The sequence below is a fragment of the Coturnix japonica genome, chromosome 17 (genome assembly GCF_001577835.2).
Source record: "Coturnix japonica isolate 7356 chromosome 17, Coturnix japonica 2.1, whole genome shotgun sequence".
Taxonomy (NCBI): Eukaryota; Metazoa; Chordata; class Aves; order Galliformes; family Phasianidae; genus Coturnix; species Coturnix japonica.
The window spans coordinates 3,286,426-3,430,604 of NC_029532.1; the positions used below are offsets into that span (position 1 = coordinate 3,286,426).

The window sequence follows — 144,179 nt, forward strand, 5'->3', positions numbered from 1 at the left end:
TTGGCCTCTTTGTAGGACCATAGAGCAGCAGTGCTGGAGCCATTCCTAGGGCTGGCAGCACACCAGGCCGACAGCACATTTACTTATCAGCGTCCGAAATTCATGTGCAAAGTCCATTGAGGTGCCCAAGTTATTTTCTTAATGGATATTGCTCTGTGGATTGTGCAAGGCTGTTTATTTTCAGATGTGCCCATTGGTTCTGGGGAGGAGCAGAGGGATGCTGTGGATTTGTCCCCTCTAATCTCAGTTACCCATTGGCAGAGCTTCACCATAAATCCCCCCTGGATCTGTAGGAGGATCTGTAGGATGCACACTCAGCATCCGGCTGCATGTCACCCCCAATAAAAACCAACATTAAAACATCTCTGGGACCCTCCTGAGCGAGCTGTTGCCCCATGTCAGGAGCTCTCCCTGCCCTCCCACCTATGGGGAGTTCACGTTTCCCATTTCCAGATGAATCTCCCTCTCTGGAGTCTGACTCCAGCAAAGGAATGATTTGCACTTACAGCGCCGCTAATGAATTTCTGAAATAAGGAATTAATTACCGTCTGTCTAAATTAGAGTTGTCCCATCCTTTGAGATCCATCTTTTTGATTCTAATTAATTTCACCAAAAAAATTACTTCTAGAGTCTTCAGCGGAGATTCTAATTTATTTTCCTCTAATATTATTTCTCTGATAAGCAATTTAATTTTTAGATCGGAATCCTCCTAATCTCACATTTGTCACACAAACTCTCTCAGATACTGTTTGCAGCATCTGGGAGATGACAGACGATGCACAAATCCTTTCTTCTTTTCCCCTTTTGAACACCTGAATGTGCGTTCAAAGGAGATTAATTGAATCCCTTTGCCGCGCCGCGTTTAGGAAAGATCCTTCGTATTTTAGAACCAAAAACAAATATTAGTTATAAAGCTTCTCTAATTGTGCTGTTTCATGGAGAAAAATGCATGTCTAATTTGCTTCTTTTTTTTTTCCCCTTTAAGAAGAACATTTGCTTTATGGGTATTTGCTGGAGTCTGACAGTTACTTAACTGGCTGTTTTTATTAACTCATGTTCTCAGTATCGGGCGTGCTGGCAGCTGGGGAGAATTCAAATATCAATTTCACATTCTTATCTAAGCTGCCATCCCACAGGCTGCAATGAGCTGCACAGCAAACTAAGCTCTGACTCCTGACTTTGTCCTGTCTGAGTTCCAGACTTCAGAGCATTCTTTTTACCCATGATGGTGATAACTGCACTGGGTCTCCCAAGTGCTTCATCTCTGGGGTCTTCAATCCAAGCACAGAAGCCCACAAAGGGGCAAATCTTGGCCTGCTGGCTCATCTCTTCCTCTTCTTGGTGTCAGTCTTTGGTAAGGACAAGGGTGGGTGAGTTTGGAGGTGATGGTAGGGCAGCTGGTCCTGCAGGCTGGGTGTCCATCTTGGTTATCATCCAATATCCCGAGTTGGAAGAGACCCATTAGCACCTTCATCATGGGTACCATAGAATACCCCAAGTTGGAAGGGACACATGGTTATCACTGAGTCCAACTCCTGAGGTGTTTATAGGCATGCAGCCCTCTTATATTTTCCTGCCAAATATGAACGAAAGGTTTAAAAACACATTAGCAAGAGATGGATGTCAGTGGAGATCTCACAGTGCTTGCTAAGACTCTTGCAAAAGCAACTCTATGGAGCTCTGGAAGTCTTCCTGGTGACTCCATGAGATTTGGGCTTCCCATACACATCCCCTGTGGAGAAGACCCCTTCTCTGCAGCCCTTCCATGCCTCACCCTGTGGTACAGCACCTCAGTTTTCACAGCAATGTGTGCTGAAGAACACTGGTGCAATGATGCTGATGCAGTTACTTGACTGTGCACCTGCTTGCTGGGTAGGGAAGACCTTGTCCTGTAAAACCCAGCTTCCTATGTTGGTATGCAAGAGAGACAAGAAAGTCCTTCGTCATTTAGGACAATTTTACATCCTAGTTTGTTTGGGTTCTTCAGCTCCTTCTATTTGTATTTTGTAATTCCCACCTGTGTGTGTGGAATGGATCTTGGATTCTAAGAATCCCAGATGCTTAGCAGATGGTTAGCTCGAAAAAATAATCAAAGAGGCAGCAAAATTCTGTGTTCATGAGCTCCTATTTATTTCAATCTGGTGTTTTGCCTCACAACAAGACTAATAAGCAATTACTCTAGCATCTCAAATGCTTATGCAGTGTAAATGCATCTGTCAACCAGATTCAACATCATCAATAAAGCTGCCAAAGCTGTTCATAACTCAATGATATATGCTTTGAGCATCTTTTTTTTTTGAATATAATCTAAAGATTGCAGTCCTATGATTCCGATGTTATTTTGTGTGTGTTTAAAATACCTCCAGCTGAAAAGATCCCTGCCTTGTGTCACATAATCACCTCTGCTGTGTGGGCTGCTGCCAGCCGTGCCATTTGGCTTGTGTGCCCATCACACTTCTGGCTGTTCCCACAGGGCTCCCACTGGGGCTGCTGGAGATGCAAGCAGCTCTATGGGATTTGCAGTATTTCCTTCCTTCCTCCTGCAACCAGTCCCTATGTATACGTGCACGGGTCTTAATTGTTTTTTCTGAATTTCAATCCAATTTGACAGAAATGCCCCAAATATGATGATTTCATTATTACGCATGAACGAATTATAGTGTGTTGCTGCAAACTGGCACCCAGCCATAGCTTTGAAATTACTTAACAGGCAATGAGAATCCTCCCCCCCCCATGCTGCTGTCATACCTCCCTCTCTCCTTACTCCCCTTCCTTCACTTACTGTGTGCCTGAAAACTTTTTGTACCACTGTAAACTCACAGAATGGTTTCAGTTGGAAGGGATCATTAAACACCATTAGGTCCCACTCCCTGCAGTGCACAGGGACATACCCAGCTCCATCAGTGCTCAGAGCCCCAACAGCCTCACCTTGGATATCTGCAGGGATGGGGCACCACCTCTCAGGGCAACCTGTGCCACTGCTTCAAGTACCATTATATCCAGTCTTTTCCTTATATCTCAATAATGTCTGTAAATGCAGAGATCCATGCCTGAGCTGTAGGCAGAGCAGCCCCACAAGCTCAGCTGTTGGTTATATCCCAAACTGCCCACACAGGAATGGCCTTCATGGATGTCCCAGGTGTTAGAAACTCTTTGATCAGATGTAACAGATTCTTCCTCTGTGTTGGTGCTGCTGAGGTGAGACTTTCAACCTAAGATTGAGGAAAACACAGGGTATTTTCTGTCAAGTGTTGGTTGGTCTGGTTGTGGTGCTCACCTGTTGCTGGTCCAGTGTGGAGACTCAAAGACATGCCTGGAGTCCCAGCTTCAATACCAGCATCTTGGTTGTGCCCTGAGACCTGATGAATGCTGAGGATCCCATGCTAAAATGAGCCACCTGCCTGCTCACTCTTACTTGGTCACACATATCCAGGTGGGGTCTTGGCATCTGAAATGGATGCCAGAATCCCCTGCAGTGTAGTTGCCCCATCTCAGCTTTCTGGAGCTGCTGCTGCAGCGGCTCTGGATGGACCCTGCTCAGCTCTCCCCCTGAGGGACAGAACCCAGCTTTTTGTCACTGTGTGATGGGATTATGGTCATTTTCTTGTTTACCAGCTTTTCCTTCACTATCCCTGTGTGGCTGTTTGCTATCAGGGCACTCTCAGCCGCTTGCATTATCCCGAGTGCAGAGCACGTTCCCCAGCTTGAAGCAGAGCAGCTCATCAATCACAGCAAGCGATGCTCGCTGGGGTTTGGTTCCTTCTTATCTCTGCTACCAAATTCACACAGACCCACTTGGCCACGTGCTTCTGTTGCACTCAGGACTGACTGTTCCTCCCATCAGGATCACCTTGTGGGAGCTAAAATCCTCCGCTTGCTCTGCATGCTGGCTGTGCTTATTTACTCTGCCTCTGTTTTCTTGCTGCCTACCAGCGTGAGCCTCCTGTTTGTGTTGTGCCTTAATCCAGAGTTAATGGAATAGAGGTTTCTAAGAAAAGAGATCACAAGGTTTCCTTGTTATTGTTGTTAGAGGTATTTTTAAGGTTCTGTGTGAATAAGAACCCGAGTGTGGCAGTGCAGGAGGCGATGCACGGCTTCGTTTCTCTGCTCTCTCAACTGTGGGAGCTCCCAGAGGGGGGAAAAGAGCTGGTTAAAGCAGCATGTCATGAGCAGCCCAAGGCTTGGAAAAGGAATGGTTACAAATGGGCTATTTGGAAAAGCTCAGCTTGATTTTATTCCATTTCCGTGCATTTGTAGCTCAGAATATCATTAAGGTGCGGTTGTGATGGTATCTTCCCTTACCTGGCAAGCCCTGTCCCACTCAGCACTGTGTAATGGGGTCACCTGAGCCATCACCACTCAGGGAGATGCTGCCCTGGGTCTGGTGGGTTATGGATACTGCAAAAATCCCCCCAGCAGCAGCAGAGCCTGGGGGAAATGAGCTCAGAGACCTGGAGGGAGGGGAGCAGCTCGTGCTTACAGACTTGCTGTGGCTGCATGAAACTTTCATGATGTTTCTGAGTTTCCCCATGTAAAGGCTCGGTGTCAATTCTGTGCTGCCTGCAGAGGTCAGCAGGGCAGCTCGCTGCGTATCGATCTTTCTCTCTGCGTTATCATCGGGTGTAACTAAAAACAATCAAGGAGTGTGTGTGCACGCGAGCCTGCATTCAGGCAAATGCAAATCTCCTTCCTGTTCTGCAGGGTGAATTCCATCAAGTAAATTGGTTTTGGAGCGGAAACCAGCCCTGGTTTCTTTTTTTTTTCCCCAGTAGCAGAGGTAGAAATGTCAGGTTTCAGGACTGTGTACATCTCTGCCTCTGCAGCAACAGAAAATAATCGGGCTCCCATCAAAACGTGTCCCCTCTTATCTTGACAGCTGCTGACAGTGATGGATACCGACAGGTTTAGGAGATCAAACACAAGACAACCCGTACTGCATTTCAAACCACCCGAGGCTCTTAAGTGCCATCTGGAGGTCTCAGGAACATGAATGATGCTCTACAACACCTCTGTCCCCATCAACCCTCATTTAGAATCATAGAATCCCACATGTGCACTCGGTGTGTTTCTCTGTTAGGGATCTGGCTGTCTTGAGGGCAGGAGGACATGGGAAGGGCGATAGGATATGTGAGTTGAATATCGAGCTGTAAGAGGATGCCTTGTGTCAAATAGTACATTGGGAACATGATGTGGCTTCCACAGTGAGACTGGAGGGAAAACACAAGCAATTGGATTCAAGCGGTGCTCAGAGGATGCAGAGAACTCTCCTATTTGCAGTAAGGCTGGCTCACAGTGCAGTTATTTAAGTTATTTATGGGGCTGCTGGAGAATGCACAAGGTGCTCTGATGACTTGAGGTGAAGCAGACCTTGGCCCCCTGCTGTGAGGGGCTCCAAGCAGGGCAGTGAGGGGGTGTGTGTGGGGACATGAGCCCCACAGCTGTATTTTAAGTGGACTTTATAGTGAGGAACAAGTTTTCTTCTCCAAAAGAGTGGCAGCGTGTTGGTACACATGGGAGCGGTGGAGTCACCATCCCTAGAGCTGTTAGAGCTGTGCAGATGTGGTCCTTAAGGACGTGCTGCTCTGAGCTGGTTTACTCAGCACTATACAAACGTGCTTCTGCTGGTAGCTGCTCTTAGCAATCCCAACCAGAACAGCTTGAAAGAGCGGAGGATTTCTTTTCTCTACTCTTTCCTTTACGTAAATGGGATAGAGGGGCTGCTAATGTTCATTTTGCGTGCAGGCACGTGGCTCCGATCCTGTTTGAGAACGCACACAGTGCAGTGCAAAAATAAAGATTGCTGGGACATGCATTATGCATGAGATGCAATCCGCTTTAACAAATTACCCAAGTAGATTCCTCTGATGGGGTTAAGGGGAATGGGGGGGGATTGTAACAAGTTTCTTTCTAAAGAAAGGCAAACACGCAGCAAAATTAGGCAGCAGGGCTTTTCTCAAGAGGAATCGATTCAGAAAGCAAGCAGGGCTGGGTGCTGGGATTGGACAGGACAGAGCATCAGTGAGCACTTGCTTCTTCAGATCATTGTGCTCCATGGAGGGCACGTATTCAGACTCTTTCAGCCTGGCAGAGGGGAAGAAGGGGCATCCTTGTGTGTGAGGTTACCCACATGTTGCAGGGGGTACCTGTGTTAGTGACACACTTTATTACCCTGCTGCTAGGTAAGGCTTCGTGTTGGAGTCAGCAGCCTGCAAAGCCTCTTTGCTTTGAGTGTCAATGCCAAAAAGCACTGCAGCTATTTCTGGGTTTGGTGGTGGGTTTGGTTGTTTTCCCCCCCTTTCTTATTGCAGCTTCTGTAGGATTTGGAAGTGATGACAGGAGCTGCTTTGTCTCTTTCAGCATTGAGAATAAACCCAGAGCACGAGGAGTTGTGTGCACCTCACTCAGCTCTGCAGGGTGATGGCATTGAGCTGGGTGTGAGCTCTGCCCTGCTGTGAGTTGGACACAGCAATACCCACAGACCCCCCCCCTTACTGCCCTGAAATGCAGCGAGCAGCTTCGGTCTAAATTAAAATACCACTCTGCTTTACTGTGCTTTTTGTTTTTAAACGCTTGACTGCATTAGCATTGATTGATTTTTAATACAGCCAGCAAGCAGCCTGTGATTCGGGGGTATTGCTTCTGTTTGTTCTCTTTGGTGATTGTAATCACAGACACAACCCCTCCTTTGATCTTATAGAATAGTCTCGTTTTAAAGACCTGATGATCCACCAGTATCCTTCCCAATAGTGCCCCTGTCTGCCCATTGCCCTGCCTGGAGTTCAACCTGATGTGAGGAAAAGGGGCTGAGGAGAGCAGAGCTGTGAGTGGGCACAGCAGGGACCAGCAGAAATAAGTGGCAAATCATCTCAGGAAAAAGGAAACATTTAATGGTTATTTTTTAATCACAGATGGTGTAACTGGAGGAGGGGGGGAAGAAAAGCTGCAAGAAGACCAAGAGAGGGGTTGCACTAAATATAGACGTACAGCTGTTTCCTTCAGGTGTGATAACTCCAAAAGGTGATTAATTCTGAAAGTTGAAACGTATAGCAGGTCCTGATTACATCTGAGTGTCTATAATTTAGCTACTTAGTAAAATTAACTTGACGTTTTTAGTGAGCTGTGAGGACAATAATGTGTGAAGAGACTGAAGAGCAAGTTTGACTGCATGCCTCTTTCCTTACCTTCCCCCCGTTGCTTTTCAATTTGCAAAGTTAAAAATACACTTTTTTTTCCAGCTTTTTCCTGCATCTTTCCTCTAATCCAGACAAATGAATTTGCCTCCCCCTGCTGTCGGTTTCCAGTGGAAGCCTATGGGCGCCTGTTCTCCAGTGCACAGTGTGAATGACCCAGCAGAACCCTAACCCCATGCTAAGATAGTGCAGTCCTCATGCCAACCTCTGTGTGTGATAAAGGTAAGTTATCTCATACAGCATCGCTAACTTGAAAGGATTATTGTTCGACAGAGCCATTATGGCACCACGTTTCTGTAACCAACAAACACATTTAGTTATGGGTGTGTTGGGGTTAAACTGAATGATGTCCCAGCTCATACTGTGCACAGAGCCTGGGTGGGCACCTTGGACTGAGTGGCAGCAGGCAGGATGAAGGGAGCACAACCACATGAATTTGGTGCTGCCTGACCGGAATGTTGCTATTGTAACACTAAAGTTAATCCTTTAATATTAGTTTCTAAAAATTAGGGCATTTTTGAGACATCAACCCCCTGAACTTTGTTCAACAGGAGCTCAAAGTTCTGATGCTTCCAACAAAAAAAAAACACAAACGAGATTTGTGGTTATTAGAAAAATTTAATTAAATGATCAGATCTTAAGTAATATTTTCAGAGATAGCATCAATCTTCCTACCAGGGCAGTGAGGAAGCACAGAAGGAGGTGGCTTCCAGAACAACCTTCCAGCTGAGGTCTCAATGCTTTAAAACACTGGTTATTTGCATTACTGTAAAGCAAGGACAGCTGGCAGAACTGTTCTTCCTTAAGCTCTGTTCTATCATTTCAGAAGTGGGGAAAGGGGCTGGAAGATGGAGCTCTTGGTTCTCTCAGGACCTGTTTGACTACAACAACAAACAGCCGGACAACGTGAAATATAAAATCTCAAAGGAGCCAGCTTTAAAAAAAGGTGGGTTTTTTCAATAGCTTCAGTACCGTGATTTCATAATAAATATTAAAAACCAACATCTTTTACATTACAGAAAATGTTAAATAAGTTATTTACCAAAATAGGGTTGTTTTTTTTTTTGTTCCTTGCTCTTCCCAAAACAAGATTCCATTAAAAGAGGCTGAATGAACATTTTTTTACATCAATAAATAGTAAGGCATAAAGAAGCAACCATCAAGCAGAGGAATGGTCTGTTTTTATTATTAGTGGGCCTTTCTCCTTCAGAGCATCCTTTTCTTGCTGGTATAGGAAGCTGGTTTTTGATTGTCGGCTGCTGGGACCTGGTTAGAAAAGCACTAATTAATACAATTCTGTGGTGCTACACACATCCAGTCCCTATCCCTGAGCTCTCATCCCATAAAAGAATCTGCAAATGCTGTGTTCAGCTGATCCGCCTATTAAAGTGATGAGATTTCTGTGAGCAGAAAGACTTTATGTTCTCAATCTCTAACTCAGGTAGGACTGAGCCTGTGCAGGAGCTGCATAAGGAGGTGCTCAAAGCTGCTGTTGATGAGGATAATGGAGAAGAGATTCACAAAAAGAGAGGTAAAATTTAAGGGCGGGCTGGGAAACGTGCAGCCATTGAGAATGGTGTGAGGGGAAGGATGCGATTTAGGAGTCAAGAAATATATTACAGCCTTTTGGGAGTGGAGTCAGAGCCTTCTGGGAGAAATCAAATCTGAACAGTGGATACTTAAACGCTCAAAGTAATTTAATGCTCTGCATTAGCAAAGAGCTGTTTGCTAAAGCTTTACCTATCGGGTCTGTGTTTTAGAGAAACAGAAGCACCAGTTATTAACCCACACTCAGGCTTTAAATAAAGATGCCTTTCATGAACTTATTCAGTAGACAGCTTATTGGGCTGTGATCTGATGAAAATAAACCATCGGAGAAGAAAAAAAGACATATGAATATTAATCTGGGGAAAGTTATCAGAAAAGAGAGAGGGTTTGTAGCTGTCTGCATGGCCAGCCATAGAACTCTAATTTAAACATCAAATAGTGCGGAATATTTATCATAGTAAACTGCTGTCACCCAGACTTGATCTTAATGCTGTTCCAGTTGCAAACCCAAAATAAACTGGACTAATTCTGCAAGATGCTACTGACGTAGCAGTGCCTATTTCTGATATATCAAGGAACTAAGTGCGGTAGATACGTTACTTACTTCCAGGTTTCCTCTCGCCTTCTTCAGGACATCATGAGTTAAAACCACTGGAAACAAAGATGCAATGATTACACAACACTGTACTGTACTCAAAGTCTTAGAACTAAATATTACATAATGTACAAACTCCCATCTATGAGATGGGCAGCAGCCAGGCCAACATAAACAGCCCCACCACCACTTCAGCTTTCTTAGCAATATCCAATTGTTCCTCTGCCCAAAGCCCCGTTTGGGCTCAATCCAAGGCATGAAAGGAACACTTTCTGTTCATTTTAAGAGAGACGGTGCATGATCTAATGGAGGTTAGAGGGAGAAGAAAATGGTGCAGAGGAGAGGTTATGTGGGATGATGGGCTGGGAAGACAACAGATGGCAAAGAAGTCAGCCAGCTCCTCCTGCAGTTCAAGGACAAAGTAACCTATATATGCTTGGGGGAAATCATGTCAGTGGCTCGCTCTGAAGGGGCCCAAGCTTCCTTTGCTCATTCAGCTAGTTTGCTTCTGCAGGGAGAGAGCAAGACCCGTGAATGGAGGAGGGGATGCTTCTAAACAAAACTGATATTTAGAAATGTCAGGTTAAATATGTGATTCTCTAATCTGTGTCAGCCTCCATAACTGCTGAAAAATACCATTCACAAGTGCCAATTTAATATTCCAGTCTCAAAAATAAACAATTTAGCCATAATAAAGATTTTTCATTACAATAATAAGAACCCAACAACTCCAAGGGTATAGCTGTCACGAGATAATTATACCCTTGGCGGATTGCTGCAATTTGGCACTGCATTGTTACATGTTCAGAGGTTCAGATGAGGTTTCTAAGCATTACGTTCTCTTGCCCAGAGATAGCAGACAGAAGACTCTGAGCAATAAGAACGTTCCAGTCTCTGACTCTAATGTATTTAGGAATGTTAAACTAAATAAAAGGGGAATCTGAAAATCCTCAGTGGAGTGACCATCTAGCAGGGTGCTCAGAGAATGAAGCTGAGCAAGGTCACCTACTGGAATGCCTGTGGTTGCTTACTAGCAAAATGAAATTAAACAAGTATAAGCATCATCATAAACTCCAGCCCATGATTCACCAGTTTTGTTGTATGCTTGGTCAGGAATTTGTATACAGATGCAATTTAGAAACATTTCTGAAATCGCTCTTTGAGGCAAAGGTAACTTGACATCCATAATTCGCATAATCAATGAAACTTAAAGAATGTTGTATCTGGGTCTTTCTGTGCAGCACGGCGCTCCCTGCTCATAAAGAACTCAGCTTGTAAATTCACTTCACCCGGCAAACTAGATTTTTCTAAATCAAAAATATTATATTCAGTACATGAAGTGAATTTAGAGCATGTGACACTAATGGTGAAGCTGCTGGGAGGCAGGCAGGGCTGCACAGCTTCAGAAAACATAGGTTTCGTTTTATTAGGGCCTAATTCTGGGTGTGCTGAAAGGGCGTGAATGAAGTAAGAGGGAGGTGCTCTGTTTTCTTTCTGAAAGTGTGGATGGATAGAAAGGCTGAGTCCATAAGGTTAAATCCCTGCTGATTTAAACTCTCAGCCCTACTGAAATTACCCACTGTCTGACATGTTGCTGGAACTAAGAACTGACCAAATCAAATCAGTTAATCTGTCCTGAGGGATTTTAGTGGCACAGACATCATAATAGCTTTGATTTTTTTATATGAGAAATCCCAAACTGAGTTACTAAAAACCCTAAACAAAACCTGATTTAGAGTTTAAGTGACTTGTCTGTCATTTGATACAACACTTCTGGAAGGGATGATCAAAAAGCAGCTCATCAATGCTAAGATAGGAAAAACAACAATAAACTGAATGGAGGATAGATGGAATTCAGACATACAAATTATAGGTATGGAGCAAAATGAGTTAAATAAGGGCAAAATAAAAGCTTAACGAGTCTTCATTTTGTTGTTTCTCTAATTCAATGGAAGCCACGAGTTACAAAAAGAAAGAACCATAATAAGGCACATAATACACTTACACTGGTCAATGATGACTTTCTCCATGTTTTCTTTCAGCTGGTTTGTGGAGTGCAAACGTTTCACCGTGCTGTGTAACTTCTTTTCTTGCTCAGACAGTTTCTTCCGTAATCTAAGTATTTCTGCTTTCATTCCTTCATCCTGTATTCGCAGATGATGATAATATATTAAGGCAGTACAGAAATTATTTATACCCTGTTAACACTTAGATTCCTCTTTTTAAGGTTCAGTTTTTACCACCAATTCTAAGCAAGTCATGGTTGGTACCCCATAAAACAGGACTCCAAGGTAGCCTTGGTACAGTCTGCTAATAAAGCACTGATCTGGATTCCTCAGGCAAAGTTAAGCTTCTACATTTGTCTTGTTGTGCTGTGAGATAATAGTGCCTTCTGGAATTCTTCCCTAGCACTTTGCTCTTTAGAAGAGCTGATTACTCCTATGGGGCTAAACAGAAGGCAGTGAACGCTCAGTATCTTCTGGGAGGTATTCTTTCATATACTGCATTTAAGACATCAGAAGCACTCTGATGATCCTAAGATCTCAGTATGTTGGATAAGAAGGTGTAAAAAAGGATTCTAATAGACTCTAATTAAGAATTGGAGTAGAAACTCAGATCTCCTGCACACGAGGGTCAGATTTTCTGACTGACCCAGATCAAGGTTTAAATTGTACAGACAGGAAAAGCATTTGTCTGTGTGTATCTGTGACGTGCTCAGATCACACAAGCCAGGCCAACATAGAGCTGTCCCAACCCATTTTTATCCTCATGTGCACCAATGGAAGAGTTCCAATATCCCAAACACGGAACAGAAACATAAGAGATTTACACTGCTTTTCTGCTTTAACACATTTAACAGTGCTAGAAAACTACAACAAAAATGATATTAAAATGATATACCCAGTGTTAGCTTTCCTGAAGTTTTATTCTCATCAGCAATCTCCTGCTTCTTTTAAGAAACACATACAAAAAGCTCAGGGAAAAAATAAAAATTCAGATGGATTTTACAGCCGGAGTTTGATTGTTGAGCAGTGATATGATGACAGTAGAGAATTCATTCCTCATTCGGTTTACTTCCATTCATTTGCATAGTGCAATCCTTTTTAGTTAAAATGCTATAAAACTTGTCTCGGGGTTTTGTCACACTTTTAAGAAAGCATCCTATTTTACAGCTTAGGCATCAAAAACATAAAATGAAAATGTAGCTCAGATTACATCAAAGTTGCTGAAGTTTCTGTTGTTACTGGGATATATATAATCAAATTGGATTTAATTCTGTAACAGGGAGCCCAAATCTTTCCTCACTGAAAGGGAACGCTTGCAGTTTGCCTGGCTTTCCTGAGTATCACATGGGAAAGCTGCAGATTACAACCTTCACATAAGGCATGTGCTAAATAAACAGCTGAGATGTGCAGTGTGACGAGGACAGAAAGGCGGTACACACTCAGCCATGGCCTTCAGCGATGAGAGCTACTTCAAAACAGGGCTACCTACGGTCATGATTTACAAACAGTTTTGCCAACTGTTCTTCACTGGTGCGTCCTCCTTGACACGCTGCAACAGTTCAAGAAAGCAAAACACAAACAGAATGAAACAAGAGTTACCTGAGTGCCGTGAGCTGTACTGTGTTCTGCTTTCATTGGAAGGGAAACTCTCCAAAGAAGCTTCAATAAACGTGCGGCCTCTTCTAAAATCTGCTGCACCGTGTTAGTGCTTGCAGAAAAGCTTCGCAGTGATGCTTGGTCTGGTACCTGTATTGTAGGATTAGACAGGCTTTATAGTTTCTTAAAGGTAAGATATGAAAACGTAGTCTTAATTAGTGGCATAAATCCCGTTGATACGATTTCATGTTTAAGATGATGTGCACAGCTATTGTGTGCCCAAAAAGCTCATTTCTTCATTTAGGCAGGCTGTTGAATTGCACATTATCTCCGAATTTGAGGGAGGAAGGAGATATCTCTCCTCATCAATAACCATGATTAATAATAGATTACATTTACTGGATTTGCTGTGCCACATGGTAACAGTTGGCAACTCTTGCCTTTCTCTATTTGCATTTTGTGTCATGTTATTTGAAAGTCAAATGATTACAGACATCAATTTAAGCAATATAGATGTTTCTTCCTTAGCAGACCCTTTAAACTGTTCCATTTAATGCTAAAATAACTATCAGGACACACATAAAATGTTTTCCTCTGCTGACAGATGAGAAAACCAAATTGAAGAAATTGCACGAATGTGAAATAAAGGAGAGAAAGAATGCAAGGGGAGCAAATGGATTACCAAAGCAGCAGTGATACAGAATGGGGGAGGGCAGTGAAATAAAAGCATTTCTGGTTTGTGCCCCATCCAACACATCATCTGAATAGCGACTCAGAATTGCAATCCTCCTGTCATACAAAGCATCCCATTTGCTAAGTAGTCTGAAACTTCAGCGAAGTAAAGCCTGATAGGAAACTCGCTGCTTTTATCTTTGCACCAAGAGAAGTTAGAAACTTAGAGAGATTACTTCTTCAGTCATTATCAGCACCTTAACTAGGTCATCTGAAAACACACGGTACTTCAGAGACCCTTAAGTGTCATTCAGACATCTTTCTACTGTGAGTGTGCAGGTGATGCTACAAAAAGAATTTCAGAGTTGTTGCAGGCTGCATTCTCAACAGCTTTACTAATTATAACTCGGATATAGAAGTGTTCTTCGAAATATCTCTGCTAATAGTGATTCAGCAATGTCAATGAGCAGCCTCCACCAATACAGTCTCACTGCTTTTACCAACAGCATCTTGTTCGAACCTTCTGTTCCAAATCTTCCCTATTGCAGGTTAAGTTTCTCAGTTTGTTATTAACTGCCATGGACACATACATGCTGTTCTTTCCCTTTTGCTGAAACCTAGAGGTAGATTTGATTATCCCATCCATCCCATACTAAAGGGCTGTTAACTAAGAAAAAATCAGCATAAGCAAACACTTGCTCTCCTGATTCTAGAGGAAAACCATTAAATGTCTGATATTTTTTCTCCTTTGGTGTATTTTTCATTAGAAAGCAAACATTTTATTGTCTTAAAGAATTCTAATGCTTAAGACAACAGCACTGTGACTTGATATCTTTATGTCTGCAGAAAGAATGACAGACTGTGTCTAAGAAGTCAAGACTTTACCACTACTGAGATATTCAAGTTGCTGGCCAAGCTGCTGCTGTTACTGAAGTATTCACCTGCTACTAGAAAGTGGAAAAAGTCTATAAAAGCTTCCTCAATGTAAAACAACCCTCATTAGCATACATCAGTCATTGCTGTAATGCGATCACTTGGTGTTACTGGGGTTTGTACATTAAGTGGAGAATCCAGCCAGCTGTCTGTCGTCAGCTGTCTATTAAATTACTTCTAACTAACTCTCATTGCCTGGGCTTATCCCAATCCTCAATTACAACAAAATCTCCTTTATTATTTTTATCCTCAGGTTACTGATACATACCCCACAGCTTAAGCCCTATCTAAAGCATTTTACGGTTGAACTTGTTTTGTTGTTGTTTTTTAATAATTTTCAGTGTGATGACTACCAGTTTCCATGGTAAAGGCAAGCAGTTTCACCTCATTTCAAGTAAAGTGAGACAGCTTATTAAAGAAGCAGAATTAACTTATTTATCCATAGCCTCCTTAACCTGGAATCACAAATAGGAACCTGCATCTAGATGCAAATTCAACAGCCAAGGTTGAGGTATCCCAACAGAGTTATGAAGTTAACAGTGCCTGCTGCACCATTAACCTGGTTGTTTTTGTAATATATATATATATATATATAGCATCTGTAGGCAAAACCCAGCCCCTTCTACCAGCTTTCACTGCTTACCTTTATTCCTGGCTCCTGCAGCTTCGTACCAGTGACCTCTCTTAAAGTAACCTCCATTTCTCCCAAAACCTGTTGTCCTTCTGAGATCTGTTTCCGGAGAGCATTGTAATCCTCAATCAAACCAAGGACGTGGCGCCCATTTTTGTCTGCCCACATCCGATGCCCAGGAACGAGACGAGGGGTGCATGATGTACCAGAAGATGAGGTACTGCAGCAGTCTAAGTCATCTTTAGAGGCAGAGCGTGTACCTGGCACAGAAAGACAGTATGTATTTTTTTATCCTTACATGTAGAACTAATTGACATGAGACATCTTTCAAACGTGCACAGACAGGATACCTTTGGATGTACCTGTTTTTGCCAGCAAAACGCCACTTCCGTGCTTCTGCAGCTCACAAATGTTTCTGCTGGCAGCAGGGCATTTGCAAAGATCTTCTATACATCAAAAAGGAAGAAAGAAGAGCATATCAATAAGTTAAAATACATTAAAAAATCATCCTAGGTCAATTTCTGTTCCTCTTCTCTACTGATGCTACGCTTGGGCTCAAGAAATAGGGAAATACAGTGAGTTTTCTTGTTCTCAGGCCGAGCATCTTCCACCTTCACCCACACTCTCCTTTCTTAGTATCTGCCCAAAGTTGAAGATATCTCCCCAACTCAAGACACGGTCAGAAAATCTACAGTATAGCCTGATGAAGATATTTTAATCAACTCCACAAGGATGAGACTCTCAAAGCTATGCCATACATAAGGTCAGATCTCGTATACCTACACAAGCAGTGGGAAAGGAGAATTTATGCAAGGCAGAGCACTTCAGAAGCAAGAAAGAGCATTTCTTGTGCCTTGTTCATCCATGCTGGGGCCATAACCCAACCCTTCCCTGATTTGCTGTAACAGGTTCACTTAACAATGATCGAAATAAAGGTAAAATGTTTCTCAAGAGCATAAAGGGGAAAACTGATTTATACCAAGACCATTTAGTGAACTTATTGATCCTTTCTGAGTCCCACAGCAAATGTTATAGAAGTGTGCATTAAAATAAGAACCCTCCAGTAAGCAAAATTTCCTGCACTTCAACACAGCCATCCTTCCATCCCAGACATGTTCTGCAAATGCTTTTCTTGAATGAAAAAGAAGTGACGGTTGGAGCCTATAAGACAGCACAGTGTGCATTTCTTCACCCCATACACTAATAGCTCTTGCAGGAAAGGGATTTGAAAGGCAGGAAAGGGAGTTAGTGTTGAGTAAAGTTTCAAGAGCATCTTTAAAGAAACAAGGAACGGGTTCTACCGTATAACAAAAGCACTCGTGGCACAGTACCGTTCATTCCTGCATAATGCTGAGATTCTTGTTTGAAAAGATAATTGATATTCACAGCTGACACCGATCCCATTTCCTCCTTCTTTTCTTTTGAAAGCTGCTCCTCCAATTTTTCATGCAAAGTCTTGTTTGTCTCTATGCTTCTTTCAAGCTGTACACGCAAACTCTGTATTTCAGTCAGTAGTTCATGTAAGTCAACGGGATTATTCTGATCTTTTCGAAATTCTTCTGATGCATCACATCTGGGATCTGAAACGATTTGAAAGGAACACTTAACATCTCTCACTATTGAAATAATATTAGCCATTATCAGAATGCTGAACAAGTAAATTATAGCCGGTTTTATCCTCAATATTAAGAATTAACTACAAACGGCACTGAGATAATGGTTTGACAAAGCATGTCTTAATTGCTTTTACTCTCAAAAGATCTGAAGAGCTGAAAATTATTTTTTACTTTGGCCATAATAGCTAATAAGCCTCATACCAACAGCAAAAAATATAATAGGAGAATGAAGAAGATTTACAGAATTTGAAGTGCAATAAAGCACAGTCTGGGGGAAAAAGAAGTAATGGGAAATCTTGGAGTACGGAGGAGGGATAGAGGACAACTGGGAGTTTAATTTTACACACTGCAGAGAAAAAGGAAACGGTGATCACCTGGCAACCAGCAACAAATCTGAACCTGAAAAAAGCAAGGGCTGCATTCATCTTTCATAGAAGGGGGTCGGTACACAAAAATTCTGTGTGTTCTCTCATGCTGAAGTCAAACTGTTCCCCAGATAATGGAAAGGATTCAAGTGCGTGAGGTGGGTGCTGCTACTTTAATTACATTACCAGTTCTGCAAGGAAATTTACTTTTATCCCTGAGCCAACCCTGGCTTAAAGCCTTACACCAAGAGGGCTGTGCTGCAGTAAGGCATGAAATACAGGTAACAGCAGGGTATATTATGTAATGTAGGAAGAAGGGAAAAGCTGATTTTCACAAGGACTTCAAATGGGAAATTTGCTGGATCCTGTATGCTGTACTGACCAGCATTCCACTTCTTTACCTAACCATGCTACCTATATTCAGTGCCACATCTTCCTTAAAAGGTGGAATGCAACCTGGACATGCTGGGTCAGAGCATAAGCACACCTTGCAGTTATACTTCCCATGTAAAAAGCCGCATTTTATCATCATGTTGTTGCTCCTGCTTTTGCACAGCAAATCCAAGCAAAAACAAAGCAGTAGTGATCCAGACCTACAGTCTTTTGACAAGATCATATCCAGGAAGAGAAGGGTTGCAAGAGCCAAGGGTACAAAGTAACTGTGTTTATACCTGTCCTCTTCCTCCTTGCTTCCTCCAGCTTTTCATAAACTTTGATCTCCGTTCGGAGCGACTGCAGTAACTTCTCATTCTCAGAGAGTTGATGCTGCTTTACATTCATTTCCGTTTGCAACCTGTTAAGATCCAATAAATCATTAAGTTAATAGTTGAATTCTTATCCCTTATTTCAAAATCTAGAATCCAGTCTTCCTTCCTCAACAATTCCTCCGTTGCCCTTTGAATATATCTATGAACCTGATTAACGTTAATGGCTATGGCTAAACACATCCACATCACATTGACAATTTTTGTCTCTAAATGCATGTCTAAATGTGGACAGAATCAATACCTGTTTAATTCATTACGACTGCTGTAAATTTCACATGTCAGATATCTGGTTTCATCCTCCTTTTTGCCAATTTGTTTTTGCAACCTTTCATTTTCTTTCTTGATGCATTCATAATCCTCATGAAGATGTTCAATGATTGCATTCTTTTTAGAAAGAGATTCTCTTAGCTTTTCATTTTCCTTTTGTTTATCTGAAAGAAGAAACACAGGGTGTTTGCATTGCCTATAACACATTAAAAGCTATGCTTTCCAACAAAATCAGCTTTCTTAGAGACTGACAGAAAATAGCAGCTGCTCTCGTGAGTCTTAGGATTTCACTTTTTCAATTGTCAAATGATTTTTTGCTATATACGTTTCCTGTACAACACAACATTTAACCCCTGAGACCTGCAGGACTTTCCATAAGAGGGCTCAATAAAATCCTGAGTACAGCCTCTTTTGCCAGATGCCCCACCACGTCTTGGAACTGATCAGAAGGAAAGCATTCAAAAACCAGCAGCAGCAATTGCCCAAAGAAGGCACATTAACTTGGCTAAACCTCCCCCAAATAATTAGTACTTCTTGTTAGGAAGAAGAAAACTTAATAGGGTTGCTTCAGGGAGTTGCATCCATTCCATTTTGTCACACAAATCCCTTTGTCCTATCCTTCCCAGCCTTATCCATATGCCAACTTTATCACAGCTGTCCTCTCTTCCTTAGTACAATTCCCTGGGACAAAATGGAGCAAATGACTGCTGCAGCCAGAGAAGTCTACAGGGACACTACGTCACCCTAAGTGAAGAGGCAAGTTTGGCAAGGAAACACAAGGCAGAACCATTCCAACTCCCAACAGTTAGAAAATCATCCCTTCAGCTTCAAGTAGCCAGGCTGAAAGCACGTAGAAATAGTAACACCCACGTGCTGTTGACAACAAGCACCTTCAGCCTTCCAATATTAACGGGATAAGCTAAGATTGGACCCAAGATGAAAGCAAGCAAGATGTATTTAGGCAGCTTTCCTCCAGGAACAAAAGGAAAAGAAGCTCACAACTCTGGAGACATGGATATTATTTTAAAACTCGAGGGCAGCAATGTGTTATTCATCATGGCTCTTAATGTAAAAAAGAAACACTGGTATTATCAGATCACACTGTCAGATGAAGAAACAAACAAAAGCAGTAATATTTTAACAAACAGAAGGTTTTAAACACAATGATAAGCTGTAAGAGGCACCACAACAGAGGGCTTCAGAACACAGACATGGGGGAAGAAAAGGATTATGAAAATGGTAATAAAAGGCACAGAAGAAGGAGGGGAGAGGACATATAAAAAGAGTGGTATATAAAAAGAAGAATGGAAAAATGAAAGCACACATCAAATGGAAAATGCTACGAATAAAGAGAAAGGAGCATTTCTGCTCCACTTTTATCACTGTTAACCCCAGTGTGAGTGCTTATGGCTGAGCACGGCATTTCAGGTGTGGGAGGAACGGTGAAGGTAATTTAATGGACTGTAAATACTTCCTCGTTTTCCTGATTTGGAATGAGTTGCAGTCTACTTCTGTAATGCACAGTTTTACATTTTACCTCTGGATCCTTTTGCCAGCATCGCATTCAGAACTTGATTTTGCTTTCTCAGGAAATGTACTTCAGAAGTGAGAGAATTATGCTGCTCTGAGCCGTGGATAAAATTGTTTGCAGAACCTATAAATATGTACATAAAAAGATGATTTATGAGTCATCTTTAGGTCATTAAAGATTAAACTTTCCAGACAAGAACAATTTTTAAAATTGCAGAAAAACATGTTATGAAAGGTATTTATCCCCTCTGTGTTTTGAAGGTTATCCTTACAGACTGAAAGGCAGTTCAGGTTAATGCCAAGTAACCTAAAGCTCTGCATCACAAGAACCTCTCGTTGCTGGGCAGCCATTACCCAAATTGCAAAATTATCCCTGCTAATCTTCAACTATCAGCCAAAAAATTCACCAGGACAAAATGCAGCAGTATTTTGTGACACTGCTATTTTAAAACAATGCTAACTGTACCAAGCTTTACCTGTATTTCTCTATTGCTCTGTTTCATACAAACCACTGCAGAGGATGGCTAGCTTTTACAAATTAATTAACAATGGCTAATGAAGGAAGTAATGTGCCTGTTAATATATACAATGCCATGCCAGTCCAGAGTGTAAGGGTGAAGTCACCATCTTTGCCTCCAATTGCAAACTGAGAATCCATTTACAATGGCAGGGATGAAGACTCATAACTTTGTATTTCAGATATTTAACATTTATATAACTGAGCCTGTGTTGATCACATTGGGCTTCCATCAGTGGTCATGGGGAGGTACAGGAAAGCCCCAGAGAGGGACACATCCTCTGCACATCCCTCTGGGAAGGAAAAGCACCATCCTCCAAAGGGAGGAACTTCTTGCCAGTGCCTCCAAGAGAAGCTGTGTGTGACTGGATTTAATGTCTGACTGTTAGAAACTCAAGGTTGGTGAACCCTACTCTGAAGGTCTCACATGAACGTGTTAAATTGTGTATCCAAGTCAGATAAACTCCAGCTTAGGTAAACCTCACAACGTACTGCATTTACACTACTCATCCCTCACTGATGTGTACAGTACACCCTGAAAACTGCCATATGCCATTCTCAAGGCAGCTGCCTCGCAAACACAAGTCAAGTAACTGTTATTGCCCTTTATAACCTATTTGTAGTCAGTAAAACACTTCAAAACCCACTGGAATTAACATTACCATTAGTAGTATTTTTCAGTTGATTGGTTATCCCAGCATCTACAATGCTTTAGTGCTCAAGATAACTGCGTGAGAGTCAACTGTTTGGTTAATAGAGAAATAACCAGCTGGCAAAAAAATTAGTGGAACGTATGAGGAGGATGCCTTTCAGCTCTGGCAATTCAATTCAATTGGATGTGCTGCACTTCCTCTGAATAAACTCATTTTATTGTAATCCCAATTGAAGCTTTTACCAACTACCTAACTGGGACGTAGTGTGCCATGATATGCACCTCTTGTCGTTACTAAAAGACTCGCAGGCTCTAGAAGCTCAGCACTAATGGCATTTTACTATCTATATGTTAAAGAGTTGAGGTAGCTACGTGAACTCAAAAGGCTTTTTCCTTTCAGATTTTCACAAAGCAATTCAACTTCAAGTGGCAAAGCTTGATGGTCTCATCTTGATTCTAATTTAATTTATTGCCCATCACCCAGCTTTATCCTATTTGAAAAGTTATGCTATCACAATCCGACTGAAAAGCTTTAGAATATAACTATTAGTTATCTTACATAATAAGGGATAATGCAGAGCCAGTGGTAATAAGGCCACAATCCTGCAATTTGACCCACTACTGAGACTGCTACTTCTGTGCAGAGCCCTGCTGACATCAATTATGCTCTCCATAGATGCAAAGGTCCATCCAGTCAGAGTAGAGTGAAGCATCAGGGCCTGCAATTGGGATACACTTGAATTTTCATTATGTTATGTGCTGAGCACTATGTGCGAGCACTAAGAAAGAGTACCTTGAAGGTTTCAAAGAAGCACGAGCTGAAAGACAGGCACTACAGAAAATCACAGCAAAGAGGAAGGGAAGAAACACTCGTTCCCAATCAAAGCAAAACAAAGGCAAAACAAAGCTGGAGGCTGAGGACAGACACTAGTTGCTTATGGGTTAAAAAAATAAAACCCCCCTTTTAATGTTAACTGCTGTTATTAACATTTGAAACATAAGAAACTCAAAATTAAACCTTTGATTTTATTTTGATGCCTAACATTTGAAATGACTGAAGCAATTATTTCAGTTCTACTTGCACTGCAAATCTCAGCTCTGTAGTAATGATGTAGTCATTACCAGTGCCTTGTATCATTTATAGAATGGTGGAAGCCCAGAGGCACTCAAATACTTTGAAAATCAACTTATTAAAAAGAGTTGGCAAAAAAAAAAAAAAAGAAAGCAGGCAGGTGTGTGTGCATACCTGGATATAATATCTATCAAATAGACAAGAATTCTTATGTGTTGAATTTCTTTGAGCAAACAACTCCATATCAAACAAATTTAAGAGGCTCTCATCAGCAATTAAGTTGTGTTATAAGAAAACAGACTAAGGATGTTAAGTTAAAACTAAACTGTTTTGAACAATTACGACTCAAAGCTAAAAATCTCCTTCAGCTCCACTTGGGAGCTCCTTTTTACATTGAAAGTTAAAACATAAAAAAAACAAACCCACAAACAAAACCCAAATAAGTAGCAGCATTACTGGGAGAGGAGATATCTGATAACATGAAAGAGAGCTTCAGAACTGAGAGAATCAGGAGGAGCTGAAAGAACACAGGAACAAAAAGGAACAGCCGTAACACGCAGTTGTTTTTCCCTTTCTTTTAGATTTTCCTCCGTGCATTGCTAGATGCACTAAGGCAACAAGCAGACAGCCAGAAAGCATAAGACGGTTTATAAAGAAAATATACTTCCACTGCATTAATGGATGCCCTTGCCACAATCTTTATGAAGCTGTAACAGAGCTGGAAGTGTTTCAGTGTGGTTATTTCAAGAGAACGGTGTGCCTTTCCAGCGGTGTAAATACTTCATGTATGAAATGGATGCTTTTTTTATACACCATTCCTGCAGTGTAAATTATTCCTGAAAGCACACTGCCATTTGTAGGCAGCATCCATTTAAACAACAACAGAAACGGATCACGGGGATGATGTAAAACATAATGAATCTAATGTCAATACTAGCAAAACTGAGTTAAGAGGAAAGCACAGATGTATTCATTGCTTGCTTCCACTCTGAGTAACAGTGCATATTAATCAATTGTCCTATAGGGAAAAATGTGGAAAGGAGAACAAGGAAAAGCTGAATGTGGGAAGGCATGTCTGATGCTGTGTGCTCGAAACGAGCTAAGAAATAGCCCTTAGCAAGAGCCTGGCCACCATCTCATGAAAAGCTTTAAATGCACCACTGAGCTCAGCCTTTAGAGGTGTTGAACATGACCAAGAGAGAGCAGTGACTCTGAATCTGCATGCTTATTTTTAGCACTTTTCATCCACTGCTTTATATTAAGAGGAGTTTGGAAAACCCATTCTGTGTTGAAATTTCCATCGGTTTGACAGGTACTTCTCATTAGAAACTCACAATGTCATTTTGTGTAGAACACATTCATCACGCTAATCAATTCTAATGACAGGCTGAACAACAAGGCCTAGGCTCTGTGCTCTACTGCAGCTACTTGTCCTTTACATACATGAAACCTGGCTTCAGAGCAGAGCTGCACAGAAGGCATCTCCAGCAGTGCAGTTCATGGAGCACTGACCACCCCCCGAGCCAACAAGGAGGGGAGGTGTGAGAGCTAATTCCACAGCATTCCTCCTTTGTATCAATAGCAGCAATGTAATTTAGAGCAAATAGCCTCCTCTTTTCATAGTGGGCTTGGGCCCAGCTGAAATTATGTTGTTAAAATTGGCTTCCTCACCTGCAACTGCCCCTGGCTGGACATGGCAGAGAATTAAAAGGGTGACATCCTAACATCCAGGACCACTATAACAATAATGATGTCCTGAAGGTAAAAGAAAGCAGGCTGTTCGCTGATTACAGAACTAGAAGGTCATTCAATTTTCTGGGTGAAATTCAACCACAGTAACATCAAATGGCATAAAGCAACCTGGTAGCACTCCAGTCCTGTTCTCTTAGCAAAACGTGCAACTGTGGGCCTTGTGGTGTGCCTGTATCCCACAGAAGCTCTACATCCGTACTGCTTCAAGCAATGGAGTTAAGGCTAGGATTACGCATTTGCTCCCCCAGGCTTCAGGCAGACCAGGAGGTGGATTTAAGTTATAAGCAGATAAATTCTTACCTTGATCTAGCTCCTTGTCTGTTACTTGTCTCTCAAGCTGCTTCCTCAGTCTCTCGTTGTTTTTTATGGAGTATTCTAAACGTTGTCTCAGGATTCGAATTTCATTCAGGTACTCCATTAATAACTCTGCATAAACCAAGAGATCACCTCTTATTTAGAAGAAATTCTTCTTATTTGGACAAATTCTTTCTCAGAGTAAATGACAGCCACACATTCAGACTCAATGCACTAAGAGTACACATTCTTCCTTATAACAATAGGAAGCTTACCGGAGTAACTCAGATATAAATTTGACTTTGGCTCACACAATGCATACCTTAATAAATAAATCTGCTCTATCAAGTTGCATTACCGTACCTGTTCCTTCTTGCTTTGCCACCCTACAATTTTTCTTCTGCTGGCTGTAAGTTTCAGCTTTACCCAGGAACTTATCTGTTTTAGCTGTCACTATCTTATTTGCCAGTTTATCCATGTCATACGCTCCTGGTTTACTCTGCAATATTTTTCTCCTGAACAGTATGTGCTATCTCAGCTATTAAATTTTCATCGCTGCCTGTAACAAACTACTGCAAGCACCACTCGTGCTTAGTGAAACTACCCAGGTCAAACATGACACCACTTATTAATTATGCAGCACTTACAATTCTCAAGGAAACACAACACTGGCTTTTATAAAATTAGAAAAATCTTTCTTTTTCGGTGCAATAATCTCTTGACAATTGTCTATTTTCCCTCATAACTTGTCTATTTAAAGACCGTCTGGAGGACTGTAAAAGATGATAGTCTAAAACAACAAAGACCAAATATCGTAGTTAATTTTGTTTCAAACAGGAGGTAGTTCAAATCGTTGTCATCTTTGTATGCCTTATTACTGAAATTGCAATGATTATGCAAGATACTGCAAAGCCGAAGCAGACAAACATTCTTCATTATTTCTTAATTAGTTCCCTCGTGTCTTATTTATCGTATTTTCCCCAATATCTTCATGGGGAAAAAAATTACCTGGGGGAAATTGGCTTGGCAGAAGTGCCATTGTGGCATGCTGTCCTTCTCTTAGGTCATGCCTGTGCTCTGGTGATCCAAGAGATGACTTCTCCGACAAATCAAAGTCAGACAGGCTATGAAGAGCAGACGGTACAGGTGATTCATCCTTAAGCTCCGCATACATTGTGGCATTCTTCTCGTTTTCCCTTTTAAGACAGACAAGACGTTTTAAAATATAAGAATTATCCTATTATTTTGAGAGCAGGAAAAGACAGCATGGTGTCATGTTTACAGGACAAAGGTAAAGCAAGTGATTTTAGGTGACTAAATCTGACAAAGCACCGCGTTAGCTGCACATATCAAGACCAAAATCCAAACCTCACTGAAGTCAGCAGGAGCAACCAATGAATCTGAAGCCCAGTGTTCACACTGCAGCACTAGGTGGTCACCTTTATGACCTCAAACTGCCTTCAATAGGCAGCTGAGGACTTCTGTAGGATAAAAGAACCCCAGCCTAGCAGAAATCCAACATAAGCAGCCAACACCTTCTCTCTTCATTTTCACCCTTACACTGCTTTAGTCAGCAGAATGGTGTTTTGAGAATGAAGTTCAAAAGAACTGAACGCTGGTGCTCCTGAGCCAGCACCAAGATCACACAACCAGGAAAGCTACCCTTTCTAGCAGCTGCAATTAGGATAATACCTAAATATACAAGAGTTGAACTCTTACCTTTGAGCTAATTCATAAAGTACGGTAACTTCTGCACCTACTGACTCTCCTGCAAAGCAAAAGTATCTGATTAAAGAGAAAGACCGAGAATAATTTTTGCTTCCCCTCCATCTCAAGCTATTCAAACGCAGAATGGTAAATTAATGAGAAGTTAGAGAAGCCAGCAGATTCTGAACACGCTGTGCATTCGCTTCAAATACTGTGCATGAGAAAAACTATTTATATCACAGTAACAAAACTTTCTTTGGAGTTCAAATAATGACCAAGGAAGGACTGTGCAACATATGTGCCAGATTTTACAGTATTAGCATTTACATTAGCAGACAGAGATGAAATATCCTGCTACATGACAGAAGGATCAGGGGTACATGTCACTACTACTTCAATAAAAATTACACAAGGACCATTCCAGCTCACTTGGATGTTGGCCATCTGGAGCTGGGTTAACAAGCTGTCCTTAATAAAGGAGCACACACAGGGCTCTGCCTGCAGCACTCCCAGTGGCACAGTGTGTAAGCACACACAATTCAGTGCTAGAGACCTGGACTCAGATGCTAATTTGAATTAGGAAATAAGAATTGCGTTGTAACACCTTGGCTCAGCACAATGCAAAAAGTTCAGTGCAATTAAGCACAAGTGGCAGGTAAGAGTTGCACAGCTCAGACTTAAGGGGAATGAACTGAAGGTCAGGATGGAAATGCAGAGACAGACGGTTGTTTATGCATCTTCTTTACAGTCAGTTCTTAGTAAGCTGGATGTTCTTTATCACCCTACAAACATCATTTTATTTTACAGTGTGATTCAGTGCAATAGCATTGTGCTAGATACATTGAATTGTCTCAGTTGTCAGTGGCTTTTCAAAGTATATAGGATACCATCTGTTGCCTCAGTGGATTTTCTTGTTGTTTTTTTCTAAAGGCATTTAATGTTTATTCACTGCATACTCTTCCTATTTTTAATGCAAGGAAACTTTGTAGCCACCAAAATCACTGAAGACACTCAATCTTTTATTACACTGCTATGACACACTGCCCGTTAATACCTTCTTCTCATAGACAGCTCCCTTCTATGAGCCATCACAAACAGCAAAATGCTGCAACTATCTTTAAAGAAGGGCCGAATACATATCATTGCATGGCTGGGAGCTGAACGTTCCCAAACAAAGGGCTATTCCAGAAGCAATGTCAGGAAGATATTGGGGTCCAGGTCCCTTTTTTAAGGGCAATTCAATAGTTTGGCTGAAGATGTCCATTTTGCAGCTGACATCTGCAGAAGCCCTACCAGCTGCTTGGGTGAGAAGCAGCAATATTGGCCACAATAGGACTTAAATTAAGATTTTATTAAACTATAACAACTGGGTTTTGAGCAGTTTAAAGTACACTAAGAGAACTGCAAATGGAAGGTGCCAATACGGAGGGCAACTGCAAAGGTAAAACCCTGTCTTTTTAGATCTTCCAAGCCAGTCCATCACATCACACATTCAGAAGCAACCATGAGAAATTAAGGGATTCATTTCCACACACAAAAAACTATGAATTTTGAGAACACGAGCACACTTCAAACAACAGGCACAAAGCACTGCTACTTACCATACAGGAGTTTCCTTTCCAACTTCTCAAACAACAGCATACTTTGATTCAGCTGCTCACGGAAGCCTTCAGCAACATAATAATCTACATCGCTGGCTTGAAGCAGCTCCTCAAAAGCCTTAATCAGGCTCGTCAGATGCTGATGGTAAGTGACACAGCCACTGCGGATCTCTTTAATTTGGTGGCGTTGGAAGGAAAGCTCTCGAGCTTGTGAATGAACTAATGAATCATATCTGCGAAAACAAAATTATCTTTGAAAGTAATTTTCTGACCGTAAATAACATTTAAATATAGATAAAAAGTGAATTAAATTTATATTTCTAAGCTATAATTTTATGGGACTCGATTTCCTTTTAAAATGCTTTTACGGCCACAATGACAAACGCAATGTCTCTAAGTGCTGAGTTTTGTACCTATGGGCATAACTGGTGGTTATTGTCCTCTACTTAACTGCTTCCTTTGTAAGATGTGCAGAAACCACAATGAACTGGTTTGTGTAAAGGTGCCAAAAGAAATAAGACAGAATAGACTAAAAGAATGTTAAAGAATACACTTATTTTTTCCTATTATTATTATTTTTACTCAGTATGGAAACTTTCTATACCGGCCACCAGGAGCACATTTGACTTTCATCCAGTTTGATGAATTCTACACATCTTTGCATGCTTGCAAACAGCAAGGGGAGTGAATCTGAAAAAATGCAAGGAGTCAAAGAATAGAGGCCATAAACAAAATCTATGATTGTGTGGGCTGTTATGGCATTTTTATTGTCATTTGTATGGGGGGAGATAGATAATTCATTCTGGGGCCTGTCATTTGTGACTCGTGTAGTTGTTCTACACGGTGGCCATAAAACCCTCACAGAGATCCGTACCATCCCATTCCTTAATTCACAGTTACATCTCCCTTTGTAATATGAATGAGGTGTACTTTCAAGGTATGTAAATTTATACATACTATGTAGTAAGACTGTATTTTATGACAGTAATACTAGATGATATACAATTGCCCATGTTGCTGCTTGCTTGGTGTCTCCAAATATTTCTACTCAAGCATTCCAAAGAAAGCCAACAGGATGAACACCTTTCTTTGTAATACTTTCTGTTATTCTATCAGCCCTCAGGAAAATAATGACACTACAGTCAGGGGAAAAAAAGCTTTGGACTTATGAGTCCACATTTTACGCCTGTGATTTGTATATATGTTATCAGAGATGCCGCCCCCGGTCCTTCCATATGAAAAATAGGACTGATACTTTCCAACCTCCCATAAATGATTTTCTAGCTTACAAGTTTATGCCATAAAATTTCGTTCATTAATTTCAATAGATATATACTTCTACATCCTTCAAAGAAGGCAGTGCAGGCGCACAACTGCAAAATAAATCATAACTACACTCTCAAATTCTTATTTTACACATAAAGTGTGGTCACACAAACAGAAGGGCTTGCATAAACGTGTCAGTTTCCCAGGGAAATGTTTGTAGCTTGGTGGGACGTTCCATTTTCTTATACATGTCACCTGAGAAAAACAACCTCTGAGTGACATAAGATCATCCTGCCTCGTAGAGTAACCAAGGATATCTGACTTTGCTCAGGAGAAGATATTTCACTGCAGAGTTGTGGGACTGAGGTGTGGTAAAAGATCCATAGCATCACTACTGCGGACAGTATGAGATTTTCTGCACTGAGAAATATAGTATTCTGTACTTCAAGACATCTCTTAACTAAATGCTTTAGTTGTTTTACCATATGTTAGTAAAATTTATCATTTAGTGCAAGACAATTGTATGTGATGAAAATCTATCTCCACTTGCCTTCCTATACTATTTGGTAGTGCTGTTTAGAAGAAGGAACCTGAAGCAGTAAGAACTTTACTCACTTGGATGGTGATGTGTCTCTCAATTTGTTTTGAAGACAATACACTTCTTCAGGACGCATATCTGCAACCTGCTCTTTTTTGAGGTCTGTCTCATTAGCTGCAAGTATTTCCTTACAGTTTTGAGCTGGCCACAAGGTCTGTATTTTTGAAGACTGTGAATTCCTATTTTCTGTGCAAATCTCGTAGTCCATCATCAGCTGATGTAAACCAGAAAATGGTTTGATTTCTTGCACAGCCATATCTTGTACAAAACGTCCTTCCGCAGGCAAAGCTGCATCACTTAGAACTGCATTGGAAATACCACTCAATAAAAGCTGGTCAGAGGTCTGCAAATGAAATACGAACATTTTGTACTTTTCAAGTTCAGACTGCATTTTCTTAATTCTTTGTTTCAGTTCTTCTGTATCATCTACGACTTCACAGTCATCAAGTGCATCTGTGCTTGTTACACTCAATTTGAGAGAACGAAGACACTTGGAACCCGAATGTGCTGTGGCTGAGTCAATGTCCTCATGTTCCATTGAATAAAGCTCTTCATTTATTTCTTTTAATGAATGCTGGATATTCACATCGCTAATGTCATGATGATTTTCCATTTCTGAAAAACAGGAGGCTTGCATGTGAATATTAATATTTATTTATCTAACATTCTGTTCTTAACAGCACTAGAACGAATTCATTTACTTCTGTAATGACTGAATAAAAATGCAGAATAATTACGAACTGCACCACTCTTGTTTTGGCCCTTTCACCTCTTTCTGTGATTTGCCCATTAATTCAACTTGAACATCAAATCCTGCAAACTCCTTATCAGCCGTCAAATAACCGATATTCAAAATAAATCCCCTTTCTTTTCCCCAAAGATTGAAAATTACTTTTGCTATGTTCGCTTCTGAATCAGAGACACACTGATGAAGCCCAGTTCTTTCCAGCCAAAGGGATGATAACTTCAGACATAAGGCAATGAGGTTTAAAAGCTGACTGTGTGACCTTACACGTGTCTTCCTAAAACTTCTCATTATATATTCTTTTTCTTCTCACTTCAAAATCTATATGAAACCGACTGGAAAAGCTGGCGGAATTTTAAGAAGACTATCAACAAAATAGTAATATTTGTCTTTAATAACTTCTTTCTTAAAACATGTTCTAAACAAAATTCATTAAAGCGTTCACTGCTAAAGGTTTTACCAGCACTTATTTGGCATGCGCAGCACATCTCTTGGTTGACTTTGCCACTCTAAGTAATGAAATCAACGCAGACTCAGAGCAATAAAAGCCATATATATTGCTACATATGCTCTCTGTTAATAGTTCTGTGTGTGTTGAGGGCTGTAAGTATCAAAGAAAATGGTATTTTCTGGTTACCAATAAATTAAAGTCTCCTCTTCTATTAGTTCAGCAAAAGACCTTAGCTACTTAGAAACTCCCTTCTGGGAGTCATTCATTGATCTTGAGTGAGCCTGAAGAGTTTCAAATCCCCTTTCATTCCATACAGAATGAATGTGAATGCCCAAACTCTGACTCAGAGCAGCATGTTTGAGGGGATGGCTGTATGTGAAGTCTTGAGTCAAGCACAAGGACAAGATAATGAGAACAAAATAACCTAAAAACAGAGGGGATTAAAAAAGGAAGATAGATTACTGGAATATCAACGTATTTGAAATTAAGGGTGGATGATATTCTCTGCAGCACACAGATTGCTGAACATCATTTACATCATTCCAGAGGCAAAAAAATCACAGGACAGAAATGCTCCTCAGAAAGCATTCATGTATGAATTCAAGATCACACGGTGAATAAGAGATGTGACATTTAGTTCATAGGCTTCTCTTCCTCCTCTTCTACCTGAAAGGCACAATCCTTTGACTTTGTAGTTTATTTCTGCCAAAGGAGATGCAGAAAGGTTGTGGACTGAGGTACCAGATGAACTCACTCTGTAACCCTGATCTGGGGATTGTTTCTCATTAGAAGATGGGCTGTAGCTTTTAATGAAACACTGTCCATTAAGAACTAAGATACCTTACGTATGTATGGGTGCCCATTCACACAGAGAACGATTCTGCAGACTGATGGGCTTTGAGGACTCTTATGAATTATAATAATGATGTGATCACAATTGGCCATACCCTGTGTTTTGTGAACAACAGGTTAACTACATTATTCAAGCCCCCCCCCCCCAATAAATGACTGATACACAGTAATATGCCTATTTACATTTTCATTAAATAACTCCATTAGGTTTCAACCTAGTTGAATGCCTTCAAATAATTCAGATAAGCAAAATCGTATCATTCAACTGCTTCATTCCAATAGTTCTTAACTAGATGCAGAAGCATAAACATGTAAAAAGATATATATTTAATACAGAATAGTGTTCAGAAGCAAGGACATCAGCAGCAGATATCAGGGTTAGGCACACAATTCATTGTTTTTACTGACATCCAGTTCATAAATTCCCGTGACCCTTCTGAAAACATAACCCTTAAAAGACTAACTTGGATTGTTAAGAGAAATTCAACCATACCAGCAAAGTAAGCAAGATTTAGAACTCACAAATAATGACAAAGGAGACAGTTACCTGCAGCAAATTATAATATTGCAAAACTTAGCAGAAACTAGAGTGTCATTTTTTTCCCTTATCCCATATAAACGCTCTACCTTGACAGTTCTGCTGATTTCTGTACATCACGCATCCCTTCTTGCTCCCTGTACCACATTCGACATCCTGTGGTTCAACCTGGGCCCCACTGCTGTCTGCTTTGCTGAACGAGTCACCTGGAGAGCAGCAGAGTGGGGAACAGAAGGCAGTAAGTGAATGGGAAAAAAAAACCCACAGCCACAAATCTAAACCTGGTTATTTCACAGTTCAGAACTGGAAAATCACAAAATGAACAACTCCCAATACAAACATTATTGGTGGCATGCAACAGGTGTCACATTTTTTAAAGTACTGGATGGAACTACAAGAATAACTAATGAACAATGTCCAAAGCATCCTAACAGTGAATAAAGACAAAGATTTGCAAGTCCCATTTGTAATATAACTGCTAATCAATTTTTAGTGTATTTTCAAATGTTTCGTGTTAAACCCTGAGGAAAGGCTAAGGAGTTTGCTGCTCCTCTGCAACCTACCCTTGCATCCAGACTCAGAATTACTGTCTGTAGTACAACCATTATCCACTATAGGATAAAGAAATCAGAATGGAAAGGAAATCTCAGGACTGCAGTGTTCATTTCAGGACCAGCCCAAAAGCATTTTCCCTCTCAGAATTCTCCACAGAATTTGCACCTATCAAAATTAAATGCTACAGTCTTATCAACTTCGACATTAACAATTAAGTCGTGCCATATCTGTCCCATCCCACAATGTTATCCTTAACAACAAAGCCTCTGCATCTTCTGCTTTTCTCAGTGGTTCACTTGGAACTTGATTTAATCTTACATTTATACTTTCTCTGTCCCCCACCTGTCCTTTACATCTCTACCCATTTTCTATTCTTACTGCTAAATGCATTTTTCCTTTACCACTCCAAATCTTTATATAGTACCCATTGTTCTCTAGCTTACAAATTTGTCATACTTTGCTGATGCAGACACTTTGTCAACAAGTGAGTTTAAATTAACCCAGCCACGCTGGAAACTGACAAGGCTGACTTGACTGATCAGTGGAATATTGGAAAAACATATTTATGCAGCATAAACAAATGAAGTATTTTTATACTCTTCTGCCTTTGCTACAGTTTTCATTAGACTTGGAAGCCCATGCAGGAAATTTCTCATTGACCTGAACACTGACATATGAATGTGCACATGTGAGCACCGTGCAAAACTGTCATTAATTATGCACTTCATGCCATGCATGCAATGTACTTTCTATTCCATACAAAGCTGTTTTACATTATACAGCAAAAATTCAACGGAACGAAAACAAACAGTGATTCTCAAGACCTACATACCATATAACTCATCATTCAGTAAGATCTTAAGTTTAAGCAGCATTTGATGTGTGTAAAGTAACCTGTTTTCACTTTCTACAAGGAAAGGATCCAAGCAGCACTGCAATGCCTGCACTTTAAATGCAATTGCTTATTTACCTCTCACTAATGTGCTCTCCTGTTCAGGCTCCTCTTGCAGGTCTTCAGCTCCAGACTCGTGCAATAGCAACTCTCCATTTCCTTGTGGCTGAAGTTGCTTGGTTTGAATCTCACATGCCTTCAGACCTTTGTAAGGTGCTCCGGTGTGATGCCAGAGTTCTGAATCCAACCTGTGCACAGAGGAGCTCGCAGGCCAGTTTCCTACTGGTCTGGATGATCGTAGCAGAACAGGCAGCCGGGACTTCCTCAGCAGGTGAGCAGCATCAGTCTGAAAAAGGCATTGAATAAAATGGCAGCTTTCAGCTGGTAGGTAACAGTCAAGTAAAGGAAGTATAAACAAGTATTCCAGGGAAGAGAAAGCTTTTCCAGCAGTATCAGCTGTCACATGAAATTGTTTTGAAAATAAGACTGCAATACCCTCACGACACACAAAACAAATATTCAGTGAGAACAAAAAGGCCCTGAGCGAGTGCTGCCAATGCATCCGCAGCCACTCCATGAATGGCTTCCAGTCTATGAAGCAAGACAGCAAATTCACCACCACCTAAACAAAGGATTTTGGTCAGTAGGTCATTAACCTCGAATTTTTGTGTGCCCTAGGAATATAGTTTATTACTCAGACTCTCAAACTGACTTCTCTGACTGTTGCTACCCCACTTGTATCACATGTGACTGCCAAGTAAATGTCTCCCTCAAGTCCTTTTTATATATATTTTGGAGCTCCTATCTAGTTTTTCCTAAATTATTGAACCAGGTTTCCTTTTCTTCCTCCATCTCCTTCATCCCAGCCCTTTCTTACCTTTGAGCAAATGAAAAGAGCTTTGCATCAGCTGCAGTTCATCAACAGTTTCATCACCCACACGCTCTATGCATTGCTCCTGCAGGACTCCCATCACCTACTGCAACTGATATTCCATCACTGGTGCTCGGAGGAGAAACTCAGTTTCTCAGTGGAGATCACAGCATGTCAGCTGCTGACCTTGCAAAGACTCCACATAAAATAAATGCATCCTTGGTGAAGCCACAGAGCATAAGATAGCACTATCTCCAGAAGGATAAAAACATGCTACATGTTGATGGAAGTTATAGAGTTATGCGTGATAATAGTAATAAAAATCAATAATGGCAAGTTCAAACAGATTTAGTTTGTTTGGTTGTTTTCTTTTTTGCTGTTCATTTGCTAAACCAGCATCATCAGGCCCTGTAATTTCTTTTACCACCCAGTGTATTCTGAAATACCTCTCCACATTCATTTCTTAGCAATTATACAATTTAAAATAATAAAAAGCAAGTTCCATTTTCCTAATGACATCCTCAATTCATTTTGTACATACGTGAATACAAATATCATTTGGAAGCTGAAAAATAAAGCCTGTTGAGATGAACTTCTCTAGTTTTACTGAAATGCTCTTAACAGTGTCAAATTATTTCCACCTGTCTCAGGGCTGTTGTATATACTCACACACTGCACAGGTTAAGTTCAGTTCAGCAGGCTGTATGAAATAAAAGCCACTCAGAAACACCAATGTACCGGATTAGACCAAATAAGAACTTTAACTCGTATTGAGGTTGCAGCTCATCTGGCAAATGATGAATCAAAATGGTACATTAAAATTTAATGAAGACAAGAACTTGAAAGAAAGAGGTTTCAGTGATCAGAGCTGCAGAAAGAACTCTTGGCATTCCTCACGGAAGGCAGGTAGATCTCCATTCACCTCCAGTCCTTTGTTCCTGAGTGGTGACACCAGCAAACCAAAGACACCATGTGTGCTTTTTACAGTCATCACAAGCAGATCTGCATTAATAGGCCAGCTGGGATCTCCAAAGCCTTCCCCTACCATACACCTTAACTATTTGTTTCCAGCTGCACTCATCCCTTCAAATGTTCCTAAAACCAACTGCTCCATGTAGCCCCAAAAGAGACACACCAGTTCCTTTCTGCCTCCAAAGGATCTCGTCAGAGCAGCCAGGGCAGCCAGAAGATGGAGGCACAACATCTTCTCTACCCAACAGCTATAAGATTTACTGGTACCTAGTCCCAGTGAGGATTGAAATTCCATTATTTAATGTTCTAAGACACACTGAAGTGCATGATGAAAAGCTTCCAACATTAAGAACAATTATCTTACACGTATTTCGTGTACATCTCTTCTGCTAATTTTAAAAATTACACAAAAGCAAAATCTAATATTAGAAATGAAACGTACTTCTTTCTTCTCTACATCTATTCCCCAGGCACTAAAAAGAGAATCTTAAACAAACTTACTTCATTTGTTCTCCTCGAAAAAAAGCCTCTTTCATGCTGCTCGCTCTTCTTACACGCGTTTTCCTGCTGAAGTTCCCCTTCTGCATTTAATCTTGAATATTTTGTTCTTCCTTCCGAGGCTCCTTTATTGCTTTCAAATTTAAATCTCATGACATTACCCTCTAAAGTCATTGTTTGTGTAGCTGCATCTTTCAGTTCCGCTTTCAGCAACTCAATATCCTTATTAATCTGTGGCACCGCATCTGCATGAAGCTTCTCTTTCCCATCAAAAGTTGATTTTAATTCTGCTTGCTGCTTTAAGAATTTATTGGCCTGCTTGAAACGTTTGAGTTCAGCTCTTAGTTGAATAATCATCTGCCTAAGATCTTTTTCATTCTTCTCCTCTATGTCTTCACTTGAACACTCTTGCTCAGTTGTGTTCAGATGATCTAACAGTTCATTTACAGTTTTCATTTGTTCTTGTCTGCTATACTCAGGAAGGAGGAAAGGAAAGGCATGAATTTTGAGTTTTATTTAAGCAAACAGGAACACCTTCTAAGAAACACTTTTGCAGTGTCTTGACATACTCGAAATTCCCAGGGGACTCTATTTTACGCACTAATGAATTACTCACTAATGAACAGAGGTTTTGAAACATTTCCACAGCGTGAATTGTAACACAAATTATCTCATCAACACTTCCCTTCTATTCATGACCATACATGCTCTACCATCCCCATCCTCATCCATGAACTGTTAGTAAACCTCTAGTAACTAAATCAATTGTTTACATAGCAGCAATAGAAGAAACAGGGATGCATTTTCAGAAGAGTTTACTTTATGATTTAAATACTTGAAAAATAAACCTCCCACCGAGACACAGGAGGCTCTAAAGGTTGATTTTTTTTCTGAAATGGGTCTCTTTGTGTATTTCTAATGCAAAAGGAAGATGGAAATGGAGAAAGCAGCCAATAGCTTGCAGAAATAGCTTGCTACAGACCACCATACTGCCTCACAGACAGCCAGTGCCCATTGACAACAGTTCTGAAAACATTTTAAATGAAACTGAAGCCAAATAAGAGGCACTTAAGGCATAAGTAAATCTTCAAATCCTACAGACGATATCATGTGTGCAATAAAGAACAGTTTGTGCCACTAAACATATAAACTAGAATTTTAAACAACTGTATTTATATAGTTAGCATTTGAAGTGCTACAGACTAACTAGGCTCTTTATGTCTCTGTCTGGCATATAATGTCATTAGTGAGAATTAAGTTACCCAAAGTACAGGCTCATCACCAGCCAGTCTGGTCATTTATATCTGAATACAGAAAAAATTATACACTAGAGAGCTAAAGATGACTGTGTTGGAATCACTCATTAGCAGACTTTTAAGTAAGGTTAACAAATAAAACAATGTTATCTGTTCATCCTCTACAAGTAATAACCCCCTCATTTATCACTGACTGGTGCTTTGACAGCTAAGATCACTGGAGCTGTTGGAGAGTTTTGAACAGCAATGTAAAAACACAGAACTGTTTGAGTAAAGTCAGCTGCAGTGCATGCTGAACATAGAACAGGGTTTGACTTGTGTAACTCCACAGGATATTCTGCTACCAGCACTGCTGAGCTCTCAGTATATGGAAGGTCATTCCCATTACTCTCTGGAAAGCACAACACTGATGGGCAAGGGAAGAAAAAGTCATTCAATACTGTATATAGTCATAACAAGGTGGAAAGAACAAAGAAAGAAAAATGAGAGTGATCTCTAGCAAAGCTGTAATTGAGCTTTCAACCAGAAGATTAAGTGGTTTAAGCGTAAGATGGGAGGGAAAAAACCTAATGAGGGTGTGTGTTTTTCTATACAACTTGTTTGGTATTGTCCAGTTCTTAAAGAAATGAGCATTTCAGCTGGGAACTGATTGTACTGTAGTATAACACACACACACGCACACAGATAGAAACACAGTGGTCACGAAGGGTACCAGTAATGTCCAATCAAAATTAACTCTCTAGTCATTGTAACTCCATTTCCACTATCCATAATTTCTCACTCATATCCCTTCTATAGCAATATGGATTCACCCCCTTCAACACCCCACCATTTACTTCCCTGTGATTTCAGCTATTTTAATATCATTAAAAACAAAACAAAAATTAAAATAAAATAGAAAGCAGTTGCACATATCACCATCTGAGCCCTTTAGCACTTCTAGTCCCCACTCTGAAAACATTCCTCTCCACAGTAGAGCTCCATGTATCAATAACTTTGGGAAGGCTTTTTTTCCTCTTGTAATGGTTTTTTCATAAGGATTTCTACTGATACTATGTTTCCTAATTACTTAATTGCATGATAGACTAAAATGGCTCTGAAGGCGCCTTGCCAATCTCTCAGGTAAATTAGACAGTGCCATTATCTAAATTCACTTTAGCAAAATTACTTTATTCTCTTCTCAAATAGAAATACTGTCAAAAAAGGTGCATCTCTCTCATACTTACGTAGATTCAAGTATAGATGTTCTATTTTCTCTCAAAAGAAATGTGAGCAAGTTCATCTCTTCTGTTTCATGTTCACTCATCCCTATTCTGCCAAAGTGTTTGCCAGTTGTATCATGTTCAAACTGAAGCTTATTTGGATTCCTGTAACGTCTACCTTTGCAGAAACTCTCTGAATAGCCTGATGGAGTTATCTGTTAAAAAATTGCAAATATTTTCTTATTAGATAGGTATGCAATGTTCTATTAAATTAAGGGCTGTAATCTTTCTGTAATCGGGTTTTCTAATTCCTGATGCCCTTTATCTACATTAAGAAGCATCCACAGACATTTCACTGACCATTTATTAATTGAAAAACAAATGAACACCTATTTCACATGATTAATTCATACAGATCAGTTGTTTAGTAATAAGTAGACTTCCCTGATGGCATTTAGCTTTGAATAGGTGTGAAATTTCTGGAATGCTGCCTGCACATTACTGCTAATTTTTCAGATTTAGTTTTAGTTCTCCTTTGTATCATTTGACCTTACAGTACCAAGTTCTGTCCTGGGACCTCCCTACTCTCATAGCAAGGACAGGATCTAATTTAAACTATTTACAAACAGCCAACTTCTTGCAAGTTACACTGGAGACTTTGTTTCAATGTGGGTCCTCACCAGTAACTCAGTATTCCTTTAAGTCAAAGGGAGTCTATTGTATCAACTACATGAGTGTATGCACCTGAACCATTTCATGCAGTTTTATGGGTAGGCATCACCAGTTAGACACTAAAATGTTTAAGAGGCAGGAGAATCTTTACAATACAACGTTTACCTGTTTAACCATCTCAGAAGGACAATCCATGGATTCATGAAGGCATATCTAGAGAAATTACAAACAACAGAATGTCACTATTCTTCATCTCAACCCCTCAGTATGTGTCACTGAGTCATATTTTAGCGTGTCACCATTTTCAAACTACTAGAAACATTCAGCTAATTACACTTTATGATCTCCCAAGGTTCCTTTTAACTTTAATTAATTCAAGATACTGTGATTCTTTGGAATGACCAGAGGACAGCAGATTCCAGAAGCCTGTCTCAAGTACACAAACGTCTCTAGCAAGTTACCATGACATCAAGTATTCCAACCCAAAAGGACCTCAAATATTTTTCATCAATGATGGCAGCAGACAAACCTCACATAACTTGAACTACAGGGTTTTTAAGGAGAAACACAGTGCATCCAGTGCAGAGTCCTACCTGACTTTCCCTCTCATAAAACTGACTGTTCTGCATCTTGCTGTCATTGTCACCATCTTCAGTCTGCTTCACCCGCTCTTCTGTTATTTCAAGAAACTACACAAAGTATGGAATGATGTGAAAATGAGGCACAAAAAAATACTGTGATATGAAATATGCATAAATAAGTCAGTGACATGTCTTAAAAGAAAACAAAAAAAGCCTGTAATACAAAGTAACAAACACTGAATTAGATTTCTTCAACAAGATCAAAGAATATTAAGATAAAAACCAGGAATTATTCATATTACAGTGAAACCTTGCTTTATATGTTTCTTCATTTTTATTTAACCCTCTCCCCTCAGATATTACAATAACAAATGAACATCATTTAGCCTCTCCCAACAACAGACCCCTATCCTAAATCATGTTCTCACTGTGCCTATTTCATTTTCCCCACTGCCTGAATTCACTTCTACTTGCTGCACAATCAGGGCTTTCCTCCAGCACCCAAAAAGCAGACACTTCACAAAGAAAGCAGTATTTTGGCAGTATTATAGGAACACATTAGAACAGAGGTTCCCAAACTGGGGCAGACCTGAGCCAGAGAACAGCTCCACCCCTACCCAGCTAGGAAGGAAGAGCAGCAGAAGAGATGCACAGCACAGAGCCTCTGAATCACTGCAGACAGCACCCAAACAGCTCCATTTAAAGAACACCAAACTAGAATTGCAACCAGACTGGACATTTATATCATTTTGTTTATAGCAATTTTTTTCAATCCAATAGAAAAAAAGATGGTTATTTAAGATCTTTGCTGCTAGAACCTCATTAAAAATAAGGAACATGAGCGATGGTGAATACCAACGATGCTGTGCCTAGGATGTCTAAACCTCAGGCAGGATACAGCACTGGCACAGCAGATTCAGACTTGCATTTGATTCCATTTTTTACCCTTAAAGCACTATGCCAATAACACAGCACTGCTGTGTATAACAGCCACGTGGAGCTAAAGAAAAATTAAGACAAGAGGAAGCAGAATCCTGAGCACAGTCATAGAAAAAGCAGTAAATTGAGATTACAGGTACAGAGACTCAGATGACACATTGAAAGGAAAGAAACTGGAGCCTAGTGGTTGTGGATGTGATATTTATAGTTCTGATGGATACAGAGTGTGAAGCTGAAACTTGGGACATGAAAAGCAAAACCTGCTTCCCCAGTATCACACGCTGTAGTAAAGCCTTGGCTCTCAGCACGTCCATCCAACTGCAGACAAACAGGACTCTGCAGGGAGTGTTATTTTTGCTTCCTACGAACACTGGGAATTGAACCCACGTGTGGGTCTGTTGTCTTTATTTTTAATTGTGCACATAAATGTATATGGAAAATGAGAAAAGCTTTTTCTTAATCTTCCGATCTCTAGCAGTATAATCAGCTCTAATGGCTTTAAGTAACTGGATGGTGCAGTCTATTAATATATTTGCCTTTTACTATTAGAAATCTATATTCAAAATTAACTTCTGAGTCACGCTTCAATTATCTTGGTATTTTCACTTAAAACTTGGTTTTCCAGGACAACACAAAGTAAAGGCAATCTGAAAACCAGAGTAAGAGAAACAGAACTGCGATAGACAGCAAGAACATGCATTTTAAAAGATGGCTTTTCATTGCAATCATAGGAAATCAAGAAGTCCACTCATATTCGCTGTCATAAAACAATGCTAAATTCCAACCTGGGTAATTCTATGATTCTATGTAGAGTTTGAAGACCTTAATTTTAATACACAGATGTGTAGATTCAACTCATTAGCACATGTAACTTATCCACGTAATGCAACTATCTCTACAGACTCAATATTTTCTAGCATATGAGTTTCCCAGGCCAGTACTGGGTAATAAGTTGTGCTGCTCAGAACGGAACTCTTATGTCAGACCAACAGGTTACAGCACATCATAACAAGGAATCGCTGCAGTTTAAGCCTGGTCCTACATCTGAAATGCTGAAAGGAAACTTTCTGTGCTCCAAAGAGCATAATCTAATGTTCAACAAAATATTAGAAGCAAATAAGTGGCTTAAGGCCAGAAAGAAAAAAAAAAGCCTGCTAAAAATAAGCAGCCTGTTTAAAGTATTTCCCTGGGGACTGAAAACCTTGCGAATGTTTTTCCTAAATGAACCACTGATATGCTTGGTTTGTAAAGATCCCTGGAGCCCTGAAGGCTGAAATCACTGAGGCTGCTTCTCTCAGAGAAAGCAGATGTTCAGAGGACAGTATACAAACAACCTTTTTCTGTTCTCCTCACTCCCTTCCAAACACAAGGCCAAGAAATGGAGCAATGGGGGCTGCCAGGCCCATGGGAGATGCCCTGCAGAGACCCCAGGATGCACATTTATCTGATCTGTGCTCTGGCTTTCCAAAGGAAAAGAGAGATGGGTTCATTTTAAGAACCTGAGAAGGGTACATGCTTCTGTTCTTGTCCCAATTCCTCTTATAGCCCGTGTGTTAGCATCATCTCAGCACTACCTGCCAACAAATCCTAGCCCGGAATACACACAAGAAACAGAACGTGGTCTCTCTGACAACGGTTATTAATATGCAAAATACACTGTTGTCACAATCCCTAGCCTGGAAACCAGATAGCCCTTTCTTGCCAAGGCTGATGAAATAGTACCTGTTGAACTAAAAGCATTTAATCACAGCTCCTCTAACTTTTGAGCTCTACAGCACTGTCATCATACTGACACGCCATCAAATTTGACCAAATTTTATATTCCCATGTCTGCTAGAAGAATTCTGAGGCCTTCTATTTTACAGGCTTCACTCTTTGCCATTCAGCATCTAATTTCATGTGGCAAGCTCCTTAAGTAAGTAGCCTTGTATGTTCCACCCTTGCTGAGACAAATGCAAGATCACAATATCCTGTCATGATAACAACCCGGACTCCTTCGGTACAAGCCATGGCATCAGCGGGGGTGCAGCACCCTCTGCAGGATGGCACGGCAAATTACCAGGCAGACTCACTGGAACGTATTGCCCACAATCTTTTTCAGTGCAGAACCATTACTGAGGCTATCATGACAGGACAATGCTTTCTTTATAAAGCAACATTAACTCTTTCTTCCTCTTCTAAACGAGAAAAACAACAGATGGCAGACCCAATAAATGTTTTAATATACATGCTGTTTCTTTAAAATCTACTCAACACATCACTGAACACTTGCTGAATTGAGACTGTGAGATCTCGTGTTAACCTCTTAAATTTATTTCCAGCATTAATTTATTATAAGGAATTAACAATCTAAACTCCCCAGGTTCTATGGTCATTCTGCACTTACATTCTGCTTTAACTCTGAAAACCTACCTCACTCTGGTTTAATATCTTCCCTGCTTCCTTCCCTTGAGAATCTGTTGTGAAGAATCCAAGCTGTTTCGTCTTAAGCTCTTGATTAATTAACAGCAGGTCCTTAACCATCAAGAGAAGATCAGTAACCTAAACAACGAAAGGATGAATGCACAAAACTGGTAGCATCCCTGCTAGCATGCAAGCAAATTATGATATATAAATCAATCTCTATGTAAATCTTAACTGTAAAGTTGGAATGCCTGGGCTTCTGTAACTGCTCATAAGGCAATCTCCCTATGTAAGGAAAACGTGATAATGTATTTGTAAGTTGGTGTTCAAGAAATCTTAACTTGGAACACTCTAGTTTCTAGGCAGATTACTAAGATGGAGCACATCGGTGACACAGACTTGTGTAGTTCTATCAAGAAGGCAGCATTTGAAAAGGGTGAAATGTATTTATTAGAGCAATTAGTCTATTTGCGAAAAGCAGATCAGTATTCAGCCACAGAATTTATTTTTCAGGCAAGAAATGGTTTATCACCTTCTTTTGCTAATGCTGTTCCTGAATCTGCCAAAGGGAATATGTTCAGAGATAAAAGTAGTGTTCCTCAGAATGGGACTGATAGACAATCTGGGGCTTTTTTACTTACACCTGCTCAGTGTAAGGCATGCTTCTTTCCTTCCCATTACCCACCCCCACATTTTGAATGCTTGCCTAGAATTCAGCTGCCCATGAGAAATGGAAAACCTCACTTATGTTCAATCTCAAACAATTGCATTCAGCACAGTTCCTTATCATAAATTGGTGCGCAGCTCAGAGATCAACGCACAGGATGATGAGTTAGAACAGTTTTCTGAGCTCCAATACTAATCTATTGCTTGACAACTGTCTGCAAATTTAATTTCTTTGAATTTCAGTTCTACTTATGTAGAACGAAGATAATATTAACCTACCTCAGGGTTCCTTTTTATCATTCCATATTTGTCAAAAAAAATGGTAAAGCCTAGGATGGAGTGTGCTATACAGAATAAATTACAGGCACCACTACCATATTCATGATTAATAAAGGCAGGTGAGATGTGCATTGTAGGATACTTAATACAAAAACTTTTCTTTCCACTTGGCATACTTAATGATCACTAAAATAGGGCATTGAGTCTGAAACTTGAATCCAGCTGTCTGACTATTTGAGAAGCTTTGCAGCAGTCCACCTACCTCGCAGCTCACTCTGAAGCTCGTGTTGTGTAACAAGGAGAAACTGCTCATAAAAGGTGGATCACAAACCACATAGATAAGAACATCCTTTCAGAACTACCAAGTCACATCTAAATAAAATGCTTCTTCAGATGAGAGACGCACAAACTACAAATGAATCAGAATTAAGCCATTAAAAGCAGTAAATATTAAACCAGATCAATACCTTTTTCTTAAGTTCTTCAAGAGACAGATGGTCTATCTGCAGGTTTAAATTATCTTGCTCTCCTAAGCAAATACTCATATAAGATGTTTGATCTCCACAGAAAGATAGCGTTTCATCTGTCAAAATAACCAACAACGGGAATTATTTCAGAAACTCATTTGTTTGCAGGAAAAGAAAGCACAAAATGCAAAGAGAGGACTTTTCAAATAAGAGCCTACCAGGAAGTCTGGGGGAGGCCTGTTAAAATTGTTTCATTGCCCCCAAAATAATCTTTACATTCAACTGAATCAATTTTGTCCTTACGCTTCTTCATGCCTCTGACAACAAGACGTGCTGTATTTTCTCTGGCTATCAGCATGAGTTGTGGATGCAATTCCGCATTATAATCTGCATATTTAGCATTACGTTTAGAACCACTTTTTTAGGAAGGATAAGTAAGGCATGAGCAGTTATTCTAACTATATTTGTAAGAGTTTGAAGTCTTGAGGCAAAGAGCCAGCTTAGACAAGGTCACAGAACTCATTCTGCGTTGGGGCCAAAAGAATTGAAAATGAATGGAATTGAAAATACATTTCCTCTACAACTGCATGACTGGTTTTGTTATGTTTCAATAAACACCTGTTCATTTACAGCATAGATGACAATTAATTCTTTAATATTATCTCATTAGATAGCGAGAAAGTGTATCTAAATTATGACAAAGAGGAGACATCCAAATTCTATTCCCAAGTCTGACACTGATCCTATGCAAGCTGCAAGGACTCAATGATTCACAAATGGTCTTCTTCCCTAACAGTTCACCTCTTGTCACTTAGCAAACTGGGGAAGAGAATGATACCAAAGTGGAAACTCAAAGATGAAATGCTAAGTGAACAGGCTTTGCTGCTTTTTTAATGTATCTCCTAAGAACAAAACAAATCTATCTGCACATGCAGTGAACTTTAATGACATCCATCATTTTTTATATTTAAGCATATATGAAAACCATCATCACAGAAGTAAAAACAAACTATATTTAAAAGCTCTAACATTTCTGGATAAACTACAAAACAATAAAACTACTGCCTACTTTTTCCTTCTGTGGAAGTGCTTCTTGCCTTAGGAGGAGTCTACCAATTCCCTGAGACAGAAGCTGTTTATCAAAATATCATCCAATAATGAAGTTCCAGGGACAGAAAGTGATCCCATGGCCACAGATTTATTCAAAGCCAGGAATCTGATTTCTGCAGAAAACAGTAAATTCTATGAGTACAAAATTGTTGGCAGCTTGAAACGATCACTGCAGTAGAATTGCCATAGAATTACTAACATTTGCTGCGGGGAAAGAGAAGAGCTGTCCCTTTATACAACACCCTGATTGCTCAAAGATATTCTGTTACAAATCCCCTAAATAATTTTCAGTACAGAAGGCTGAAGCCTTTTTACACCTTTATCTAATTTCAAATGGATCCTCTCCATCACAGCAAACTGAGTATAATAAAAGCAGTTTTCTTTTGTGCAAGAAGACCAAGAAAAGGGACGGGCTGCACATGTATACAGACCTTGTCTGTGTTTAGCATTATTAATCTGATCTTCTAAGACCTTCTGTAGATTCCGAGTGGCTAGAATGTCATCTTCTAGTTGCTTCCGTAACACAAAGATCTTGTTTAGCTCTGTCTGCAAGCTATTTAAACTAAGGAAAAAAGGAGAAAGACGGAAATAAAACAAAAACCTTTAAGATTTTGATTCAAAGCCCTCAGATAGGCAAGACAGCATCTTTTACACACCCAGGCGTCCACAAGGACCCCATTTCACAGCAGCCAGCACTGGTATTTAATCTCACACCTACATCATTTTGATGCATAAGAGTTAACTAATCCCTATGCAGAAAGGAGGGATCCAACCTTTAAGTCCACATCTTCTTCTTGCTGTTTTGAACTGTTGCTACTTTGAAATCAGCTTAAACAGAACAGATACAGTGTATTGGGCAAACCTGAGAGTGTTTGTTTGTTTGTAGGAAAACCAAAACAACCAATTTCATTGTATCCCATTATATGGTGACCATGGAAACTCTGTTTCCCTGTAGTAAGACTGTACTACACAATCTAATGCTTCCCTAAGAAAGTAATCATAAAAAAGAAGTTGTGTTTCATTGAAAAATATAATGTGAATTCTTCCATCAGCCTACAAAAATCAGCCTTTCAAGTTTAAATCGTGGCAATTATCTCAACTGGGTATAAATTTCAAATCTTAAAAATGACAATTTGTCAATATGAATTAATTCCTTAAGCAGCTTTTTTTTCCCAGCGCAGTCACCGAAGTGCTTACTTTAGCATCAGTCACTGCCCCCTACTTCTCTCCATGTCAGCACATCCAGCTGTCCCTCGCTAGATCAACCCCATTACCCTTCAACAGCGCTGACAAGACAGCTACAATCAGTCTATAAAAGGACTTCAGTACACTAAAAACTGAATTGTAACAGCATGAAATAATTAACATTTAATAAAAAAATAAGGTGCTACCGGACTCATCGTATTATTTATTTTGACGTTAAATTCACTCCAAACCACAGTATTTTAAGATAAATTATGCTGGTGTAGAATTTCCAACCCGCAATATTGAAATGCCTAACAATCCAGGAATCTTTCAAAACAAAACTCAAATCTGCCTTACAGGAGGCTACACAGGAGCAAACAGAGCATCATACTTGCATGAGGATAACAGCATCTTGCAGAAACACATTAATTAAAAGGCAGCATATATGAAAAGACTCTCAGTCTGTCTTCTGACAAGTGTGCTGTTGTCAGTGTTTCTTGCACATGAACCCCCTCCTTTAACTAACACTCCCTGGCTCGGGAATATCTTTGAAGAGAAAGCTCTCTTAAATGCTCAGCAAAAATTAAGAAGAAAAGCAAACCAAGACATTACTAGAAGCTAAGTAAGCACATTCTCTCCTCCTCTTGAGCTAAAGGTTTTATCAGAATAAGCATCGATTCTCTGCTTGGAGAGACAAGGAATGTCATGGTACTGACATCAGGTATCTTATTTTGAAAAGTCCCCATTCAAGTTGCACAGTCAGCTACCATTATAATTTTCCCCCATCTGAAAGATATTCTAAGAAAATATAGCAGTAGATCTGTTTCTTTGTTGTTGCCATCGCTATGCAGTGTTGACACAATCACCTTATCCACAGACTGTGAGCACTTTGTGTGAAATACTGAACCAAATGTGCTTCTTACTTCATCTGGTGATTGCCACAAAAGCCATTGATCTTTTCCTGGAGATAAGAAATAATCTCCATAGTCTGCCTTCCATCACTATTTCTAATGAGAAAGATTCTATTCTCTAAAACAGCTTCTGAGTTGTGGCCAAGCATAGGATGGCATTACTATTAATGTGCCTAATTCAGATTCTAGATCTCATCTACTTTAGTGCTACTCACTTGCTGGTTTCCAAACTACAATTCCTATGCACTGACTGCAAAATGCAAACATATATTCCCAAAAAGTTGGCAGGTATGAGCCACTACGTTCAGGCAGGAAGAGCAAGAAACCATCTCCTAAACATCCCCAATACCTAATTAAGAGATTTGTAATTACAACAGCAAAAGTACATTTTAATAAAACAATATTTCTTTTACCCAAAGGCTAAGAATATTCCTTGTTTCATCATAACATCTCTTCCTCAACTGCCAAGCAATAGCAGAATACAAAGTAGGTTAGAGATTTCTGTGCTCTTTGATATTAAAAGGTTGAAAAGCACTACCTCCCGCCGTTTAGAATGCTTTTGAATGCTTGATGTTAAAAGAATGTTATGAAATTTTCACTTACTCTATTTTGTTTAAACATCTCCAAAACCTCACCTGCTTAATTCTCATCAAAATTTTCACTGTGCCACTTTTAAAGCAAGCATTATGTTATTATTATTTGAGAAGGAGTAGACTACGCTAAATCACCCAGCACAGCACAGTTGACTGTGATTTGATTTTTCCCCTATATTTCAACACAGGACAAGAATCTCCTCTGAAAACCTACCTGCTTTCTTTGTACTCAAATGGAAATCTAATCCAAAGAGAAATATTTTCAGAAATATCCAGGGCACTGAAACAACATTTCCTTCTTTACGAAAATATTTCCCTTTTAAGAAGACTACAACAGCAAGTTTATCTCCTGTTAACAATCAGCCTGTACAAAGTAGTGACTACCCAGATGAGCTGCACCTTTATTCACAACTTCTAACTTCCTTTGAGTTTAGATTGACCATCAAAACAGAAAAAGTACTTACCTGTCTGATTCCTTAAAGGTCTGCACCAGCGTCGAATAAATATTCTGTTCCTTTTTTAAAGCAAGGATCAGCTTTTCATATTCAGATTCTTTTTTATCCTAAATTAAACAAAGAACGGAGTTATCTTTGAATGCAATTTTAATGTCAGCATGTCTACAACTTTGTGCGGGCATGCAAAGAAGAAAAGGTGAAAAGAGCAACTCAGAAGTCACTGAACAGGACTGCCCCCCTCAGAAATGTAATATGAATCTGGAAACGATTTATGACACTTCAATCTGCTGTTATTATAGGGGGTGAATAGTGGTTTGCTATTTACCTATCATAAATGAGTTACATGTCTAAACAGCAGTTCAACCCAGTAACAACCCAGCAAGTTGTTGCCATAGGGAAGGGAAAGTCAAGTAGAAGTCTAAAGACCAAGCGCCCATTTTAAAACATTGTCCTAGCAGTCCTCTCCATTTTCTGGATTAAAATTGGCTTTCTATGGGGCTGAGTTTTGTGCAAATTCTGTTCCATTTCTGAATAGAAAAAGGTCTGAATTGAGCCAACAAATACAGCATGAACAGGCCAGCCACTTGCTTGTGGAGTCTGAACACTCAAGCTGGGTCACTTCAAGCTGCTTTCTTTACATGTACAAAGAAGATTGTTTGCCTGCAGCCTTGCTCACAGAAGGTATGTTATTACTAGAATAAATCCAGACTCCTGTGCTGCTTTCTCAGTAAGCATCCACTGTAAGTTCCGAAGACTTTTTTCAATCCAACAACCACTCAGCCACTTTTCCAGCAGGAAGCAAAAAAAAATGCAGCTATTTAAAGGAGTATTTGCTTGCACTTATTACATAAAAATACCTAAGATGTCAGGCTGCTCGGAAGAGAAAATAACTGGGATATCTAAAGGAAATGTAGATGTATTAATGTCAGGCACAGTATCTTCTGTCTCTGTTTGAGAAGAAAAGGCCACGTTGCTTCTCTTACTTTTCCTTCTGCCTGAAAATTGAAAGCACAAACAAAAAAAGTGCCACAGCCAGAGGGGAATGTGCATGGCTCCAGCATGACAAGATAACTCCAGAGGACAGGAATGAAAGGTAATTCTATTTTCTCCGCATTACAACCTCAAGACTGGAAACTAAACTCTCAAGAGATACTAAATCATTAGTGAACACATCATTAACAAGGAAGAAATCTACACCCAGGAGTTTCAAGCAGCTGTTATGACTTCAATTGCAGTTCCTAAGTCAGGAATTGCAACAAAAATTCAGCTACAGTAGAATCTCGTTAATTCACGCTAACGATGCAGAGGCTGTTAATTTGAAAAATTCATATTCTGCAAAGTAAACAGCACAAAAGCAAGGACAACTGTTGTTTACTTTTAATTATTTATGCTCGTACTCCACTGTGTGCTAGCAAACATGTTAAATAATATTTTGCAAATGTAATCAAGTTTTGATCAAATTATTTCCATTGAGTAATCTGCATAACAGATCTCACTGCTGAAAGAGCAGCTCGTGCCACTTAACCCTGCAGGCTCTTTGAAGAAGTGACCTTGTCTTTGTGTTCACCGCGCTCCACTAGCACCATCCCTAATGGTGCCCCAACACACGTTTCAAGGTTCTTGTGCTGTTTGCACTTTAAATGCTATTTTATAGGTAAACGGCAAAATATTGAGCTTAATGTCAAGCTTACTGTCAAGGTGAGCAGAGAAGCAGCACACAGCAATGACTTCTGCTGGCTGAGTGCTGAGAAACACAAAGGCAAATGGGCTGAGATGGGTGAGCCAGAGTCCATCAATAAAAAATGCCTCTTAAAAAGTGTCAATAAATCTCACAGCCTGAGTTAAGGACTCTTAGCAATGTGCAGGAATTCCAGCCTTATAAGAATAGGCATTAAGCATAAAGCACTCTGACTGCTATTCAGTTTGGAAAAGGGTTTGTCACTGATCAATGACACAAAAGGAACAGGAAGAGATAAGTCTTTTGACTTAATTTAGTTGGTTAACAGTCTGTTAAAAGTTCTTGTGAACCCTTCCATATGGCTGATACAAGCCTTGCAATTATTACTGTGAAAATACTACAGAACTGTCTCCTAATTAGAAGCTCTCCCTGAGTAATGTCACTCTGAAGAGTTTAGGACACGCAGATTAGATAGCGGCTGTTACCAATTGTTCATGGGCTGTGACTGCTGCATAGCAAAGCAGTGCTACACAGAACCTTGCCTCTTTTCTTACCCTGCTTTCCAAACTCCTGAGCTAATTCAGCCCCACATTTGCACCAAATCTGAGTAACCTCATGAAAACCTCCCAATGTTTTTTTTCTTTCCTCCATTACTGGAGACTGGGGCTGTTCCTTAACTCCAAATGTCACAGATTATAGGCAAATTATTACAAACTCTAAATTCAATTAGCTAGGTAAAGGTTAGCAAAATCATGAAGAAGCTTTCTTGATTATTCAGATTCTTCCATGAATAATAAGGATGAGAAGATACAGCACGAACATTTTTTTTTGGGTACATTATTACTGTCACTTCTAAATAAAGCGTAGGAGTGAATTATTCCAATCAACTCCCCAAAGGTACACAAAACATACGGCAGCTCTGTAACTTACACAGACCATAATGCTGTGGGAGTTAATGAAACATTAAACCTCTTGACACATGGTGTGAGGGAAAATGTGTTAGAAGAGATAGCTGCAAGACATCCAGGACCATATTGCAGTGGAAGATTTATATTCCCATGAAAGCAGGCAATCTAATACATTAAAGTCTATATTTAAATCTGAAACGCTATTGCTAAGCAGCAGCGGTGGAAAACATCACTTATTTTCATTAAAAGGTTTTTCCAATTGTAAGCCATGAAAGTAAAAGGTCTGTACCTCTGCAATAAGTAACCTACTGGCAACGTCACAGGAATATTTGGTGGCCTCATTGGGATCACTTCAAAACCTGTGAAGGTCAGAGGATGAATGACAGGGATGAGGCCACAACCTACAGCCCAGCACTGACCCAGCCAGTCAGCCATTAGCACCAGGATTTGATCATTTCTTATAACCTTACAGAGAACACGACGTATGGTCTACTGTAAATGAAACGATCACTAATAAGATCAAAGTCGTTACAGGCCAGTGAGTCATAGACCCAAAGATGGAAATTACTGTAGCTAAAGACTGCTGCTGACTTTTAGAAGATGTCATCTCAACCACAGAAAATGTCAAAAAGCTGATGGCTCTGAGGAACTCATGGCCCCTCCTGATGATGTATATGGCGAGACTACTGGACTATAAACAGATCTGCAAATATCACTTCATCGGGCTAATTCTGCTAAGATGAAACTGCTGCTAATATGGAAATGGTGCAGTTCACAGATCCCATCCACTCCCACCAGCAGGCTTTGTTTAGTGTAACAGTGAAAAGCATCACGGCTGCTGTGTGAACACAAAGATAGTGACAAAAATCAACTCAGCAACAACACTGCATTGGTTTCACCAGTTAAGATACAACCACAGAGCTGCACCATTTGTGGTTCTCAGGGCACCCAAAAACTGCAGCACTGGCTACATCAGTGACTTCATGCTTTGACTACAACTTCACCAACTGCAGGAAATCAGACATCACAACTGCACAAACTCTTCTTCAGTTCCCTGGCTGCACAGCATTAACTCCCCAAGTACTGCAGTAATTATAACTAAAGTCAAATAATGTGCTGATTGTACAGGAACTCAAAAGCACTGCATTGTTTGCAGAAACATCAGGTTTCAGCTGCTCTCATTCCCTACTCCACCCTCGAGCGGCACATAAGCTCCCCTTCTCAGGAACAGACTTTATGGAGAGATATCACACAAATCCAAGGATCCTTTTGGACACTCAGAGAAACCAATTTAGAATTAAAACTCACATCACTGTGGCTCCCTGTTGCTGCATGCAAGGCTATATGTGTAACACAACAGAACCCAGAAACATACATACAAGGATTGAGCAAGATCCACTGTTCTCAATGTTCCTGCTTTTCTCAGTATTGAAATGAACTGAAAAGGTCTAAAAATATGTTAGAAATGTATTAACCTAACAAATTGTCCAACAAAAAGCTTTGTAAGTAAAGGAGTATTGTTAGCGAGAGAGCAGCGTTAAGCACAAAATCATCTACAGTTTTCAACACTGTACGAGTCCATTGCACTTCTAAATTCCATGCTGTAAAAAATACTTAATTCCAAGACTTCATTGATACCAGAGTCAGCAGTTGCATGACTAACCTCATCAGCAGTGCTCTCGCACACTCCCTCCCTCCCTTGCTCTCTCTAGCCCATAACAGTGGCTCAAGAATCCAAACTTTAATTGGAAACTGTCATTTATCTTCCCTGGCCTGGCCAAGGCACCCAGCAGAGCTTTGGATGTTGGTTGCTTTAAAATTTATCATTACATTAAAATAAAGTAAAAAGGTATGATGAAAGAGAGAAAGTTCTGCATCTCTCAATTCCGTTTCTTCAACTTTAGAGATCAGTGAGGCCAGAAGAGCTCAGTTTCTGTTCTCTCTGGTGGGGAGGAACCCACTGTGCATTTGCTGAGAGTTGGTGCAGCACTGCAAAGTCATCAAAGAGTCTAAAGCAGCCAATGAGAGCAGAGCTCCAGATAATCTGTGTGCAAAAACTTATGATTAATATGCCAAAGGGGCTCTTAGAGGTGATATCTTACACAGAGGTTGAGCAGAGAGGACAAAGGGTTGTGATTACATATTGTTCACAATCACTAAGTGAACCAGCAATACAGAATAGGTTGTGATTAGCAGGTGGGTACTGGATCATTACCATGCATGGCTTCACTCGCCACTGTTCTCTTTCCTGGTTACACATCTGTATCTGAAGTGGGGTGTCCAGAAGAAATTTACTGTTGGATTTGTATTAATTCCATATGATTTTCCATGACTACAAGGTCCCTTCATTACAGAAAGTACATGCAAGCACTGCAGTTTGTTTTACAGAAGTAAAACTTCTACATAGATTTTCACAGACCTCATTTGCCCTGTACGTATATTCTTTCCTACTTTGTTATACTCTTTGTTGGTACCCTGACCAGCCATGATGCAGCTCATCATCTCTGTGCTTGCCAAATAACTCACATCTCAGACTGTGCTTGCACCTACCTTATTTAACAGTCTGGTCCCTAACATATTAAACATTCCATCACTAGTATATTCAGAACATGACAGTACACACAGTACCCATGCTTCCTTTGCTATTGGCTCTTTTCATTTTAAATATCCTCAAGAAAATGTCGTTAATGACCAATATATTGTTAAACAAATGAAATAGCTTTCTCCACCATAAGGAAGTACATCATAACTTCATGTCAAAGTATTTATCTGCAAATGATCACAGTTACATGAAACTCACCTCTAACTCTCTGACTATCCTGATGACTGACTGTTCAGACTGGGCAGCATATTTTTCCTTTACCAAGCCCTCATTTTTCAGCTCAAGTTCTTGATTGTCTCTTAGGAGGTTCTTGTACTTATTCAGCAGCTCTTGCAATTCTGCTTCCTTTTCTTTAATTGTTTCATCAGATTTCTAACAAAAGAAAACAATGATACGTTGTAGCAAAACTCATTCTGGTTTTTATGCTGTAAAACATACACTGAAACAAAACAGGAAATAACCGAGGATGATCCAGCACGTTCTTTATAAGTCTTACAAAAGAAAAGCTCAACACAGCAAAACAGAAATGAAAATAAGAAGAAACAAAAGCTTCAGCCAGCCATTCAATCCTTTAAATCCTAACAAAAGTTCAAAAAAAAGAAAAAATACTGATTAAATCTGAAAATTCAGCAGGATTTATGCATACAGTTTGGTGCAGAGCAACCTCAATTATGAGTTGTCACAGTGCTGGATGAGTGCTGTCAGTACTGCTCAGGATCATACCTATAAGAGCTCTGAGCAAGACTTGTTTAAACACCCAGGCAGCTACTAGCTCACATGCCTTGTTTGGACTTGGCTCTTCATCCACCCTCTCCTCCTCCCCCCCCACAAAAAAAAAGAGAGAGAAAATATTTCACTATCAATACCTATTCCTCACTTTCTACTTTCTCCAGCATCTGCACAGACTGTAAATCATTGACACTGCAGAGCTTTTAAGCATCTTATCACATTAGTAAAAATCCCACATATATATTAGAAAAGCTTTTTCCCCTCTCTGTCCAAGTGTTTAACATAACTCTAGTAAGAAATGTATTTAATGGCACAAATCCCCATAATTATATGTCCGTTCTGCAAATGCAGTATTACAAGAATTGAAGGATTATCATCAAAATCAACAGCAAATCCAAGTACAAATGGGACTTTGTAATCATTCCTCACACAAAATCAAACGATAACTTCACATTCTTCATTTTGACTCAGGTCTACCTACCTGGAGCAACAGATCCCTTTGACTGACGTTGTCTGTTAGTTGCTTGATAACCAGCTCTTGGCTCTGTAACTTCTGATTGCATTCGCTCAGAAGAATATTGTAATGATCTTCAACAGCTTTTTCCTTCTCAGCCATTTCACCGTGTAATTTCTCTACTTGATTTCTAAGATCCTACAAAAAAATGAAACTGAATATTTAGCAAATGACAAACCACATTAACAGCTTAACTTTCTATTGCTTTAGATCACACATATCACTGCGTGCTCTGGTGTATGCACTGAAGTCAATATCTTTCTCTTAATATCTATAAATATTGTCCAAGAAAACTTTTTAATAAGGTGCCAGCATGGCTTTCTAAAAATCCAGTCTGTTTTAATTTAAATGCTTTTCACACAATAAATGGACACCAAGGCTGTTAGGAGTATCACACACATACGCTGTCACAACACTCACTTCTGAAACTGCTTATTCTTTTGATAGAAATAGGGAAAAAAAGGTTATGGCTGATTCACTTTGTCATTTGCTCTTTTCCTTTCCCTGAGGCTCCAAGATGAGTTGTGCCATTTCCACATTATTTTTATGCTACTTAAACTTCTCCTCAGACAAAAAGAACGGGGTAACAGCGCCCACATCTTAAAATTAATGTGCTTTCCTTTTATTTCCAAAAAGGGCCCATTTGTGGAGTATCATAAGCCCTTTAAATAGTCTGCACATCTGGTAGTCACCTATAAACTTCACTTTTACCTCCACCGGGATTTAAAATTCAATAGTTTTCTTATCCCAGGTACAGGGAAATAGTATTAGTGACACTTTAATTGCATTCTCTTTACAAACTGCTTTATGTCCTTTTTTTAACTTAATTACCTCGCTTCACGCAGGTTCACATCAAATCTTTAGCATCACTTTGCCACTTCCCTGCTTTATGTCTGTTTTGTACATTAAATACGAATTGTCATTTGCAACTCGTTTTCGTTTACTTGCTTAATTTTAACTTCATTATCAGGAATCAGCTCAGACATTCCTAATAGCTCCCAAAAACCCTCTCATCAAATGTTGCTTTGTTTCAAAGAATGGGTAAACTTTTGCACTTGGTTCTGCAAACTAACAACGTTAATTTTTTCATCATCAAAATAACTACTTGTTTGCCTATGCAAAGCGAGATCTGCAGCATCAGTTCCAAACTGTGTAAATACGTATTGAATGAAATATGCTTCCATTCCATCTTTACTATCCATAAACCATAGCATAGAGTGGAAGCATTGTAAGGTCTGGCTACTGCAGAACCTTATGGCTTTCAGCTATGGAACTCTTCAAGTGGGTCACATCACCTACAACATTTGAACTGGAAGGGCTGACCGTAACATGATGACTTTCATGATGCATTGCAAAGTTGACTCCTTTTTATGTCACCTTGGAGCTACTATTATCAGAACACAGTAGGCAAATTTTAAAGGAACACTTGTGATTTGTCCTGGAACTTCAGGAAATTATTACTCTGTGGTTTCTCTTTATGAAGACCATAAATAGATTTAAGAGAAAATGCAGACATGTACAGATGGAAAATACACTGTTGGCAATAATAGTACTACACTTCCTATAACATAAGTCTCAGAGTTCTCAGTGTACAACACTTGTCAGGCACAGAAGTTACGTTTCTGCCTTTAAAGCAGCACATACACAATGGCCGGGTTCAGGGAAAGAGCTGGACAGGCAATACACATTATTACAGAAAATGGAAAGGCCTGTGAGAGTTTGTCTGCAGTATTTCTGCCTCCAATATTCCCTTAAATCCTTCTCCAAACAAGTTAAGGGTTGAGATTGAAAGTTATTTTCTTTGCATGAGATGGAATTCTGTTAACACACAAAACTATCCATCACTATAGCAGGTTGCTTGAACTCATTGACCACTCAAATTGTCTGGGAGAAAATATATTGGTTTCTATACATTGAGTTGCAAGGATAATTTAGTACCTATGTTCTCAGAGCATAAACTTTGCTATTCCTTCTACCAACCTTTTTCCCCAAGAGACTTTCCTATGATTAATGATAGTTGAACTAAGAAAAATGAATGCGAAACACAATAACATCAAAGACTGGTGCAGATGCCTCCCCCTCATCATATGGGAAGCAGACTGGTGGATAATTAAGTCATGAAGCTACAAAACCTCCCCCTCAGCCTAACTTACATGTAGGAAGACTCCATAATAAATTCTACCTAATAAGTTATGCACTTCCCAAACAAGTGAACAAATATGAGCAACTAGCAAGTATACTTTAACTGTCTATATATAGGCCTGGTGAGACAACAGTTAATGTGCTTGAATGATCTGAGGCTGGACAAATGCTTTGATCAAGAAAAACTAGATGTTATGTATCAAGATGGCGGACACAAGTAGAACATGATGATGTTTGTTCCTCATCAGTTGTATGGAAGAATAAAAGCCCAAAGTTTCTTGTTTCAAAGAACTAAAATGACACAGAACTCAACAGCAGCTTCTGGAAAGCTCTGAACCAAGAAAGTTTTTAAGGTGACTCAAGGAAAAGCTGAAGCTTCAAACCCACGGTGCCAGGGACAGTGGTCAACATGTGGTGCTTCAGAAGACTCATACTGTGGGCCATCCAATTTGGATGATCAGCTCACATCCCATTCAGCCAGGAGAAGAACCTCATCTAGAGGTTTGCTTCCCCCTCCTTCCTCCCTTCTTTTTTGTTTTAAACAGATATATTATGAAAAAAAAAAAAAAATTGCCATTATCCCAACTGTACCTGAAAAGTCACCAAAACCTTCCTTGTGTGGGAGGAAGACACAGGACAGCTTAGAATAAAACTAGCAAGAATGGTCCTAACAGAGTAGAAACACTGATAAATAGGTAACTCAGGGGCATAAACAGAATAGGATTTTTAGGGCTGTCTCGTAAGAGGTTTGCATCAGATCACTGAAGTGGTTTCCTATTTGTCAAACAGCGAAATATCACAGCATATTTTTCTACTCCCACATATCTACTACTTAATGGGCAACATTTCACAGGCAGTCTTGCTCCATCCAAATGTACTAGCAACTCTGAAATTGAAGCAGCTGTTCTGCAAGGAGCAGGAAATAGGTTAGGGATATAATTTTTATAAGACTGTTCATCTTATGACAGGAATGCTTTTCCCCAAGGAACCAGTCATTTACATGAAAAACTTGGACATAATGGAGTCAAATAGATTTCTCTAATACCAGTAACTTTGAATCCCCTGGCAAATCCCTACTCAGTCCTATTTTTTTGTGCCTTTCCCATACAGATTTATATTCTGGCTCTCCTTAAAGATGAAAAAAGATTCTGAATAGAGAAGACAGTTAAAGACAAAATACTTAAATCAATAAAATATGTTCTTTGTGGCTGTTTTACTGATGGGAGCTATCTGTTCTTTCTCCCCTTAACCTCAACACCCAGAAGAAATTTCAAAGCATAGCAAAGATAAAGACTGTGTGACAGGAGCCTAACCACAGCTGACAATCATCCAAAACTGTAAGTTAAATAAATACAGCAGGCTGGGGGGGGGGGAAAAGATCTCATTTCTCTGTAGGTAGAGGGATCCCTCTACTGGTTTTAAGTGATATTGCAAGGGCAGCAATTTCCACATCTACACACTGTATTTATTAAAGTCCTTATTCAATAATTAAGGCAAAATATAAACTGAAGAAGTACAAGCTCATTTGACCTTTTACGTTATGTAGAAAGAGGCTGATTTTCAAACTGAAAAGTACCAGCCTTTGAAACAGGGCAGGAATCCACCCATCATGCAGGTGCTGCCCTAAGGAAGGAGAAATCTGCATGGCAAGACAGATGAGAATTATTTAATGTCTGCACTCAGCAGAACGTGCATCCTTTTTTCAAAGGAAAAGGAAGCCCAGTCATTCACTTTGTTGCATGATCTGTGCACAATGGAAGAAGAGCTTGTCTAAACATCTCCACTAAGGTTTAAAGAAAGCCCTAAAGAGAATACAAAGTAAGGTTAAGGAACAGATGCATCTTTTATCTTCTATGTAGTAAGCTGTGGCTTGGGGATTTTACAAGCAAAAATTGCTATTAGTTACACAGCTTTTACAGTGACCAAGCTATGATAGCAAAAAGCAAGCTGAAGTTTCAGGTTGCTGAAGTTTCAGGTTGCAACAACTGACTTCTTACTCTTGCACCGCATCAGAACTTGTACATACTGCAATTTAAGACAACAGAGACACGTAACATGGTAAATACAGCAGAAATAGCACTTACGTTCTATGTCAAGCGTGTTCAGACTGCAATCAGAAAACTGAAGCAAACAGCTCCCATTTTCTGCTTAAAAGACTAACCATTTTGGCTACGACTTGATCAAGGCTAACAAAGTAAGATCCAAAAAATACTTGTCTGTGCAGTCTAAGTGCCAGAATTTGCCTTGGTCTTTTCAGCCACATTCTTCTGAACACAGAGCAAATATATTTGCCTTTCCAAAAAAGCATCAGTTAAAAGTTTAAATTTGTTAGAAAAGGACAAGTTAGTAACAGACAAACATAGCATTTCTAAACTTAATGAAGGAAAAAAAAATTATCTGATAATAACATTAATGGTTTTGTCACTTCTGCTCTTCTGCAGCTGTGCTTCATCCAGCTCCTTCTCCATTTTCTCTCTTTCTAAATTCAGATCACTTAGCTCTTGATCAGTCCTTTTAATCCTTCGTTGTAGTTTACGATTCTCAGCATCCTTTGTGAGGTTTTCTGAACGTAGCTCTGCTAAAAGGGTCTCTTTTTCCATCAGGAGAGCTTGATAATCCTCAGCACCCTGAAACATAAAGCAGCAATCAAAGCCTGTACAGGTACTTTGTGCAACCTGCAAGTTTTACTGCTGTTGTGTTGCTTTCCCCACGTGTGCTTTCTACCACTTTACAATTGAAGAAATGTAGAAATGAAGAAATACAAATATAAACAAGTCTCTCAGATTCTTTTTAACTTTTAACTCTGCTGATGTGGAAGGGTGAGTTGTTACTTCTATTGGAAGAACAACCAAAACATTCCGTTCAGAGAACTCAATATCATCTCAACTCCACATGTAATGGCACCTTTATCTTCAACTCACTGTGCTTCTACATATTTCTTACTTAGTTCTCAGTTGTTATAGAAGAAGAAAATGAACTAAGAAATCTGGTATTTTAAGATTCAGTCATTTAAACAATTATTTTGGTCAAAAATGTATTACATAAAATTAAACATTCAAAAAAGAAAACCACAACTCTTTGAACTACTTTCCAATCCTTTACTTCCAAACACATGAAGTAATATATGTTATGTGGAAACAGTGAAGGAAGGTGCAGGGAAAAGGAAAGCCACATTAACTGCTTGCTTACCTTGAATTTTTGGATGTGTGCTTGATGAGTCGCCTCTCTTGCCTTAGCCAACGAAGCACTGAGAGCTTCAACTTCAGAAGCAAGTTCTTCATTCTTTAAGTAAAGTAAAATGAATGCTACATAGAAAGTTATTTCCAAGGGATGGAGACTCAGTAATAGCTATCCCACCACCTCATTATCTATCCAGCCAACTACGCAAAACGAAGATTTTTAAGAACAAAAACATCAAATACATCATAATAAATCTCACATAAAGAAAGTCTTGCCTCACACCATACTCACTAGACTGCCTATCACTCAAGTTAAACACTTCCCTCTCTTCCATAAAATTCGAATTTTATCTGACATTGACCTACTATCTCACCTTCTTTTATGACAGCTCTACTTACTCAACAACAAAAAAAATACTTCTCATACCTTTTAAGTGGTGCTCAGAGCTGATAAACAGCAGTGTGTAAATGAAAACATTTTTCCTCTAAGTTCTTAAGGGAGAAAGCATCAGTTAAGTACCTTTTCCCTCCCCCCTCCAGCTGAAGGCCCAAAGCTCTAGATAACAAAGAGAACTGCTTACACGCATGACAGGAGCAATTTAGAATCTACTAGAAGCTTCCTATACAGTTACAGGCAGAGAAAACAATCTCCGACACACTCACATCATGCACACTCAGTGATGGCAAGATCATAGTCATCATACCTCTTTTTCCTTTGCTTTTAGTGCAACAGTTAACCCTTGAATGGTTTTATCCCTTTTCAAGCGATTCTTCTTTTCAACAGTAAGCTCATTTTCTCTCTCTTGCAACTCTTCTTCGAGAGACTAAATTAGATTATGTGCAAGTTGTATTAACTTCTTACTAAGAGTTACTGTAGCAGCAGATTAATAAGTAGAGTCTCTAAGTTCTTATAACTTATAATTCAAATTACTAATATTAAATACATCCCAAATGCAAGTCATCATCTTAAAGATAAGCCAGGAATAGAGTAAAAGAAACCTAATCATGTGCTGGCCACAAGTACCAGCCATAGAGCTTTAATATTTGATGAGAGTGCCTTTCAGCTTCACTGAAAACTGCTTCAAAAACAAGGAGATCCTTCCTGCCACCTAAAAGAATTAGCTAAAGGAGTTGCTTTACTACTTTTCTAGCCAATACTTCTCCATATTTACAGATGTATAACAGAAGATATCCCAAGACACGTTGTATGAAGCCACAAATACAGAAAGACAACTAGGACTTACCTGGATTTTTTTTTCAAAGGAATTTCTCTCATTTCTAAGCTCCATCTTAATAGCCTGTAAGAACAAAACATGTACGTTGATTCTAAACACAGAAGCAACACATTAAGCATTAAAACTCAATAAAATGAACTTCAAGACCACTCTATATGTGTCTCAGAACTGTACTACAGTCAATATTTAGGCAGGAATGCATAGTTGCTTCCTGGAAGTCTATAGATGTATCTGGGCATAGTATGAAAGAAAACAGTGTTCTTCAATGAGAGACAGGGCAATTCTGCTTTGTAAGCTAATAAAAGTGCACTTTTATGAGACTTAGCTATGTCAGCAGGATCCTTTTAATACAGGAGATTTAAATTAGCACTTTTCTTTGGGGAATATTGGTTTTTAAAGAATAATCCTATATAAAAATGGAGCTGTGCACCAAAAACATTCAGCTTTCTTTCTCTAGTACCATAACCCAAAAGGATGATACAGTCTGTCCACCTGCTTTGAAATGATTAAAGATGACTCTGCTTTCAGCTTGACACAAAATAATCTTGTGAATCTAGGGTAGTTTTTCCTGACACATTGATTTCATTGCAGTAAGACCCAGAAGAGAAGCTTTAATTCAGTTCAGCTGCAGAAGGGTCTCATCTATTCCTGACAGAAACAAAAAGGTGTTTCTGCACTGATTCTTATGAAGTCCCAAAACAAAAGGGATGAATCTTTCTCAAAAGCACAACAGCCTCCATAATTTCTTTTTCCTTTCAGTTTTGTTAGTGTGAATAACAAATGGAAAAAGCAAACAACCAAGAAAAGCAAGGTTTCAGACTTATTCCTGCCTTTAAGCTGTCAAGATATCTGTTTTCCTCTTAAAGAGACAACAGAAATAGAATGGCAACTCTTGGAACGTTTTGTAAGCTAACAGCAATGCTTTCACTTTATTTCATGAGAAATTTTTAACACTTACCTCCTTTAATAAAGCTTTTTCTCCAAATAAGAGTAGAGAAAACAAACTCCCAGGTCACATTCTTAACTTATAGTACTGTAAAAGTTCTGTCATCTATTGGTGAGGATCTAGAAACATTTAGCTTTTCTTTTAAATATATACTTGTGTAAAGCAATTACACGGTATCTGTGATAGAACAAGCTTATGCTCGTAGAGGGAAATGATCTCTCTTTGAAAGAATGATAAGCATGGCTGGTAACGATGAATACTGACTGCCAAAACACAGTGTAAACAATGAATGTTTAGAAGATGAAAAAGGGAGAAAGAAATAGCAGTGAAGAAGGATTTTTTATTATTAAGTCACCCACATGCTGCCATGCTTAAAACCCTGAGAATCTCAGACTACGTGAGATTTACTCTGTATAACAGTTACAACAGTTTCCTCACCTCTATCTCACTATCTTTTTCACGTCTCAAAGCAATGATAAGTTCTTCCATTTTTTCTGCTGCTAAGTTCCCATCACCAGGTCTGCTCCGAGAGTTTTCCTCTTCAAGATGTTGAATTACAGCTTCTTTACTTTTCAAAGACAGATTCAGTTGCTCTATAAGTCTAAAATGATAAGATTTTTCATATTAATCTTGCATGATCTACCAGCAGCCCCACAATTATTGCAGTAAATCTCACAGGCAGCTTTCCTAGCCAAAGGCTCCACACAATACCTGTAAAATCTGAGGGAGCCTTTCTTTCCACAACCTCCCCCAGAGAAGCTAGAAAAGCTGCCATCCACTTAAAGCAAACAACACGTTTGAGCTATCTGCAAAGCACTCATTTTTCCTCTTCCTATTTTAAACATAAATGCTTCAAGCTTCAACATCTTGTTTACATTATCCCATACACAAAAGCTTATCAATGCATTCCTCTTCCTAGCACACATAATTACATACAAATCACAAAGGGTCCCTCAAGTACCATCTACAAAGAGGTCTAAGAGACTAAAAGAGGGCAGGGAAGATAAAGGGAAAGGGAACAAGGTGGCCTAACAGCCAGGTTATATCCACTGCAGTATCACCTATCACGCAGTAAGAACAACTTCATCAAATTATGATACTCAGAGCAGCTAACTTCAGGATTCAGTCAGAAAAGGATACTCCAAAGTATTACAGATTATAACATTCTCCTCATTTCCACCTCAGGCTTACATACCAAAGCTTTACTAGGTTAACCAGACATGTATTTTATCCCAAATGTATTTAAAAACCAAATAAGATCAGTCTTCCAAGTATTGAGATCTGACTGCACGCATCTCCCTGCCGTAAGAACAGCTTGGGCACCTTTTCAACTACCTGCCAAACAAAGCAAAACCAATGCTTTGCAAAGCATAATCAAAGCCGTGAAGCTCAAACACATTTTTCTTTTCCCATTAGATTTACCAACCTCATCAGATACACCAAGACTGAAGAGCATGTAAACACTACGAAAGCAGTGAGTGAACACAGATATGAGTGAACCTGTTCAAGCAACAGCTCTAAAGCAGGAAGCAGAAGATAAGGCAGCAGAGTTACAAAGCTTTAAAGCAAGACATGTTCATGTCACGTGCACATAGATTCTTTTACACTTTCAGACATTTTTTAAAGATTTTGCTGTCATGCAACATGTAAACTGGTTGCTGCACTCATTTACAAGCTGATTGGAAATCTAGTAACACTCAATCATCTATCCCAGAGAAAGATCAAACCATTACATTCTATACCCATGCTGACTCTTCACACTTCAACAGTAAAAGGACTTCCATCTGGTTAGAAATATCACCAGCAAGTGTTCAGACCTGTCCTTCTCTGCTTCTGCAATCATATCCAGATCCTTTACAGGAGCATCTGTAAGTGAAGAAAGTTCCTGCTCTGCAGCAAGTCTCAATGCTTTTTCCTTCTCTGTCATTGCAATGGCTTTTTCCACCTCTTCTTGGGCAGCCTTAAGATTCTGTATTTAAAATAATTTAAAAAAGAAAGACCATTTTGATGTCTACAAGAACAAAATGCTCACAGAAGATTTCATGCACCGACTCTTTACCAAACACGCATTAATTATCTCAAGCACTTTGCAAACACTTCTTGAAAATACAGACATGAAAAGTTCAAGTGAATCAATTTCTGTGGTACATAAAGATGCGAAGTTCATTTCAAAGTAGCAAATCAAATTCCCTATCAAACAACAGAAATAGAAGCAGAAGTTCCCTGTGCTACGGCTTTAGATTTAGCGATGATAATTTGCTTTAAAGTAATTTGACTCTACCCCACTACCCTCCCACCATCATAAGAAACGGACAGAAAATAAAAAGATTAAAAGAGGTTTTATTCATAAAATCAGGGATAAAAATCAATATTCACAGCCTCGCTGTAGCTAACTGGAACTTCAAGACGATTGATTAAGCACCAATAAAGCATGAATCATGTTTGCCTTGAACAGCAACAGAAATAGAGGGAACACCCAGATGTTCCAGTCAACTTCTAGTGATCCAGCTCACTGGGCTGGGGAACAAAAAGCCACTAACAAAGCAAACAAAAACACACAAAAGCAATCTGTCATACACTACATAACATTTGTTTCAGATCCTCATTCCTCTGTGGTAAGCTTCCCTGCTGTGCTCACTGAGTTTTGCTTTCTATGATCTATCAGCCTCCCTGAAACTTAACAAGTAACTCTCCCTTCCAAAGAGGATCTCTTGGGGAATGGGGTGTGAAGAAAAAGCCCTTCTCTACTACAATTCACTGCTCCTCTCCCCTTCCCATCAGCACTCATCTTTCAGTCAAAAACTCCAGAGAGAACTCATACCCAGATCTGTGTAACTAAACAGCACTACATGAACAAATACTGCTCTGCAGTATTTACAACCACCAGCATAATACAATTCACGTCAGAGACCAACACTACCTTCAGGCTACAGGAAATACTGTAGCACTGTGAGATGATAATATCTGCTACTCTACATGTAAGATTTAAGAAACGTCAGTCTGATCAATTATTTTGTTTTACAATAAGTAATTTGGGATATTTTCTACCTCAGCGATAGCACAAGGAATGCCTTGAGAAACCCCAGTTCTGCTAAAGAAAAGGTCATGGTGAATCCCCATAGCTCACTTCTAAATCAGCCTGATAGAAAACAGCATTATAAGACTGTTACCAATATCTTCTATGACCAAATCATTCTTTTGAGACAGAAAAGCAAACACTGGAGCTTAAGCATGTCCTATTTATTTACTCACAAAAGAGCACCAGGTTTCTATTCTCTCAAAAGACACAGTTACATAATCCCTTACCTAAGCATATGCACTCAATGATGCAAAACCATTAAGAGTCTATTTATAGAACTTAAATATTTCCAGTGCAGGCCATTTAATATCTCATTTGTTCTTTACAAAGAAGAGGAGTCTCCTTTCTTCTGAGGAAATGCGTTATTCATACAGACAATTCTTTTCCTTGTGGTGCCTAAACACTACAAAATGAGAAAAACATGAAGCAATTCCCCTGTTAAGGTATCAGCAATGGCTCAAAAATAAATATGGGAATAATCTGTGCCAACCACATGACAGGAGCTCTTACAGAGTGGTTTCAGCTATTTGTGAAGCTGAGACCTTACCAGAACAAGTGCCCAAAATGCAGCCCCTCTTCCTCTAAACAGAGATTACAGCTCTGGAAACAAAGCTGCCTCACTGGAACTCCAGACTTAAATGTCTGTTCTGAACATACCCAAATAGCATCCAAAGGTAGGAATTTCCTGAAGAATTGCTATCCTCCCATTCAGTGCTTTAAGAGTAGCTAATGGTACTCTCCCTTTCACTGTTTGCTTTGGTTTTCCTCTCTTTTCTTCTCCTCCTAGATTTGCACCAGCTATTTCTCCATGAAATCTGAAGCAATTTTGAAAATACAGGCCCATCACAGCATCAAATCTCAGATAATAGTACAAAGTACAGATTTCTAACTACTCATTCCATTTTAGGCACTCACCTCCTCCAGAAGGTTTATTCTGCCAGTCAAGATTCCTTCCATTTCTTGTAACTTCTTTTGTGCCTCCTCTTTCACACGCTGTATTTCAGCATCACCACCCTGGGCCAGGCTTTCAACTGCCTTTCTGAAAGGCCATAATATATAATCAAAATCCCATTGCATACCAAAGTAGAAAACATTTTAGTGAAAGCAGCTGATAGATTACAGAGAAGTTTCTTCTACTTTATCTGTACCTGCTTGTCACTGTAAGATAAAATACAAACATCTACACAGCACGTAACTATTTTGGTGGTATAGTCTCTGCTTGATGTACAGCAATGAGAGCTGCACACAATCCTCGTCACAACAAATAAGCGTGCAATGAAAAATAGTTACTATTTCTTCCAAATATTTAAAGCTTCCAAGTATAGTATCAAGCCTTCAGTAGAGTCATATTACCTATAAGCAGCAGCACTGGAATAAACTGAAGATATGTAGCTCCTGAGACCTCTTCTAATCACATCTTTAGTAATTAGTAATCTCTTACCAGCTCCTTCTTCTCTTATACTTCCTCACTAAGCAAAGGATGACCACTTGTTTATGATTTCACTTTAAATTCCATGTCCTATTATGAACTCACACAAGGTTCCATTCAAAGCCCAGTGAAACCTTCTGACAGCTACAAATGAAAATTAATCTGGTCTGCAGGATCTACTTGGAACTCCCAACTATTGAACAAGGTAATTAGTAACAACTCAATGCCACATGAAGCCAACCACAGAAAAAATTCCATTGCAACTGAAGCCTGCAGAGCTGTCATTAGATGACACTGCCAGCTTGGATTCATTTTTAAACTGGAATCTAGGAGGAAATAACTGTACAGGGAATTATTATACAAGTTATGCTAAGGCTGGTAGGAATGCTAACCCATTCTCAACTAATTAGTCACATTTAAGTTACTCCGTGACAACACCCTTGTGTGTATAAGAACTAAAACATCAATCCAGCATCACAAGGGACAGTTTCTAGAAAATACATCACTAAAATGCTATTCTGTGTCTTTCATACTCTGGAAACATCAAGAAAAAAGCATGCAAACAGAAGCAAGACCTTGGAAGTCTTAAATAACACACAATTTCAGTATGCTGGTACTCACGAGGCCTTGATGAGCAGCTTCTCTCTCTCCTGCAGATCACGCTTCAGACTTTCTATCTCAACTTTCAGCTCAATGTTCTAGAACATAAGAATGGAAGCATTCGCAGAGAACTCAGATGTCACCACATGCATAAGTTAACATCACCATATAGATCAGTTTTGCTTGGAACAGCAAATAAAGTATTGCTGGTATAAGAACAGCACAGCAACTTCAGCTTATGAAAGCACATTTTAAAAGCATCAAGCATTTAGGACCGCTGTAATCAAGCAAGTCTATGCACATGTGTGTATCCTTAACTACAATGGGAAGGGAAGCAAATCAAGTTGGGAGTTACTACAGCTTGGAAGCTATAATTTCTAATGATTTTCTTTTTAAAATCTGTGTACCAATTATTGAGGCTTTAAATCATTTAAAAATGATTTTCTTACAGCCTGGGAAAACACATCATACAAGAACTGCTTGGCACACAAGTTAACAGATAATTTTCTATACATTGGTCATTACAAGACAGGCCAGAATAGGCGCAGAAGACCAGAATAGACCAATTAGCAATAGTCACAGTTGAAACCATGACCTAGCCAGGCAGCTGTGCACTTTACTACTGCGACAACCATCAAGAGAAACTGAAGTTTCCATTCTATTATAGATGAGCCTTAATGCCACTGCATTACCAAAATGAATGTCTTGTAGAATGTAGACAAAGTAAACGCTGTCCCATGGATGCATAGACTCAAACCCTTCTTCAAACTTAAACATGAAAACCAAACCACATTCTCTCTTCTACAAACTTAGGAACTAAACAAAACTAAATAAAACAAGAAGCTATACACAACCCAAATACAACTTCATCTACATGCTCCATAGGAAACAGCTCCACATAGACTGGAGAGTTTGCCACTTTGATTAGCAGGCTTTCACGGTGCTGGTGAAATACCATTAAAGAACTGCTAGGAAGGAAGCAGACTCCTCCAGTGTGCAGTCAGAGAGCAGAATAAGAGAGTCATACTGAGATTGCCAGCTGAGAAAGATTCAGAAGTAAAACAGGCAGCTTTCCCATTAAACAAACTCTTCAAAGATACATAATTCTCTTATGATATTCTAAGCACTTACAATTTTGTACATATCTTCAGTGGGACCATCAAACTTCTGCTGCATTTGCATTTCCAGGAAGTATATACGAAGCTTCAGGTTGAAGTTCTCCTTTTTCAGATCAGAGATTTGCTGTGAAAGAAAGAAAATGAGCCAACTACATTATGAGTTTCAAATCAAGGAAAACAAACAGCAAGACCCACATCCACTTGGTTTTGCTCTCTATGGTGAAAGACAATTACTGAGATAGAATCCAACCAACATGGTGAGACATGCATGTGTGTGCATACACATACACTTACTTTTAGCCCTCAAAACTCTGATACATTGGCACTGAAATCATGATTATAGAAGAGTACTGTTTAAGACACATAGTGTGCTGTTGCAGTGTTCTTTATAACACTCCTTTAAGTGCTAATATGTTGTCTGACTTCATATGAAGAGAAACCAAACGAATATGAGACAGGAGCACAACTCATGGGGGCAAAGCCTCGGGCACACAAGGCAGCAAAACCAAATCAACTACCAATAAAATCTTTATCCACTCCTATATATTTCATAGCACAATTCTTTGGGGAAAAAAATGGCTTGTTATACACGTCCTTCAGGACTTATGATTTTTGAACTAGTAGAAGCAGTAACATAGCGGATGGTTTCATTAAAAAGAGTCTCCCACTGAAATGTTTTAAGAGGCCAAGCATAAAACATTCATTCAAATAAGCCTCGTGACCCCTGTCAGATGCTCTCAGCAAAAGGAAATCTAATATGCTACAGAGCTCCTAATAAAACATTTATGTAGGCTTTTCCAGAACAGTATAGTACCACTTGTAAAAGTTATTACCAATGCAATTTTTATAATACTCAGCTTGTGTAAGCCTAGGAAGACACTTTTCTTTAACTCCTCTCACCACTTGCATTCACAATCTATTGCTCAGTGTAACAATCTCTGCCTAGCAAGGTGCCCCTTTATTATTCAGAAGCAAGCATCACCCAAGCAACCAGAAATCCAGAGCTCTGTAACAACTCTATGGCCCATCCACACATCCTGCAGAAGCTGTCTTCAGTGCAGCAGTGCACATAGTTAACTCCTTCCCTCCTTTCTGTATCCCTACACTGCCATCCCAATGACCACAAACAGTGGCAACATCAACTGCAGAAGTGGCGACTGCTTAAAGCATGACAGCTCCTGAGGATCAGGAGGCATCTGAGCAACTGGAAGGAGTATAAAGACTCAATCTAACAAAGACTGAAGTTGTAAGAGCTGAATTTCTGCTACACTTCATACTTTCAGTACAGATCTGAACTAAAAAGAAAAAACGATTTCAGATCTCAGCATTCCTTAACTCCATTCTCATGTATTTCTGTGGCAACAGAATTAAACCAAACAGCTTAAGCATCCTTTTTTCAGAAGGCAAGCAAACATACTACACCATCAGAAATGAAGAAGTGAAATCAGTGTTCCCTCTGACATTCAGTTCCCCAGTGCAAAGTGAATCTGAGCAGGCAACAATTAAAAGTTATAGCTTAATAAAAAGCAACCTGTAAAATACCACCAAGTTCACATTGCAAAGGAAATTTCATGGCAGTTCTTTTGCATTCCTTCTGCATTTACAGAACCACTGTTGATGCCTTTATACATTTCCATGTCCGTACTTAAGAATGAAAGAGGAGAAACAGCAAAGACGTCACAAAAACAGAGGGAAATGCAATATACTGCACGGAAAATTACACACCACAGATACCATGGTAGCAAATACCACTTCCCCAGCTCAGCTCAGCTCCTCTCCAAGTCTGCACAGAGCCACTTTTATGCAAAGCAGCATCTGTCAGCAGGGGCTGTGGTTTCACAGCACAGTTTTTGCCAGCAGAGGCCATTTTACAAGCCAGCACAATTCTGAATGGCTTTGGGAAGACAATAATAATGATAAATAAACAAAACCACACAGACAAGAACACAAAGAACCACATATATACAAAGTACCCTAGCTTGCTACCAATAACTGTACTCGTGAGCATCAAATAAATCATAACAAGGTCCTCAATTAATGAAGTCATTTTGTCCATGTAATCACATTTAAAGTCACTGGTGTTTTCCCCTTCTCCAGGACGCATCATAAACACCCCCAGGATTATCTACCTTTGTATGCTCCCCAACTCTTAACATACAGGGGACCTTTCCCACATAGGTCCACTCAGCATGCCCTTGAAAGGTTACCATATCCACCCTGGTCTCTCCAAACCACAAGGCAAGTTCTTCCACTCTTTCCTTCCAAGTCGTTTCCCACTCTTCCTTCATTTCCTTCTCACATCCTGAGCAAATAACATAGCCCAAAGCTCAATAAATGCACTTATGTGTACATACACACAACACACTCATCTCCAAGCAGGAGCTATCAGGAATTACATCTGCCTTCAACATGTTAACTCAGATTTGTTTTAAGGCAGGATAAGAGCAGGCTTATGATGTCAGTCCAAGCACATCTAACAGCTTCTGGATCGCTAAGTAAACAGTAAAAGGACAAAAAAGTGAATGCTTCCTTTCTCACATTTAGCCTTCCAGTTACCAGCAATCTCAAAAGCAGGAGCAGTAGAAAACCCAGTGTGCTTTATTACCCTTTATTAGATTCTTCTGCCATTACTTTAAGAGATTTCTGAGCTTTATGATGCTGTTAATAACAAAGACCTCCAAGAAATCCCACAGCTTAGCTTAACAGAAGGGGTTTGTACACGCCAGGAAGTCCCCTCCCCTTCCACACAAAGCCCAGACTGACATCTCTCATCTCTAATACACCTCAGCAATACAGACCTGTGGGCCAAAGGTAAAAAGCACAGCATAAATTCTTCTGCCTTCTCCAAGAGAATAGAACTCCTCCTTCACACATAACCAACAACAGATCTTTCCTTCTCCAACATTTTTCTCTGTGAAAATGGATGCTGCTGAGAGTACAGCATTTTGCAGAATATATATTCTAGAGTAGGGTCTTGTGCATGTCATAGTAAAAGACTTTAAGCATATACTAATGCCAAAGCAGAGCCCTTCTACCTCAGACAATATTCCAAAATAAACTGAAACGGAAACAGCAAGAAACACTAATTTACTAAGACTTTCCAAAACAAGCCAACAGTTCTAAACAAAGAGCACAACTTTCTCCTCAGAGGAAAATAAGAAAGTGTGAGAGAGTTCAGAAGAAAAGCTCATTTCAGACTTTGCAATGCTACTAAAGGTAACAGTGGCAGTAAGAAGCACACTAAACACCACCAACAACCACCGACACGTGACAGGTCCTGAAGATAGGAAGCCACAAGCTGTAAAGCAATCATAAGAACTTGAGCTAAGCAACATTAAAACCTCTACGGAAGTGTTGTCCTGCTATACCCAAACAGACATCACTCAGCAGCCATAAACAATTAGCTCATAATTTAAACAGTTTATTCAATGTAGTTGACACTTTAAAAGCATCTGATGATTTCCTCTGTATTCCAGTAAGCAGCAAAACCAGTTTTATCTACAGCACTGGCACATATTAGACCTTTTATAACAAAAGCTTGTATGTAAGCGCAAGAGATACCACACAGCAGTGAATTAAAACACAAAATCCTACACAGGTATAAATGAAGATGGGTTTGATGCTCCCTTGAAATACAAGGAATCGATGGCAGACTTGTGAACTACGCTCTGTTTCTGGTGATTACATCCACTTCTGAGCAGATGGTGCTAATTTCTGTTTCGCAACTTAAAAGCAACAGCTGGCTGGTCTGCCTTACAGCAATGCTTTGCCTTTGGTTTTAAAGGCAGAGAGATGGGGGTTGACAGCACAAATAGCTACAGATCACACCTCTGATATAAACAGAGAGCCCAATCCACTGCAGGCAGCATATCAGAATTACCTCAGACATAACACTGTCACTAAGTCTTAAATTAAAAGCCCACTTACGTTTTCATAGTCCTTCATGGTCCGAGCTCTGGTTGGTGAGACTGTGTCTTCTGCCACATCTGGTAATCCTGGACATTGAAGAGACAGAATGAGTTCAGGCAAAGGAATCCAAGATAGGTTTCACTCTGAAAACAGTGAGTTTTAGTATTGCCATCCAGCTACAGCCCAGATTTCATTCTGATCCCAATATCTGGCCCCATCACAACCTCTGCATTTTGAACTTTAAAGTCAAGAGACTTTACAAGACACTTCTAAACACAAGCCTTCAGAGCATCTGCAACAGACTCCAGTATCAGAATGAAGTCCTATTAGGAGCTGCAAATGACCAGCATTGGTATTCCTAAAGCACAACGCCTTCTGAACACATATGTATTTAAACTGCTTGCACATATGTTCTGCAACAACTGCATTTAACAGGGCTATATAACCCTTTCCTTTCAAAGCTCCCATGAGAGTAAACTTAATGAAAATAGCGAGATTGCATACAGCTCGTAGCACTTGAGTTATCCTAAGTACAAAGAGGCATCCATGGCCTTAGGCAAACACCCACGTGAATTCAAACACTTCATTAAAGTACTTTCAAAGTCATTGTGTAGCCACATAGATCAGCCTTTAAAGCATCCCAGGGAATACCAAACTGCTTTTAACTCTTGACATCCTAATTAACAATCACAAAACCGCATTCCTCGAGCCCGAGGCTGAGTACGGTCACATTATTTGGCAGCAGCATCACTGCTGGCTTTTGGAAGCAAGGAGGTCTGCAGCCTTTCAATACCTGAAGGGAACTTAAACCCAGGAGGGGAGTAAACTCTTCAAAAGGGCTGACAATAGCAGGACACGGGGAAATGGTTTTAAGTTAAAAGAGGGAAGATTTAGGTTGGATGTTAGGGGGAAGTTCTTCACTAGGAGAGTGGTTAGGCCCTGGAACAGGCTGCCCAGGGAGGTTGTGGATGCCCCAAACTTGGAGGTGTTCAAGGCCAGGTTGGACGGGGCCCTGGGCAACCTGATCTAGTAAAGGTGTATGTTTGGTGGCCCTGCCAGGCAGGGGGTTGGAACTACATGATCCTTGAGGTCCCTTCCAACCCGGGTCATTCTGTGAGGTCCTGGTAAGCCTGGCTCAGTTTGCATTATCTGCTGCTTCACGACGAATTGAGCCCGGTTACACTGCTGGAGACAGGCAGGAACAAAGGCAAATCAGAAACACATGCCTTACACTCGCAGAGCAGAACAAAGAACAGCCAGCTTGACAAGCAGTACTTCTCAATAGTACCTCTCAGCCATTTGATTTCCAAACAAGCGTTTTGTCAGCTAGCCCGAAGGATGCCGAACGTAACGACACCTCATCGTTTAGAAACATATATCTAATTAGAGAGTGAAGGTTCTCAGTGTGGAAGAGGATAAAGAGTGATGCGCTATAACCAGACATAAAGAGACTGGGGGACCCAGACACAGCCCCCACCCCATCGGGGCAGCAGAACCCGGTACCACCATCACCCCACGGTCCCACCTCACCTCTGCAGCCGGCCGGCTCAAGCTGCGGGCCCTCACGGGAGATGTCCGGCATCACGGAGACACTGCGAAGCAATAAGACACTGAGAAGCGGGGAGGCCTTACACCATAAGGGGGGGGCACCTCAATCCGGCCCGGTTACCTCAGCTCCTCGTCCCCCTGTTACTCCCCCACCTACCTGGCTTCGAAGCCCACAGGCAGCGTCATGTCTTCCCCTGGTAGAGAATCCATCCCGCTGCCGACACTCGGACCCAAAGACCAGACTCGGCTCCGGCTCCTTTGTGCGCAGCTTTGGCGGCTCTGCTGGAATTCAAACGGCCGCAACCGCTTCCGCCATCTTTGCGTCGACGGAGATGAAGCCGCTGAAGGTAGAAAGGAGGAAGGCAAAGGGAGGGCACGGTGGGAAAGAAAGGGGAGGCGCCATTTTTGTTGTGGGTACTGGCAGGAAGTGAGCGAGAGGGCGCCATGTTGGTTGAGGGCAGAGTGGGGTGGTGACTGCCAGCTGGATACAGGGGAGGAGAGCGGTGGGCGCCATCTTGAGTGAGGGAAGGAGGAGCGACGTATAGAGCCGCCATCTTTTTAGAACAGAAAGGCGGTAATACTGGGTTGTCATCTTTACTGAGGGCACAGATTTGGAATGAAATACTCGAGTTTTAGAACGAAGTTCCAGTCACCGGCAGACCGCAGCCACACAGAGGCTTGGTCTGCTTTGCACATCTACCTCAGCACTTAACACTGTGGTATTGATGTATATCCCTGTGATGTTCCAGACTTGAATCAGAACACTGGGATTTTCCCATTGGAAAGAGCTATATCTGCAGCTGCTGGCCCAGGGCAGTGAGGAAATCCAGACATTGAGAGCTTTACTCTTAGTCAGCTGTGCCTGATGCTTTACACTTGGGGGTCTGAGGGTCCTAAGATATACTCAGTCCCTTCAACTCCCCCACTGCCTTCTGGAGACATTTATTACCTGAAATGACCAGCTCCCCTTTTGCAGTGGCCTCACCTTCTGTCCTGCTGAAGCTCAGTGTGCAAAACCACATATGTGTCTTCCATATGGCACCAAGATCCCTTCATCCCGTCTGCAGTGTGCCTGCACATCCTTACAAAGCAGAAACGAGCATTCACTTCATAAAGTGAGTAAATACTTACTTAGGATACCAGTGTGGCGTTGGTTAAGGTTATAGTAGGATATTATATATTTCATGCGTGCTATTAAGTCACCATCCATCAGCCGCAAAGTGATGAGTCTGCAGAGTTCCAGCATATTCCTTCCTGGAAGGAAATTAGAAGTGCCTTCCTTGTCAACACTTCGTGAAATGATTCTCTGATGGACAACAGCATACAGACAGACAGAGATGTACACACATTCATACATAGATGTGATGGAAAACTCCTCTGGGTTACTACACTGCCCAAAGTTTGAATATCTGCAGCTTCAGGAGGCAAGGAAGGTAAATGTATTGTCTAAAAGCCATTAACAACAACTGATAATCTTCTTAGTGTTATTTAACCTTATCTTAATCTGGGGAGATTATGGAAAATCCTTATACCAGCAAGCCAAGCTGGAATGGTGTTCTACTTCAGAAGCCAGTCTGAGATTCTTACTGGTCCAGAAACAAAGTGCTAAAGGGAACTAAGAAATACATACTTAACAACAGTGCAATGGTATGATCCACAGGTTGCCCTAAGAATTGTGGATTACATCCCTGGGGGAATTCAAGACAAGGCTGGATGGGGCCCTGGGCAACCTGATCTGATCGGGGGCAACCAGTCCACAGCAGAAGGTTGGAGCTGGATGTTCTTTAAGGTCCCTTCCAACCTGAGCCATTTTATGATTCTGTGTTGACCACAAAGCCTGAGGGAGCAGGGTGTGCAGTGCAGAAGTATGGTGGTGGCACAAGGATGGATGTCACCACCAGCTGAACCTGGGTTGCTTGCTGCCCTCATGTCTTGGCACTGGGGACCTAGTTCAGCATTCAGTTTTGCTCACTCCTGAGCAAGATTCCTCCTCAGCTAAGTCACGCAGAATCAAACTGTTCTGCTAATGCACATCAGGTCTCAATATACTGCCTGGATTTTCACTAGTGTGGCCCTTGCTTTTATAGCTCTGGCTCTGTTAAGTATTTGAATGAATGTGTCATTCTTACATTTGCTTAATTGAAGCTGGCTCACCTCTCTTCAGGTTCTTTGCTTAATAGGAGTCAGAGTTAGACACAACATTTACCATGCAAAACTAGCATTTGTATTTACACCAAACAGATAACTCTGAAAAGTGAGAAAGTGCAAGTTTCTTATGAGTCCTTTTGCAGGCACGGCCAAAAACATGTCTAATACTACTGACAGCACAGATGTGGATTTCAGAGTGTCTGATAAACATAAATTATCTGCAGAAGACCCATCGTGGTCATGAAGAAGAAAAATACAAAATCCTCTTCTAATTTCTTTGCTTTGTGGGTTGCATTTTAAATGACTGCACAGATCTCTGACAAAATATGTCTGTGTGAATATCACATTAAATGATGGGGAAATAAGTGTTGGCTGTCCAGCTACCAAACACATGAATAAAAGCTGAAAGCTGGAATGGTTAATAAGCAGACACAACAGATCACAGGGCTCATTTTTAAGATGGATTATCTGACACAGTGTCAGCTGGACTAATGAATATCTGATGTTAAAAAACATTTTTAGGCCACAGTTCTCATCTCACATACAGCGGAATAGTGAAGGAATAATTCTCTTGGAACAAATGTCATTACTGGGATGAGATCAGATTCATTCCTCTAGGTTTCAAGCCAGCTCTGATTGCTATCTGTACAAAGGCTCCTGCTGAACTCAAATGAACAAAAAACAAATGCAACAATCCGAGTGGCATAGATACAAATTATATACATTTATTTTTATTCATTTTAAATAACATTCTTCTGTATAAATTCTGACATATATTCAAATCATACACTTTTTTTTTCCTTTTGTTTCTTCTAGAAATGCATTTGTCAGCATAGCATATAGCTTAGGAGACGCCTTATTTGGATGTGTAGTAAGACTGATGGGTTTCAGTTGGGAGCAAGTACAAGGCCCACATTTTTCTGATTTTAATCCATTCCTCTGACACACAAAGAGCAGAATCCTGTGGGAGCTCATTTCAAAACTTCACTTTAATGAGAAATGTATTTTTAGGATTCGATCTGACATCCATTATTTAAAGGAGACCGTGCAAACTTTCTGCCACATTTACATTGCATTTAACATTTAGGATAAGACGCTGTATAGCAGTGGTTAACTGGGCCAGGATACCTGAAGGATGCTGAATACATCCCCTCCTCTTTCAATAAAAGGCATCCAGTGTGCTAAGTTTGCTCAGCCTGCTCCAAGGGAATTATCATTCCAATGGATGACATCTCCTGACAGCTCCCCAGGGCTACTGCTCCATGCAGTTATTTCTAGCTACAGTGGTTCCTATGATTTAAGATCATCTACTCACATTAACCCAATCATACTTTTGCATGTCTGTTGCACTTTGCTTACCAAATGCTCTCCTAAGTTGTGAGCCAGCCAGGCTGCCCCATGCCTTTGACACATCATTGCTTTTTGCCCTTTATCTGTTCCATTATATCCTCTTGCCTTCAGTTACTTGTGGAACTGAACTCACCCCATCCAGATCAGCTGGTTCCACAGAGCCTCACAGCCCCAAGGATCATCTGCAGAGCTGGCTTCCCACCCTTACTCACCTCATCGTACCTTTTCTGTGTTATCCAGCTACCGTACCATCCTACCACTGCCTTTCCCCACAGTGGTCACACCACTGCAGCCAGACAGTTGTATACCCCATTAGAAATGAAAGCTCTGGGTATCTGTATTGCTACATCAGCCCTACAAGTCATATAGATGTCTTTGCCTTTTTCTTGATAGCCACTGAGTTGGACCCCAGTGCTGCCCCGTTAAGTCCATTTGGGCTAATCTACCCATACCCCAACACGGCAATTGCAAACCTCAGCATCTGGGAAGCTTCATGACAAGTTATAACATAGGGCAGGCTGGTGGTCCTGGTGGTCTTTAGTACCCTGGCACAGGTGTTATGGCTCTGCACTCCATCCAGGAGTGATACCAACCCAAGCTGACTGGAGATGTAACTTCACCTTCCACAGTGCCTGGGGGATGACTGCACAATTGATGGAGGCAGCAAGGAGAACTTAATCTCAGACCAAAGTCAAACATGAAGCTGTTCATTCTTTCTTTGTTGGGGTATCCCTTTATAAATATCATTCCTCCACACCAAGGTTCTGCCTGGCTGTTGAGTCAACTTGCAATCTCACAAGCACTGTCCCACTGCCACATCCTTTCTGTGCTTTCTTCTGCTGCCTAAACCTGAGCAGCCAGGCCCCCAACCCAGCCATTCTTCCCATCACAACTACAGGTACCATCTAGATCCCTTCGTCCAGATGTACAACCCCCACAGACCATGGCTGCATCACCCTCCCTTGCATAAGGTATCCTGACCTCCTCATCTTTTCAAACCCAGGGCTAAAACACAAAGCTCTTACAGTTCTGGAAGTCAGAAGCAGCCCAGACACAAACACCTCCCTTTGCAGCATATGGGATGGGAGGGCTCAGTACCTGAACTCCTGCTCCAGTTCACAGACCCGTTACTGTTTTTACAGCCAGAGAAACATTAAACCTTATCCCAGTTACAAGGTAGCCAACCGTGTTACCAGATCTGGGGAAGAGGTGTTTTGTGGCAAAGAGGATAACATCTACTAAATTGTTTTGGAAGCATTAAAGTGAACAACCCATCCTTCACTTTGCCTGCTAGCATCAGTCCCAGAAGCTAACAGTTCCTAAATCACCTCTCCCTGCCCTTCGAAGTGACCAAGTGCAAGAGTATTGCAAAATGAGCACTGGCAAATAATTACAACTTTTAGGAACTTCTCTATTTGTCACCATTCTGCTCTTTAAAAGCTGGAAGAGTAACTCAAGGATTAGCAATATCCAGATTTTCTCCACTGTTCCTCCTCCATTTGATAACTAAATGTGGCACTGCTCAAACTTCAGTCTGACTTATAGAACTACATGACCTCACTCAGGCCCATAGCAGGCAGCAGTAGTTTTTCCACGTTCCTCTATGCAATACCACATTCTCCTCTCACCATTTCTCACCATCCTCTTGGCTATTTTCCTTCTTTGCTGTGCCTCTCCTTTAAATCAAACAAGCTTTTGAGGCAGAAATGGCATCTTTGTGCTTGTGTTTAAAGCACCTATTCCCTAACCCCCACCCCCCCAAAAAGTCTCCAAAGATAAGAAAAGCCTCCATGCAGCACCAGAAAGCAAATAAATAACCACCACATTCTTCCTAGCATTTCTCACACTGAGAAATAGTCATTTTGCCCAGCTCTGAGGATGCATCAGCCAGCTCCTGCTGACCCTTAGCAGGTACTTCATTCCTCCTCAGCACCAATCACCTGCAGAGCTCCAACACGCACAGTGATGCAGCTTTGTTTTGGAGGTCGCCTGTGAGTTGGGTGTAATATTAGTGCATATTCAGCACAATGCTATTGATTTACATGGGGCTGGCCCAGCAGTACTAGCCACGTGGCACAACCTCCCCACACTGTGCTGCCCATTTGCTCTTCTCTCGGTGCCAACAGCCTGCCAGGCCCACTGAAAACTCAGAGGAACCTATAAAACCTAGTCCCCTCTTGTTGAATTTTAGACAGCTGATTCTCCACCACCACCTTGTGCTACATGAATTTCCTGAAAGCACCCACACTTTCAGCTTTTAAAGCCAGAAGTGCTGATCGCTTTCTATGAGCTGAAAGCCATTTCCACCCAAATCCAGGCAATTTTTGCCTCCATCCTTCAAGGGAAGCCAGCAGGCTGTACCCAGCCATAGCCAGCACCGTGTCCACATGGGATGGACAGCACCAAGATCCCTCATGTGAAGAGCAGCCGCTTCAGGAAAGCTCAGTCATTGAGAGCAGGCTCTCAGTGCATCCACACCAGTGTATCTGCATCTTGTACAGAGACTTCAAAACAAATAACTAAAAGGTACATCTGCCTGTTGGACACCTCCCAGGCTCTACGCGTAGCAATGCTGGCTATTTCCTCTGTATTTAAAGGAATAGGGAAATTTGACAGATGCAAGTAGGGAGCACTCACATTTTCTCTTAAAAAAAAACAAAGTTATTCAATGACACACTAGAAGAAAAGCTTGAAGCAGTGGGTGTTTGCCAGAGTCCCAGCTCTGACAATATTGCCACCTAATTTACAGTATCTTAAACAACCCCATTGTCCTTTGTTTTTAAACAGTGCCACTAACCACTGTACAATTAAAATCTAGATGATAAAACATGACCGGGGAACAGAGGATGTTGGGGACGGGTCCATGGTTTTGCTGTCGGCTTTTTTGGTTGGTTGGTTGTCTTTTTTTCTTTTTTCTTTACAAATAATTACAAATACAGTTCCAAGAAGATATATTACATTTTATATACATAACACACCATTGCTATCAGGGTAGGGTATTAAGCCTAGCTTTTATTTGTACACAGCAACCCTGAGATGTCTCGTCGTCTTCCCTTGCACAGAAACTATACAAGTTCATAAACCTCTGCTAGGAAAAGAAAAAAAAATAAAAGTGGATTGCTATGTTTTAATAGCATCATCACCCTGTATAAATACTCAGAAAGGGAAAAGCTTACTCTCCTCCCTAATATTTCTGTGATATTTTTTCCTGTTTCCCAGCTTTGTGGGAACAGTTAACGGTGGCTTTTGTTCAAGTGTGCAACTCACTCCTCTACTTGCTTCTTGGTAGTACAGTAAACAATCATTTCCCGTTTTATGTCCTCCTTTTCAAGCAAATTCACATCAGGAAGTAATACAAAGCCTTTACAAAGGTCTGCTTCCTGAAAATCCACTGTTAATTCATAAGCTACTTTTCAAGCTAAAGATGCAGGCGTAAGTGTTAGGCTGGAGTAGCTTCTGATTAATGGAGCATTGCTTTCACTGCCCCATCACCTCTATGTAAAAAGGATATTTTAAGATCAGCGTAATCGAGTCTTTACCAACAGTGAATTATATGGGTCCTGATGGACAATACACCGAATGCATTTCACCACGTTACCTGAAATTCGGACGTACTACACCTTCCTCCTGCTCACCTGCGAGCTACAGCATGCCCAGCTAAGAGTATCTGAAGAACAAACTCCTCTGTACGGAGCCTTGGCACGGATCCCGATACCCCTTCAACAAGCCCTGTAACTTCTTTAAAGCCAACTTTGGAACAGCTGGATCGCTTCCTCTTCTAAGCTTTAAAATTGTGCATGGGAGTCGTCAGCGTCAGCTGTCCATTCGGTGCCACTTCATTCCCATCGTCTTCCAGCAGCCCCGAAACATCAGCGTTGGGGATGCTGTCGTGGTAGCTGCTGAAGCTGATGTTGTCCTCTTTGAGTTCAATGGTCCAAAAAGGAGCGTTAAGTTTTCTGTTTTGATACTCACGGTACATGTAGACAGCACCCACAAAGCCCATTAGTAGGACCACGACAATGATGATGACTGTCAAAATAATTATATTAAACTGAGTCCAAGAAACATCTGCGAAAGCAGAGGTACTATTGTCAGAGGAACTTAAAGGAAATATAGTCTGTATAGTTGTTGGTGACAATGTACTGTTTGTCACTGCAGTTGGAACTGATGTTGCCTTGCTAATGTTCGGAGCAGGACTTGTAAACTCTGTTATTTCTGGGCCAGGAGTGGCTTCTACAAAAGAAAGAAAATACAGATGCAATCAATAAAGAAACATGATAAACTGCAATCGAACACACTCTTACGTAACAGTTATTATGCCAGTCAAATCTACAGTTCTAAGTGCTCCCTGATGGCAGAGATCCTGTGCAAATCCGGTGGTGAACAGATGAGTTCACTGCCCAAAGACGGATAACAAATGCACAAGCCAAGATTCAGTGCTGGAGATCTCCCAGGAGGGAAAACACGGTGATTAAACCTTCTTCAAACCCTCTGAGCTTGAGGCCTCAGAAAGCGCCATAAGAACCTGAGTATCTTTCAAAATACGACTACAATGAAGTATTTTCTTCACAAGACTAACCTGTGAATCTATTTTAGACTCTTAAGTAAAAGCAGTAAGAATCTTCCAGAAGCTGAAACCTCAATCAATCAAAATGTACTCAGCATCCATTGTTCCACAGGACACTCTGCACCTTCTTTCCCTCCCTCTTCCATTTCTGTTTCTGCTATCAGAAACACAACTTCATCCTAAACCCACTTACAGCTGCGGCAATTACAGCTGATGGTGCTGCTCTGTATTGATCCAGCTCTCCTGGAAAGTCTGCTAATGATGACTGAGGAGAGGAAACCTCTTCTGAAAGAGTCAGTTTGAACAAGGTTGCATCTCCAGTGGCAACAGGAGCTGCCTATATTGAGCATATCTCCAGCCATGGACCCTCAGGAGAACTCCCAAGGGTTAACTTTGGGCTGATAGATTCCCAGTTCAGGTGATGGAGAAAGAAATTCCTCTAAAAGAGGCAGCATGAACCTAACTCAGGCTCCTGCTTCGAGTCCTCCCAGCAGCAGCTTCTTTTCACTGCAGGTGCTGCATTAGGTTGATAAGGATGCTGGGTGACAGAAGGAACTTCTCTATGGGTTAATGGACAGAATCTAGTAGAAGGAAGGAATGTGACGGGAGATTCCTGGATACAGCTTTGGGAGAATGGCATGAGGAATTCAGTCATTCTTTCCAAATTCCTTCATCAACACTTAATTCTTGGCAAATTCAGCCAGTAGCTATAATTAGCAAAAACAGAACTGAGACAATGGCTGATTCACCAGCGAGGAAACAGGACTTTTCAGAGCCTTATTTGTGAGTCAGCACCAGCTAAATGCTGGCAAGGGTGTCCCGGGTGAAAACATATCCTGGAACTGATGACAGCATCACAGGAAACAGTGCCATGCTCTGACAGCGGGCTGCAGCTTCTGGGCCACGACAAGGGTGCCTGTTTCTGCTTGGTGAGGCTGTGCCAGCCCTCCAGATGTCCTAGGCCTGCTCCTTGAGAGCAGCAGCTGTTCAGTCAATGGGCAGCTTTGGCAGCTTCATCGTGAGCATCATATCCAGCTGCTTCTGCGAAACTGCCACTAACTCGTGCCATGAGTGAGCTCCAGGGAACCAGGGCTGTGCAAGCAGCACTTAACCCAGACAGCAATACTCTGCAGATGGCAACCCCAGTTTGGCTTCCTCTGTGCCCTGTTGCACCTCATCGCTGCAGCAGGATCAGCAGCCATCTGGGGATCCAAATCCTTCACTTTGGTCATCCCATGTGACTCTTGACTGTTCTCCTAAGCTGCTGCTAAAGCATCACACCTGGTAAGGTTTGAAAATGGTCTGTGTAAAAAGCTGAGGCTGGTTTTAGCTTTGTCCAGGGAGAGCAAAGTGTGTTGTCATATCAACTCTGATGGCTTAACAGAGCCTCAGAGCCCAACAATTTCACCTGCAGATCTGGTGAGGATTTCACTCCAGAAACCATTCCAAACTAGGTCACTCACACACACCGGTGGTTTGTGAACATGTCATGCTATATCAGTTAATGCACAGTACTTCAGCAAGTCAGTTTTTAGACAAGTGAAAGAAACTGTCAGAAAGAGAAAAAATAGGTGTCAAGGAAACAGGAAAGCTAGATGAACACATGTCTCTGTCCCTCTGAACAGTGACAGTCTTCTCCCACATCAGGAACTGGCTTAACTATGTCCTTAAAATAAAATGAATTGTGGTGAAAGCTGCAAGTATACAAGCAAAATCATGCATATGGATTTTAATGGAGCAAGGTCACATAGTGCTTTGTACGATGGCAGAGCTGTGCAGAGGGAGATAATGGATGACCCAATGCAAAACTGTCATTTCCAGCCCTGCATCTGCAAAGTTAGAGCTAATGAGCATTCAACTTTCTTTGTATTGATTATCTCCCTGCACAGAGGGCTCAGTGATTGCACCTCCAGAGAGCAGCACAGGAGTAAAAACCACATTAGCTCCTAATGGAAGATCTGGATTCAATCTCTGTTGGTGACAAGGATGAATTTGGGTCCAGGTGCATTTCCTGAACAATGAGTTCTTTTACCTAACACATAAAGAGTGCTGAAATTGTGTCTATGCATGGAGCTGGAGATCCACCTTGAGGAATAACTTCCTGATAACCACTGAACTGGGAATGTAAGAACTACTTTCTGTGATTTTACTCTAAGTTTCACTGTGCACTAGCTTTTCTAAGTACCAGAGCCAGCTTGCACCTGAGGGTGGTACATGCAGCATCTCAGGTGCACACTGAAGACAGATGAGAGAACCCAGAGCAAGTACCACTAAGTTCTGGCATTCTCTTGCTGCGTGAGCCCAGCTCTTGCCTCTCGGGGAAGATTCAGCTTTCCCATTTACAAAGCCAAAACAAGAATATCTAGATTAGTTCTGAGTTAGTCACTATCAGTCCCCAGAACACTGTCTTGACCTGTGTGGGAAACTCAAGGTATCTGCAGAATGCTGAGGGCAAGCAGCACATCGGGTGCATCCATTGCTGCTGCTCTTTTCAATACTTCTTATGTCTTCCCTGTGCTCCACTGTGAGCCAGCCCTTTTAGAGGTATGGGTTTCACTATTTCCCATGGAAGACTTCAAAGCTGCTCCATTCTCAGTCCAAACCCACCACATGAGCAATTACCAGCACCCCCTCCCCAGCCTCCAGGCAGCTCATGTGCATCTGACACACACAGCAGGCTCCAGCCATGAGCCCAGGAGCACATTTTACCTTTCCTGGTGCAGTTGATTCCCTCGGGGTCCCTGACATAGCCATCCTCACATTCGTGGCAGTGGAAGCCAGCGGTGTGATACAGGCACCCAATGCACTCGCCACTCTCCGGCTTGCAGATGCTGGGGGACAGTGTGGGGTCCACGTTCCCATTGCACTGGCACCTGACACAGATGCTGTCGGAGTTGTAGTAGCCGTTGGCACACTGGTTGCAGTTGGGGCCAGTGTAGCCAACTTTGCACTCATCACACGTTGGGGCAGCTTCACCGGGCTCTGCAGAAGACAGAAAGCAGAAGAGTTGTGTGCCATAGCCCCTCTCTGTGGGGTTTGTTTTGTGGAACTGACTGTGAACCACGATAACAAACATCAGCAAAACCACTGCCTGTTAATCAACCTCAAATTCTAAGCTATCGATATAATTCTTTAACTGCAGCATTTTCTGTTTCTATAGAGAATAAAAAGCTTTGTGGGTTTCTGGGTACCAGCCATCACAGAGCATGCTCAGCACGTTGCTAAGCAAACATGCCTGCTCCTGAATTGAGGCTGTCAGCAATCTGCAGCAACCTGGTGCCACTGCTTCCAGCAAGATGCCCTGGTTGGTCCCAGCACAGGGAGACCCACCGGCTATAGGCCAGCCCCATGGTTATTGCACACTGAGCAGCAATTTAATTGAAACACATTGAGAAGAGCTCAGACCAAGAGGAATCAGACCAAAAGGAGAGCCTTACGGATCTGGCAGGTGCCGGTCGATGCCACGGTGGAGCAGGGGCAGCGGTGGCAGCTTTGGGCACTCCTGTAGAAGCCACTCCTGCAGAGCTCACAGTGCTTCCCCTCCGTGTTGCCCTGGCAGTGCAGGCAGGTGCCTGGGGACAGAGTAGAGCAGCCAGTTGGCGACAGAACTGGAGCAGAACATTTGGAGCATGAACCCACCTGGTGTGCTCACAATCAGCAGAGCTCACAGCTGATTCAGGATGTCCTCCAGCCAAAACACAATCCTGGGACTTGCCTTGGACTCTTATGACCTTCTGACGGTGTTCCACACACACATATAATGTGAAAAGCCTCAGCAAAGGTGCCCACAGCTCAAGGTCAGAGCAGGTAAACACATGCTATCAATATTAAATATTCCCCAGCAGAAGGTGTTTGGGGCAGTATCTGTGACAGCAAGCCAGGATGGCAATGCTTAAACTCCTCCACTTCTGCAAGGGGACTTCCCTCCAGCTTATGTCTTTGCGTCTTTTCATGTACCCACACTACAAAGCTGATGAACAAATACCACTGCAGCACTGTGGGGGCCAACAGCTGCATCCCACCCGTGTGGATCCAGCTCCCCCCATTCCTAGCACAGGAGAAATGTCTGACATGGGCATGAGCCAGCAGCAATCAGTGACTGACCTTCCTGCAGGGACAAAGGAGACCTGCCAGGGGAAGCCCCTGAATCAGAAAACTGACAAGCTGTGTCTCACGGAGGCTGTATCCTAATGGCCCTCTAAATTGCATTTTGATATTATTGTGAACAGAGAAAGAAAAATCGACCACAAGGCCATCCATCAGCAGGAACATCCTGTAATTCAGCAGGCTCCTCTTGGAGGTGGCGGTGACCTGAGGGATGTTTATTTGATTAAATCCCCTGCACAAGACTCTGAAAATGCAACAGCCTCCTTGTAACAGCCCAAGCTAGCACTACACATCCACTGCACCTCCGAGCACCAACAGGATGTTCCCTTAGCTACGCCAGCAGTGCTGCTCCTATCAGTGCTAACCACATCCAATATCCTGAACTGATTTAATGCTGACTATTAACGTAACCACAGCAGATTTTCTCATTAATTCTGAAGCAGTTTGGCTTCCATACAAGCCCACTGCGTGGCTCCTGCTCCTCTCCTTGCAAAGCAATGACTTTGCAGCTGAGCATCCCAAGCCCAGCACCAAGGAGACGAAGCAAACCCTGGTTAGCTGCTGAACTGGGGAAGTGGCTGATTCACCCACAGCAGCGCCGGCAGCACCCTGGTGACTCAGGATGCTTGCTCGGCGGCGTCGGCTCCCACACACTGTTTGATCTGCTCCCGGGTGCCTGCCAGACACGAGCTGGTGGCTTTTGTGGGAGAGGTGCAGAGTTAGAGTGGAAATCACCTCCTGCTCCCTGTTCCCACAGCTGCAGCCCTCAATCAGCTGCTTTGCCAGGCTGCCTTGTGCAGATCCACTCCTGGAAAGCCAGAATGCTCCATCAGCACCGAGGGTGCGTTGAACTGTGCTCTGCAGGCTTCAGTGAGGCATAAATCTGAGCTCACACCTGTGCGTTCTGTACAGCTGTGGTTATTTCAAGCCCAGTGTCTTTCCTGCCCATGGAAATTACCAGCATTTATCTGCCCTGTGAAATGGCTGCACTTCCAATGAGTCAGCAGGTTGCTCAGCCGTGCACAGCAATCGAGTATCAATGTTGGAAAGCCTTAATAATTAATAGCTCTTCCCACCCTGATAACACCCTGGGGACAGCTCAGGGTTGGCTGAACCCCAGCTGGATACAACTGAAGCCACACAGCCCCAACACCAGGCAGGAGGGTCACAGCAGAGGAAGCAAAACCACGTGGGGACTTTCTGGCTGCCCAATTTCCAGCCCAATAATTCTAAGTATTCCTCCTGGGCAGAGCTGAGCTGAGCCAGGCTGTGAGGAGCCGCCAGAGGGAGCCCAAAGGACAGCGTTAATACAGAAAAAAGCCTTGAAAATTTGACAAAGACTGCACACAGTGGATGTGAAGCTGGGGAGGTCACACAAAGTGCAGTCTCTAGAGCAGGCTGAGAGCACTGTGTTACTTGTTAGATGTCGGAGCTCATCTTTATCAACTGTTTTCTGTTCTGGTTTTGTTGGGTTCCCCCCATCTCCGGCAGCAAATAAAGCAGATGGAGGAAAAGGGAGGAAAAAAAAGGATTTTTGTCAAATCAACAATAGCTCGTTAATTGAAATGAGAGCTTTTCTTTGCAGAGCTGCAGAGGCCAGGGCTGTACTGGGGTTTGAATCAAGAGAGGGGGATCGTCGTGGGAGAAGAAGGAAGAGCAGATTATCTCACTCCTTCACAAAACCCACACAGCCAGCTCCAAATCAGCATAACAGCTGATGTGTGCACAGCTTTAGCTACAAGCTCATATCCTGCAATATCAAGAGAACATAAAACCATGCTTGAAGTTCAGAGTAGGAATGAATGAATTCAACTCTAAGGAGTGCAGACCTGGAACAGCTCAGCCTCCCCATCCTCCCATATACCACCCAAGTACAGATGCCTCAACACTTTCACCCCATCAGCACCTGTATGCACAAGAGACAGCCAAAGGGATGATCAAGGATAACAAATGAGGCAAATTCAGAAGAAGTAAGCAATAGTAATTAGATGTTGCCAGTTTTTCCCAACACTAATTACGTTATCTGTGGCAATAACAGTCCCCTTACGTCACTGCCAGCATGGTATATGTTTCCAGGTAAACAGCAGTGAAACAAAAGCTCCTTAAGAGCCCGTGTTGTGTTTGTGCAGGAGAACAATGGAGCACTGATTTCCGATAGAGACTGCAGGATAAAGGCTCTGCGCTGCAGCCTGGAGCAAATAACACAGCCTTTATCGGCTTCACTGGGAACAGCACTCCCTCCAGCCCTGCCCTACATCTTAATTTCAGCCTCACAGTGATGATCCTGAGCACTCAAAGCACAAAGATGCAGATCAGTGGGGTGAGTGAAATAGGGAAAGGAGACAAAGAAGGCAAAGCTTGCAGGCTCAGGAGGGGAAGGCAGCGTTACCTGTTACACGGTCACAGGTGCTGGAGTGGTTGTTACACTGGCACGGCTCACAGGTGCTGTTGGCTTTGTAATACCCATCACTGCACCGGTCACACTTCAGGTCTGTCACACCGACTTTGCACCGGCACTTCCCATCGCTGCATAGAGAAAAACAAGCAGTGAAATCATTAAATCATAAAAAAGAGACCTTTAAAAACCATCAGGTCCTTGCAATTACAAATCTGCGGCTCCAAACATTTGGCTTTTTCAAAAGCTTTTCACAAGGCCTGACATTAATCCAAATGTTGTCGCGGTGTTTACAATGAGAGCAAACAGAAAACAGTTCAGTTTTATTTACTTCTGGCCATCGCTGGGCAGATATTCCTGTAAGAGGGCAAGGGATGGGAAGAGCCAAGTAGGGATAGACAACAGTATCAGGATTTCCAAGAGTCCAGGGCTCTGTCTTATTGCCTCTTACCTTATGATCATGCCTATATTTACTGACACCCCCCTGCACCTTTCCTCAGACGTCATAATTTCCAACGTCATTTTTTAAAGCTTTATTTCCCCACTGACTCCACTCAATGGAGCATTTTAGGGCAGAGTCCCTTGATTTTACTCGTGAGCATAACAATAACAAGAAAGCAAGCTATTTTTTACCAAAAACAACAACAACAAAAAAAGGGTTGGAAAAGTTTAATTTTAATGGCTCTCAAGCAGACCTTTTCTCTACATGTTACATATGGCACAGAGCCAGGTTCTGCATGTGCAAGAATTAAATCACTCAGCAAATATAAAGCATTCCCTGTGGTCACTGCTTCCATAGAATAAAGCCCCCTTACAACACTCCTTTTCATAGCTCCAGCCCAGTAAGGGCTGTCAGACACTTTTTAAAGCAAAGGTCAATGATATAAATGCATTGAAACCACAAAAAAAGTCCTGTTAACAGACCGAGCGTGCCCATAAAAATCCAGAAACTTGAAAGAAAAGAGCCACAGTTTAATACTCGCACAGTGAGAACGGAGCTGCATTTTGAGCCGACACCAGGAATTTCATTTTTGGGGGAGGCTTTGGGGGAAGGGAGGAGGAAACATTTTGATGCAGCGACATCAATTGCTCAGCTCCATTTCAGAGCCAGCTTGTAGCTCTTGACAATGAAGTGATGCGGGGATGGGATGGGACAGAACCAGGCCCCAGATCCCAACATCTCAGTCAGCTTCAACTCTGCCTGGGAGTGCCCTTAGAACAGGGCACAAAGGGATCCCACCTCTGTAGCATCCTGCCTTGTGTTGGGCCTGAAGCTGCAGAGCATCACAGGTAACTCCCAGCCAGGACTGATGGCCGGGGATGGACACACAGATACAAAGATCACTGCTCAGCACAGGAACTCAAGGCCTCTTTGCAAGGAAAATAATGAAAGCATAAAAATATCTGTGGTCCAAGAGAAATCACAGCATGCAGTTGTGATGGGAGCTGTGCTCCTGCACAAAGACCCCTAAAGAGGGGGACAGACGGACACAAGATGGATGGGCACATGAGCAGCACAGCCTTAGGGCTGTTTGGAGGCATGCTGAGCATGGTTTAATGATGTAACAGAAAACCCTTAGCAAGCTCCAATGGTTTATTTTCTTCTTTCTTTCCTTTCCCAAGGAGAGGGGAAAGAAGAAATTCATGCTGAATGTTTTCCCAGCTGCCAACCAACGTGTCCCAGCACCAACCTTTTCTGCTTTTACTTTAAAATCTTCTCTTAATATACGAGGCTGGCAAGACTGTGGAGCAGGGTAAGAAGGAGAGCACACCTATGGGTGTCAGCGTAGAGCACAACGTGGATTTCTTATCTCTCTGCTTCATTCAGAAGCACAAAGCAATGCACACCTGGAGCAGGAAAAGCCCCATTGGGTTTCTACTCCCCTCTGCCATTGGAAGTCCAAACGCTTTCGTGGAAGCAGTGCCCGGCTCTGAGCTGCCTTTGTGGCAAGCAGAAGAAGTGGGGCTTTATGGCACAGAACATTGGGCCTTTGTGCACCACATTCCTCACTCTGTGCCGGGGGAGGGTGCCTGGTCAGAGGGCAGCCCTCGATGGAGAGGGACCCTGAAAGGCCGCTCTGTGAGTGTCAAAGGGCCACCTTGTCCAGCCCCGCCGCCACATCCCCCCGCCAGGGACACCCCACATCCCACCCTGGGAAAGCTGGGGATCTCCACCCCAGCACTGCCTCAGTGCTCAGAGGGAGCTCAGTGGCAATGAGGAGAGCACAGTGCCTCCAGAGACCAATGCTGAACTCAAATGGACTCAGAACAGGATCCAGCCATGGGGAATGGGCTGCTGCCCATGGTTCTGCACAGCGCAGCCCCTCCGTGCCCAAAATCCCTCAGTGCAGAGAGAAGGAAGGCACAGGGCAGCCTGAAATCAGGCTGAGCATCTCCCCAAAACCACAAAGCAGCCATAAGGGCTCCAACAGCTGCGCTGGTATCTGTGCAAGGGCAGGCAGTGTTCTTCAGAGCAGCAAGCCTGCAACACAGAAACAGCAAAACCTGCTGGAAAATCAACCAAATAACAGGATTTCAGAGCAGCCCAAATTACTGTAGGGGAGATTATGACAATCTGCTGCCCACTGTCCATTCATTCAGTCCTTTCCCTCTCTCTCTTCTGCATTCCAATACAGATGAGTGCAGGGAGGACATCCACCTGCTTGCAGAGAAGAACCAATCAGACGTAAAGCACAGGAGCCGGTAATAGAAGAGATGTTTGGATAATTAAAGCACACAGACAAAAAAAAATTTGCTCTGCCTGGGTATTATTCTGCATTTATGACGTCCACATATAACAATTTCCGCTACGAAAACATCTCTTCTTGGCAGAGGGATGCTGACGAGGCATTGCCTGGAGATAATGAGCCACCACTTGTGCTTGGCCGATCCACAAAGGGAACACAGTATTCCAGATATGAAATAGGGGGAAAAAAAACAGCTTTTGGGGACCATTTCTTTTGGAAGGTGTTGAGGAGTTGGGCTCCCAGTGTGGTTTACTGGGCTCTGCAAACCCAGCTCCCCCCAGTCCTTACTCAAAGACCATCACAAAGGGCACTCTCTGGTGCTGCTGCTCCTACCCTCATCACAGTAATCCTGCAAACCCATCCAGGTCAGCCCCTCCAACCAGAGCCCAGCACATGGAAAGCAAGCAGGGGGAGGCTGCTCCTCTTCCAGCCTCACCGCAACCCTGCTCCAGGGCACAGCCATGTACAAACACTCTCAGGGATGCTCTGCTTTAATTCTTTTTAATGCAAACACAAAGCATCGGATCCCCTCGAGGGGGCAAAACATCTCCGAATTAACACTTCGTCATTTATATGCATGCATTATCTTTTTTTTTTTCCCTTTTCTTCTTAGAATGGAAGCAAGTGACAGCAGATCTTTGCTACACGGCTTACACCAGCCTGAGGCACAAAGCAGGGCTACACCAGGACTGCACCTCAGAGCTGCCAGGCTGGCACTGAGCAGAGCAGCATGCAGGCTGCAACCCAGGGCTTGAAGCAAACTGCAAATGCAAGACATGAAGCTCCTGCTCCCCATTGCTCGTGGGGAAACTGAGGCACAGGCAGTGGGAGCGACTCATCAAATACTGCAAAGCCCCACTTTAACACATTCCTGTTTTCTTTTGGGACAAGCAACCACGCTACACTCTCGTCCCCACGGTCCCACTGGGTGCTTCTCTCCACCAGCAATTTCTCTGAACACAGTGATAAGAGACAACTGCATAGAAAGGAGAAATGGAGAACTGAGTGCTGAGCCCTTCTGCAGGGCTCACAGCATCTTTCCACGTCACCTCCCAACACACAGGATGTGACAACAGCCGCACGGGGCCACCTGCTCATGTGCCACCAGGAAGAAAAGCCAGCAGGTGCTGCATGCCATGCTGTGAACTCCCAGCAAGAGGCAAACAAGGGCAATGACACCGCTGCACTGTGGGCCTCAGGGACATGCAGGGCTGCCTGGCATTGGCCAGGGGAAGACGCAATGTCCTTCAGCGCCTCCTCTTTGTGGGCTGCCTCCTGCAGGCTGGAACTCTGCGTTACTCACTGAGTCATACAGAGGACAGGTTTCCACAGGAAGGCTGTTTCACCATCCCATCCTGGGCTTCGGGCATGGTGCCCAGCAGGAGCATCACACCATCACACCCAGCAGGACACAGGATGAGCAGGCAGGCACAGCTCTGCACTGTGCCCACCCAGCGGTGCCAAGGGACGTCAGCACAGCCCTGCTGACAGCAGCACCCGGCCCTGCTGACTCACAGCCTCCAGAGGGGACTCCCAGATGGAGAACTAAAACTAAAAGCAACCTTTGATTAGTGGCTGCGGAATCCAGGCATGGCGACAGCATGTCAGGTCAATGTTCACTCCCCAGATCAATGGCTTGCCCGAGGGAAGGGGATTTTTTTTTATTTTATTTTTTAGTTTTATTTGTGGTCTAGTTAATAAACAGCACTTCGGCTGGTCAGATGATGGCACATGGATAGAGATACCAATAATCATCACACGGTGCTGCTTTAAAAGGCACTTTGGCAATAGTCTGAGCAAGCCGACAGCAATGCATCACTCTTATTCTGCTGCCCTGAGCTCTCAGCTCCAGGCTGGCAGAAATCAGCAGCTGCAGGAGCTGCTGGAGGCCACAACCACACTGCTGCTCTGCTCACAACAACGGGCCCTTTTTTCTTAATCCAGGGTACAGGAATTAACCTGTGCGAGTTAATGCTTGGCTGCTGCTTTCATTAGTTATAATAGTAATAATAGCGATCATAATAACAGTCATAAACAGCTGGCAGTGTTTTTAATGTCAACAAAGCAGGAGCCGGCAGCTGGTGTGCCCGGTCCAGAGCAGGGTGGAAAACTCACAGCCCCAAGAGCCACCTTCTCAGTAAGAAGGTCGTTCCGTTCAAGTGCTGAACTGCACTTAGGTCTTGATTTTTTATCATGTACGTTGCCAGAAAAGGGCCAATAATGCAGGGCTTGGGCCCTTGGAAAAGAAATAAGGCATGAAATTCTTACAGACAGCGTGTCCCTGCAGGATGCTGCAGTTCTGACTCAGCACCAGCCTTGGCAGCAGAGTGCAGGTGCTGAGCACAGACGGCACCCGGACCAAACCCCAAAAGACAACAAGAGCAATGCCAGCACAGCAGAATTCCAGGCAGAGGAACACATTCTTTATGCAGCAACTCAGGAGCATCTGCAGCATCTCTCTTAGGTTAAACGAGGCTGGTTTAAAGCCCAGGCAGGGAATGAGCCACAGGGCAGATGAGAGCAGACCCCGGTGCCACACCTGCCCCAGCCACCACCAATATCCTCCAATTAGCACCAGCCAACATGACCCATCTGCAGGCATTGGGTTGGAACGAGATGATCTTTGATGTCCCCAAGACATTCCACGACTCTGATTCATACCTGCTCTGTATCTCAACCCTCCCCCCCAGCCCACCCCTCTTGGGTCCATTTGGTTACTCACTCATCGCAGCTGGGTCCGAGGGCACCAGTGGGGCTGCAGGCACAGGGCAGGCAGTGCTGTTGGTTGTGGTCGAGGTGGAAGCCGTGGGCACAGCGCTCGCAGTGCAGCCCTGTATAGCCTGGCAGACAAGTGCAGTGTCCTGGAGCGTCGAGGCATCCGCTGCTCCCCACAGCACTGCAGTTGCATGGTTCTCCTGCAAGAGGGAAAGAGATGCTGAAAGGAGTGTGAGGAGGGCACAGGGATTAGGTCATAGCCATATTATGGGTCTAAGTGCTTAAACACATATACACACACATCCAGATAATCATGTTTGTGGTTGTCTAGTTACATGGTTTGTCAGGAGCTGAGCAACAGTAGGTGATATTGGGGTAAAATAACAGTGCTGGGTGATGGAGCTGGGCAGCAGGGACCCACCTGCCTTGCCCATAACACAATGGCCACCATCAACTGCCCATGAGCTTTATGGACCTACACATGCCCTTTGGAGACCCTCACATCCTCCTGACACCCACATACGTGCTCCAGGGATGCTCATCCTTCATGAGGCTACAAGACCAAGCAGTCAATGTTTTAAGAGAGGAACAAACCTGAGTCAGCAGTGCATTCCCAGTCCCCACGCACTTTATTTCTCGTAATAACTTCAAGCACCTAACGCAGCAAAGAGAACAACCTCCCCAGCAATTTGTTTCTGACACGAGGTTTATCTCCGCTTCTTCACTGCAAAGTATTTGGTGCCTTAATAATTTACAGTCTTTTACTGCCAACTGTGAATTATAAACAAGGATTATTTTCAGAAAGAGCACATCAGGGCTTTACGCAAGCGCTGCTGTTTGTTATTCCCTGAGGAAAGTCCCATTTGGGGCACTCTGCAGAGGGAAGAGGACAGGCCCCCAGCACATGAAAACCTGACTTCAACCAAGCTCTGAGCACCCCATAAGGACCCAACACTGCAGCTCAATGTCAGTGCTAGAACCTAAGGTTATTTAACACTTACACTGCATGCTTGTGCCCCAATGAACCATGGCTGCTTGTTAAATACCTCTCCTTGCTTCGACTGCTTGTCTGCTTTCTCTCAACAAACATACATTACAAAAAGATGAGTTATTTGGCTTAGCTGCTCCACCCATGAATTCATCCCCATGGAGGTCACTTGGTGCCTATTAACCCGTGAAGCTGGTGCCAGCAAGTAGGACAAACACCCCGAGACCCACAACCACCCCTCCAGAACACACTTCACACAAGAGCCCAACTCTCAGCTCAATCAACCCAGTGGAACCTCATCCATGTGGGTATTGGGCTTTTGCCAGAGTGAGGCATGAAAACATGCACTGAGCCAACACAGCACCTGCACTGGAGACTGTCAAAAACACATCAAAATACCCCTCAAAGCTCAACCTGCACTGTAGCTGACAGAGCTGTGCTGAAAGAGGACATGAGCCTGGCTTTGTGGCCATGATGTACGACAGGATAGGAGCCAAATGGGTGGTAAGAGCTGAGGCCGGGCCACCCCCAGGCACTGTGATCCCAAAGGCTGCAGGCTGAGCTCAGCAACGGTATCAGCTACAGATCATGTAATGTAGATCATGGCATTTTCCTTCCATGGGCAGGGCTGAGGCTCCCTCGGGCTTTGGGAGCTGTACTCCTTCCAACACACACTATCATCCCAGTGACTTTTTCTTCTTTTCTTTTGCGGGTCTCTGCCCACCAAAACTGCACAAAGTCAGGTCCAAACCCAGAGGCAGCTCAGTTCTAACAGCTGAGCTCAATAGCAACATAGACAGCACTGGTTCCACATTCCCCATACAGCAAGCAATGCTGCAAGAATCCAAACCAACACAGGCAAAAGGAGCTGTGTGTTGGCAGGCTGGAGGAACCTGGAAATAACTGCCCCTGGGTGCAAGGCACAGCACCACAGGGTCAGCAAAGACCTCCCCAGGGGCAGCTGCCCTGCGTGGCTTTCCTCCCTCAAGCACCCAGGAAGACTATTGGGAATGGAGAAGCATCATACATTGTACCCCAAGGACAAAAGTCCACTCCGCTGCACCCGGCTGATGGATTCCAATCATGCCCTCAATGCCCTTTGGTGGGAAGCAGAGGAGCAGCAGACAGCAGCATCAAAACCCGGCGGCGAGCGCAGCGTCAGGGTTTGACATGATGATGAACCAGACTATGAAAACCCCAGGCTTAATTCAGACAACACTTTGGTGTTCTGACGGCTGCCGGGTTGGAAAAAGCAAATATGATCTGCAGGCAGAAAGGGAACGTGGTAACAAAGCCTCTGCCTTTGAGGTGTGGGAACATAACACAGAAAGTGGGGATGGGAGAAAAAGATTAGGGAGTGTTGCCCCAGCTCCTGGCCAGACCCAGGTACTCGGAGCCTTTATTCTGTTCTGTCAAGCAGACACTTTGCTTTTGAAGATAACCTTCACAAACACCTCACCAAGAGCTTCCGCCCCATGAGAAGGGTCAGAGGAAGCTGGGCTGGAGGTACTGGTTTGGTTGCCTTCAGCAGCAGGCACAACAAAGCCCCTGGGGCCACAGCTCTGCTCTGAGCTCCTCACCATGTTCTTTCTCCTCACTGCCTTGGTTTCCTCACCCACAGCTCCATTTCCAAAGCATCGTGGTTTCCTTCCCTTCCTTCCTAAAGCACTCAGCTCTCAATGTTAAGAACCACCACCTTCCCTCACGAAGGCATCGGCAGGCTCTAATTAGCCCAGTGACACTGTGAGATCCCTGAATAGAGGCACTATAAAAGCGTGCACCCTTCCCACGTGCTGCTACTCCTCCAGCCAAAAAAAGGAAGCATCACTCCCACCACGAGCTGCATTTCAACCTTCACCACTCACTGCCAGATCCACGGAGGCAGCTGGAGGAACAGAGCAGGTTCCCATCGCGCTGCAGCAACAGGCACGCTGCTCACAGTGCAGAAGACCCAGATTTAAAGTGCAATTACAGCCAGCAGCAAGCCTGAACTGAATAATTACTATGCAAAAGTCATAGGTTGCCAATAAACCGGAGAAGAGTCGCTCCTGGATTTTCACCCTACTGGATGCACACCGTCCCTGTAGGATTACTGAAAGATCTGCTCAGCAGCACCAACACAATGATGAACCTGCTGGGATCTGTGCATGCACTGATGGACCAAACACGTCCCCAGCCATGCCCTGAGGCACAGAACGCAGAGCTGAGCCCAGCACTGAGCCTGAGGGCTGCTTTTAGTGAGCATTTCTATTGCACGCACAGCACAGCCTCCAGCTGGCTGTCCTGGAGGGCTCCTTGCAGTGCAAAAATTGCCTTCTGAATCATATACTTTACTGCATCCTATTGGACATGCTGTGTTTTTGGTCCTTGCGTGTGGTTTGAGCGTGACTCTTTCTTCCAACTAAGGCACTTAGTGAGTAAATAATTTAAAAGCTGCTGAAAACAAAGCAGCAAAAGAAGAAATAGCTGTGAGATGCATCAAGATGCCTGTATGAAGCCTATATCTGCTGGAGACATCCTTAAACACTGAACTGCACTCAAACCCTATGGCTGAGAGCAATGGCCCAACACTCCCTGAGCTCCAGCATCAGGGCTGTGCCCACATCCCTCTAAGGCACATCCCCAGCCTGGCAATCCCCTGACAGCTCCTCACCATGAATTCTAGCATGCTGCCAGCACACAGAGCAGCACTGCTCATGTTAATGCTGTTAAGAGCTTTACAGGAATCACTTGTGTCGTTTCGTAAAAGGATTGAGTGGGTCAATAGGGGAGAAAAGACAAGGATTTCTCAATGCTTATACACCACTTGTAATATCGTTAAAAGATTAAACATGTTTGTTGAGGACAATTAAATCAGATTAAATCCATCTCTTATCACTTGGAAAGAAACACAACGTCAAGGTGCCAGCTCTGGGTCGCCAACAGCACTTCCATCATTGTGGGGCAGGCAACTGGGGTGCAGCCAAGACAGTAACTGCTCCTGGGCTTCCAAGGGCTGTGTATGGCTTCTGTCATCCCTATCTGAGCACAGCAACAAGCAGCAGGCCTTAAACAAACCCAAAAATGTGGAGGATGAGTTATTTTTGTTCCTTTCCTGCACCTGCAGTCAAACATGCAGTCATTTGGTTTCCTAGCAGTTGGTGAAAGCTTCTCCGTGCAGCGCAGGCACGAAGCAATTTGTTGTTCTGCCGTCCTTTTTGATGCTGAACAAACCAGCAACCCGCACAGCAAGCTTTGAACTAGCTCCTTCCCGAGCAACGTGTGTCAAAGCAGCCAGACACACAGGTGTGCGACTGAAGCATCAAACCCTGCCAACAGGCACAAGATCAACTAACAAACACAGGTTGCACGACCCATCAGCCCTGCTGGGACACAGCCCAGGGCAGCCGGGACCCCACCACTGTGGGGAGCAATTCACACCTAACACTGAGTTTCCATACACAGATAAATCCTCCGGGTCACTTGCACAGTATTTGAAAGTCATTTTCATATAAAGAATGCGGTCCTAAAGTGTTTATGATACAAGAAGCTGAAGCAACATCAAACAGATGGAATGAATGTTGAGCGATCGCAATCCCGGCAGTTAATAAAACCCAGGCTTGATCCTTTCCATCAATTCAGAAATAGTTTCGTTGGTATTTTCCTTTACTTGGTTATATTTTCACACTAATATTTTCACAAACGCCTGCAACCATATAAATATTCTGCCTTTGCTGTTTATAAAGAAAAAAAATGGGGTGTTTTTTTTTACCACCCAGAGTGCGACACAGCCAAGCTGGGAGGTTGGAAGCAAACAAGGCAAGACGTAACCTTGGCACACACCTGCCAAAGCAGTTTGGGAAGCTCAATCCTGCTAGGCACGCTCCCTTTGGACCGCAGGAACCTCAGCTGTTTTGTCAGCAAACCCCTTCAGATGGAAGATGAAGGCACCTCGCACAGGCCGGGGATTTATGAGCACGCTTCAATTTTGGTATCTATCCGCCACGTCCTCGCGGAGAGAGGGATTAAAATAAAGCGTGCATGAATAATACAAACTATAATCAGCTGTTCCAGTCTCTGTGTGCTCAGATCCCTGAAAAAAGTAATTAAATTCACAAACTTTGCTCAGCGCTGTGGGGAATTGAAGCTAATGAACGGGTGCATTAGTTTATACCGGAGCTTTAACGGCGCTAACCTTGGGCAGGAGCCATCCTTACCAGCACCCGCACAGGGTATGAGCACTGCTGCATGCACCAGCAGCAAGAACCCTGGGTTTCTTCCCTGATTTTCAAAGCCAGATGTTTTTCAGATGTTATTCTACACTAAGCATGCTGACCTTCCCAGGGCTGCCCACCTGCAGCCCTGCATGCTGCTGCTGTTCATCTTCTGGGGGATGCTCCGTCACTGCAAGCCCATCCCACTGCCAAAGGGAACAACAACAAGCTGCCATACTGGGACAACTGGTCAGTAACTGGTGCCACTGGGTGAAGGGGCAAAGCCAACTGATGAACATTCATGCTGAGGACTGAGGCAGAAGTGTCACCAAGGACACAGAGCTCAGCTTCCAGGCACACAGATGGGAATGTTCAGCCCAGCACTTGGCATGCAGCCCCAACATCACACCCAAATTCGCTGACTGCTGACACAGCGTGAAATCCCTGACGCTGCCCAAAGCCCCACAGAAGCTTTGTTATCTCAGAGCTTTGCCCTCCGGCCTTCTCCTGGAGTTAATTTGTTGTCAATGATTTGGACTATGTTGATGTGTGGTGCAAAGCACTCATGTTCTCAGCTGAGGCTCCCAAGGGCTCTCCCCTAATTAAAAGCATCTCATCAAGCTCCCATCTATCAGCTGCCCACCGAGGATGGCAGATACAGCCACCAGCCCCACGTAAAGCACTCAGGTCTCCTAAGCAGCACAGATCTCCAGCAAAGGGCAGCAGTGACATCCTTGACCACCATAGCTGACCTGCCACGCACTGCCCTTGCAGAACACTGCTGCTGGGGCTCTAGTGCAAGAAAGCTCCGACCATTCAACCAAGGGCCTGTTGTATGGCAGCACCTTGCTCAGCACAGAAATCATCTCTACAGCTTTAACACATCTCCTTGAGCACCATCAGCACTCCTCTCTCGTTTCAAGCCGTCACTCTTACACTGGAAGAAAATACAGAGCAACAGCATGGAGATGCCAGAAGCAACAGCACGGACGTGCAATCAATACAGAATTCAATATGAAAATGCACAGGCTGGCTTCGGAGGGCTGCAGGCTATTCTGTGTTTAAGCCTGTGGAGAAAATCTGGAATGCAAACTTCCATCAGCATCTCCAGCAGGTGGCCAAGGCAGCTCCTTTCAAGCTTCAGCTCCTCCACTGGAGCAGCAAAGGGACAGATCCTCTAACAAAGGCTTCTTTTATCCCTAATGTTAATAAACACTTACTGAATGTGTTAATGAAGAGGCGCTTTGCAGAGCCTGAGGGAAGACCCCCACACACCCCATCCCTTCTCAGCTCATTGCATGCTCAGCTCAGAGACCAGGTGAAGCCACAACAGTACAGAATTCATTTGCCACATCATTTTCTCTTTCTTTTTTCCCCCAGCTCTAAGTAAACATACACAAAGTTCCACTCTTCACAGAAAAACAGCAAAGTATCATAGAACCATGGACTGGCTTAGGGTGGAGGAGACCTTAAAGATCACCTAGTAGTTCCAACAGCCCCGCCATGGTGTTCTCCCATCCTTGCATTCAATTTAACACCTCTGCAGAGGAGGAGAGAATAAAACCTCCCAGCAACCCAAAACCTGGGTGTTCTGGTTCTCAAGAGCTTGGTTCCAAGTTTAATGAAGCTATTCTGTCTCATTGCTCAATGAGTGGAATTACCACAGCAGAAACTCTACGGGGAGAGTAAGGATAGCACAAGGCATGAGTAATCACAACTGGTTTCAGGCAGGTTTTGCCATTTGGGTCTGGTTTCAAGGCTATGACAACACAACGCTATAGGCAAATTTGGATTTACCACGATTCTTGCCAGGTGAGTAGTTGCAAGCTGTGAAGCACTGCAAGCATGGGGAACTCTGAAACAGCACAAGGGAAATGCCCTCCCAGGAGGGAATAGAGGATGCTTCCTGCTGGCCAGGTTTTATGGCTTTATTCCTGTATTTTATAACACAGGCCTCATGCTTGCCCTGCAATACTTTGCATGGGACCTGGTTCTGTGCTTGCTTCTCACTGTCATCCCATTCTGGAGTTCCCCAAGCGTTTGCTTTCAGCCGGCACCAGCAGAACTGGAATGTGGACACTGTAATGAGACAAAACCTACTGGCAAACCCTAAGAGGAAAAGCCAAACTTCTGAAAAGGGAACCGAGATGGGACAGAACACATCAGGGAAATAACGCATGGAGGGGGAGGTGGGGATCTGCAGCCAAAAGCCAACATTACCTTCTGGGTACCAGCACCCCGAGGTCCCCAGAGGAGGAGGGGATGTCTGGAAGCACCTGAGCTCTCCTCTATGATTTCTCCCTCCAGCTGCAGCACTGGCACAAGGCCAGAGCACAAACCCAGCATGCTCAAGGCTGAGCCCATCTGTAGGGCTTGGAGGGCATCCCTGCTGCTCCCCTGAGCCCTGCAGCAGATTGATGACCCCAAACAGGGATGCAGCCACACACACACACACGCCTTAAAAGACAACGCCATCTCTTATTTATTTTCCATTTCCAGTGGGTTAGATTTGCACAAAGGCCTCCCCTGAAGAGAAACAACCAAGACACAGAAGGAATGGAAGGGAAGACCCAAGCACAGGACATCAGCGATAACTCACATCAGCAGGCAACGCTGCTGACAGCTTACAGTAAGCTTCCAGGAGGAAAAAAAAAACCAAAAAACAAAACACAGAAAAAACGCCCCGAGTAAAATAGTTAAACCCAGACAAATGTTTGTCATTCATTATCTGGAGTCAAGCTTGGATTTCTCAACAACGCAGCTGAGCCAAAGCAAGCGCGTTAATAATAAAAGATATTTTCCAGGGAGCTCCACGTTGGGCGTGCAGCCTGCCCTTGAAGGGAGAAACGCTGGAGGCAGGTGGAGGCTGTTTGCTTTTCTCCAAGAACAGGTATTTAGCTGCCTGCGTCACAACGCTTATCGCCAACCGAAGCTGCTGGTGCTGCTCCCTGGGCACGCGGCCACGGGGATATCATGCAAGGCATTGTAGTACCTGAGTCCTGCCCTGAAATTGGGACAGAGCACTGACACACACACACCTTGGTTAGAGCTTCCACCTTAATGCAGCTGCTTCTAGGGAGATGAAGATGGCCATGGTCTCCAGTGCTCAAACCCAAGGCAAATCCTTCCCCAAGCACCAAAGGGGGATTGGGGAAGATGCAGCCCAGGAGTGAAGGCAGAGCAGGATGGAGCCACTGCAACCTGCTGGGGCAGCCACAGCCAAAAGGCATCTGATGTGCTCACACCAAGGGAGCAAACACCCAGCTCAGGCAAGATCCACAGTGCTCCAGCTTCACTTCCACAGCATCATAGAATATCGCAAGCTGGAAGTGCTGAACAACCTGGGGCAAGCCCTGCACCTGCTCAAGGCAAAGACAAGGAGTGATTCCCCCGCTCCATCACTTATGCATCCCATGAGCCAGTTTGTAGGAATCTTACCCCAAAATCCTGCCCACCTTCCCAGCACCAGCATCCCTTCCCAAAACCAGATGGCTCCCTGCAGCAGTCAGGCTGGTGTGTCTCAGTTCTGAGGCAAGGGAGGAACACCAGAAAATATATATATATATATATATATATATATATATATAAAAATCTATAATATTTCCTTTGTTCCCAGTGACAAAAGGCTTGAGTTATGGCTGACAGAAAAAATGGATTTTCTATCCCACAGGAAGTCCTGGCCTTACTAAAAAGCAAATACCTGATATGGAAAAGAGGGCAGGAGGAAAACAAATCACTGCAGGTTTTCATGAAGCTATGAAGAATTTGGGGGGGGGAACAAAACGTCAAACAAACTGCTTACAGTGGGAAAATCCTCTGAATGAAAAAGGATCTTTTCCAGAAAGGGAGATATTTTGCTGATCTTGACAAAAAAAGCTCTGAGAAATTAATAGATGCCTCCTTTTGAAGGCTTTCAACTCACACTGCTTTGCATCTTTGTGCTTTTCAAGAAGGAGCCCTTGCAGTGCCTTCCTTGCACGTGGTGTGCCCATAGAAAGGCACTGGGTTCAGCCCCTGCCTTACCATGGATGTGAGCAAGTGTCAGCAAGGCTGGAAAAATAAGGAAATAGAAAGCAGCGTTTCCTCTCTGCTTTACCCCCAGGGAAGGGAAGTGCTGGTCCTTTGGCTCACTCATGGACCTCGTGCAGCCATCCTGGCTAACAGCCCATGGGACGGATGTGGGCAGGGTGAGCTCAGCCATGGGACACAGCAACGGATGTGGTGGCATTCCCAGGGTGATCCCATCCCCAAGCAGACCACATCTCACCCTGCAGGGGAGGAAGCTGCAGGTCAAGCAGCAATTAAAGTCATTTTCTTAATATCGAGGAGCCCCAACCAACCTGTGACAGGCTACAGGAAACATGCATTGCACCCACCCCATTCCAGATGGTTTCAACCCTACTGAGGTGCCTCTGGGCTTGAGTCACAGCACCAGGAAGGACGAGGCATCACCTCCAAGGCCAGAGTCCTCCCAGAACATCCCCCAAACACGGCCACAAATCCACAGCAGTGCCACCAAAGAAGCACTCGAATGGTGTTAAACCAGAAGCTCTCCACGTGCTAACAGCAGAGCAGTGCTTGGGGAAAAGCAGTGTGAGAGCTGGAGAACCACCAGGGGGGAAAAAATAAAGCAACAAAACAAACAGTCCATTTCAATATCCTTTTCATAGCAGCCGAAATGAACCCAGGAACACATCAGAGAATTATCATTTAGCACAGATCAAACAGCAGAACTCGCGCATTAAAGATACATGCAGCATTAATCAGCTACGCAGAGTTATGTGCCATCATTTCCATAAATAATACGGGATCAAAGCAGCCCAAGCAGCACTATCAGTTAATATAGGCAGCCAGTCAGTCAAAATACAGTAAAGCTGCCTGAAAAGTGCAGCAGGGTAATTCACCAGGAATAAAGCAGATCCATCTGAGAAGTGGCACGACCAGTTAAACGGGTGAGGGCTTCCCGCAGCCTTAATTACACAGGTGATGCCATGAAGCCAAAGCAAGGCAATAAAGGGTCAACGTAACCCTAAAATGTAATAAAAGGGGAAAAAAATAAGGATAAAAATGAAACCTGGGGGATGTCAGCTTGCATCTACCTGGAGGTGAACACCCCAGCAGCAGAGAGAGCACCGACTCAATCAGGAGCATCCCTCAGTGCTGTTTTGGTGCTGGGCAGTGATGGCCACAGCAGGGATGCAGGGTCAGGACATGGAGCTCCCCCAACCCAAGGGGGACAGACCCAGCCACACAGCTTGAGATGCATCCCTCGCTGCATGCAGAAAGCCTGTGTCATAAAGTCTTTAGCTGAAAGGCTGCAGAGCCATTTAGCCAGCTGATTTTTAAAGCAGGCATGCAGAGAAGCACGAGCTATAAATAGCAGGGATGCCTGCCTTGTCATGTTTCTGCTGGCTTATTTATAAGGACGTGGGGCGAGTGAATTAAAAATGGTAAAAAAAAAGAGCAGCTCGGGCTTCTCCCTGGTTTCAAGGCCGGTTTTCCTCTTGATACAGACCTCGGGGGTTTCGCTGTTTATCCTTATCCATGCAAAGAGCAAACAACCGCCTCTCCTGCTGAGGCTCTGAATCGGTTACATTTACAAGGCAAATTCTAATTCATACAGCAGGTGCTCAGCAAATCCTCCTTCAAGCAGCAGAACACCACACTGAGACTTAGCAGGAATCCATGCAGCACCAGGAGCTCCTCGTTGACACCTGCCTGGAAACAGGACCTATGCAGGATCAGGGACCCCACATCCATCCCAAGTAACATGGGTGAGTGGTCCAAAGCCTGTTCTGATGACGATGCTCTGCACATGACATGAGCATCCCTTGGGATCTGGAGCCCTCATGCACAGCTGGGGACAAGCAGCAGAGGTGGCTCTGCTCTCACTATAGGACCTGGACCAGCATCACCAGCCACCAACCTGCAAGAGGATGGGGGAGAGGTGTCCCCATGAGTCCCCATCCATCCTCGAGATCAACAAGCCCTGCTGACTCTGTGTGTGTTTCCTCCAGAGCCCGCAATGGGGATGGAGCACACAGTGCAGGGCCCTTGATCCTGAACACAGCCAGAAGCAACGCAATAACCAGCACGCAGCCACGTTATTCCAATCTGACCCAACTGAAAGTCAAATTCAATTTGTTGGGGCAGGGGGGAGGGAAGAAGAAAAGCAGATAATTTCCTGTGAAGCGCAAACCCTGGACTGCAGGCAGTTTAACAAGCCTGCAGGTGGGGTTCTCCTGGGGTGGTACAAAGCCTTGTAGCTCCCAAGGCAAGGCAGATGGTGAGGCTGCAATCCTCCCCCCAGGCTGTACACCATGTTAACATCCCACCAACCACCCAGCACCAGTTCTAGCCCTGGCAGCACTTCCCCCTTCACAAGGCAGCCCCATGGAGCCGGATGCCCGTAGTCCCCAAAGAGAGCTCATGTCCTTGCTGCAGCCTCATTGAGAAGCCTCAGCTGCAGCCTGAGTGCTTCACAACACTTCAGCATCCCGGCAGTTTGGGGGTTTATTTTAAGCACTTGTCAGAGGTGCAGCAGAAGGAGCCGTCCTGGCCAGATGGCTGCAGGAGAAATCCCTGCTCTGCTCCCGGCGCGGGCACAGCTTCAACTCCATTGCCAGCAGATGCCTCACACAGCCCATCTCCGCTCTCGGGAGCACCAGGAGCTCCAGCAGCACTCCCCGCCAGCCCGCTGGCATCGGCCACAAATATTAGAAGCATCATGATGACTTATCCCGGGTATTTATAGAGCAAAAACACTCTGAAATCCCTCCCTGACTTCAGCAGGCCAATGCATCTCCGTTCCTCAGGGATGGCTCCTTCTGTGCTCCTCTGCCCACAGCTCCTTGGGACGTCCCCTGGATGCCCCCAGCTCCCCTTGGCAGAGCCTGCAGTCACAGTAAGCAGCTCATTGCAGCACAGTCCCACTCCAGCTCTTCCATCTCTGTGTTTCCCACCTGGCAGCTCAGCAGTGCAGCGTTTGTCCCAAAGGAAAAAAAAAGGCAAAGCTTAGCACTGCACAAAGAAGCTAAGAAGTGTGACTTTGGGTACTTCGCAGGTCCTCCCAATAGCACTGCTAAGCCCAAAACTCTTGAGTCAGGACCGTTGGCAGCATCTGATTCAAGAGTGACTCAGGCACAGCAGCGTGCAGGCAGGAGGAAGGCAAGTGAGCCACAGGCAACATCCCTGCATTGTAAGCTCAAGGTAAAACCCTACAATGCATTCCTCAATTGAAGTAAAGCTCTGCCCTGGCTGCTCCCATACTCAACCCAAGTAACATAAGCATCCTCCTTACCACGACCCTTCAAGTCTGTAACTTGATTTCCATGTCCTTAATCGAAACCAAGCTGTGCCATCCAGAAACCTGTGCTGAGAGCATCCCAGCCATGGGCCGCAGCCAGCAAACCTCACCAGCATCCCAATGGGGTACAAGACACCTGCACCCATCCTTGCTCCAAGGGCCAAGAGACCCTCATGCACAAAGCACCCTGCAGGAAGGAGCAGACAGAGGGGTTTTGTTCCCCATGCAAAGACAGTCCAAGCAGGGCCATGCTAATTGCATGCACCCACCCCAGCAGTCCCTGCAGGTTGAGGCTACCCCAACCCTGAGCACACTGGGTGCCGTATGGATAAGGCAGGGCACGCTCCTAAGCCCACCTCCACAAACAAACAGGAGGATTAGCAATTTGCTTCTCTTAAAAAAAAAGAAAATCCGGGATTTTAACAGGATTGACATGAAAAATAAACACTGTGAAACTGGGAATGGGAGAAGAAAACAAACCAGACAGGGACTGAAGGGCTTCTGAAAATCAGAGTGAGAACAACACACTGATGTCAGGATTTCAGTCTCAGTTGCATTGAGAGGACTGGCACATCAAATCCTTACCAGGAATAAGGCTATCAGCATTAAAGGAATTCCTTCTGATGGCTGTGAGAAGAGGCCCATTCGCTTCATACAATAAAGGATACAAAGCAGAATTAAAGGCACTGAAGCCAAGAAGGCCAGCAGTTGACCCCATGGATCCCATTGCCTCCATGTGAGCTGGGAAACCTCCCATTAGGTACCATTGGACATGGCCAAGCCCAGGGAGCAGCTCCACACCACCAGGCCCCCAAAACAGCCCTAACACATCACAGCACCCAGTAAGGCCCGACCCCATCCTGCTAACGAACCACAAATAGCCCAACAAACTGAGGCTTCAGGAAGGCATCACCAGCCCACGTGCTCCCACCCCACTAGCACTAAAGGGCATAGAGCGAGCGGGGACCAGCACCTGCTGCCATTGACACACGGGCATCCCAGTGCCACCACTGTGCCCATCCCCATGGAGCAATGGGGGCAGAGGAACCAGGCCAGGAATAGGCAGAGCAGTGGGCAGGGAGGGGTGGCATCCTGCTGGGTCCAACCTCATGGCAGCACAGCAGGGTTTTACTCTTTAGGACCCCACGCCCTCCTCCCGCTGCCAGCATCTCCCCATCTCCATCCTTTCTTTCTCCTGGAGAAAATAAAGCCCCGAACTGCGATGTAACAACGAAAAGCACTGATGGCTGCAGGCAAAAGGAGCCGGTAACGCCAAGAGCGCTGTTGTTCAGCCTCGGGGGCTCCGCCATGGGAGCAAACATTAACACCTATAGAGAAATAAAGCAAGCAAAAGCAGGAAGCAGCTCTCCGGGACCCGCGGGCACAAAGGGACCCCAGGTACCTCTCGGTGCTCACCTGTAGGGCCCGCGTCCTCCTCCTCCTCCTCCGCTTCCTCCCGGGGCGGTTCCGATGGCGGTGGCGGTGCGGGGCCGGGCCGGGCCGTCGGGCCGCGGTGCCGAGCGGTCGGAGCGGGGCTGCTCTCGGAGGGTCCACCACTACCGCTACCGGGCTCGGAGGGCGGCGCTGAACCGGGTGGGCTCAACCCGTTAATATCAACCAGCAGGGCGGCGAGACACAACAGGACGAGCCCGGGCGCGGTCCGAGCCCGTCGCCTCATGTTGCGGCGCGGCTCTCCGCCATTCAATCCTCCATCCCGTCTCTCTCTCCCGGTTCGGTGGCTGCTCACCGGGAGGAGGCGGCGGCTCCGGCCCCGCTCAGCCGGCCATGCCGCACAACGCCCGCAGGCGGCACCCGGCGCGCCCCGGCCCCGCTGACAGCGCCCCGCCCGCTGGGGCGGCATTGTGCGAAGCGCTCCGCCCCCCAGCACCGCCCGCCCCGCTTTATGATGCTGCCATACGGCCCTGCTGTGTGTCTGAGGCTTTGTATCGATCTTATACCTTTATAACCTTATATATACCTTTATAGAGCTTGTGCCTGCGTTCCCACGTTTCGTATCACAGCGTTTGACGCCGTCGTTTGTTCTCTATACATCGTTATATACCCATATCTATCTATCTATCTATCTATCTATCTATCTATCTATATAACTGTTCATATTTTCACACCTTTCATTCAAACTACCCTTTCCCCCCAACCCAGCAATAATTAAGCCTGTCCCCACTGCCCCCTCACACCATTCTATGCTCCCACCCCTCAGGGTCCCAGCACACAGCTGCCCCCCCCCCTCCCTCCCCACATAGGGTCAAACAGAGCTGTGGGTCCCAGCCCAGGAGTGACTTTGCCCCATCACAGACATGCAGTGATACAGATGTTAATCATTAACATGGGGCACAGGGATGCACTGTGAGCTCAGTGTTGTGTAACAGGACTGTGGTTATCAGCATTGCTGCACATGGCTGCTAATGGTGCTGTGACAGCTTGCAGGGCCCGACAGGACCGGAGAGCAGCCACTGCTCTGCATCCCTCAGCATCCTTTGCATCGTAGAGTCACAGGATGGTGTTGGATGGAAGGTACAGAGATCACCTATTTCCAGCCCCCAGCTGTGGGCACCTCCATGGATGGGGCACCTCGTGTGGTGCAAACAGAATGGCCTGGGTTGAAAAGGACCACAATGATCATCTCATTTCAACCCTCTGCTGGGTGCAGGGTCACCAGCCACCAGACCAGGCTGCCCAGAGCCACATCCAGCCTGGCCTTGAATGCCTGCAGGGATGCGGCATCCACAGCCTCCTTGGGCAACCTGTTCCAGTGCGTCACCACGCTCTGTGTGTCACCCTCTGTGACAGGCAGGTGTTGGCTTTGCATCTCTTTCATACAGGAGGTGACCAACACCCCCCTGGGATCAGGCAGCCCCACCTTCACATCCAGGCTAAGAGCCCTTCTTTAACACCTTATTTTGGGTTTGTCTGCAAGGACAACACAGCTGCTGGGGGCGAATTGCTGCTCGCTAATTCACCACTCTTCCCCCATATCCATTCCCTTCTCAGAAATGAATGGGGCTTTATTCAGGCCTGATAATGTAATAACGATCCCCCAGCAGCTATGCCGTGCCGTTTCCCTCGGGACAAACCCGATGGCTTTGTGTGATCTCCGCCGTTCCCCGAGGTTTGAGGGCACCCTCCGGACTCAGCAGCTCTGCAGCACCCACCTCCCATCTCAGCACTGCTCATCTGCGCTCCAAAACGCTTCTCCCAGAGCCGGATGACAGGGAGAGCTATAAAGGGCTGCAAGAAGGAAAGGAAACGCCTCAGAGCCCCGGCGATGCTCCCACCCCCCGCTGAGATCCACCAGCGCTACGGGCCGGCCGTACCGGGAGGCAGAGCTCGCCGCTCCCCCTGCTGCTGTCAATGAGGGTTGCAAGCGCTGCCCGCAGCCCAGCGACCGAAGCAGCCCTAAACGAAGCGCCCCGACACCCAGCGGTGCTTCTCGCGACGTTCCGGATGGGCACAGCCTCATTTCTACGTTCAGTCTGCAAATAGAAAGAGAGAACGGTGCGTCCTCGGGATGGAGCTCAGGTTGGGAGAGTCTCAGCATCCTCCAGGGGTTGTTCGTATTCCATCACATCAGCAAGATTTCCTTCCCCACTGCAAAGTTTCCAGGAGCTGTTTAACAAGCGGCGTTCTCTGACCTATTTGCAAGCCCCAAACCTCTCCCCACCACCCACCGCTGGAAAGCTTTGATAATTCAATGAGATGTTAATTCTGATACCCGCTAGAACTCATGATCCAAACCTCCTTTTTTATATAATTATAGTTAATTGCAACGCAGGAGTAACGAGATTTTACCACTGACTCCATTACAAAGCAGCATTGTGCTGCACAGCTCCCATTGGGCCTGGGCAGGCAGCTCCCCAACATGCACACAGCCACAGCAGGGACCAGCAGGACCCATCCTGCTCTTCATCCTGCCAGCAGAGCCCCACACAGACCATAGGGACAGCACCCTTCCTGGGTGAGCTATTTCATTATTCCATATACACACTGACCATCTTTTAAATCATCCAACACCAGGAGAACAACACAGCACATACCTTTATCTCTCTGTGTTCCTCAGAGATCAAACACTGGTGTTGTTCTATCCCACAGCCAGCACCTCTATAACCACTTCCCAGCTAAATGCAACCCCCTCCCCAGCCAAGCCCCAGCCTGGGCACCAGCTGAGCCAGCACAGCTCTGTGTTCATGTGAAATAAAGGCAGGAGGTGCTGGTGGCAGCGGATGGGATGTGGCAGCAGTCCCCATGGGTCCCAGTTCAGCATGCATTTAAACAGCGCCTTGACTTTGGGTACATCAAGGTCATGCACATGGAAAGCTAAGCTCCTTTTCACATCAAAAAACGCTCTTACACATGGAAAAAGACTGAATAAATCTGAGTGCTGCATACGTTTCTCGCTGTTCGCTGGGAGGTTGGGTTGGAACAGCTCTGCACTGCTGACTCAGGTTGCTCAGAATCTTGTAGCACTTTGTATTGTGCTTTCACCTCCAAATCCACTCAAAATCTCCCAGAGAAGCAAAACTTGCAGATCTCTGGATGGAGGTGACCGTGCTTGCCATGATGCAGCCCCGTATAGCAGGGTGGGAGAGTTTCTCTACTGCACATCCACAGAGGAGAGCAGCAAATCCTCCCCTTGTTTGATGCTGGATCGTGCAGGCAAGTCCTCGAATGAGAGACACTGAGCTACCAGGGATTATGCAGCTCCTTTGAAAAAGGGCTTTTCTTCGAGATCCCTGCAGCAAATCTCCTGCTCTTACCCACCCCGAAGCACCGGTAACACTCTCTATCTCTGCAGCTTTCTGCCACAGACACGAGTTTTGCCTTTCAGCCCAAGGCTGGGGTTTGTCACTGAATGCTGAAAGCGCATTAGTGCCTGGGATACAGGGCAGGCTTCGGTGGGGCCGCCAGAGTGAAACAAAGCTTTCAGTGTCTGACTGTTTTTCCACGTGTGCCTGTGGTAATGGAACCCTGTGGGCTTGTACTGAGCCTGGGGCTCATTCTGGCCATGGGGAGCTGCAGCATCACACCTTCCCAATGGCACTGCAAGGCAATGAGTCCCTGTAACCCTTAACTCAGCAATGCCCACATGGAGCATCTTATGCACCACTGTGCACCAGCTGGATGCTGTCACCAATGCACACCTTCCACAAAAGCCCCCATGTTTTGTTTCAAGACACCAAAACTGGGGGGGGAGGGAAGGCACCATTTCCCTTTGGATTTGCTCCAAAACATCAGACCTGGTTTTGTTCTCTTTTTAACAGCGGAGGTGATTTATTTCCAGTTTGACTCTGTCTGGCCCTCGCTTCCAGCCACCCGTTGGTGTTTTCCCCCCTGTTAGACTGCAGGCCCTGCAGCACCCAGCCTGCTCCTCCATCAGCTATTTATACGCTGTCATCAAGTCACCTCTCAACCCTCTTTTAATCACACAAACAGATGGAGCTCTGTAAGTTCTCCCCATCCACGGCTGCTTCTCCAGCCCTTCCATCATTTCTGTGTCTCTTTTCAACACCCTCCAGCACCCCCCATTAAACACAGACACCTGAACTGGTTGCAGAACTCCCAAATCAGTCTCTCCAGGACCATAAAGTGCAAAATCCTCTCAGCTCCTGCACACAGTTTCCCCTCTTAGACATCCAAGAATGAAATTCTGCCTTTTTGGCTGAAGCTTCACCCATCACCAGGAAGATCCTATAGAAATGCTGCTTCTGCTGCTTCGTTACAGCCCCACTGGGGCTTCATAGAGAAAAGCTACCCTAAATTACCCCCCCTTGGTCCATTGCCTTGCACGGTAACCCAGGTGCTTCCTCGATAGGAAATGTTGCTTTTATGGGAGGAAGGTTCCCAGCTGGGATGTTTTCTGCTGGGAAATGGCTGAATTCTCTGCAGACAGTGTGATGGGGGGAGCAGGGGGTTGGCAGCTGGTGGCTGCAGCACCACAATGCTCCTCCATCCAGCACACAGCTGTGCAACATCTGCCTGCTCAGTGCAGGCACATTGCACATCACACCCTCCTGAGCCCCACAAGCAGCACAGCACCTCCCAGACCGTGGGGTCTGGATCAGTTCTGTTGCAAGGATAAAGGACTGACTGCACAAAGAAACCCTCTCAAAATGCAGAATGGAGACAAAAATCGCTCCATTGTGGATAATAATCCCCAGGGTTAACAGCATGGGGTGCTCAGTGCCCCTCAGAGCCTTCCACTGAAGACAACAGTAACTTGTGTTGTTGACTCCCCCCCATCCCCTCCAGGCTCTGCTGAAGAAGAAATCTCTAATACGAGGCTGGCTTTTTCTTCCCATTGCCTTGGCAACGTGTTTCCTCGTTGTGTCCATCGCCTCAATAAAACACATATCAGTACGGGGAAGGAAAGAGAACCCTGGAAGCCCCCTAAGTCCCCAGCTGCAGGCTCAGCTCCAAGCTCAGCACCATGGTATTGTGCAAAGGGAGCCAAAAAGGCAGCAGTTTTGCTTTGGTTTAGTGAAATATCAGTACTGGTAAGGGTAGGAGGATTTATGGAGTAGAAGCTGGGCTGACCACAGCCAAACAAAGCCTTTGTAGACTTGGAGGTGAGGGAAGGTGTTGAATTCAAAGGCTGCACATTGGCTGACTGCATGCCTGAGCTCTGCATTGAGCCAGGAGGGCCATGCAGGTGTTTCACACTGCTTGATGTGCTCAGGAATCTGTGAAGCAGAGACCATCCTCCACATCAGCAGCAATCCCCTTTCCTTATCTCCAGGAAAAGAAAACAAACCATCATGTGAACCAAGAAAACAAGAGCTGAATGGCAGGGCTGGGTCTGTGGGGCAGAGACCCCAAATTCCCCTCACACCACCCTGTGTATCAACCCATGCATCTCCTGTGTATCACCTCTCATTGCCTGTGCACCGTGGGTAACATGGACCTGTGGGCAGCACTGCACAGAGCTTTGCTCAGTAACCACAGCACAAACTTAGGAAGAATCCCCTCATCCAGCAGAAGTTACATGAATTGGGCTCCCTGCAATGTGCAGCTCCCCTGTCAGCACTGCTGTGCCTATATGGGGAATATCCATGGTGATGTGCCCACGGCATCTCGCCTGCGCTGCCTGCAAAGAGCAGAAGCACAGCTCTCTAAATAGGGGCTTGGAAAAGCAGAGGGATGGAGCCCTTGTTCTGTTGGCCAATGGGAGCGTGTGGAAATGGAAACACATCTTCCTAATGTCTCTCTCCCCATTTCCCTGCCCATTTCTGCCCCATTTTGTGTCCCGGAGGCCATTTCTTCCCCATCTTTCCAACAGCCATTTACATTTTTGCTTGTGTGAATAATCTCAAATATGAAAGCCTTGCTTTGCATTCCCTCCCATTGGGTAATATTAATTGCAGCAGGGAGTCAAGTAGCTTGAAAAAAGTAGGAAAAAAAAACACCACTCTGGAAAAGTTGCAGGCCTTGCAAGTATTTAAAGGGCCATCTGTATCTCCTCCAGAACTGCAAAGACACACGCAGGCAACAGTAGCACATATTTGTTTAGTAGACATCATGGCAACATTTTTACTCCTGTCTCAGCCAAGAACTCATGTCAGGAATGTAAGGCTTGCTTCCCCCCTGCTCCTCCTGTCCTTTACATAGGGATATGCTGAATATAGCACTGATGTCCCAGAAGGACCCAGAAGGAGTCACTCAGAATAGGGGTCAGGTGCCAGCACTGTGCTCTACGTCCTCCTCTACCTGTTCCTCACCTCATCACTGTCCCTTCTGAGCTGCACCAAGTCTCCTCCCAGCAGGTAGTCCAGGTTTTAGGGCTCTGCAAGCTGCCTGCAAGGTATTGGATCCATGCAAACAAGTGGCACGGTGAGCAGGTGGACAAGGGATTGTGATCCCTATCTCCTGCCCCAGGCACCACTGCCCAGCTCAGCCAAGACCACCTTGGGGCAGCCACTTAGACCCATGGAATCATTAAGGTTGGAATAGAGCACTAAGATCATCAAGTCCAACCATCAACCCACCCCCACCAACCACATCCTTCAGTGCCTTCAAGGGTTTAGGAAGCCAAGGCCATTAGTACAGAACACTGTGGTCCTTCTGCCCTTGCTTGAGGGTTCATTTATTAATACAAACACACTCCATATGTATGAAGCTTTTGACTCACATAGATGAGTACTTAACTTGCTGCAACCCTACGGCCACAGCAAGAGGGACCAGGATGGTCTGCCCCAGGGAATGAGGATTTGGGAATGGGCCCCATGCCCAACACAGGGGATGCAGCCAGAGGGAGGGCACAGTGCTGGACACACTGTGATTTAAGTGTCATCCCCTGGGGAAAGGTCTCCTCATTTCACATCTGGACACAAGCTCTTATTAGACATAATAAGGAAGAGCTGAAATCCATCTTAACATGTGGAGCGAGACAGACTGCTTAAGAACAATAATAAATATCAATAAGTTTATTCATAATTCATCCAGTTCAAGCAAACATCTTCTCCGGGCAGCCATTCCAGCCTGCTGTCTCTCCATGACATTAAGCAGGGCTGCTCAGGCCTGCCCCTGATTTTGCCTTTGGAGAGCAGCCAGCAAAGCCTCCAGGTGGATGCTGCTGATTTACAACCCATCTCCGTTTGCCTCTATATTTACCCCGGTTTTCTTTTTTTTGTGTATGTGTGAGAATTGCCTTTCAGGGCGCTCATCAGTTGTGAAATACAGGAAGGAAATGTCAGCAATCGGAGGAAACCTAGAGTGAAATTTAGTCACAAATCTCGTATATTAATTCCTGTTCCATCCCTCTGCTTCCTCTGCGAAGTCGTGCCCCTCACTGGCTGCTTTTGCACACAGATATTACATTGCTATAAATATCAGACGTTTGAGGAACAATGCTATCTATTAGCATGTAAAAGACTGCCATTGTCTGCAAGTTGCTGGGTTCAAAGCCATCACTGTGCTCGGCAAATTGCTTTCCACACCTCCTGGCAAACCCCCCCACCTCCAAGCTCCCTGTCACCAAAATGAGGCACCAAAATGAGACAGACCTTCAAAACCATCTACATCATCTGCTGCAGAGAATCACAGAGTGGCCAGGGTTGCAAAGGACCGTGATGCTCATGCAGTTCCAACCCTCTGCTGTGTGCAGGGTCACCAACCAGCAGCTCAGGCTGCCCAGAGCCACATCCAGCCTGGAGGCATCCAAGGCGAGGCTGGCACCTTCAAACATCTCAGCCAAAAAGCAGCAATAACCCCTGTGACATTGCAGAAAGGGGCTCTGGGACAGAGGAGCTGAGCCCACTTTGCTGTCAGGCCTCTGGGGAAGCAAATGCAGAGCAGGTGGTTGGAAACTGCACTAACAGCCCTGTTAACAAGCGCTGCCGATTAGACCAAACAAGAGCTCATCAGCATGCAGTCCAAAGACCACAGCCTGTGGAGTGAGGAGAATAGAGGAACAACAAGAAGGAGGGGAGATGAAAGGAAAGCGGAGATGGGAATGGGTTTTAATAATATTGTTTCCTAATTACAGCCCGGCAGAGGGAGCAGATGCATGCTGTGCGCTGTTTAGAGCTCAGCTGGGGATGTGCTGCTGCACTGCCAGGCACATGAGGGCATGCACAGAACTCATCTGTGTGCTCCACGGAGCCCAATGGCTTCCCTGGGTGCCTGGTGGGCCAGTGGAGTTGTACTATTATGGCAGATGTGGCAGTGGAGGCTTGGTGTGGTGACGCACTGAACAGGCCCAAGGAGGCTGTGGATGCCCCATCCCTGCAGGCATTCAAGGCCAGGCTGGATGTGGCTCTGGGCAGCCTGGGCTGCTGGTTGGTGACCCTGCACACAGCAGGGGGTTGGAACTGGATGAGCACTGTGGTGCCTTTCAACCCAGGCCATTCTGTGATTCTCTGATTCCATGATGTGGTGTAGCTGACATTCAGGCACCCAGTTGGGCTCGTGGTCCCCATGAGCTGTGCTTGCTGCTGCCCCATGCCCTGCTGAGGCTGTGAAAAGCAATTTGAGGTCTTCTCCTGAATGAGGTCACTGATAGGGGCAGTAGTAACAGAGTTCCACAGAGCAATACATCTGGAGGCAGAAAGAGAGAAGGTTTTGGGGTGTCAGCGTTGCCCGAGCTGTGCTGGGTCTCTGAGGGAAGCAAGGAGCTGGCACACACACTACCTGATATAGAGGCACCACTACAGCACCATGGCACCTCCCTTATCCCATGACAGCAGGAATCTATTGCTTTTACTTGGAGTCCCCCAGTGGCATTGCATGGAAACCACTGCCCCACAGCCAGCAGGACATAGATGGGTTTGAATGGGGTCAGCCCACACCTTCTCCATTTCTCTGAGTACATACAGGAGGAAGGCTGCAATGCCCTGAGAACCTTATCCCCCACCTCAGCTCCGTGTCTGCGAGCCCCTCTGCGTGCAGAAACCCACAGGATGAGGAGCACTAATGCATGTTTTGGCCCCAGTCCAAGATAAACGCTGGCTATAATAACCCTCATGGGAAAGCCAAACAGAGGACCCCATTGTTAGGGACAACCCCGGCACATTACGCTTCATTTGGGCCAACAGCACTCCCTGCACGAGGCTCTGGGCACCGTCTGCTTGATGTGGGCAAGGTGGGTTGAGGCCAGAAACTGGAGAAAAAGGGAAACCTGAGGACAGGGGCTTCAGGTGATGGCTCACGCATCAGTCCAGCCCATAGAGACACAGGAGCGATTGGAAGAAGAGGGACTAGCAGGTATGTTGGGTCCTGCTTTCTGACAGTGCAGGCAGCAGCAATGGTGCCATGCTCCCTGTATGCACATGGATGGAGAGGTCCTCTCAGGATCCCTTCCAGTGAGCTCTTGTCTGGTTTCCTTGCAAAACAGCCACACAGGAACATCAGTGTCAAGTGAAACCCTGCATCTCTCTGCTTGAGCTCTGGTCTCTTATGGAAGCTCCTTTCCTGCTGCAAACTATTTTGTTGCTATTAAGGGCCAAGGGAGCGCAGCACTGCAAAGAAATGGAGATTTGCAAACAGAGCACTCTTTGCAGCCCCCAGGCATTCAGGTTTGGAGCACTGCTGACCTCCTTGGCACACCCTGTGCAGCAGAAGGTGCAACAATGGGAAACACCTGGGAGAATGATAAAAAAACAAACCAACTGGTGTTTGGGGTAGGCAGGAGGGAGAGCAGATGGTGCTGGGACTGACACAGGTGCCCTGGACTGCAAAGCTGTGCTGAGATCTGAATTGCCACCAGCTGGGTTAGCACTTGTTCTTAAGTACACAGGGTGAGACGTGCTCTAGGAGGTGCTGTTGGGAAGCTCGGCTCTTTTAGTTTCACTGCTGGGCCATGTGAGCAGGTTTGTTGGAGGGGGAGGCACGTGGCTGCTGCAGGAATTCCTACAGGGAGACAAGGTAAGATGGGGTGATGAGGGCTGGTATTGGGGTGGATACAACCTGGTTTGGGGGAGCATCTATCTTCGACTCTCAGTTCTAAGGTTGAGTGGCTTCCAGTGGGGACCAGGGCTGCTTAAGGTAGAAAAAGCTTCTCTGTTTCCTGTATTTTGTTAATGTGTGTTTATTTACCTTGTAAAAATTAAGTTGATACTGAACTGATAGCAAAGATGCAAACTTGAGGTGTTTCTAAGCTCCTTTCTCCCTGCCAGCCCCTCAGCTGTGCTGATGCTGCTGGCTGTGGGCTGCTTGTGAATGTGGATTGTTTGGGGTTCTGAGCACCTAATGGAGCTGTAGGTGTCTCTGTTCATTGCAGGGTGTTGGACCAGGGGGCCTTTAAAGGTTCTTTCTGCTCAATCTGTTCTATTATACTGATTTTTGAAGAACTAAGGGTAAAAAACATTGTAGAAGGTGTTAATACCCAACCCAAATTGGGCAGTCTTCCTGTCCAGAGCCACGTGGTGCGACTTCTTTAAGTGTCAGTGTGGGGAAAGTGATAATGGGAGGTCTCCTTCCCATCTAGGTTATGTTTGCTATAATGAGAACTTGGCCAAAGCATGGGCTGGAAGAGAAGGCAGAGGTTTGAGCCCATAGGACTGGGGCTGCTCCTGCAGGTACCTATGGTGTGGCCGTGTCTCTTCCCCAGTGTGAATGAGGAGGGAGCAAGGATTTGAGTGCACTTAGAGGTCTTGATGGATGGGTGTTCAAAGCCCTACCACCCTGCTGGGGTTTTAGGAGCAGTGGAAGAGCTCATGCAGCTGCTCCCCAGCATGTGTACCTGCTTTGTAGGGTGTGTTTGCTTTGTAGAGTTTTGACCTGTTGCAGCAGTGAATATAAACCTTGAAGGTGAATGCAGAGGTCCCTACAGATCTGGGAGCTGAGTGAGTTGTGTCCCTACAGCAGGAGCTCAGCCTCAAGGTGTTGGAGGCCCCTGGAAGCTGCTGAACCCTTGTAGTAAATGCAGAGAACCAGATATGGTTGAGGATTTGTTACTTGTTTTTCTTTTATCCCTGCTTTGGGTGAATGTCTTGATGGATAACAACCAGGGGAGTAAAGCAATGCTGTGTGTTGCTTCCTGCCTGTCCAGATGAAGGAAAGTGCTGAGCCTGGGTGATGCCCCAGGTGCAATGAAGCCTCTTAATGTGCTCAGTGGGGGCTGGAGACTGAAGCTCTGATTTGAACATGACTCATTGTGGTGCCTCATTTGGTTGATGATGGATGAGGCCACTTGTGTCCTGCTGGGAGCTCAGTGCTGTGGCTGCCAGGGTGGTGTCTTCCCCATTCAGAGACCCCAGCAGTGATCGCAGGAGATGCTTAGGGAGGTCAATGCAAGGAAGCAGCACATAAACTGACCCTCTGTAGCAAATGCCTGTGTGTTCCTGTAACTTGCAGAGCACGTGTAGTGTATGCCAGCAGACGAGGTGCTTTTCTGCGTGTGCTTTTACCACGTGCACTGCAGATGGCAGCAGAGCACTCTGACTCCTGTTCGAGTCAGGCTTCAAAACGTGCTGCTTCTCACTTGGAGCCTGTGAGCAATCTGCAGCACTGGTGGTTTCTGAAGGGCTTGGGGATGTGCTGGCCAATAGATGGATCGACTCTTAGGTCCGAGCCATCCATCCCATTCATTCCCTCAGGGCAGCAGCCTTTCTTAAATGCTATTTGCTGATTTCAAGGCAGCCATTAAACCTTTTGGGTTTTCCTCCTGTGCATCCCAGCCCATGCAGCTCTGGGCTGTTTGCTGCATTTAACTGAAATAAGTTTCAATTACCTGAGGCTGCATCATTTGTAGGAACTATCTTAGCTACCCACTCATAGCCCTTGGAAGTTGTTTGTTTACCGGGTGTCTTGCATTAAATTGTGACATTGTTGTACTTACTGTTGTATGAGGTTTTGTTTGCTTTGCCCGTGCTTTTTGCCTGCTGAGTGCAAAGAAAAATACTCTCATTTTTAAAGCAAACCTCAGTTTGAAACATAGAGCCAGTCCAATAAAAGATGAAGTGTCTTTGCAACTGGAAAGGATCAAAGTGAATACAAGTCATCTTTCTTTGTGGTGTGACTTTCATTTTTGCTCCAAAGGGGTCTAGTGTTTCTCAGGACTTGTGGAGGGACAGGAATAACTGCATGGTTTGCTCCTTGGCAAAGCATGGACTGCTTTGATATTTATTTTCTTTTTAAGCAAACTTTAAATAGCTTTTTTGGCTTGAGATTTTATAGGAAATCCAATCCCCTTACACACAGATCTTTTAATTGTTTCTTTGAATACCAGCATGGAGTGGAAGAATGTTTTTGTGTCGATCTCGGTGCAGCAGACTCCATCTGCCAGCCTGAAGGAGTGCAGGAATGGGTTCATGTCATTAGGTCCAAATGCACCATGCAAAGAGCTGCATCTCCTGGGGGGGGGGGGCTGCAGGAAATGCTGGGTGTTGTTGCATCTTGCTGCAGTACCTCACTTGAGCTGCACCACGAGAGGGCAACCCAAGGCTGCAAATCCTCTGCTCAAGCCTGGGAGATGATGTAGGAGCTCTGAGGATGGATGACATGGTTGGGAAATGCAGCCATAGAGCAGAGTTGGTGGCAGTGTGTGCTGGAGGTGTTTACAGCTGTGTTGATTCTCTATAGGAAACGTTTTGTTGGCATTGGCTCCGTTTGTGCTGGATGTTTCCCTGCTATGTGGATCGATGCAGGGGCTGCTGCTGTCAGCACAGGGTTTGTGTTCTATATGGGAGCTCTGCTCTTTTCCTTGATGTCTGCCAACACCAAAAGAAGCAAAAACTACTAAAAACAAAGGAATGAAACACATTTTCAGGCAGAACTTGTTGGGGTGACGTTGCTGCAAAACTTGGAGCAGTGACAAACTTGAGGTTTTCATGCAGTCAGAATGGTGTGAGCCCCATCCTCTGTAGAAAAGACACGATGGCACAGGGAGTAGAAAGCAGAGTCTGGATCCTGTTGCAGCAATGAGAACTACAATGAGGTATTTGGTAAAAGCCCTCCCTGAGAACAGTGGTGAAACTTGGGACCCAGATATGGGGATATGATGGAGCTTCCCAGGTTTCTTGATGCCATTCAAAGCCAAAAGTCATGCTCTGCATCCTCCTCCTCCTGCTGCCCTTGAAGGACAGGGATGCAGTGTGACTACAGCAGCAGGACAGGCTGGAAATTAAAGGGCTATTTCTCAGCTCCCCACCAGCACTGTGAGTGGAAATGGCTCCATGGAAGTAGACAGTGGTTTTAAACTCTCCTGGCATGGAAAGCTTTGCTCTGGTAATGGGTGGGGTAAGCAGAAAGGACCTTCAGACTGGTTTTAAATGGCTGGGTTGGTGGGGAAGGACTTGTTGGAATGGTGGCAGGAGCACAGTCAGAACAGAGACATTCTCCATGCAGAGGTGTGTAATGGCAGGAATTACACACCACGATGAATTAAAAGAACTGACTTGGGCCAGGGAGGGCCAGACCTGAAATAGACCTCGAGCAGGGCTTGTTGAAAATGCTTCCCTCAGAACAGTTTCCTGATGGAGAATTTGGCGTTTCTACTCAAAGAAATCTTTCAAGAGAAGCATCTGGTCCTGTGGAAAAATTCATCTTTTTTGGGTTGGAAAAATGGAGCACACGAAAAAACCAAAATCCTTCAGCCCAGTGAAGCATTGGTGCCAGTTCTCAGACAGGCTCCACCTCTGTGCTGAGCTCTGCTTCTGGTTCATGGGATTCCTCTGCAATGAGGAGAAAGCCCAAGTAGCTGAAGCCTCCCCTATGCTGGTAGCTGTCACACAGCAGTAGAACCCCCATAGGGGTGGCTGTAAGGATGATTTCTGGAGCTCTAAGCATAGCTGTGCCCATCCCTCCTGTCCTTCTGATAGGAGACTGGTTATTGTGTGGAATAAACCAGGTTTGAAGCACTGGTGATACAGAAGCAGAGGCTGTAAAGCCACTGAGTGCTCACAAAGCTGGGTATTTGCATTCACATTTAGGTGAAAATAGTATGGGAGAGAGAAGGTCTTAAATTCTTTGTTTCTAAGATGGTCACTGCCAGGCTGGAGGAGGCTCCATGCAGTCAGCAGAGGGAGCATCTCATGTTCATATTCTGCAGCCAGGCTGTGGGAAGGACCCCTAACAGCCCAATATGGGCAAGGAACTTCATAGAAAGGAGTTCTGTGCGCATCTTTGCTTCTTGGGGTTCCAGGCATTGTCTTAAGGTGGGAGTGTGAGCAAATGCTGAGCTGAAAACCTGCCTGGAGCCCAGCACTAAAGTGCTTTCCCCCAGGTGAACTTTATGAAAGAACTTCTCAGTCCATTTAAGAAAATATAGAAGTGTTAGGAGCAGCAGCTCGGCCAAAGCTTGGGGTCCTGGTCTGGAGACTGGAGGGAACAGAAAGGCCTCAGTAGAGAGCACTTCATTAAAAGAAAAACAACAACCCCACACAGGCTGGGTTTGTGTTCCAGTGCTAGCACAGGTTCTATTTACTGACCTGCTTGTGCTAATAGGGAATCAGGAGGGACATTTTAAAGGTAAAATGAGGAAAAAGTCCTGTGTCCGGAGCAGTTGTGATGGGGATCCCCATGTGCACCATCCCCTGTGCCTCTTGCTTGGGATGAGGTCTCACATTGGCCCTGTGCATCTTTTGTTTTAAACTGTCACCCAACCTTGGTCTGTGTTATGACAAAAGCACTTGGTCAGTTCCATTTGGGTGCCAAATCTCACTGTTGTTCTCAGGAGAAAGTCTGCAAAGTGGGCAAAGCAGTTTGATCTCTTCTAGGTGACCTAAGCATCCCCAGGCATTGGGAACTATTGATTCTCTGAGCACTGCCAGGGACCTTGAAAAATGCAGCTGAGATGGAACGTACCACTTGGTGCTACCTCTACTTTCCTTACATCTCCTCCCTGCAGTCTCTCTGCATCGATCCCTTGCTGAGTCAGGCTGGTGGCATTGAGCTGCACAGCCCCTGTGAGCTGTGCCATCTGGGCAGCACAAGGCTTTCTGTTTTGAGATGTAAAGCATTTTGTGATATCCTATATCTATGAGTAGAGTCCTTTTAAAAGAACTTTCTGCTTCTTCCACGTTGCCCTGAATGCGAAAGCATCTAAAGTTGTAGACATGTGAAAGCCAGACAAGATTCCCTTGGAATAATCCCTGCATGCATTTGAGGTGTCACTGTTGTCTAGTCTGTATATCCTAGACATTACTGGTTCCATCTGATCGCGTTTTACGTTTGCATATAGAATAATCTAATGACCTAATTGCTGAAGGAAGCCTGTTCCTTATTAACCGTGATGTAAATCCTACCAGCCTCAGAATAAAGAACATCAGGCTTTTGAATTTCTGCTCTATTTTTCCTTTAAAGATCCAAATCTCGGGGGCCATTAATCATTTTTCTTTTTCCCCTGACATGTTGAATTCAGTCATGTGTTAGAGAAACAAAAATTCATATGGGCAGTTTATGATGCAACATTAACTTGTCAGCAAGGAGGACAATTCATGGCTGTCTATGACTAGCGAGTGGCAGGCGTTTGGACAACTGTCCCATAGTTCTGCAAGCATCAGCAATTTTTGTTGGCAAAGTCTATGTAGGCAGAATATAATATATGTTTTTGCTCATATATTATGGGGGAGAGGGTAGAGGGGGGAAAAAAACAAGAATTATAAACCCCTGCCAGGAGTTTCCACTTATTTTCCATAATGAGAGCTGGAGGGTCTGTAAAAGTTGGCCTCGTAAAAAAGAAATGGTGTTTTTCCTTTGCAAGGAAGGTGGAAGAAATTTGGGGTTGTTGGGATGCACTAATCTTCCTAAGCTGTAGATTATCTGCTGTGCTACTGCTGAGTGAGCAAAGCGATGCTCTGCCCTTGAGCCTGACACTGCCATGGGCTGTGATAAGGTGTGGGCAAGCAGGGCAGGGAGCTGCAGGAGACATCATGGCCTTGGGGCACCGACAGCCTGGCTGCTCTCAGGGCTCTTGAGATATCATAGCAAAGAGCTGCAAGGGCTTCGAGGGTGGGAAGGGGGTATGCTTTGCTGCAGTTTGTGGTTGGGCAGTCTGATGGATCCTTGAGAGTGCTTTGATGAGTGGCTTTGCTTTGATGCGGATGAGAAAGCCAGAAGATGAATGCAGAAGGAGGTAATGCTTTGGGAAAGCAAACAGATTAAACAGAATCTCAATGGCACCATTGCGGGCAGATACGTATTGAGGTGAGGCTGTGTGCCAAGTCTGAGGACGGGCTGCAGGATCCAGGCATTGAGCACATGGAGCTCAATTGGGATTTCAGCAGGGTGAGGGAATGCAAGGGGCCCATTTCTCAGAGCTGGGAGCCCTGTTCTGCTTAGGTCTAATATGGGAGCAAGGCACAGGCAGTAAGATGTGGCTGTGGGCAGGTTGCTGGCTCATAACACAGCTCAGAGTGTGATGTGAGGAGGTTTCCTGGGATGCAGGAGGGAGAGATGGAGAATGGTAACTATAGTAGGGCTGGGTGGAGAGCTGTGTATGTGCTGCAGGATGTAGGTGGGAGAATGATGGCAGTGAAGCAGCCCAAAATGGCCTGATGTGTTCCACAAGGCAAGAAGATGATAAGGATTAAATGCTGGTGGAGGTGGTTGTGAACTGCCCTTCTGTTCATCTGAGGTTTGGGCTGAGCATCATTGCAGGAGAGGGATTAGGAACTAGAGGAAAGTGTGGGAGTGCTGCTGGCCTGTGCCCAGATGTGTGCAGACCAAACAGAAAACATCCAACCGTGCTGGGCTGCCTGCATCCATCACTTGGCACTGAGGAGGAAGCAGTGCTGCAGGAGACTATGGATGGTGGGCATGCAGAGCACAGCTGGAAAAGAAAGTACAACTGTAGAGGCAATGGGGAGCACATTGTGGCACAGTATGCATACAGCAGTTTGTTTTTCCAAGTTGTTTTTTGATGAATAGCACCATGTTGGAGGTCCTTCAAACCTCCCAGGTTCCAAGGTGGTAACAAATAAGATGGTGTGGTGAAGTTTTGTCCTGGTTTTAGGGCTGTTTTGTATCATCATTAGTGAACTGAGCAATAGAGTAGGGCATGGTCATAGAAACGTTGCAAGGAACAGAAGAGTGGAAGGGTTTCAAGAATGCTGGCAGATGGCTTTCAGCTTGATCTTGACATAATCCCTCCTAAATGAAAACCAAATCCGGAGTGATTCCCTAAAAATATGGATGAGCGCATGTGTGTATATATGTGTATTTGGGATCAGTCCATTGAGGGATTGCAGGAGGGAATACTTTATGGGCTCTGATTTTGCAGCAAATCATCCAACATTGTTATGAATCACAAACTGAGTGTGGATTGAAGGTATTGTCCTGTTGTGAAAAGAAGGGACAGGTTAAGCAGTGTGCTGGGACAACAGCCCTCCAAAGCACTGCTTCTGTGGGGTTCTATTTGCAAAAACTAGAGACATTTCAGCAGATGCAGACAGCTCTTTGCGATGTCAGACACTCAGCAAACTTCTCAAGGTTCCCATGAAGTCTTGCTTTAAGGAGCTGAGACGAGACAGATAAGTGTAAGGAGCTGATAAGTTAACTTAGATGAACTTTCTCAGCCTCTGGTAGCTCTCTAAAGCAGATGCTGGCTACGTGGAGACAGAGAAGCTTGCTTATTCCTGCATGCTTCTCATGTCCTGAGCTTTTAATTCCACTGCTGTGATTGCATGGACAGAGATGCCCTGGAAGGCTCCCAGCCAAGACAGCACTGTGCACTCCTGCCTGTGAATTTAGCATACCTGCACATCGTCCTTCAGCTCCTCCACCACCTGCCTCAAAGTGCATAAGCACGCTCTGTCACCTCTGCACTGTGGAGCCTTATTTTTCACCATCAAAGTCACACTGTAGGGAGGAAGTTTGCACCAGAAAGCTTGTGTTTCTTGTTGCTCCTGGTTTATAGCCAGAAGGCCTCAACAAGCCATCTTGTTGCATGCCAGCCAGCCAACAGAAAGCCTCCTGTCAGCCTACTTGCAGAGTTTATCCAACAAATTCCATAAGCTTGCCCATAAAACGCAATTAAATGAGATGCCCAGAAGTATATGGACTTTTAATGTTTAGCACTGCCATGCACCAGTCAGTGCTGAGCACACAGCAGACCTTGGTTTGGTCTGACAGCCTCCTCCCATCCCCTGTCCTACCCCAGGCAGCAGCTGCTCCCTGTGGGCATCCAGCTGGCTGATGGATGTGGGGTCACTGGGGGGTATCTAGTTTGTTCTGCTTGCAAGTTTTCTGACTGAGACATTCTAGGCTTGGTTAGGAGGGTCACCAATTCAGGGAACTTGCCTTTACTCATTTAAAACCCATTTATTTCATGATTGCTTTTCCATGGCTTCTAGATTCAGAAGTTCAGAATCCATGTCAGAAGAAAATGCATCTAAAGGTGACAGTTGCATCAAGCTCCAATGATTCCAATGCACCTGAGTGCCTTCTTGGTGGCTGTCTTTTCCTCACTTTTCTAATTTCTTATCTACGGTCAGTGGTGATGGAGCATTCCTTGGCTGCAGCACACGAATCCTGCAAAATCCCTTGATCCCCCTGTCTGGCTTCAGACTTGTTTATGGAACAGAGTCTGGGTGGGTATTAGTGGCAGAATTAGCAATGGATGAGCAGAAATGTTTTTGGCTGTACTTGGCATAGGTCTGTGTCCTGATGGATGGGCTCAGAGGATGCTCCAGCTCAGGTTGCTCTAGAGGCAGAGTGGGGCTGAGCTGTGCAGCGTTGCAGATGAGAGATAAATGTTGGCTATGGTGCCTTGGCCAATTATCCATGCTGACTTGGCTGCGTTAAGCTGGCTTGTGTCACCTGACAGGGTGATGCTGAAAGTTTCCTCCAGTCTTGTACTCTGTGTATGCGAAACTGGTGGGAAGATGAGGTGTTAACTGATATGTTGATAGTGATGAAAACTGTTTTCCTTTTATTTAAACCAGAGGTGTCTGTCAGGGTCTGCAGCCTCCTACACGTCTAACACTGGGATGACTCGAAGAGCCTTTAGAGCCTCAGATTGCACCCACTGATGTAGCAGAGAGGTCCAAAGAGCTCTCTCGCCTCCCTGTTGAGCAAATCTGAGATCAGTGATGGTCCCCACCCATCTGCAAACCCTTCTTTCCTCCTCATTTAGAAGAATGTTGTGATTACTTTATATAGCACGCTTTGCTTCCCCTGTGAATGTGATGCTTCCAACTAATTTCAACCTGGGTTATGTTGGGTTCCTAGGTTATAAGCAGGAAAGCTGCACCACGAAAGGTCCCTGCTAGTGAGGGCTTTGTTGGTTATAATAGAGGATGCCAATGGTATCCTTTACCTCTCCCACCCCAACCTTCTCCTGCACAGATCCTCTTTTCTTCCCCATTTGAAAGAGCTGCCTGATGAGTTCTGTGGGGCTCACCTGGTTGTGGGCTCGGGCTCAGTGATATTTTGAGCAGGGGCATGTGAGGGCTGGGTGCTGTTTGCCTGGGAGATGTATTGGGCCAGTGTAGCATTGTGAGGACCTTGCCATGTTACACAGCAGCTTTGTGGCTGAGTAAAAATAAATGAGTGACATCCCACTGCCAAGGACCATCAGTGGGAGGTCAGGGTTTGATATTTCCACGCCCAAGAAAGCAGCCCCAAGCTAGAATTACAGTACAAAATACCCATTCAGACCTCTCCAGCCTTCTGTTTTCATTGACTTCCATCCCCTGCTTGTACACACAGAGTCCCTTCCTTTCCAAAAGAAAACAGTATTGCTGATAAGGGACACTTATCTAGGCAAGTCATTACAGAACAAATGAGCTTTTGTGTTTGCGTGTGATTCCTGCCACAACGTTAACAAACTCCTAGTATGGAAGCTTTATTTTCCACTCTGAAGATGGCCCTTAGGGTGCTATGTGAGGTGCATTATATGTCTCATAAATACTTCCCACAGATGTTTCTTCCTTTCCCCCTGCAAAAAAAAGAAGGAGGAGGAAGAATAAAAACACCCACAAACTTCTTAAGCTTTGAGCATTTTATTTGTTCTGTTGAGTGCTTTTAAACAATGATCCTTGGCTGTGCTGCATGTGGGTATTTACCCTTCTCATGCTCTCTGCTGAGATGTCAGTGCCCTTCAATACTTTCAAAGCATCAGATAGCACTGGAGTTTTCTCTCTCATCGCAGTGGGTTCCCATTAGAAACTGAACGTTTATCCTGAATGGTAGCAGTTTGAATCTGCTGTATTATTTCCCATCCCAAATGCTGGGGCAAAGCATGTGTGGTGTGTAGGTAATTTGGTTCTCTGATATGGGAGCGCTACGTGTTGAAACCTGTGTTCCAAGGAGATTTTCTGATTGAATTTAAAAGCATCTTCCAGTGTAGTCCTTAATGTTGCAGATATGATAGAAGAGGATCTTCAGGGCCATTTCCAACAGCTGTTGTCCTTCTGTAATTCTGTGGGGCCCTGGGGAGACAGTTCTGTGGCATTATAGTACTTAAAGGGAGCTCGTAAACAGGAGGGAGAATGGCTTTTCACACAGATAGAGTCATAGAACAAGGAGGAGTAGTTTTAAACTAAAAGTGGAGAAGCTTAGATCAGATATTAGGAAGGAAGTATTTCATTCAGAGGGTAATGAGGTCCTGGCAATGCTGCTCAGAGCTGTGGGTGCCCAAGGACATGGATGGGACTGAGGCCAGCCAGCCCATGGCAGGGATTGGAACTGGATGATCTTGGAGGTCCCTTCCAAGCCATGCCATCCTGTGATTGCAGAGGAAGAAGGCTGGGCTGCTGTCCAGCTGCTAAGAAACAAACTTTCTCCTTCATGTTGTGATGTAGAAACATCATTAACGATCCAGAAGTCCTGGGACTGGAATTGGGCTCCCCCAGTGTTGAGGGTGGATGAGAGCTGTGCATGGTGGGCCTGCAGCCCTCCCTTAGCCAGCCACGTGGTGGACTGGTTGAAGCAATGGGATGAGAGGGTGAGAGACAGCTCTCCCTGCATGGTGTCGAAACAGACACTGCATCCCTCATCTGCAGCCAAAATCTGATGCAATTCTGATTGTGTACGCAAACTAAATTGGAGTGGGCTGCGACTATCCTTGACAAATAAACTGAAAACAAGAACTGGTTGGAAATTGTCCTCCTTCCCAATGGGATTTTTTTTTCTTCTTGGAGGGATATCTCAAATCCAGAAGATTCTGTTTCTTCTGTATTGCTTTGCATTGTGCTCTTGTTGCTCACAGGAGGGCATCACGAGGGCAGCCCCTCGTGGTGGTGGTGTGAGGGATGCGTTGTGCCTGGGAACTGTGCCTGGTGAGGAGCAGAGAGACCTCAACGAACTGACATTTCTCATGGGAAGCTGTAATCATGCTTTGGGCTTCGTTCAGAAATGTTTTGGTGTTTCTTTGGAAGGAGAGGTCACACGACTTGTAACGTGAGATCTAATTCTCTACTGGAATGCTTGCATGGATTTTCTTCCCTATTTTGTTGTACTTTGCTTGCCACCTTTTAATTAAAACAGCCCAGTTTAAAACGAGCTGATCCCTCAAGTCTTGTTGACGTGTTGAAAACATCCTCCATCTTTAAGCCTTTTAAAATGAAGATTAAATTGGTGTCCGCTTCCAGGCACCCGCCCAAATACACGAGCCTGCACTACATTTCAATAGTTCAATCATTTGGACTGTTCTGATCAAAGAAGTTCTAAAGCCATCCATGAATTCTTCCCAGTCAAAGGAGATGAGAACTCCAGGTGTGGGATGTGTTGTTCCTGAGTGTCATCCTTGGGTTTTATTGGCTCTAACTAAATGGAAGTGGAGGTCTTAAGCTGCTGTGCGTGTCCTGCAAATGTGCACACCTGGCTGCTCAACCTGCAGACCGTTTTACAAGGTGTATGTAAAAGTCTGGAAGATTTAACTACCTTCCTCTTGTACTAACTGTTTTCCCTGTGATGTATTTAAAATACAAATAATTTTAGACATTTAAGTAGCCTTCAGAGGGATTTCTTGCATGGCATGTAGGCTGTAGCTTGCAGAGCTCTTCATGTAGAGTTACGTATCTTTTGGCCTTGTGCTGGAGAAGGGAAATTGAAAGCATGGTAAATGACAGAGCTGGGACTGCATCCCAGATGGCTGCTCCCACTGTCCGGCTGTCTCTCCCTTATCCAGCCTGGTGTCTGCACGTTGCCCTTTTCTGGCTGCAGCTAATTGCTGTTGTTCAAACTCTGATAACGTAGTGACCCTGAAAGGAGCTGACTTTAAAGATGGCAATGTTACAAGAGGTCGGATCACTGTTTTCCTCTGGTATGTGCTCCTTCCTCTGCATCCCAGCTCAGTTCCAACCATTTCTCAGCAAGGGGAGCTCACCCTGTGGCTGTAGTGGGAGCAGGACTTGGTTTCTGGGGGTACCAGTTGGGGCTCAGTGTTTGGCTTGTGTTGAGAGCTGGGCATGGGCATCTGCTGCTGAATGCTGATGTGTTTATGGGGGATGTGAAATACAACCTCTGGTACTTTTGAAACAGCTCTTTTACTAATTTTCACTATTGCTGCCAGGAAGAGCCTTAACACCCTTGTAGACACAGTACTGTGTAATGATTCCTTACTGTCATATAATCTAATTGCGAAAATGGACCAAATTCAGTCAGTGGCACAAAGCCAAAGTACAGAACTCCCAAGCCCTGATCTCCATGGCTTTATGTGCTTCCCTCTTGCATCTATTTCTTCTTTTTTTCCCCCCGTCTCCAATGAATAGAAGGCTTCATCTTTTCTAAGCTCCAACAGGACAACACATGCATGGACTGACTCTACCACAAGCTCCTCAGTAACACTCTCACTGTTTGGGGGAAGTAAATAGGCAAATTTCAAAGGTCTTTCTGTGTGGAGAATCTGTTTGGATTTTGAACAGGAAGTGGGGAGCAGGCATATAGGTAGCCATATTAATGAAGTTTTTAATAAAGGCTTCATTCAGGGCTTTCAAAGAAAATATGACTCTTATGGGACTCACGGTTTGTCTGCCAAGTCCAAGAATCTGGTTGGAATTTAAAATATATATATTTAAAGGTCTCTGAGAAGTAGATTAGAAGACAGAGCAGCCTGGGAAGGGCACATGGGAAATAAGTGCTAGAAGAGGAGATGGGTTTTTGGGGGGTGAGCTCTGCAGCAGGGTGTGCAGCCACCTGGAAATAGATCATCTTATTGGCCACAGAGTGGTAGGAAGGGGGGGATGGATGGTGCAAATCCCATTGCCAGCTCCAGCTGTTGTGCCATGCCAGAGCGGTGGAGGACATCCTAAAGTTCTCCTTTAGGTGATGAACGTGTGCTTTTGCAAGACCTCAAGTTCAGACTCCTTTTTCTCACATGGGAGATGGCTGTATTGGCTCGCTTGTTGTCTGAAAAATGCAGCTAAATAGTATTGGCTTATAGACTTCGTTTTGTTGAGGGTCTTGAGACCATCTGTTGTGGGACTGGAAGCAAAGTGTGGGTCAGCAAGGTGAGCTGCTCAGGAACAGCACAGTGATGGAAGGAGATGTCCAGGCAGGAAACAACCAGAGGCAGCAGCTTGCCATTTCTCAAGGTTGGAAAGGACCTGCAAGATCATTTAGTCCAACCATCCTCCTGTCACCATTACTACCATAAGCTTCTAAACCAGGTCTTGTAGCTCTTCATCCAGATGCCTCTTGAACGCTGCCGGGGACAGTGACTTCACCACCTCCCTGGGTGTCCCAAAGGCCCCTGATGTATCTACATCTTTACTCAGGGATGTGGAGGATCAATCTGAACAGTCCTTTTCTTATTTGGGAAAAAAAGAGGCTCCCTGAAAGGAGAAAGGTGCTGCATTAGTTCACTGTTTTGGGTCAGACTGTGTTAGCTTGGAGAAGAAACCTGCAGAGATCTGCCAGATGATGTACAAGTGCTGTGTTTGTGATGGTTCTGCCGTTGTATGGCAGTGAGCCCCTTTGTGCCATGCCCCACACTTTGCATTTGTGGTGCAGACAGAGCTGTGTGGATCCAGGCATAGTCAGATGGCAGAGCACAGCACTGTGCCTTGGTTTTGTTGTTTAGAAAAATCAGCAATGCTCATTTGGAGTGAGGGCAATCTCTGCGTGTAGGTCAAAGACCCTGAGAGTGTAGGAGGGTGGAGTACAGCTCTGCTGAACCTCGTGCTCCCATCTCCAGCAAAAGCAGTCAGGAAGAGGGTAATGACCCTCTTATAGCTATAACTTTTTCCCTATGTGTGTTTTTTTTCCATCAACTTCACTCTGTGGGCTTCCTCAGCCAGTGTTGGTGCCTTTTGGATTTAGCACCTGCCAACAGGTTTTTCCAATTGTTCTTTCTGTCCCATAGCAAAGCCTTTTGGTGCTCAGATACACGCAGTACTTTACTCTGGGGCACTTTTCACCTCGCCAGATCTATGCCTGTTCTGTAGACCTCTACTGATGTGATCAAGCTTGTCAGCCTGTCCGCTGGATGCGATGCTTTGTGTCCATCAATAGCTGTTTGCTACCCTAGGATGAGTCCCACAAACATTGGCTGCATTGAGCTCTCAGTGCTTCTTTCACATGCTATCTCTATTCTGCTTTTGCTGCTGCACTTTCACCTTTGCTGGGTCCTTTCCAGGTGTCACTCTTCAATGCAATGCCTTTGTTGAGGTGTTACTGATAATCCTCCTTTCTTCTACAAACCTCACAGTCTCACTGTTAGCAGAACAAATCTGTTTCCACTACAGAGGGTTTTAGAAGAGAATTCTGGCTCTATTTCAGATGATGACAGAACTCTTGGGGGCTTCAGGGTGATTTCTGGACCATATTTCCATAGGATCACAAGGCCAGGTTTCAATAGCAGCAGGAATAACTACTTATAGAATGGGATGAGACTGACTCAAAGTTATTGTCTGGCTTTGACAAAAGGAAGCTCCTCACTTCTGGGTTTGGTAAGGAGGCATTAAACAGCCCAACCCAAAGTACAGTCTGAGTTGGGATCTCCTGACTTTCTGTTCTATGGGCTTCAGATCAACACAAGAGCAACTATCAGTGTTTACAGCACCAAAATAACCCAAGGAGGAGGAGGATGATTATTATTTGCTTCAGCATTGAATGAATGGAAAGGATTTCTGAAGGAATATGGCTTGGAGATCAAATTAGTGAGCAGGCAGCTCTCGGGAGAGAACCCACAGGAAGAGGTCAGGATTTTTATGTCAAAGGATAAAGTAAACTTTATGAGAAAGTCCACCCTGTTGGAGGAGGGGTTTTTTTTGGTGACTCCAGTGGCTGAAACACCCAAAACTGGGTGGGTGTGTTGGCACACAGGGCAAACAGGAGCAGCAAATGTGTGACTCCCTCTGTGTATAAACTGATGGTGATTCATGCAGGTTTTTACTGGCACGGCGAGGCCACCAAGCCAGCTGAAATACATCTGAGGTGAGGGCCATGGAATAAAGGGATCAGCTCAGGACAGCAGAGCAGCGTCCAGATGCCAACGCCCTGTAGTGGTACCATGACTTGAGGCTTGTCCTACCAGCAGCCAGGCAGCAAGGAAAGAATGGGCAACTGCTGCTGCTTTGGCAGGAATGGGACAAAAACAAGTACTGAACTTGTCTGCTCCTTTGGATTTTCGTCATTTTCTTTGGTCTATGTCCTGTTAAATTTCCATGGGCTTAGAAACTGGAAGCGACCTGAGGCCCTTTTCTCCCCCGCATCCCCAAACCCAACTATTTCTGTTATTTGGCTGGGGAGAAAGGAAGAGATGTCAGTAGGAAATGGTTATTTTAAGACAATCTGGAAAAGGCAGAGGCTTTTAGCCAAATGAACAGCATAATGCCACTAAAATGCTGCTGTTTGTGTCATGCTTCCAGTGACTAACCCAATAATAAAGGGCAGCGAGTTGGTGGAGCTGCTGGGCATGGGTATGAGTGTGACTGTGCTCCCTCTCAGCTGCTTCACCTCTTCCTCTTACAGCACAGGATGTCAGGGGCTGGAGCTGAGCTGCTGTTTCTCTTCTGGCTGTAATTGTAGCCAGAAAAAGGCAAGTGGATACATATTTGTAGGGGTAACTTAAGGCTTCCGACCTGCTGAAAAAGAGCAGCTTTCCTCCTGAAAACGGAGCTGAGCTGCAACAGCAGCTGAGAAGTCATTTCTAATGTCTTGGAAATGATGCTTCAAAAACTGAGATGTTTGTTTTGGTGAAAGGTGGTTTTGGTGCCATTTCTGTGTGTAACTCAATGAGATTTCAGCTCCAATTCCTTTTTTTTCTCTTTTTTAAATATATATAGAAATGAAGAAGGTGTTTATTGCTGAAGGAAATGCAGTGGGAAGAGCCCCATTTTTTTTGGCTTTCTGTCTGGTTTCCACAACAGTGAGGGACTGTGCAAACACAAACAAATCTTTATTTCTGAGCTAATTGCTCGAAGCCAGCAGCTTGCAACAAGCTGAGAGTGACTCGATGCAAAATGCAGCTCTGTCACCCTGCTTTCACACCCCTCGTTTCTCAATGCACTTCTGTTCCTCCTTTCACGTTTGCCCTTCCCCGTTGCACTGTCCGGGCTATTGAAACCTGTAAGCTCATCCAAAAACTACTCAAAGGCACAAAGCTTTCTTTTGACTTAATGAACTCTAAGTACGTAAGGCCTAAACTAACACAGCCCCGCTCCAAGCCCATCTGTGGAACCAAGTCTGGACACCAACTCAAATGCTGGTTTAGAAGCACTTTTGACTGTTTTCATAATATTCTGAGATCCTCTGAATTTTGGGGTTTTTGGGGTTTTTTTTTGTCCTTGATTCTGGGGAAAAAGAAAAGTCAATAGAACAGTAGAGGAAGATGATGGTTGGTTTGATTTGTTTTGGGGTTCTCACAGGGTATGCAGATGGCATTGCTGATCCCTCTATGTGCTCAGAGCTGGATGCCAACCACCTCCCCAGCCCCCTGCTGCTTCATTGAACTGGTTGCACTGGGGAGGGAGGGGAAAGGGGGTTTTATTTCTCCTCCTTGTGAAAACATTGTGTGACACATTTGGCCTCGCTGTTGTGTTTGTGTCTCAAGCCTTTTCCTGATGTTTCCGACAAACAGGACATCATAAATACAGGCTTCTCCCAGGGAGGGAACACTTCTGATGTTCCCTCAGCAGCCAAAATGTGACTGGCTCCTGTGCTAGGAAAGGGCTCTTTCCTTCCAGCCTCACCCAGCTGGGGGGGAAGAGGTGTAACTGGATTTAAATGCATGCTAGATTGCATGCGTTGAGGAGATATCATCACCAGCTTAACAGTGGGGTGAGACCCTCATACCTTCAGGTATGGTGGGCACAGATGAAGATTTAGTGTGGCTGTCTGGAAAATTCCTGTCTTAAATGTGTGGCATGGGAGAGAAGGGTGGACTTTAATATGGGATGTTATTATGGGACAGACCGAGTCATTCAGGCACCACAAGAGGTAACAGAAAAAACCTCCTGAGATTCTGTTCTGACCAGCTAACATAGAAGATCCCATCGGCTTCAGCAATTCAAGACTGGGAATTGCTTTGTTACACAGTAACGCTCCTAAGTGATGCTCTAGGAAGCTTTTATTTGCTTCTGCTCTATTAGTTTAATGCATTAATTTGGCACAGAGGAGGTGGAGCCCATAATATCCTGCTCCTGAGGAACGAGTGCTGGGCAACACTGTGAGCCACTGTTCCAAGCATGGGCTTATTTACTTTAATTAGAAAGTGCACTTGTTGAGTCGTCAATTAATTAGGTAAAGCAGCACCTACTGAGAGCAGCTGAAAGAGCTACTGTATGAGGAAGGAGGGAGGGGGAGAAGGGAAGGATGAAAAGGGAAAGATAATACCAGGGCTGGAAAGCAAATGGTGGTGGAGGTGCCAGGAGGAGATCACAGGTACTGCTCTGTTAGAGCCTAAATTGTGGTCACTGTTCCTAAATTGCCTTCAGGTCCAATTGCTGCTGCAGATTCTGTGGGATTACCTGGGGTCAGACTGCAGGCTGTTCTAAAGCAGATCATTGAGTAGGAGTTGGAGATGGGTTTGTGCTGTGCTGTCCCACTCCCGACCTGCTGTGGTCTATTGGCAGCTGGGAGCACCTTGGCTTCTGGTCTTATGGCCAGCAAAAAATACTGCAAAATAAATTGCAGGCACTTGTTTTATGGACCAAGTAGTTCATTGCTGCTTTGAAGATGTCTCAGCATCCTTTGCTGTTTCATTTCCCTTTCTCTTCTTTTGCTTTTTTTCCTTTTTGAGTGAATATCTCCAAAATTTCTAAGCAAACAAGTTGGTCAGGATTGAAAGCAAGTTTTCATGTTCTTATTGCAGTAACAAGCTATTAATACCAGATGTTCAAAAAGTTGTATGTGTCCCAAGAATAAGGAGACAAATGAAGCTTCGTGTAGTCCTTTCCTTCTGTGTCCTATGTGTGTGTGTAGGATTCATGTCTCGTATCTACATGGAGTAGAGGTTTGGGGGGAGGGCGGGTTGTAAGCAGAGCTTGAATTCATTGTGCCAGTTTCCAAAGGCTGAGGTTGAAAGCAACGTGCCGAGCGTCATGAGACTTGTGATAAAATCAGGCAGGGTTGCCAGTTTTAAACTTAAACCCATCTCCCCATCAAGAAGTTCACTTGAACTTCAGCCCAGAAGCAGTGGAAGAATGCGGTGAAGTTGGGCTGAGTTTTGGGCCTGACCCTTTGCCTGGCAGCCCCGCGTTTGCCGTAGAAGTCTGTGGTTGTTTTAAATACCATGGCTAATCAAAAACCCATTTAGTGGGTGGCTGCAACGCTCTCTGAAAGGTCCCGTGTTGACAGATGGATGCTTCAGTGCTGCAGACAGATAATAGGTTTTCTGTGATCTTCTGTGCCTGTGAGGTCTTTTTAGCCTTCCCCAGCATGTATTTGCAGGGATATTTTGGGGGCTCCTGATGAAATGTTATGCTCCAGTGATGTCTACGTAGCAATTTCCAGGGAGTTGTAATCACAGACTGAACCAGTCTTCTCAGAGGTTGAGGGAACCTCTCCTCAGCATTGCTGAGGTTCGCTGTCATTCTTTGGCTCCATGCAGGAGCACAAGCGTGGTTCCACCATGGGTAAAGGCAGCGTTCGTGGTGGGCAGCAGGAACACTGTGAGCTCTTGTAAGCCTCTTCCTGAGCCCTTGGAATATTCCTAAGAGCAGCATTTGTGTCACAGCACAGCATTAGGTAATGGCAACCATCAGAGCCTGACTCTGCTTAGCATTCACGTCACTCGTGTTCCACTCTGAGAGCAGAAGCTTGGTGCAAAGGAGAAGCTCTTGGAAAATGAACTGCAGAAATGGTTACAGCGCAGCTGCTTCAGCTCTCTTTGCTTTTTGTGTCATTGATGCTTCAGCCCCTAAAAGGCTCTGATCCCTTCCATTGAATCTGTTCCATCAGTGCATCCCTAAAGCCTTGTTTTTTTTTCTTTACCCCAACGTGCAGTTCAGCTTTAAGTAACAACTGTGACTTTAAAAAGAAATAAATAGTGCATGTATCGCTTCATAAATCATCCTGGGAGGGTTTGTAGGACAGAGATGACTTCTGAACCGTAATGACTGAGGTTTCTGAGGAAGCATAGGGATTCAAATCCAAACCTTTCATTAATCTTAATGAGGAACAGAAGATTTGGGTGCACATCTCCAGAAGTGCCTTATAATGCTGTTAACTGTTAATCTGTGAACAAACCCTCCCCCCTCTTTGATGCTGCAGTCTCCTGATGCTCAGCAGGATGGTGAAATTGGTGCCCCCGTGGTGGGACCTCAGAGTGGGTTTGGTGCCCCAAAAATTGGGAGAGAGATGCAAACAAGCCTGATTTCAGCCCAGCAGCATTGCTGGGCTTCAGGCATCAGCTTTACCTCTGTAGCAGCCCCTAAACTGAGGCCAAAGCAACAGGGAAAGAATCTCCTGCTAATGTAGGTCTGGATCCTCTTGTGTAGCTGATGGAAATCCTCATACATACATTTCTTAGCTGCAAAACAATGTGTAAGATGTGAATGTTTGGAACTGAGCAAAGGCGTCTTTTGGATGAATAATGTACATGCAAAGAGTTGTTCACATCGGGTCAGTTCTAAGTAGTTTTCAGCTGGAACAACAGAATCAAGCCCAAGAAGCTTTCTCCTGTGTTTGCACATTGAAATTTTGCTGTCTCCATTTCAAAATTAATGTTTATTTTTTTTATCTGAAATGAAAGTTCTGGCACTTCGAAACCACGGAATGGTTTAGAAAGGGCTTAGAAACCATGGTTTGGGTTGGAAGGGACCATTAGAGCTCACCCACCCCAAGCACCTGCACTGCCCATGAGAACAGTGCGACTGTACCATAGGCTCATGGCACTCATAAAGCTTTTCCAGTGGTATTTCCATGTTTGTGAAGGAGTTGTGGTTTTTCAGCTTTGCGTAGATTTGATGCAGCTATGATAGCTTTGCTTCAACAGATGGAAGAAGCAAATGTCCCACATGATGGTGGTGCTCATTAATGTGGCCTTGAAACTAGTTTCCCAAAACATCTTATTACACTTTTGGCATCAAAGCAATGAAACCTGGTGAGGTTTTCATGAGTCCTGTAGCAGCTAAAGCCGTGTATGTGCACAGTGACTTTGGTGATGGGAGAGACAGAACCATGCCTGAAACTCTGCATTCACTAGAGTTAATCTTCATAAGCCATTCCTGTAATGATCCTAATATTTCCAGCAATCATCTGCAGCGCAGCCAGTCTGGTTGGTCCTGAAGGAATTATAAAAGCAGTCTAACATTTCCTAACCCTGTTTCTCTCACTTGTATGTACTGAGGGATTCAAATAGCAGTGGAATTCCTTATTTATTTTATGGGTGGTTTTATAATTTTTGGTGTATTTTCCCAAGCTGCCACCATTAAAAGAGTTGCCTTCATTGGAGTACCAAAGAGAGACGACTTGACTCATGCAATTGGTCACAGCTAAATTCAGCTTTGGACTTCAGATCTCACATTCTGAATCTGCACAGTGTGCAGGGATTTGGGAGACAAAATACCTATTTATGCTTCCCAAGATGAAGATGAAGCAATGGATTGGAGGAAGCAGAAGTTCTGTCTTGTTCTTTCTGCTTATTTTCGAAGGCCAGCAGCAATATCTGAGGATGTGCTGTTCTAAAGGCTTTTTGATCAAAAGGTAGAAAATTAAGCCCGTTTAAGTCTTGATTGAGGCTTAGAACTGAAGTAGCTGCTGTTTGATGTAGGGACAAAGTGCAACTTTGCCCCTCTGTGCTGTGGTAATCAAAGTGGAGCAAATTAGGAGTGTTTGTACACAGCAGAAATATCAGAACAGAACCAAATCACCCCAGACAATGAGCTGCAAAGTTGTAGCAAAGGAAAACTTTATCTTCCCTGGAACTTGAGATTTGCTCTGTATGAAGCACCAGCCTGTTATCTGTGTCTCAAACGTGACTGTATCCGTTGTGATGTGCCATTTTAGACTCCAATGGTTGTGCTTAATTACTCACCAAGTCACCAGGGGGCACCCATGGCTAAAGCTTTAATTGTCCATAAGGAGCTGCAGGCATTCCCGTCCATAGGATCTCCTCTAACCTCCCAGGACTGTATCTGCTCCCTTTGGGGCTGACTGCTGCTGGAGGGAAGGCAGGAGGCTCTGAAGTCAAGTCTTGGCAAGGTGGGAAGAGTTCCAGCCTCTTTCTGTAGGGAATAGAGGAGAAATCCCAAAGCACCTCCTTTTGTGCAGGGGTTTAACTGCAGTCTGCTAAACTCATGAAATAACAAGGTAGGACCATTACAACAATCTTTTTAGGCATTTTGGTTCTATTTTTTTTCCCCTTCCAGCCAACTCTAAAGCTTTTTTTAGTAAAACTTTTTTAGTTCATGATGAATTCAGGACCGGCTGTTACATTAACAAGAGACAGTCATTTATAATTAAAGACAGGTTCATGCTTTTGCTGTTCAAGGATGGAATTAGAGTTCTGGAATAAGAACGAAGCTTTCTAGTGATCTTCTACGTAGGATGTTTACGTAGCAGTGTGGAAGATTATAGGGTTTCAGCAGTCACGTAAGGACTTGAAAATACCCATAAGTGAGCTGCGTATTGAGTTGTTATTGTCTTAATTTCTGTTTACTTTGATATTGCTGATTAATCCTCAAAAGTGCCCAACATCTTTCTCCCCCTGTGCCCTCTGGTAGGAAATGTGGTGTTCTGCATTTCTAAAATGGAAAGTTGAATGGAGATCTTGGCTGCCTTTCCCCACCTTCTCCCCTTTCTGCTCTTTGGACCGTACTGATTCCACATCTGTATGAGCATCTCGTTCCAGCGACATGACACGTCCCTCTGCGTCCTTATAACCACAGCTTTACAGGCTCAAAAGATGAATTGCGTTGGCAAGCAACGCCGACAGCGCTAGTAGTTCTTTCCTTCCCAGCTCTAAGAATGGAAAGAGCCTTCCCCACTTTGATCAGGAAAAGCCTGAGCAAACAGAGAGGCTTTAGGCATCCCCAGGGGTCGGGGACAGGAGGCGTGCAGCAGGGTTTGTGTGCTGGGAGCTTCCTCCTGCTGCCAGCCACACATCCACAAGCTGGGCTCACACTTGAGCACAATGAGGTAAATGAGCCTGAAGAAAATGTGATGTGGGGAAGAAATCCTGGTGCTTCCCAATGAGAAATTTGCTTGCTGTAGGAGCCAGGTGTCTGGAGGCTCCTGGAGCCCATAGCTGTAGTTCTCTCTGCTCGCTGTTCTCACCTGGCACACAGGAAGGAACCACCGGTTCCTCTGAGCTAATTGCCCTTTTTTAAAAGCAGATCCATCTAATTTCTGCTGAGTGAGCAGAAACTCTCATTAATTTGGAACAGGGAGGGAGGAATGCATAATGAGCAAGGAAGCACGGATGAACTCCACGCTCATCCCCACAGCAAATGAACCTGCAGTGAAGCCAGAAGACCACCATGGGCTGGGGTAACGTGCAGCCAATGCCTGCAGCTCTGTGGGATGCTTGTTCCCTACAGCACCAGGGTTTCCACCTCCTGAGCCCACAATGCCTTCGATTCAATGGTGGAACCAATTCCGTGTTTGCATTTTGGTGCCTGAATTCTTGTTGCTGTGCATGGAGTTTCTATAGAGGGCTGAATAATGGAATAAGGCTGGGCATGACCAGCTTTCTTCTGGTACAGGGTGGAGGGGTATGTTTTGCTGTATGCATCTCTCAATGATGCTGATAATCTCTGTTAATGTGTGTGGTGTGATAGCAAGTAAAGAAAATCTATTGTAGTTCATAGGATGTGCATAATGAATGTAACAGGAAAATGGTTAACACGAGGATGCAGAAGTGAGGAAGAGGTGTGTGTAAAGCAGCGCAGTTACTGCAAGTCCAGAAAGAAGGTGTAAGTTCTATTTGGAGCCTCCAAATCCATGATGAATGTCTCTCACCATCCAGTATGATCTCTGTGCTCCCATAAAGCCATGTCAGTGCTTGCTCTGGGATGTGTTAGCCAGGAAGAAACTTGCAGATGCTGCAACTGCCAAGCACTGTATTGAGGAAACACCTGGGTTGTGTCTGAATGCACCCCATGTGTGAGGCAGGGAGGTCTGATGTTCTGAGGCAAAGCCCTGATCCAGATAGAGATGGTGGGTAGATAGTGCAGAGCACGCTTTGATTTCCCAGGGCAGAGAGCTGGGAGGCAGCAGGGATCCTCCAAAACCATCCGAGGCATTTAGCAGAGCAACCATCATCTTCACACCATTGGCTAAACCTGGGGGAGCACCCAATTCCTTGGAGAACATTGGAGGATTCCTTGGGGTTGAGAGCAGCTCTCAGCAATAAGCTTGGAGATGGCGGACCCAGTTTGTCGCTTCTTTTCCTTTTGGAAATTGAGATGCTGAGTTTCCTGCTGATTGTTGGTGTCACTGGAAATGAGGAATCTCACAGTGTAGGAAAAGGGGTAGGAGACTGAAAATGATTCACATTGTTTTCCAAGTAGTCTTATGGCTGGGTGGAAAGAAATAGATGAGGAATGGGAGAAGATGATAAAGTGTTAGGATATCAAAAATATATTTTTGGACGTAGGAAATGCTTTCCTATATGTAGGAAAATGACCAGGTTCTTATGGGTGTAAATGGGGAGTGCTTTTGGCAAATGAAGCTGCTGAAACAATGGCTTTTGTTCTGGGGTCACCAAGAGGGGTACAGAAGTGGAAGCACCTTGAACCAGTCACTTTCCAAACCTTTGGCTTTAACCTGCAGTTTCCTTCTGTGTTTACAAAGTGAGATTAAGAGCTTTGCTTCCATTCTGTGAAGGCAAGCTGGTTTTTAAGAGCTTTACAAATAATGAGGGATGACCCGAAAATTTCTTTGTCAAAATGCAGATCTGGCTCCAACTTGATGCTTTCTTTTCCCTCTGCTGGCTTTCATCCCAATGTAAAATGGTGTTTTAGGTGATGCTCTGCATCTGATTTTTCTTATTCCTATTCCTAGACATTGTAAAAGCTGCTGGTTTCAGACAATGGTGTGTTCTCTCCCTTTGGTTTATTTGAAGCCTATCTTGCTCGTATTTCAGTCAAGCTTATCCGAAACTTTCCCCTTTGGAACAGGATCAGACTGAGCATCGGTCTGCATTGGCTTCTCCTCACTCCCTGCTTTCCCTTGTTCCTTGTGGGTCTGCTCTGAAAAAGGTCTGTGTAGATAGAAAGCAATAATTTATATTCTAAAAGATCCAAATCTTTCTCTTACAGCTGAGCTGGAGGGATGAATCGTAAATTTTTGTAGAGCAGGTGTTGTAATAGCCCTGGTTGCTGAGCAGCAAGCCCTGAGCCGGTTCAGCTCCCTTGGTCTTGTCTGTACTGGATGTTGAAAGGCTCATCCAGCTCCATCCTCTGCTCAGAACCCCAGGACAACCTGTTGTGTTCTGGTGGTTATCTTAAATGTCTTGCTCTCACAGCAGCCTGGGGTTTTGTCCTCTTCCTTATATTGCTCCTCTACTCCAACCACGTTGGAGCCCTGCTGCCTCACTCAGTCTATGTTGGGAAATCATAGATACTGGCAGATGCTGAGCCTGGTAAAACTGGTTGCTTGTGGTTCATACAGCCCATAGTCTGCTGCTTACTTCCAGCAGCGTGCTCTCCCTGCAGAGCATGCTGTATTATTTACATTTCTGCTCAGAGTGTTCTTGTCTGGCACAAAGAACAAAAGCACGCTGGTATGGATGGGTGAGAATGCATAGCTTTGTTATTAGAACTGGAACTTCTTCTGCTTGGACTTTTGTATTGGAAATAACATGCAGTGATTAATCTAGTCCTGGCTTTGTTCTTTTTATGACAAAAAGGATTGGCTTTTGGAGGACTTCCTGCTTTTTTGAAGGACTTTGCAAGGGTTGATTGATCTGTAGTAATAGTAGTGAAGTCACCAGAGTCTCTGTAGTGACCAGATGGAGATAAGGAAGCTCTTGATAGGAGTAAATACTAAGATGTCGGATGTCAAAACTGCAAACTGTGGGCTCCATAGTCAGCTTGGACCTGAACGTCCTCTTTGTTTGGCCAAACAAAAAATAGATAAACAGAACACTGAAGGCAATTAGCTTTGTTTGCTTGCCTTTGTCCCCTCTCTACCAAATCATTGTAAAATTAGGAATAATGCCAGTGAATTCTGTAGCTATTCAGCGGACTAAAGCTGGTGCATAGGAGATGAGCAACAAATAAGTATAGCACTTCTGTTTTCAATAACCAGCCCATTCAGATTTAGCTTTTATCCCATTTTCTTTCTCTCCTTCAGACTGAAGGAGGTTTCTATGATCCCATGTTGGTGCACCATGGATGGTTCATTTCCAATAGCTCAGTTCTTTACCCCCAGAGCTGTTAGTGACAATGTTCAGATCCTTTCAAGGCTTGCACCTCATCTCCCATCTTATCCATGTTCCTCCCTGCCTCTCCAAGGCCGTGTTCCTGGTCTGTGGGATTTTATGGTAGCTGCATGCCTGCTCAGTGCCACATGGTGATGTGCCATCAGCACTCAGTCTCTTGTGGTTCCCTGGGAAAAAACAGCTGGTGCTTCACCTTCTCTAACACTGTTAGCATCGCTTTAGACATATGGGCTTTGATGTGACTGCAGCTGTTGGCAGCGTGGAGTCTGCTCAGAGGGCAGCGAGCTGCCCACAGGCACTGCTCCTTCAGGGTCTGCCAGCACAGCCAGCAAGCAAATAGGGTTCACATCTACCCACTCCCAGCATCACAGCTCCAACTGCAAAGCCTCCATTCCAGACTACTGTCACCAGCACCCATGGAAAATGGGATGCTCACAGCAAGGATGTGCTGATGGTGCAGAGCACAGCTGCTGCTCTCAGCACATAGAGGAGCTCTTCAAAGCTTAACTGGGAGAAAGGCATATGAAACAGCTAACGTGCAACCCAGCTAACAGTAAACCCAGCCCAAACATGCCAGGTTAGTGCTGCTGGCTCTATGGTGCTGTGCAGGAGCACGG

General features: G+C 44.0%; 2 protein-coding genes and 1 long non-coding RNA gene across 7 annotated transcripts in view; all 3 read right to left on the reverse strand.

Moving 5' to 3' along the window:
- Positions 1–7,788: 7,788 nt before the first annotated feature.
- On the reverse strand, positions 7,789–74,208 carry CDK5RAP2 (CDK5 regulatory subunit associated protein 2). Of its 5 annotated transcripts, none has more exons than XM_015879253.2 (39): positions 74,042–74,208; positions 73,867–73,928; positions 72,355–72,422; positions 68,441–68,551; positions 67,331–67,407; positions 66,196–66,319; positions 64,019–64,170; positions 62,640–62,802; positions 61,265–61,318; positions 60,725–60,844; positions 60,031–60,123; positions 59,250–59,468; positions 54,667–54,837; positions 53,655–53,828; positions 48,278–48,375; positions 45,556–45,686; positions 44,015–44,130; positions 42,612–42,740; positions 39,273–39,368; positions 38,845–38,892; positions 38,032–38,222; positions 35,553–36,018; positions 33,287–33,554; positions 31,851–31,967; positions 29,193–29,790; positions 27,312–27,544; positions 25,723–25,771; positions 25,012–25,199; positions 24,010–24,135; positions 19,724–19,840; positions 18,161–18,350; positions 17,824–17,945; positions 16,503–16,751; positions 15,534–15,617; positions 15,184–15,431; positions 12,939–13,085; positions 11,339–11,477; positions 9,343–9,389; positions 7,789–8,456 (listed from the first exon to the last, which is right to left on the reverse strand). In XM_015879253.2, the coding sequence occupies exons 1-39, from the start codon at positions 74,092–74,094 to the stop codon at positions 8,397–8,399; spliced, it is 5,898 nt and encodes a 1,965-aa protein (XP_015734739.2). In that variant the 5' UTR covers positions 74,095–74,208; the 3' UTR covers positions 7,789–8,396. The 5 variants fall into 5 exon arrangements, with proteins under 5 accessions (XP_015734739.2, XP_032303904.1, XP_032303905.1 ...); XM_032448013.1 differs by having other exon boundaries at positions 15,522–15,617; XM_032448014.1 differs by lacking the exon at positions 42,612–42,740 and having other exon boundaries at positions 15,522–15,617.
- A 2,524-nt stretch (positions 74,209–76,732) lies between these two features.
- MEGF9 (multiple EGF like domains 9) lies at positions 76,733–108,276 on the reverse strand. Its single transcript, XM_015878845.2, has 6 exons — positions 107,817–108,276; positions 93,921–94,113; positions 88,446–88,582; positions 85,387–85,521; positions 84,659–84,931; positions 76,733–81,615 (listed from the first exon to the last, which is right to left on the reverse strand). Exons 1-6 carry the CDS (start codon positions 108,259–108,261, stop codon positions 81,161–81,163), a joined length of 1,638 nt encoding a protein of 545 aa, XP_015734331.1. The 5' UTR covers positions 108,262–108,276; the 3' UTR covers positions 76,733–81,160.
- Positions 108,277–136,017: 27,741 nt separating this feature from the next.
- Positions 136,018–144,179, reverse strand: part of LOC107321847 — a 16,283-nt gene continuing 8,121 nt past the window's right edge. The window contains exon 2 of the long non-coding RNA XR_004309114.1: positions 136,018–144,179. This exon is cut by the window's right edge and continues 6,905 nt beyond it. This is a non-coding gene — a long non-coding RNA (uncharacterized LOC107321847).

What these genes read in the sequence shown, in the direction of transcription:
- CDK5RAP2 (XM_032448013.1), bottom strand. Translation starts at nt 74,094, where the DNA reads ATGGATTCTCTACCAGGGGAAGACATGACGCTGCCTGTGGGCTTCGAA. An exon ending in CTTCTGAGATGGTTAAACAG is followed by an intron (nt 38,223 to 38,844) that starts GTAAACGTTGTA and finishes ATTTTTTAACAG; the next exon opens with ATAACTCCATCAGGCTATTC. An exon ending in AAATCAGCAGAACTGTCAAG is followed by an intron (nt 29,791 to 31,850) that starts GTAGAGCGTTTA and finishes CCTGTTTTTCAG; the next exon opens with AAATGGAAAATCATCATGAC.
- MEGF9 (XM_015878845.2), bottom strand. Translation starts at nt 108,261, where the DNA reads ATGCCGCCCCAGCGGGCGGGGCGCTGTCAGCGGGGCCGGGGCGCGCCG. An exon ending in CTCGGACCCAGCTGCGATGA is followed by an intron (nt 88,583 to 93,920) that starts GTGAGTAACCAA and finishes TTCTCTATGCAG; the next exon opens with CGATGGGAAGTGCCGGTGCA. An exon ending in AATCAACTGCACCAGGAAAG is followed by an intron (nt 81,616 to 84,658) that starts GTAAAATGTGCT and finishes TTTCTTTTGTAG; the next exon opens with AAGCCACTCCTGGCCCAGAA.